Source organism: Notolepis coatsorum (assembly GCF_963971535.1).
Source record: "Notolepis coatsorum genome assembly, chromosome: 14".
Classification (NCBI taxonomy): domain Eukaryota; kingdom Metazoa; phylum Chordata; class Actinopteri; order Aulopiformes; family Paralepididae; genus Notolepis; species Notolepis coatsorum.
In genome coordinates, this window is record NC_140178.1 from 14,041,263 (window position 1) to 14,179,474 (window position 138,212).

Here is a 138,212-nt window from a genome sequence, read left to right on the forward strand (position 1 = left end):
AAAAGCCTTAACACTGCTATCAGTGACCCAATGCCTTTTAATAATAGAATGCTGATGCTTTGAAGTTCAATAGCTTACTCATGTTTAAATATGCCATCGACATCCTCTTACAACAGCTGTTAGTTTATCAAAGGCCCCTTACAAAATAAAACCGTATACAGCTTTCAGTGTATTGCTTCATTACTGGGATGTTTATGCATTAAAGTTCAATAGCTTTACATATACCGACATCAAACCATGTTCTTGGTTCATGCCACTGACCTCCTCTCCCAACATGTATGTATGTTTGTATTAACACGAATCTTTTAATGTATTCTGGTATTTTATAATATGCATATTTTTGTATTTTTGTATGTTTGATTTTATAAAACGGGAGACGTTCTTGGTAAGCCTCTAGGCTTCTAACTTCTCCTTCACAATCGTTATAACTTATTATGTATTGTTTTTACTTCTGTTTAACTGTGTTAATAAACAAACAAACAAACAAACAATTAGATTTTCATGATTTAAAAAATAGTTTGCATTTATATAGCACTTGTATCCAAAGCGCTAGAGTGGTCGACGTCGTCTGGTAATGGGAAGGTTCCCGGTTCGATTCCCGCTCAGGCTCCCGGGCAGCGTGTCGAAGTGTCCTTGAGCAAGACACTGACTTAACCCCTAAACTGCTCCCGATGAGCAGGTTGGCACCTTGCACGGTTGCCTCCGCCATCGGTGTGTGAAAGTGTGAAAGTGAGCAAAGCGCTTTGGATAAAAGGCGTTATATAAAATGCACCATTTGCCATTTACAATTTATGCCTCACATTCACCAATTCATCCCGGGAATTGAACCGGGAACCTTCTACCAGATGACCGCTCTACCTACTGAGCCACTGTCGCCCAGCAACAGCTTGCTCAACTTTAAAATTAAATATGATATATTTGACATCAAACCTCTTATCATAATGCAATTGACTTCCTCTTCCAGCTCCCTGTACAGAACAGTAGTGTTAAATCATGATTTTTTTTTTTTACAAAATACTTTATTCTTAGGTTTCAAGGCACAATGCATCGCTCGTTGACAAGACCATTTCTTTCCTTGCATAATTTGGCTCAACTGAAGACACCCACAGAGACGAGATCTCCCACCTTGTGATTGCACCGTAGCGTTACTAAAGTGAACTTCTCAGGAGGTCTACACTCAAAACTGTCATACAATAAATAACCTGGGATAAATTAAAGCACGTATTTGATCGTGATCCTTTTCTTTTTTTATCCAGTCATGCACACAACCCGAAAATCCTCCAAAATCAAAAGCCCCGCCCTCCAGAGGAGAATGCGAGGGAGAGGTGAGAGCTGTGTCGTCTGTGGCAGGGGAGGGATATTGTGTGGGAACCTAATTGCCGTTTATAATCGTATATGCCTCAGAAAACCACAATGTTTGAGGCGTTCACAGCGGGCGGTCGCGCCTAGCCTGGAAGTAACCAGAAGCAGTGGCAGCAGACACACACACAGTAGGGCCGTGAATTAAAGGTGCTGTAAGTTATATATTTTTGTATAAATAAGTGTTACATAGCTCGTTCTGACAGCCATCACTGTTATAGTGTGTCTGGTCAGTAACATGGGTCTCCCGGGTCCCTCCGCTCTGCAGTAAACACAAAATAAATGTTTCTGGTATCCCGTTCCCACTTTATCCAATCAGGAGAGAGAACCCTGGATATTTTTCCTTGTTTCAAGAAATCTTACCAAGCCTAATTTTCTTACTCCACTGGTAGATTATTTTCCTTGTTTCAAGCACATATTTGCTTAAAACTAGTTCTCATTTCTCATAGTTTTGTCAGAGCATTTTGGCAGTGTGGAGTTATCTGTCCTGATTGGGTAAAGTGGGGCCAAGATACCAGGAAATGTATGCCGTGTTTACTGCAGAGTGGAGGGACTGGGAGAGACCCACGTTACTGACCAGACACTCTATATCAGTGATGACCGTCGGAATGTAGAGCTATTGTTTTAACATGTTAGACCACTTATTCTAACAAAAAAATACCACTTACACAACAGCACCTTTAAGGCTCGACACTCCAACAACTGAAGCTGTAATTACTAGGTTTGGTTTTAAAATCTCGGCACAGGGTGTTCTCGCCGGCTGTGTTTGGTCACGGTGCACACGAGAACAATAACATTTTCAGGGCTAAAAAAAACTCAAAAATGGGAGTGTTAAAAAAGAGAAAGTAAAAACGCATGCAGGTCTCTCCTGTGTTTCCACAACACACATGGGTACACTCGGAATAATAAACACGTACTTTCATCAAGTCCTTTCAGACTTAAAAGGGGGGTGGCGGGTATGTTAGTTCGGTCTCGATTTCGCTCTGTGAAATAAGGATATAGGGGAGGTCAGAGTCTAGAGCAGGGGTCGGCAACCTTTTTGATAATCAAAATCGAAATCTCCAACAGATCTGTACTTCTATTCCATCCATATAGGCAACGTGCATAGCAATAGTTTTAATAACCATTTTCCTCTCATAATTATATAAGAGCGCTATACGAGAATGCCGCCGTCTTTATGAGATGCTTGATTGCCATACCTGGACACATTCAGCCTTGTCTGCATCGTCCTTTAAAAGGTCTTCTCATGTTTGGTCTCAATGTTCAGCAAACAATAACAGACTCACCCTTCCAATTGGCTCTGACCCTGAAATATCCGAGATATATCAGTCAACCTACCATGAATAACAGGCAGTGAAAGAGGTTAACTCTGCATGGGGATGAGAGGACACTTCAACATTTCCAAAAAGGTTCCTCTCTTACACACTTGCTAGCGTGCCATTGGTTAAGATACCGCGTGCCAATGGTGGCACTCGTGCCTAAAAAGGTTGCCGACCCCTGGTCTAGAGACTAATGAGGGAGAGAGAGAGAGGGGAGAGGAAAAAAAGATTGCACTTTGCAGAGTATCGGCTAAATCATGACAATAAAATACAATTCTCCAGAGGAGTAATTGAAGTGTAACAGTCCAATCGTGTAAATTTCAATTCCGTACGCGAGTTCAATTCTGTATGACAGACAGAGGCTGGGTACTGCAAATGCCATTCTGAATGGCAAGTCTAGTGCCGTTATGAAGAAGTGTAATTTGACAAAAGGGTAAAACGATGATAACACTTAAGATGCAGCTGATCCCTTTTTTTTTGTTTTTCGTTCTTTTTCCCCCCACTTGTCACACCTGAATGAATTCAATCTCCCTCTGACATCAATCTCACATCCCTGCGATGATGCAAGAGAAGGATCTGATCTGAAAGATGATGAATAAATGAAAAAAATGAAAAATGAAAAAAAAGGTGGTCTGCCCAGCGGAATCTTCTGATGGGAATCTTCTGATTGGAATCTTCTGATTGGAATCTTCTGATCAGAATCTTCCACGAGGCTCCCACCGCGTCCCGCTCATAGCTCGTCCCGCGCCGTGCTGTCCAGGGGGGACTGGAGCACGTCAGAGTTCTGGGCCTCGCTGCTGATCTCGGCCTGCTCGCCCGTCTTGCCCGAGCGGCCCCGGTCCCAGTCCGTGCGGACCTTCTCGTTGTCCCAGACGGTGGAGGTCTCCGTGTCGCTGATGTAGCCGCTGTCGCCGGTGTAGTGGGTGGGGTAGACGAGGAGGGGCTCGGCCGAGAAGGCCTTCAGGTCCCGCGTCTCGAACTGGTCCATGTAGTCGGAGCTGTGGGGGGAGAGGAGAGGACGTCAAGACAGGGTAGAGCGAGAGAGAGAGAGAGAGAGAGAGAGAGAGAGAGAGAGAGAGAGTCAGTGTGTGAGAGAAAGACAGACAGTGAGATAGAGACAGTGAGAGAGTGAGTGAGAGGGAGAGAGAGCGAGAGAGAGACAGTGAGAGAGTGAGAGACCGTGAGAGAGAGAGAGAGAGATAGGGGGAGAGTCAGTGTGTGAGAGAAAGACAGACAGTGAGATAGAGACAGTGAGAGAGTGAGTGAGAGGGAGAGAGAGCGAGAGAGAGACAGTGAGAGAGTGAGAGACCGTGAGAGAGAGAGAGAGAGATAGGGGGAGAGTCAGTGAGAGAGAGTATCTGCAAGCTTCAACAAGTTACATTTAAGACTCGTTTTTAATACCACTTCGAGCAAAACTTTATAGAAATGTCACGACCATACTAGCAAAAAACAACAACAACATAGAGACACTGACCTGGCGGATGCACTTGTGCACCTATTTAAATAAGCGCACGTTCCATACAAGCTCTCGTCAGACGCACCAAGCCCTCACCAGACACACCGAGCTCTCACCAGACACACCAAGCTCTCACCAGACACACCAAGCTCTCACCAGACACACCGAGCTCTCGTCAGACACACCAAGCTCTCACCAGACACACAGAGCTCTCACCAGACACACCAAGCTCTCACCAGACAAGCTCTCACCAGACACACCAAGCTCTCACCAGACACACCAAGCTCTCACCAGACACACCAAGCTCTCACCAGACACACCAAGCTCTCACCAGACACACCAAGCTCCCAGCAGACACACCAAGCTCTCACCAGACACACCAAGCTCTCACCAGACGCACCAAGCTCTCACCAGACACACCAAGCTCTCACCAGACACACCAAGCTCTCACCAGACACACCAAGCTCTCACCAGACACACCAAGCTCTCACCAGACACACAGAGCTCTCACCAGACACACAGAGCTCTCACCAGACACACCGAGCTCTCACCAGACACACCGAGCTCTCACCAGACACACCAAGCCCTCACCAGACACACCGAGCTCTCACCAGACACACCAAGCTCTCACCAGACACACCGAGCTCTCACCAGACACACCAAGCTCTCACCAGACACACCAAGCTCTCACCAGACACACCAAGCTCTCACCAGACGCACCAAGCTCTCACCAGACACACCAAGCTCTCACCAGACACACAGAGCTCTCACCAGACACACAGAGCTCTCACCAGACACACCGAGCTCTCACCAGACACACCAAGCTCTCACCAGACACAGAGCTCTCACCAGACACACCAAGCTCTCACCAGACGCACCAAGCTCTCACCAGACACAGAGCTCTCACCAGACACACCAAGCTCTCGTCAGACACACCAAGCTCTCACCAGACACACCAAGCTCTCACCAGACACACCAAGCCCTCACCAGACGCACCAAGCTCTCACCAGACGCACCAAGCTCTCACCAGACACACCAAGCCCTCACCAGACGCACCAAGCTCTCACCAGACACACCGAGCTCTCACCAGACGCACCGAGCTCTCACCAGACACACCAAGCTCTCACCAGACACACCAAGCTCTCACCAGACACACCAAGCTCTCACCAGACACACAGAGCTCTCACCAGACACACCGAGCTCTCACCAGACACACCAAGCTCTCACCAGACACACCGAGCTCTCACCAGACGCACCAAGCTCTCACCAGACGCACCAAGCTCTCACCAGACGCACCAAGCTCTCACCAGACGCACCAAGCTCTCACCAGACACACCAAGCTCTCACCAGACACACCAAGCTCTCACCAGACACACCAAGCTCTCACCAGACACACCAAGCTCTCACCAGACACACAGAGCTCTCACCAGACACACCGAGCTCTCACCAGACACACAGAGCTCTCACCAGACACACAGAGCTCTCACCAGACACACCAAGCTCTCACCAGACACACCAAGCTCTCACCAGACACACCGAGCTCTCACCAGACACACCGAGCTCTCACCAGACACACAGAGCTCTTACCAGACACACCAAGCTCTCACCAGACACACCGAGCTCTCACCAGACACACCGAGCTCTCACCAGACACACCAAGCTCTCACCAGACACACCAAGCTCTCACCAGACACACCAAGCTCTCACCAGACACACCAAGCCCTCACCAGACACACCAAGCTCTCACCAGACACACCAAGCCCTCACCAGACACACCAAGCTCTCACCAGACACACCGAGCTCTCACCAGACAGACCAAGCTCTCACCAGACACACCGAGCTCTCACCAGACAGACCAAGCTCTCACCAGACACACCAAGCTCTCGTCAGACACACCGAGCTCTCACCAGACACACCAAGCTCTCACCAGACACACCGAGCTCTCACCAGACAGACCAAGCTCTCACCAGACACACCAAGCTCTCGTCAGACACACCGAGCTCTCACCAGACACACCAAGCTCTCACCAGACACACCGAGCTCTCACCAGACAGACCAAGCTCTCACCAGACGCACCAAGCTCTCGTCAGACACACCAAGCTCTCACCAGACACACCGAGCTCTCACCAGACAGACCAAGCTCTCACCAGACACACCGAGCTCTCACCAGACACACCGAGCTCTCACCAGACAGACCAAGCTCTCACCAGACGCACCAAGCTCTCGTCAGACACACCAAGCTCTCACCAGACACACCAAGCTCTCACCAGACACACAGAGCTCCCGGTAACCTCGCAAAAAAAAAAAAGAAAGAAAACTCGAATACAAAAACATTTCATATATTTGATATAATTTCATCTCCCAGACTTTTTTAACACCCAGCAGATACACAGAATAAGCAGTGGAAATGTATCGATTAATTATTGTTGTCGTCTTACTTTTTTTAAATGCTACCATCTTGGCCAGGTCTCCCTTACAAAAAAACAGACCCTTGATCTCACAGGGACTAAGACGGGTTAAATGACAGGTTGAATGACTAACTCTTCTAAACTCTAGGGGGCACACAGGGCCACTTACACGGGGGGTTTGTTGAACATGACAGGGAGGAGGAACTCTAGGGGGCACACGCGGCCACTTACACGGGGTGCTTGTTGAACATGACTGGGAGGAGGAACTCTAGGGGGCACACAGGGCCACTTACACTGGGTGCTTGTTGAACATGACGGGGAGGAGGAACTCTAGGGGGCACACAGGGCCACTTACACGGGGTGCTTGTTGAACATGACTGGGAGGAGGAACTCTGGGGGGCACACGCGGCCACTTACACAGGGTGCTTGTTGAACATGACTGGGAGGAGGAACTCTGGGGGGCACACGCGGCCACTTACACAGGGTGCTTGTTGAACATGACGGGGAGGAGGAACTCTGGGGGGCACACGCGGCCACTTACACGGGGTGTTTGTTGAACATGACGGGGAGGAGGAACTCTAGGGGGCACACAGGGCCACTTACACGGGGTGCTTGTTGAACATGACGGGGAGGAGGAACTCTAGGGGGCACACGCGGCCACTTACACGGGGTGTTTGTTGAACATGATGGGCAGGAACTCTAGGGGGCACACGCGGCCACTTACACAGGGTGTTTGTTGAACTCTAGGGGGCACACGCGGCCACTTACACAGGGTGCTTGTTGAACATGATGGGCAGGAACTCGTCCACGGGCAGCACCCTCTTCAGCGGCTCCGCAGCCAGGAGCTTCATGGCCCCTTGTAATGACATCATGTACCCCAGCGTCCAATAGGAGTAGTCCGCCTCCACTATGTTGTGGATTTTAGGCACCGCCTTCTCCGGGTGATCCACCTGCATTCGCTTCCGTCCGATGTAACTGCGGGGGGGGGGAAGAGAGAACAGTGGTCAGCACCGCTGCCTCACAGCACAAGGGTCCTGGGTTCGAACCCCCGGCGGGAGGCCCGTCTGTGTAGAGTTCGCATGTTCTCTCCCCGTGTGTTTGCGTGGGTTTCCTCCGGGGACTAAGACATGCATGTTGCACCGGTTCCTGACAGGCAGCGAGCGAGCGAGCGAACTGGAGACGAAATCGCACGCGACACTGTCCTGATATGAGGCGGCGGCGCGTGTCCGAGTGTGTCTGTGTGTGTTAACGGGGGGCGGGGGCAAAGCAGACTGCAATTCTTGACCAATAAAAAGTGTTTAGGGGCGGGACTCTGCCAAGTAATCGCTCAACTAGAGACACAGCGAGCGAATATTTGAGGGGGGGAACGACATCGCCGCTCAGTTCGCCGTCGCTCGCGGTAGGTCAGGATAGTCTGATTGAAACGAATACATTTTAATCATTTTCGCAATCACGCTCGCTCGCGTCGCGTCAGGAAGGGGTGTTAGGCAGGGACTACGGAATGAAAGCTAGCTCCATTTACATTGATGTGGAAACTGAACATGTTGATTGATGTGCATTGTCCCTGGGTAATAAATAAATTAAATAAATAAATACAATACAAATACATAATAATAATTCAGATGCATGAATGGAGTTCCTATTTTTTCTCTCTTTTCTTTTTAAATTTAAACTCGAGGGACACGGAGGATTCCCTCGTTCACAGTGACGTCGCCGGGTAGACAACTAAAAGAGATAGAATAACACAACGATAAAACAAAGATAGAAACAAGTAATCAGCGGCGCCATAAAAATCACGTTAAAATAAGATAAAAACAGGAAACAAGATGATACAGGAAAAGCAGACTAAAAGCAATTACAAAATGACATGCAATGGTTATTATTAATCAAAGCAATAAATTGTCCAAAGGTTGGACGAGTATCAAACGTTAAAGTGCATTGAAGGGGCGTTCAAAGAGTATTGGAGCACTACAAGAGAAGCACGCTCTGGGAACCGTAATCATAAGCAGATGAATTGAGCGAGTCCGATAGAATCCAGTTACCAGTGTGTCTGGGCAACAAAAGATGCTCTAATAAGATAAAGACCAATGGGATCAAAATCTAACAGTCCCCGTCTCCAAAGTGGGCGGGGCTTTCACACAGGCGCCATCGCTAATCAGAATCACAATCAGAAAGGTCTTTATTGCCAAGTAAGATTGCACATACAAGGAACTTGACTGTTGGTGCATCAACATTAACGGTTAACATTTAACACTTTGACATAACTCATTGGGTTAGTCTCAAAACAAACTTGTTAAACTAAACTAGCTGGATCTTACAGGTCAATTTAGTTGTCAGAATGTTCAGAGCACCTTCGACGTTTCCACCGTCAACTAAAAACACACTTCAATCAATATCTGAAATGAAGAAGAAAAAACTACAAAGTAATCTACCATGCCTATATTACTACCTGTACCTACTATACTAATTATGTCTTTACTACTATGCACTCATAAGACTGTAGCACTAAAGTTCAACACTGTTTGATGAACAATCTTACTGACCCTTATGACTAAATGTAAATGTAAGATACGGTCCAATATTTCCCTCAATTCGGTCAAAACCTCTACATCTCTCATTGGGGTGAATGTAGGGTGAATGTAGCTCTATTGACCGTATATGTATGTACAAAGCTCTATAACGAACCACCTTGGATTCTGAGGGTTAAGTCAATAACTCATCCTAACTAATTATTGCAAGTTCACATTGTGTTTTCGAAGGGATCAACAGAAAGCTCAAAGAGCCTCAACAAAGGCTGGTGGGGTAAAAACACAAGCCACTGCTAAAATACAGTAGAAAAAGTCTCCTCTCAAATCCTCCAGTGAAGCTGTTCATTTCTGCTAACGGCACCTTCTTCTGTGGTTTACTGGGAAAGTCATTAAGGCGCCGTTACCGGAAATTAACAGCCTGTGCCCACTCTAGTCTCAGGGCAGTAAGGAGCGACTCGGTTAGTCTCTGGCTTTACTCTCCTTCACTCCGACTTCTCCAGCTCAACACCTTAACCTCCAACGTACCTAGAACCATGAATGTAACCTTGCTGCAATAAAAAAAGAAGATATTAGAGACACTCACATGAGGTCCCAGTCCAGCCCCTCCGCGTCCACCTCGCTCATCAGGTTCATCAGCCGACGCTTGAAGAAGACCTCGAAGCGCAGGTCGTCCTCGATCACCAGGGACGTCTGCAGACCTCGATCCGCGATCTGGAAAGACGACACACAGATTGGTCCCTCTCACCACCACCACCCACCGTATACACATTCATATACTGTATTTATATATCCATCGGTCTGAATATACCTGCATATAATCCTCCTATATACCTACTTATACACCTGCATATTACCCATATAACTCGGTATGATAGCATGTACAATAATGCTGTATATACCATATATATATCCATATCCGTTTGAATATACCTGCATATAATCCTTCTATATTCCTACTTTAAACACCTGCATATAACTCTATTTACTCATGTATGTACAATAATGTTGTATATACCATATATATTTATTCTTACCATATATATATATCCACATCCGTCTGTACATACCTGCATATAATGCTTTTTACATGTCTGTAGATACTATATCTATATCTGTACATGTCCACATCTGTCTGTACATGCCTACATATAATGCTTTTTACATGTCTGTAGATACTATATCTATATCTGACTCTGTACATGTCCACATCAGTCTGTACATACCTACATATAATCCTTGTTACATAGCTATACTACTATACTGTACTACTGATACTATATCTATACATATCCATTACCTACTGCCTACTCTTACTAGTTACGCTGCTGGCCAGTATGACTTACTACCATATACCATAGTGTCTTTATACCTGTATCATTGTACATATTAATATTACAACTCTGTACATACATCTGATTAGCACTATTACTCAGTAGTACCATCTTATATATTTTATACCCAGTTTAATCACCTGTACATTGTATATTACTATTACACTTTACTGTTACATTTGTACTCTGGTTGGATGCCAGACTTCTTTTCGTTGTACTGTACTTTTGCTGTATGATGACAACACATTTGAATGTAATCTAACGTGATGTTCTCACTGACCTCTTTCCAGATGTTATAGTGGGACAGGAAGCAGCCCAGCTCTCCCTTGGTCAGCGGGCGCCCGTGGTACGGGTCGCTGTAGCCCGGCAGCATGTGGATGCCCAGTTTCTCCACATCACTGGCGTTCATCGCTCTGGAACGACACAAGATAACTCAGTTTCTGCACATCACTAGCGCTCATCGCTCTGGAACGACACTAGAGAACTACATTTATGCACAACACTAGCGCTCATCGCTCTGGAACGACACTAGAGAACTACATTTATGCACAACACTAGCGCTCATCGCTCTGGAACGACACTAGAGAACTACATTTATGCACAACACTAGCGCTCATCACTCTGGAACGACACTAGAGAACTACATTTATGCACAACACTAGCGCTCATCGCTCTGGAACGACACTAGAGAACTACATTTATGCACAACACTAGCGCTCATCGCTCTGGAACGACACTAGAGAACTACATTTATGCACAACACTAGCGCTCATCGCTCTGGAACGACACTAGAGAACTACATTTATGCACATCACTAGCGATCATCGCTCTGGAACGACACTAGAGAACTACATTTATGCACATCACTAGCGCTCATCGCTCTGGAACCCATATAACCTCTGTATGATCGCATGTACAATAATGCTGTATAAATATATATTTATCTGTCTGTACATACCTGCATAACTCTTTTTATATATCTGTAGCTACTATATCTATATCCGTACATATCCTACGCTTACTAGTTACGCTGCTGGCCAGTATGACTTACTACCATAGTGTCTTTATACCTGTATCTCTGTACATATTAATACTACAACTCTGTACATAAAATATGATTAGCACCATTACTCAGTAGTACTAATTTATATATGTTATACCCAGTTGTATATTACTATCGCACTTTACCGTTACATTTGCACTCTGGTTGGATGCCAAACTTCCTTTCGTTGTACTGTACTTGTGCTGTATGATGACAATACATTCAAATCTAATCTAATCTAAGAGAGTGAGAGGAGGGATAATAATATGCCAATAGCAAGTAGGTGTAATAATGTGCAGTAACACCACGCGTGCATGTTTTATTCTGGCCTGGTCTGACGTACTTCCCGTCCACAGCCGCGGTGACCTTGCAGTCGATCTCCTGGTCGTACAGCGTCTTCAACATGCGCTCCCTGCGGTCGGTCCGCCTCGGCAAGTTTATCATGAACACCTGCAACAATGGAGGCAGTCATCAGCGCAGTGACACATTTACGACAGCAGGGGGCGGCATTTAGCACAGAAAGAAGTAAGACACAAAAAAAGAAGGGGGAAAAAAGAGCAATTTTTTGCAGTTAACCCATCTTCAAAGCAAACCTCCCGTTACTCACCTCGTCAAAGCCCAGTTTGTCTGGGTGTTTGCTAGGGGCGGGTATGTGTTCGGAGGGCATCACTGGGGGATTTCGCACTACATAGTGAGAGGGAAGATGGACGAGTAAATGGTAAGAATGGTGAAACAAGAGCCCCCATGCTGAAAGCTTTACATTCCATAAGAGCGGACAGGAAGTCCAGTAGGAGCTTGAAGCCGGTGGGGGAACAGGGAGTCGTACAGGGTGTCTGCAGGTTTCAACAAGTTAAGACTTTTTTTAAAGACCATTTTAACACCATTTAGAGCGAGATTTAATACCAATTTCACGACCATACTAGCAAAACCCCCAAAGAAAGGCGGCGGCACTTGCAGAAGTTCCAAACAAGCTCTTGCCAGACGCACCAAGCTCCCGGTAACCCCGCAAAAAACAACTTGAATACAAAAACCTTTCATATATTTTTACATTATGTCATCTCCCGACAGCCTGTGCAAATAAAATTTAAGACTTTTTAATACCTTAACTTTAATGGAACACGCCAACATTTTTGGGGAAATTAGCTTACAGTCTTCTCCAGAGAGAGACAAGAAGATAGATACCAGTTTCCTCTCTGTGCGTTCAGTAGAACGCTATCTGGCTGCACGTTAGCCTAGCTTAGCACAATGAATGGAAGCGGACAGTGCCGGTTAGCCTAGGCATTGTCCAACTAACACATCTCCTGAAGGCTAACCGTCACTGTCCGCTTCCATTCATTGTGCTAAGCTAGGCTAACATGCAGCCAGATAGCTTTCTACTGAACGCACAGAGGAAACTGGTGTCTATATCTTCTTGTCTCTCTCTGGAGAAGACGGTAAGCTAATTTCCCAAAATGTTTGGCGTGTTTCTTTAAAGGCCTTAAATTGAGAACTATGAATGTGATGCTTCAGTGGCCTGCAGATACCCGGGTGTAAGGCAGACGGTAAAGGCTCTTGAACCCGCGCCGCTCACCGTTCACCTCCAGCAGCGAGTGCAGGAAGTTGTCCTCCTCGTCCTTCAGGGTGTTGTGGGACCGCAGAGGCACCGGGAAGGAGCCGTACGTCTCCTTGTTACACACAAACATCTGCACGTCTGTGGAACAAGGAAAATACAGTTAACTAAAACTATTCTGAATATTCACACTCTGTTTGAAGGCTTGGTGCTGAAATGGCTGCCATCAATCAAAACATTGTACTGCATAATGTCAATACACACTATAAACGTGTAGTATAAATTGAAAAGGGACAACTAGTCTGCTAGTTGTATACCCAGTTTAATCACCTGGACATTGTATATTACATTTAGGCGTTTAGCTGACGCTTTTAGCCAGAGCAACTTACAGATTGTGAACAACAAGTCAGCAGGAAGGGTACATCTCTGGCAGCTAAGGGTCAGTGGCGTTGTTGGTCAAATAGTGTCGAACTATTTGAAGTATAGTAGCATAGTAGTAGACATACTAGCATGATAAGTAGTAGTATAAGTATAGTAGCATAGTGGTATAGACATACTAGCATAACGCTGCTGTCGGGACAAAACCTCATAACTCCAAAAACCCAACTTTTCAGCAGATGAAAAAAACAAACACAGATTTGAGGGTGAATAGAGTTAGGAGGTTTAGACAGATGATCGGTTTAATGCTTTTCCATTGTTTAAACTTTGTAAAACCCACACACACATATGGAGGATGATCTACGGAGTTGATTTATATAATAAAAAATAAATAAAAAAAGTGGAGTTATGAGGTTGTCCCGACAGCAGCGATAAGTAGTATTATAAGTATAGTACTTTTTTTTTTTACGAGTATAGTTTTCTTTTTATTTCAGATATTGCACTTTATATTATATTATAGTCTGCAATATTGCACTACTGTTGCACTTTACTGTTACATTTGCACTCTGGTTGGATGCCAAACTTATTTGCGTTGTACTGTACTTGTGCTTAACTGTAATAATTGTATCTAATCTAATCTCATATTGACAACAACACACACAGAATCCAGTGCCTCGTCCAAATACCTGCCATCCGGGCGGAGAAGGCGAACACGATGATGTCATCGAAGGCCCAGCTGTAGTCGGGGTGCGGCGGGTGGAAAGCCAGCTGCCTGGACGCCTCCTTCCGCAGGTCGATGAGGAAGGTGGAGTGGACCATGGGCACCGCGAAGCAGCCCTGCCGCTGCTGCTTCCTGACCGGGATGTAGGCCGGCGTGCGCTTGTAGTAGCCCTGGCAGAGACGGCACGGTGTGTTACGGTTCAGCAAGGGCTCTAAAGCGATCCAGTCCACCATTACCAAGCCAATCCACCATTACCAAGCCAATCCACCATCACCAAGCCAATCCACCATTACCAATCCAATATTACCAATCCAATCCACCATTACCAATCCAATCCACCATTACCAATCCAATCCACTATTACCAATCCAATCCACTATTACCAATCCAATATTACCAATCCAATCCACCATTACCAATCCAATATTACCAATGCAATCCAATATTACCAATCCAATCCACTATTACCAATCCAATCCACTATTACCAATCCAATATTACCAATCCAATCCACCATTACCAATCCAATATTACCAATCCAATCCACCATTACCAATCAACCATTACCAATTCAATCCACTATTAACAAACAAATCCACTACCAATCCAATTCACTATTAGCAATCCACCATTACCAATCCAATCCACTATTACCAATCCAATCCACTATTACCAAACCAATCCACCATTAGCCATCCAGTCCATCATTACCAATCCAATCCAATACTACATCATTATTGGAATGGGATTTTGGAACCTATGGAACCCGTTCTAGTGACTGGCTGGTCCTTAAGGTCCCCCCGAGTTAGCTGGGAACAGGGTCAATCTTAATGTCGCTACGATGCCCATCTTGCTCATGGAATGAACTCCAACAGTCCTTAAGGCTTGAGATTCTCTACTCTGTTGCAGAGTTTAAAACATTGATCTCCAACCTTTGTCAATCCAAGTTGTACGTGTTTTAGTTGATTTGTTATCCTTGCCTCATCTTGTCGTCTCTGTGTTATGATTTTATATGCTGTGTAATTCTATACGCTTTTCTTTTTGCTTATTTATGCATGTACACTCGACGTGACTGTAAACGAGGGAAACCTCAGTTGCCTTTCGAGTTTAATTAAAGGTTTGAAATGAAATGAAATGCAAAAAAAAAAAACAGCTTGTCAAGTTTCCTTTCCAACCCACTTCACATTACGCACACAACAAAACACAACAAACACAGATCAGTACCTGGGAAGTCATCCCACACCAGAAGTTGGAATAGGCGGCGCGAGAGTCCAGCATCGGCGCGACGATGGTCTTGTTCTCGGCGATGAGCCTCCACAGCACGTCGGGGTTGGTGAGGAGGTTGTCACAGTCCACCACCTATAGGAGGGCAGGGCACACGAGAGGCGCGTCACGTGACGAGAGGAATCGTTACAGACGTTATGAATCCACTTAGCCCGTGTTGTATATACACTCAAAACTCTTCATACTTGTTCATCCTTCACCGTTCATCCTTTTTGCACATTACTGCGCACAGCCCTGTTAAATATTCCATCCCACTGTATTGTTGTTCTAGTTAGTGTATATAGTCGACTCAGCCTATTTTATAATTATATTGTACTTCTATTTTCGTTTATATTCCATTTTATTCTACCTTTTATTTTATTCTATCGTAATAGTCGGTCTGTTAATGTCACACCAAAAACAACCAAATCTAAATCCTTGTATGTGTAAACTACTTGGCAATAAAGACCTTTCTGATTCTGATTTGGCTGTGTGGATATGAGATAAAACATACAGTAATAGATAGAATGTAATCTTTCTGATTCTGATTCAGAACATGGAAGAGAAGTCACGCAGGTTCCCAACGGGACAAGAAGTGTGAACTTGAGTGGATTTCATGGTGTTTTTCCATCTTGATCTGTAATCGCCCATGGGGGCAATTATTTGTTGTGATTTCGGGCTATACAAATACATTTGATTTGATTTGATTTGAGACTAAAGTGTTGTCTCTTCACACGCGAGGAGGCTGCCAGCGCTGCAGAGGACAGTAGACTATAGAGAACCATCTCAGCCCTGAACGCACTTCACCCCAAAATTACAGCCTATCGAGCCGAGACACTGTGGGTTCGCACTGCGGGGCGACAGACAAACCTCTGCGCTTTATACCAAGATTTATGACGCAGGCTTTTTCAGCAGCACGGGGGGGGGAACAGAGCCAAACAAACTGGATTAATCCGGCCTTGACCAGACTGGGGGGGGGGGGGGGGGACGGTGAAACATAATTGGGTCAGTTTGTTTCTCACACCCTCCTGCTGCTTGTTTCATTTTGTTTTGTTTTGTTTTGTTTCCCCTTTCTTAGTCTCTTGTAGGGCGGAGATCACGGACAGGACACGCACCATGAAGTAGTCGGCCCACATCTCGCGGGCGGAGTCGAGCGCCGCCTGCCGCAGCTTCATCACGTGGGCGTAGCGCAGGTTGGACCACTGCTTGGGGCCCTCCTCGTCCGGGTACTGTCTGCGAGAGGTTATAGAGTACAGTCACATGTGCTGTCATCATCATACAGCACCAAGTACAGTACAACGAAAAGAGGTTTGGCATCCAACCAGAGTGCAAATGTAGCAGGAAAGTGCAACAGTGAGGTGATTAAACTGGGTATAACATAAATGAGTACTACTGAGTAATAGTAGTGCTAATCAGATGTATGTACATGGTTCAGTTTCAAAATGTTCAGTTTCAGTTCAATTCAGTTATTCTTTTTAATAGAATGGATCATTAAAATCCAAGGGTATTGCACATAAATAGGCACTTCAGTTCAAGTTCAGATATTCCTTCAGAACGTTGATCGGCTCGGCCGACCGACAATAAAGCAAAATGACACCATTCACCACCATTGGCCTATCAATTGGTTTTAATAAACAAACAGAAACAGTAGCATGTGCATCTTTTAAATCAATTAGGCTGCCTCTAAATATAAAAAGGAATTAAATAAGAATAGTTTGCTTCAATTAAAAAAAAAAAAAAAAAAAAAAAAATCATATAAAAAGAAATTGGAAATCGAATGTGGAGACTGTTATTCGACTATTCGAAAATTCGAATATTCTAACTCATCCCTAATGTATATATATATTATATACACATGGTAAGAATAAATATATATATACGGTATATACAGAATTATTGTACATGCTATCATACAGAGTTATAATGCAGGTGTATAAGTAGGTATATAGGAGGATTATATGCAGGTATATTGAGACAGATATGGATATATATATGCGTAAAAATTTATATATAAATGTATATATGGTATATATATACAGCATTATTGTACATGCTATCATACAGAGTTATATGCAGGTGTATAAGTAGGTATATAGGAGGATTATATGCAGGTATATTCACAGATATATATATATATATACATGTACAAATAAATATATAAATGTATATATATAAATAAAAACAAAACGTTAGGAACTTGTTACATTCACCCACACAAGGGCTGAGGACCCACACCCCCGCCCCCCCCCCTCTCTCACACACACACCCCCAGCTCTCTCTCTCTTGCCCCTTCCTCATCTCTCACCCCCCCTCTCCCTCTCCCTCTCACACACACACACTTTGAGTCAGAAACAAACATAGTATCAATGAGAGTATCAATAATACACCTGAGTGAAGTCTAGTAAAAACAAAAATATTCTGTTAAAAAAAAGTGTGGCGTTAACGCGTTAACACTTTCAGTGCCGTTCGCGTAGATTTACGGTTCTGTCATCCGATCGTTGAGTGCCGGAAACGTAGATCTACGTTTCTGTCACGGAATTTCTTTTATTATCTATATCCATTCATAATTCAGCGGGGCACCTTGTGCATACTGTTCCGAGTGTGTCTGAGCTGGCAGACGGTATTATACCGCCCTCTAACGCCTTCGGCCAGTAATGCAACCGGTTAGAAATGGGTTCGTTTATTTTCTATACCGAGCTGCGGCGTGGGGGCGGGTCCTAAACACTCCGGCAAAATACACGCTTGTAGGGATGGCTTGGACAACTGACCCCGCCTGCCCGTTGAAGAGCAATGCCCAATAACGTCGGAGGGACGATCGCTGTGGATAACTGGAATGGCGATGACATTATTGGATTATTTTTTTTCATTACTTCAGAGACCAGGTAAGGACACTATATATGAAGGCTTGCGTTGATCTGATATTTATTTCTACTGCGATTGAAGCTATATGTGTTTATGTGTCTGGCTGTCCTGACGTTGGGATGCAGGAGGGGGGGGGGGGGGGGGGGCGCGCCGGTCTAAACCACATTGCATGCGTGCACCACAAAGGATAATAGTGATGATCTAGCGTTGATTTCAGGAAGATCCGATAATCAGGCGAAAAATGACAACGTGTTTATTGAATTACACAAAAACGCTGTTTTCGTGTCTTTTCCCTGGAATTGCTCAGAAGCGGCCGGACTACTATGTTCATATTCAAAACGGAAATGTACGGATGAAAAAAGAATCCGTTTTTTTGCACGTTGACCAGAAGTAGCTCAATGAGACTCGAGGGTGTTATTAGACCCATAGCGATACTATAAAATATAGGTTTTACTTCTAGAAACTACAACTACGTTTACATGGGTTTAATGGGCGGCACGGAAGTGGTCACTTCCCGGGAAGGGGCGTGGCACTCAATGTGTTAATAACACAGCCTTAAAAGAAATATATATATATATATATATATATGTAATGTATAATACTAATGTATACAGAGAACATCCACTTGATGAACACCAGAGACACTGGAAGGTTACGGACCTGGGTTCCTCCTGCGGCCTCCACTCCACGTAGTGGTAGAGCGTCTGCACCTTCACCAGCCAGTCGCGCAGCATGACCGTGGTGTTGTCCTCGTTGTGGTCCGTCGCTACCCTGTCGGGAAACAGACCACTTCAGTGACCCCCACATTCTGTACCGCGCATCCAGATATTCACCACACAAACACCTATTATAATGGATGACATGAATACCACACTTGATCATGATACAATAATGCTGTATATATATCCACATCCGTCTGTACATACCTAGCACTATTACTCCGTAGTACAAATTTATATATTTTATAGCCAGTTTAATCACCTGCACCTGTTGTACTTTACTGTTACATTTGCACTCTGGTTGGATGCCAAACTTCTTTGTTGTACTGTACTTGTGCTGTATGATGATGACAATACATTTTAATCAAATCGAATGGGGAGTCGCCACGCCACTGGGAAATCGTATGCATAATTTGCTTACTGTATAAGGACAATACATTTGAATCGAATCTAATAATTTTATTTTTTTTATTAACATCAAATTTGGTGTCAGTACAACTTATTGGTAAAATAGAAGTATTACTAACACAGTATGGTCTAGTTTAATGTCTTCATATTTTAGAACATTTACTATCAAGTTACATTTGCACTCTGGTTGGACGCCAAACATCTTTTCGTGGTACTGTACTCAATTTTTTATTTTTTTATCTACTTTTTCTCCCATTTAAATTTTTTTTCTCCCATCCCAATTTCGTATTGTTTAATTCTACCCTCCCCTGTCTCGAACGTTGTTTGGCCATGCCTCCTACAAGCCAGCTGCAATGTGGACTAAGCCTTACATCACGTGTCCCCTCCGGTACTCAAGGAAGCAGCAGTCGGATCTTTTCACCTGCACAGCGCGATCTCTCAGCGTCGGGGGTCTGCGTTTGGAGGGCACGCCGCCCCCGTCGCTTCCTGATTCTGCTGCGCAGGCGCACCAACCGACCTGTAGGAGTCGCTGTCCACAACGTCCGATCCCCACCCATCAGCTTCCCACCCCCTAACACTGCCAATTGTATTAGTATGAACGACCAGCCAAGATGATAGCAATGCGGAGAGCTGGGCTCGAACCCTAGCGTCTGCCGCATTGGTGGTGAGCGCCTTGCCCACTGCACCACCTAGCCGCCACTTGTGCTAAATTCTAATATCTAATATAACACACTAGCCTGGTTCGAGGACGGGACAGTGGTGAAAGATTACACCGTGACTCGGATAACAATAGCCCAGCGCTCCCGTTCTGTACACTCATTGTCTCCAGGTGTGGGAAGTGGGAACCGACAGAGGTCTTGAACACCAACAACACAATACCAACATACTGGATATCCAGGTTACAAAATGTCAAGTTCAAGTTTCAAGTTTCAAGTTTGTTTATTAGTTGTCACAATAAATGTACACAATGTACTTTTTACAACGGTGAAATGCTTGGTTCTGTAAGCTTTCTAAAAGCTATACCGAGTATTAAAATGCAAACAAGAACATCAGAGAACAGAGACAGACAGACGACAACAAAGCAGGCTAGCCAACGCCGCCAGACCATGTGTGTGTGTGTGTGATATACGTCGTGCATGCGAACGTGACAGCTCTCACATTAGATTTTTTATTGCAGAGGTTTCTAAGTGGAGCCACATGTTAGGCCCTGTGTCATTCCATCGACCCATCTGTCAGCGAGGGGAAGAGGGGGATCCTGTTACAACATGACAGGCCCTCGAGCCGTCCTCCCCTCAGCCGCTCAGAGTCGGATTACTGGTTACCCCCTTTAACTCATTCTGCGCCAATGACGAAGAAAGTCGGGTTAACTCGCCATGCGATGAGCGTCAATCACGAGAAATCTCTGGTTTTAATCGTTAATTCTTTTATTAGCTATATCCATTAATTTGTCATCCGTCCAGCCTGATGTTATCATTGGGAATGGGTCTGAGCTCGCAAAGGGCAAATACCGCCGCCTACTCCTTCCAGCCGGTATTGCACTCCATTTGAAACGATGTAGTTTGTTTTCTGGGCCGAGCTGAGCCGTGCGGGCGGGGGTTTAAATACTCCGGCAGGACGAGCGTTTACAACGATACATCTACGAGGCTGCCCCCCCCCCCCCCCCCGCCCTCCTTCATATGCAATGCCGGACAACGTGGGACGGACCTCCGCGACCAGTATTTGGAATGGCGATCAGATAATTGGATAATTTCTTTTGCATTACATCAGAGACAAGGTAAGGACACTATATATCCAATCTTGCCTTGATCTGATATTTTTTTTCTTCCGCGATCGAAGCCGTCTGTGTGGACTGTGTTGTGCCGTTTACCGTTGGTGGCAGGGGGGGGGTGGGGGGGGGGGAGCGCCGCGCTCCAGGGCCAATTTCATTCTTGCATGAGGAAGGATAATAACGATAATCCAGCGTTGATTTCAGGAAGATTCGATAACCAGGCGAAAAATGACAACGTGATAACTGGATTTCACTAAAGGGCTATTATCGCGTCTTTTCCTGGGATTACCAAGAATCACCCAAACTATACTCATATTCAAAACGGTATAAAACGGAAATGTACGGATGAAAAAACAATCTGTTTTTTGCATGTTGACCAGAAGCAACTCACTGACAATCGACGGTGTTATTAGATCCATAGCTATAATATAAAATATATTTTAAGCACTCGCAAGTTTCGCAGTCTCCCCATTGACTTACAGCGATGGCTTTCTACCCAGAAGGTAGACAGCGACCCCTGGCGCTGAACGAGTTAAGGGTACCAACTAGGGTTGGGTACTGTTCACATTTGAACCAGTACCGGTACCTGGGAATCTATACCGGTACCTTTTTCGGTACTTTACTCTTTCTGTAATAACATTTTTATTTCAGTTGTAAAACTAAACTAAAGTCTAAACTTCTCAATTTCAACATTGTTATCACTCCACACAAACTAAAACCCCTCCCTCCCGAGGTCTGCGGTGGTCTGTGTCCATTATGAAATGGCAATTGCACGTCATTGGAATTCTGATTATTTTCTAACTGGGCGGGTCTTAGGTACAGGACCAAATTACATCGGTACTGCTGGGTACCTATTTGCGCTTGATCGATCTGTGCCGAATTTTGGTACCTCTATATGTTTAGTATAAGAGTGGAATGGACTAGACAAGAGAGAGCCTTTTCCACAAACGTTGGTTTAACGTTTGGGTGCAAAACCCTTGTTGTCGGCTCCTATTTAACACATTCAGCGCCAATCATGAGTATACTCGTTATTGGCCGACAAGCGTTGAGCACCAATAACGAGTAAACTTACGAGTTTTTAGATCCTTTGATATTTTTCCTCTGATCCCCGTTCTAAATCATCATCCGGATTATTCTAGCCATCCCTGGCTCATTTGTATAGATTGGAATTGCAATGCCGATCGAATATCACCAGGTGGCAGTATCGTCTGTGTCTGAACTGGAATTGCATTGGCGTGGATATACGTTTAACTTTTTTTTTTTTTGGTAAGGGCTCCTCCTCCTGCTTAAACAGAGATTCACATTGATCGCCTCGAAATTTCGTTGCCTAAGCGTATTTACCATTGAAACGTGTATAGACATATACACTGGTAATCGCGATGGTGATGCGATCACTTGGAATTATTCCTTTTGGAATACCTTCTGGCTAAGGTAAGGTATATTCTATGTCTATTTTACCGAACCTGAAATGTGTTTTTCTAACGATCACAGTTTTGTGTTTTACCGGATGTAAAAACATGCTCAGCAAACACGATCAGTTTTGAGTTAAAACGACCCCCGCCCCCCCCCAATGATGATTTTGTGGTAGTATTTGGGGTTTCGGGGATCAACCAGAACAATTCGGGCTTATTGCACATAACACGTCGGTTATGGAAAAAAACTGTATTATCTTGGAAATGTGCGATGTTTAGCGTGTAATGAACTACAAACTACAGTGTGTAGAAACAAACTATTTTTTCCATGTTGGACTACAAGTACTGTCTGTCAAATGAGCCACACCATTGTCTCCACAGCTATAAGCTATAATACAGAACACACACACAGCTCTGCAAACATTGCGAAACACCGCGGAAATTACCATTTTAAGCTGGCCTTCTAGCGGCAGAGATGGGGATTAAGCGTGGTGCTGAAAGTGTTCCGAGTAGCCATTCAGATGCCATTTTGACAGACATTTCTCCAACAGATCATCAACCGACAAACGGCATCGTGTGCGCACAGGGGTCGGCTACAATTTGAGTGGTTGTTTGTTCTACCAGTTGAAAGTATCGTCCGGGACTTCGGCTTCATGTGAAAGCGGGAAGTGGGGAGCCAAAACGGTGTTCTGAACAGCATTGTGGGCGGAGCTCCCGCTTTGCTTACATTACGGCAGAAGGTTTGACCTTCCGAACAGTAGCTGGCTCTCAGACGGTGGCATGCAGCCAGGCCAGGTTCTCTCCCTGCTGATGTCACACCCGTCTGTGAGAACACCGCAGTTTCCCGCTAAGCAATGTCTTCCCTCACTCCTGCCGTCCAGCCGTGCTGATCAAACGCTGGATTACACCCAGCTTCACTGCCTCTGGGTTTAGTTTTTCATCTGTGTTATCGTATTGTGTGCCCCCCCCCCCCCCCCTAAAATTATGCATGACTACATTTTGTCGTCCAATTTTATGATCAAAATGTGGGTCCATTAAATCGATTAATTGGTTGGTTTGGTCTTTTTGACCAAGACTTTGTTAGTTTTTTTTTAAGCTTTTTAAATGGTGCATTTATATAGCAGTGTTTATCCAAAGTGCTTTACAATTTGTTCCTCACATTCCGATGGCAGAGGCGAAAGTTGCCAACCTGCTCATCGGGAGCAATTAGGGGTTAAGTGTCTTGCTCAAGGACACTTCGACACACTGCCCGGGAGGAGTGGGAATCGAACCGGGAACCTGCGGATTACCAGACGACTGGTCTACCTCCTGAGCCACTGTCACTGTTTCCTAAAGAATGATAAGCACATATCTGGTAAGCACTACATTTACAAATCACATGACTAATAATTAGTCTGCTAAGATCGTCTTTTCTCAAGGACAGCCCTAATAAAAACCAAGCACTAAGTCAGATTTCCCAAATTTTGTTATAAAAATAATTTGAGGGGACGCCCCAGTTATTTGCCGAATGTCTTCCCCCCCACTCTGTCTCCCATTCCTCCTCTGTCTCTCTCTACTGGACTGCCCAGTAGCAATAAAGTGATAAAACGCCAAAAAAAAAATCTTTAAAAAAAAATTATAATAATTTGAGAATGTCAATTGAAGTTACATTTCCAGTCTGGTACTGTATCCAGTGATGCGTTGCTCATGGGACGGGGTTGCACAACGCTTTGCACTCCGTGCAACCAAAGTTTTGTGAGCAGAAGCGCGTGCATGCACACGCACGGATGTGCACGCGCGTGCACACAGGAATGCGCTGCACTCGACTGATGCGCCAACTCGCAGTACCCACCTGGCTACTTTGCATATCAATAGCGCCGGTCGTCAGGTGTTACATTCCATTCGTAGAGACAATTAGGCACTGTCTTTAGTCTGTCCTAATGCGAGGGAACATTTATGCACATGCGCGGGAGCGCGCGCATACACGTGGCGTCATTAGCGTGGGTGCAACCAGTGTTGATATGAGCAACGCAACACTGACTGTATCGCACTTTCAATTTACTGTCCATCTAAAATGATGAACATAAATGTGATTCTCCACATCTACGCATTACATCACAATATAAATATTGGGAAAAAAGTCCTTCCGAGTAAACCATCTGGTCCAGATATAGTTCAAACACCATCAGTTTTCAGGCCACACGAGAAAGCAGTTTTACGAGCAACACTAACAACTGCAAATTTACATTTAGTCATTTAGCTGAAACGCTTTTATCCAAAGCGACCGACAGTCGACAAGTCTGCAGGAAGGGTACAACTCTTTCAACCGAGTAACAATGTTTATCAAACAGTGTTGAAACGTGGGTGCTGCCGTGTTGAGTGCATAGCAGTAGAGACATATTAGTATAGTAGGTAGTAATATAGACAAGGAAGATCATTTAGTGGAAGAGTGCATGATAGTGCAAATTTTCAAATATACAGATGAAGGCCAGGGGGAGGGGGTTGGATACAGTTTGAGTGATGGTTTGTTCTACCAATTGAAAGTATCGTCTGGGACTTTGGCTTCATGTGAGGGAAGTGGCGCGAAAATGTAAGGAGCCGAAACTGCGTTCTGAACAGCTTTGTGGGCGGAGCTCCCGTTTGATTACATTAAACTGCGTTCTGAACAGCATTGTGGGCGGAGCTCCCGTTTGATTACATTAAACTGTTCTGAACAGCATTGTGGGCGGAGCTCCCGTTTGATTACATTAAACTGCATTCTGAACAGCATTGTGGGCGGAGCTCCCGTTTGAATACATTAAACTGCGTTCTGAACAGCATTGTGGGCGGAGCTCCTGTTTGATTACATTAAACTGCGTTCTGAACAGCATTGTGGGCGGAGCTCCCATTTGATTACATTAAACTGCGTTCTGAACAGCATTGTGGGCGGAGCTCCCGTTTGATTACATTACGGCTGAAGGCTTGACCTCCCTAACCAGAGACTTAGCTAAACACTTGGGGCCTTCCTCCCCAGACCCTCCGACAGCTGTGGGGCCTTGAGGAGTCTTGAGACGTCTGATGTTATGGTCTGCTGACATACTCCTGAGGCTGAAAACAGGCTTTAATATATGGACACCGTTGAGAAGTGTTTGCATTTTTGCCAGATGCTACTTTCAGGCGTTTACAAAACTTGTCCAAACTAAAATGTCCTCACCTGATACAATGTTTATTATTAGTTATTTTTAACAAGAATATATTCTGCATTTGTTTGAAGTGGGAAAGGAGTCGTCTGATTTATGTGCATTTGAGCTACAAAGTCGGAACAATTTGGATGATCTTCATTCTTGCATGAACTACAACTCACAAAGACCGTTTACATTATAGCCAATATACTTACAAAAGTACAAAAACAGCTAATAACGACATTAACGTTCATACAATGTGGGTGACCATGTTGAAGTGATGACGCTCAGATGACGCTGAGGCTTGAACTGGGGGGCTGAGAGATTATACTCAGAGTTGACACACTGTTTTAGTTCAGAGTTACAATCGAATGCAGCAAAATTAACAAATGAGGCTGCTGTTCACCACTTTACACTTAGACTCTATAGAGCATGAAACTAAATCATACGACTACACTCAGTAGTACTCATTTATATATTTGATACCCAGTTTAATCACCTGTACATTGTATATTACTTACTATTGCACTTTACTGTTACATTTGCACTCTGGTTGGATGACAAACTTCTTTTTGTGGTACTGTATGATGACAATACATTTTTATCGAATGGAATCTAAACACTCGTCCTACAGTGACCTTCAACATGCCACAGCCTAGGACAGGACAATAATATCATTATTATGCATCATATATCTTCCATCTGTGTTCATTTTCCATTTTAATTGTTGTAATCTTGAATCTTACTATTGTGTTGCCTAAAATAATACTAAATAACAAACATCTGGTCAAGATTTCCCACAAAGCGATTCATGAAATATTTGAGGTTATTTAAAAATGCCAGTGCATTTTCACTTCCCTTTACAATGCAGTCCAATATATGATGAACATCGATTGAATTATATAATATGGTTAGCATTATGAATATGATTTTCCATACCCAAGCAGATTTGAAAAAGTAAGTCCTTCTGAAATGCAATACTGTGATACCCCCTCCCCAAGTCCTACTGCGGTGGCTTCAGTGAGCTGGTGAGTGAAGAGAACATCCCCCTTCCTGTCAGGCATTCAGGCTAATTGTCCTTCTCTGACAGAGAGACGCAACAAACACTGGTATTTGTTCATTTTTAAGGCCCTCACTGGTAAGCAACCTCCTTATACTACATCCTTATTGGAATGGAATTTTGGAACCTATGGAACCCGTTCTAGTGACTGGCTGGTCCTTAAGGTCCTTAAGGTCCCCCGACTTTGCTGGGAACAGGGTAAATCTGCATTTTGCTATGATGCCCCTCTAGCTCATGGAATGAACTCCAACCGTCCTTAATGCTTGAGATTATCTTCTCTGTCGCAGAGTTTATGACCTTGATCTCCAACCTTTGTCAATAAAGTTCTATGTGTTTTAATTGATTCGTTATCCTTGCCCTTTGCCTCGTCTTCTTGTATGTACACTCGGCATGAGGTAAATAAAGGTTTGAAGGATGTAGCATACAGGCTACAAGACAGAGCTGTTGTTTGGTTGTCAATCATAAACCCCTCCCCTCGGAGTCCCCCACTGGGAATAGACCTTTAGCCCACCATGGTAGACAAGTGTTTATGTAACCTGAAATATAGGCTACCTCCCACTGCTGTCCGTGACTGCCTTCATGAGATCATGGTAAAGAGGCTTTTGAGAATAAGGATGGGAGTGGACGCAGTCCTGTTTACCATGTCTGATTATAACTCACAATTACTAGGTTCCATACATTTAGCTGACGCTTTTATCCAAAGCGACTTACAAGTTCTGTACGACAAGTCATCAGGAAGGGTACAAATCTATCAGCTGAGTAACAATGATCATCAAAGTGTTGAGTGCTACAGTGTAGGTTAGTATATTAGGACATGTGCATGACAATAAGGTTAGTTAGTTGGTTTTTTTTTTTTTCTTTACATCCTATAGGTCAGAGTAAACTCAGGGAAGGAAGCTTTCATGCATCTGCCATACTAAAAACTAAAACCATACTAACCTTCTTTTACTAGTATGCTGCACTCCCGTCTCCGATACTTCAGAATCTACCTTGCCTATATTACTGCCTCACTGAGCACAGTAACAATATAAATCCCTGAACATTTCACTGTACATTTTTAACTGTATATTTTAGAATGTATATACATATTTTAGAATGTATATCTCTGACTGTACTCTTATCTGAATGTTCATTGTGAGCGATCTGTGGTGCCGAATTTCCCTCGGGATCAATAAAGTACTTCTATTCTATTCTATTCTACTAGCTAAAATGCTATTATGTCTATACGACTATGCACTCAAGACTAACACCCAAGTTCGACACTGTTCGACGAACAATCTTACTGACCCTTAGCTGCCAGAGTTGTATCCTTCCTGCTGACTTGTTGTACAGAACTAGTAAGTCGCTTTGGATAAATGTAAAATGTGTAGCTGGTGGATTTGTTCATAGAAAGAGTCTGGTTGTTAATTGTTTTATTGCAGCTTTGCTCCTCAGAAAATATCCCTTTCTTCTCAAACTTTAAACAAACATTTACAATATCTCATCTGACCCGGGTTGATATACTGTCAACTCCAGGTAACCCGTCATCCAATAGCCTGCTACCAGTTGAATCAATGGGATACTGCTTCTTAGTGCCAGAGGATGCTTTTGGGGAAAGTGGCCCGTGTCCTCCTGAGGGCCTGTGTGCCCTCTGTGCCCTCTGTGACCCGTGTGCCCTGCCCACCACTGTGCTGTGTAATAACTACCCCAACAGTATTTCAAATCATAATACAGTCCCCCTGACTTTTCAATTCACTGCTCTGGTAACACAAAGTGGCAGATAATCCAAACCAGTAATCTTGAGAGATGGGGTGAGAATTGGTGGATTAGATTAGATTAAAAATGTATTGTCATTTGTCTCCCGTTTCTTGTCTCTCTGTCCGTCTCTTATGTCTGCATGATGGTGCAGCATTGTAGGCCTATTGGATTGGGTTACTTACTAATACCTTTAGCAGACTGTCATAGCTGTAACTTCTCAAGTTAACACGTTTGTTTCAATGTTTTTTTCAGATTACAGTATTTGTGGAGGATTAGATTAGATTCTAATTTATTGTCATCATACAGCACAACCTAAATAAGTTTGGCATCCAACCACAGTGCAAATATAACAGAAAAGTGTAACAGTAATATATACATGTATAGGTGTACAGGTGATTAAACTGGGTATAACATATATAAATTAGTACTACCGAGTATGAGTAATAGTGCTAATCAGATGTACAGTATGTACAGAGTTGTAGTATTAATATGTACAGTGATACAGGTAGAAGACACTATGGTAGTAAGTCATACTGGCCAGAAGCGTAACTAGTAACCACTAGTAGGCTAACTAGTAACCAGCCTAACCACTGTTATTGATGGACGAGTGTCTTGATCATGTCTTAAGAGAACCAGATGGATAAGATACAGATAAGTTAGGATATTCCTTTACTGAAATAAAATTTGATCAGAAAATAAATAGAAAAAACAAACGGTGTAAAAAATATAATTAACCGATTATAAAAATATGAGGAGAATAAGCAGTGTAAACAATATAATCAACTCTGAATATAAAAATAAACAGTGTAAACAAAAGGTACACATGAGGGTCTACTCTGTATGCCCCATCAGTTATATTATATGTTATAATAAATATAGGCAATAAATCATTTGAATCTAAACATAATACTATGAGTAAGAGTAACAGTAAACAGTATACACACAAAGTGCTGTATACACAAGGTACCCCAACCGGCAGTGGTGGAAAATAACTAAATAGTTGTACTCAATTACTGTACTTGAGCTACTTGTACTTTACGTGAGTATTTTTTATTTTAGGGACCTTTATAGTTTTACTCTACTACATTTATCTGAACCCATTAGGTACTAGTTAGTTACTGTACTTTGGAAAGGGATTTTGCATAGAAAACATGGCAGAAATGTATGAAGATTATATACTTTCACATTTGAAGCCTGTCAACATCAAGAGGACGTTCCCCCTCAAATGTATATACTCTCTTTTTAGACTCCTTTTGTACACATAAACAGTACTGTATATTTGTAGATCTGGTATGTCATAAATGTCTAGATGGAACAGTACCGTCTATGATTGTCATATATGTTATGGTAAATTGAAAATGGGGGACCCTGATGTAAACAAGACGAAAGTCTTTCTCTGGTCTGCATTCCCTTAACAATTGCGTGTATTGAGCTGTACTGTATTGTACTCATTCTGCAATCTGTTAATAAAATGTTCAATCAATCAATAATGGATCAAGGTTTGAACGCTCCCAAGCACTGGAATACACAAACGTCATGTAGAATGTGTACTTTTACTTTAGATACTTAAAGTACATTCGATAGAAAATACTTCTCTACTTTAGAATTTCAATGGCGGACTTTTCCTTTTACCAGTGTACTCGTTTATCTGGGTATTTCTACTTTTACTTAAGTAAAAGGAACTGTACTTCTTCCACCGCTGCCAACCTGCCACTTAGATAAACTAAGTTGTGCGTTGTAGTAGTCGTGCAGGTTTTGGTGGATGAATGAATGAAAACTTTATTTAACAGATTGCAGAATGGGTACAATACAGTACGGCTCAATACACACAATTGTTAAGGGGATGCAGACCAGAGAAAGACGTTTGTCTTGTTTACATCAGGGTCCACCAGTTTCAATTCATAGTGACATTTATGACATACACTACATATATGACATCATGACATTTATGGCATAGGGACATACATGTATTTAGTACTGTTACATTTGTGACATATACGATATGCAAATATACAGTACTGTTGTTACCCATAGATCCTGACAGAGTATAATATACATATGATGTGGAGGGGACTGTACATTAGGAGGGGGTGGGTGGGAGAGAAGTATACATACGGTGGGGGGAGAATATACATGGTTTAAAAGTCGAGAGACATTCCGAATGTCCTACTAGTATAGCAGACTGCTAGGGAGTCCGGCAAGGAAATGTTATTAGTCATGGTTCCCTCTCCGGCATGCCTGCAGAGATCCCCCTCCCTCTCCTCCAACTCCAAGCCTGCAGAGATCCCCCTCCCTCTCCTCCAACTCCAAGCCTGCAGAGATCCCCCTCCCTCTCCTCCAAGCCTGCAGAGATCCCCCTCCCTCTCCTCCACGTAAGCAATAATAGATGATGATGGCAACCGTGGTCTCAGACCTGATGACCACAGCTGCTCACCACTGTCCATGATAAACCCATAAACCCTAAAATAGGTAAAACACCGATTTGCAATGCTACCCATCCCCAATGTTAATCGACGCTTTCTGCTCGACCAAATGTGACATGTCGGTATTTTAACGTAATCCCTCCTCATACAGTAATGTACACAGAGTTGAAATACTTGAGCTGCATACCATCATGTCTCTCACTCAAGAGAGTCCACCCCCAACACACAACATAATGCAATTACCAATCGTGGCTATTAAACGAAGAGCTAGTTCAGTATTCTCGAAACTATATTTAGCCATGTTATCACTTTTGGATATGGACTTAAAAAAAAAAAAAAAAAGGTAAAAGTTAGTCGGCTAACTTATTAACCGTTGGCGAAAGAAGGAAGTTGCAACAGCGATGCGGGTTCTTCATACACTCATAATCATAATATCATAATAACGTACCAGACCGCGATGCGGTCCTTGGGGTAGTCGAGCCTCTCGATGGCCCCCAGCACGTAGGGCAGGGAGTGCTCGGCGTTCCTGCAGACCAGCGCCATGAGGAGCCGCGGGGCGAGCAGCGGAGACTCCGGGCTCCAGCGCTCCTCCGGGAAATACCCGCAGACCTGCCCGGGCAGCAGGGCCACCAGGGCGGCGCAGCAGAGGGAGAGCAAGCGGTGCATCGCGGAGGAGTGTGGTGGTGGATTAGGTTTAGGGAAGTGCTGGGGTGGGTGTGGGGGGGGGGGTGAAATGTCAGAAAAGCTGAGCTGACACAGGAAGGTCTTGTTGGTGGAGGAGTACGTGGATCACCCGAGAGGGAGGAATGCTCCTCTGCTGCTCCCGTCGATGCTGCGACGCGGCCGAGCTGGGCTTTTAAAGGGGAGGGGATGTTCCACTCCAGACGTTAAAGGGGACGGACCCCATGCTGTACATGAACCCGACAGGAATCATGATAATTTATTATTTATTATATATATATTTCTTAGCTTGAACCCTTTCACTGCCACTACAGAAGGTTAACCCTTTACTATCACACTACACAGACGGTTAACCTTCTGTAGTGTGGTAGTGAAAGGTTAACCTTCTGTAGTGTGGTAGTGAAAGGGTTAACCTTCTGTGGTGTGCTAGTGAAAGGGTTAACCCTTTGTCGTGTGGCAGTGTAAGGGTTAATGCACTTACATTGGTGAGATTTATTTTATTTGCATATTTTCCTTGTTTATACAGACCACACAAGCAAGTGCGTTACATAAAATGTGCATGAGGAAACACTTGGACCTCTGACCTCTCACCACACATTTACATCCAAAGCGACTTACAAGTTCTGTACGACAAGTAAGCAGGAAGGGTACAACTCTGGCAGCTAAGGGTCAGTAAGATTGTTCACCAAACAGTGTTGAACTTGAGTGCTACAGTCTTGAGTGCATAGTAGTAGTATAGACATACTAGCATAGTAGGTAGTAATATAGGTATGGTAGATTCCTTAGCAGCTGCAAGCCATGCTGAAGAAGGTGTGTTCACACCGAAACGTCATGATTACAGGCTGCCAATAAATTTGGAAAAACCTGGAGTGCGTGCCTGGACATTGTTTCCCTATTTTTTATGTATGATATCAGAGGTTACAGCACCCAGTGTCAAGTCTAGTGAGGTGAGCGCGTTCTACTACTTTTTTCACAGATTCCTTAGCAGCAAAATAGTAAAAGACAAAAGGTTAGTTTTTATTTTATTTTTAATTTAGTTCAGATATTGTTTGAAAACACACACACACACACACACACACACACAATATTACTTTGTTAAATTCACAGCAGTGCTAGTAAGACATAAGTCGGCATTTTCTCCAATATGTCCCCCATTGTTGACCCTTCTGATATTTATACATCATCCATAAACCAAAAACACTTCAAGTTGTAAAAGGAATGTTCCGTCTCTCGTAACTTCGTTCCGACGTTGAAACCGGTTAGATGTCCCCGATGTCTTTTCTCCTCGGTCCATGCGAATGGAAAGAGCTCACAGCTTTGCCCCAGAGCCCGGCCTCTCTACCTGGACGCTCAGGGCAGCAGCAGCCGGGGCATCGATGAGCCAGAACAGCTCTCCGTCAGTGGGGACCACGCGCGCCGCGGGGAACGCTGGGCCTTCTCTACCTTCTAGCACTTCCTGTGAGAGATATCAGTCAGATTAGATTCAAATGTATCGTCATCAAGGGTGTAACGGTACACCGAAACCACGGTACGGTACGCACCTCGGTTTTGAAGTCGAGGTTCGGTACGGGTTTTCGGTACAGTGGGGGAAAGTTTGGCTTTCCATGTTCCACTCAGGGGTGTAGTAGTGTGCAGTAACTAATTGTACTTGTAGGGCTGTCAACGAATATTCTATATTGAAATGAATAATCGACTTGTAATTATTTTTTTAAATTATAATAATAATAATAATTCATTTATTTTGTATAGCGCTTTTCAAGGACCCAAAGTCGCTGACAATAGGCAAAAAAAAAGAAAACAAAGAAACAAAACCAGAGGGAAACGGAAAACAATAAGAATACACAGGAAACATAAAACCACAAGTAACGGATAACAAATGCGGGAGTGAGTAGGGGAGACAGTCGGGAGGAGAGTAAGGGAAAAACCAAGGGGGGTGGGGGGGGCAGGAGAGGAGAGAACATGGGGCAGGGGAAAATGGTGGCGAGTTGGAGGAGGGTGGTTATGGGTAAGGAAGGTTGAATGCTTGGGAGAACAGGTAGGTTTTGAGTCTGGATTTGAAGGTGGAGAGTGAGGGAGAGTCTCTGATGGTCTGAGGGAGGGAGTTCCAGAGTCGGGGTGCAGCTCGTGAGAATGCCCGGTCACAGAAACTTTTGAGTTTGGATGACGGGACAGTGAGGGAAAGAGTGGAAGAGGACCGGAGGGAACGGGTGGGGCGGTAGGGGAGAAGGAGGTCAGTCAGGTAGGGGGGGGGCCAGGCTATGGAGGGCTTATTATTAGATTAGATTGTGAGAAAAAAACAGCCCACGGTGGGCGGTCGTTAGTGGTTAACATACCATTGTATTCGTTCTGTACACTACACAGCCGTTCGGTACGGTACGGTACACACTGAAACGGTACGGTTCGGTTTGGTACGGATACGTGTACCTTTACTCCCCTAGTCATCATGCAGCACAAGTACAGTACAACGGAAATAAGTTTGGCATCCAACCAGAGTGCAAATGTAGCAGTAAAGTGCAATTATACAATGTACAGGTGATTGAACTGGGTATAAAATATATAAATTACTACTACTGAGTAATAGTGCTAATCAGATGTATGTACATTTACATTTAGTCATTTAGCTGACTACAACCACGACTTACACGTTATGTACGACAAGTCAGCAGGAAGGGTACAATTGTTTCAGCTGAGTAACAATGTTCTTCAAAGTGTTGAAACTTGAGTGCTGCAGTGTTGAGTGCATGATAGTAGTAGAGACATATTAGTATATGTATATGTACAGAGTTGTAGTATTAATATGTACAGTGATACAGGTATAAAGACACTATGGTAGTAAGTCATACTGGCCAGCAGTGTAACTAGTAAGAGTAGGTAAGGGATGTGTACAGAATATAGATATAGTATCTACAGATATGTAAAAAGGATTATATACAGGTATGTACAGACAGATGTGGATATATATATATATACGGTAAGAAAAAAACAATAATAATAATAATAATAATAATAATAATAATAATAATAATAATAATAATAATAATAATAATAATAATAATAATAATAGGTATATACAGCATTATTGTACATGCTTTCATACAGTTATATGGGTTATATCTATGCAGGTGTATAAGTAGGTATATTCAGTGTACATACTTACTGTACTGTATGTACAAACAGATGTGGATATATATTAATGTACACGGTAAGAATGTAGTTATTGATGTCATATACAGTATATTCACTATGACACAGACAATCAGAAATACCATTAAAATTCAAAGTGATATATTTGGGGGAAATAAATGTCAATATATGGGCTGATGACGACAGGTATATATTTAACATATTAAGGGTGGCGACCAAAGGGCTCTCAGGAGGAAGTGGATGAGTCAAGCGGTGATGACGGAGGGAGAATGGATGGATGTGATCTATGAGATTTATGTGATGGAAAGGCTGACGTACTGAGACTACAGAGGGAGAGGTTTGAGGAGACGTGATCTATGTGATGGAGAGGTTTACGTATGTATTGAGACAACAGAGGGAGAGGTTTGAGGAGAGGTGGGGTAGATGGTGGGAGTTGGTGAGGCCTACAAAGCCAGTCTTTGTGTGAAATACGGAGTGGAAAGAATGGTGAAATGCCCCCTTTGGTTTTGTGTTATTTTCATCTCTTATTATTTCTTATTATTCTTTTTTTATTTCTTGAGTGTTATTTCTGTTCGTCTGTTTTGTGTTGAAAATATAAAAAATAAAAATGTAATTACAAAAAAAAAGCTCATCATTACCTTCAACACAGGCGCTTTGCTGCCCCCTGTTGACACAAAGGCCACACAGCGTGCCGAGTTCACCACAGGAAGAGTCATGGTCACGCGCTGCGGGGGGGGCTTGGGAGAGTCGCTGATGGGGGCCACAATCTTCTCCGTCTCCTAAAGTAGGGGTACACCCAAACCCAAACCAGGAGCCATAAATGTAAACCACCACCCCCCAAAAAAGCACCAATATGACAACCACAAACCCCCAAATAACACCTTGAAAACATTATCCACCAAACTCCTATGTAACACGAAGCAAAGTGGCTCACAAACATATAATGTACATCTGCGGGCCATAAGGAAAATCCCCAAATATATGCCGGAACGTCAACATATATATACGGACGATCCATACATAGTCAAGGGAGTGTCTTTAACCCTTTCACAACCACACTGCAGAAGGTTAACCCTTTCACTGCCACACTACAGACAGTTAACCGTGTAGTAGTCTATAGTGTGGTTGTAAAAGGGTTAACCATTTGTCGTGTGGCAGTGAGAGGGTTAGCCTGTGATATGAACTGTGATATTGTGCTAAACTGTGATATTGTGGTCTTTGTAATTATGTATTTAACTGCATGTAGTATGTATGTATTGTAAGTGATGTTATATGTTCTATGTTGGAACAATGCTGTAACTGCACTGAAAACAAATTCCACCAGCCTGGCTGGGTGGTCATTAAAGAATCTAATCTAATCTAATCTGCTGCATTGTCGAAGTGAAAGGGTTAACCGTTTGGTAGTGTGGTAGTGAAAGGGTTAAAAGTATAGGCACGAGTGACATTGTTTGTCTGAACTAGCGGGGGGGGGGGGGGGACTAAGAAGAACCACAGTGAAAAAGGACAAGCCGGCACGTCTCTGGAGCTTAATTAGAAGGCCTTTACAAATCAAACAGTGTAATAATGGCTTTCACATGTACTCCAGCGTGTACGATAAGCTCCATTTCCAAATAACCTTAAAGATTATATTTATGGAAGTAATTACAGATAAGGCCCGACGGCGTCGCATAGCTAGATTTGGCAGCATGCAGTCACAGACGTCCCCCGATGCTATTCATCTACATCCTTGAACCCCTTTAGTTAACTCAACAAAAGGAGGAGTTGTGCTTCGGTTACACAGTGTTACGAGATGCTGCTTGGGGCTGTTATACTGAGGTTGTATCTCCTTTTCATGCAGCAGATGGACTGCATTTATATTCTTGTATTTTATTTTTTTATTCTTTTTTAAAACAAACATATAAACAAACATGACAACACACGATAAGATATACAAGCATTAATTGTCAGGGCACATCCAATGAGATCACATTTTGGTTAGTTGTTTTATATAAGATATACCCATAATACCTGTTATCTAAAAAAAACCCTACATACATATGCTCAGCTCGAAACCCCCCCTCCCGGACCCCACCTTGAGAAGTACCTCCACTATCCCTCGCACCTAACCAGACACTACCATTATAAGCTAGCTTTTATTCTCTCCACCACTTCTAACCACATTGACATTTTGGATTCATTGAGACCCAGAATTCTTGCTGTAGATATTTCATGGTAAATTACATCGAGATATGTAAGAAACCAAACTTTACGGCACATTTTTTCCGGTTGAAACCAGCGTGATGCGATCAGCTTTTTGGCTACTGTGATACCCGATAAAACCAATCTCTTTAGCTGTGGATTCACTGCAAACTCAAAAACATCATTCAACAGCAATACCGAGGGGTGTACAGGTATATTCCAAGATACGAGTTTTGATATTTGTTGGGTCACATCTTTCCAGAATGCCTTAACTGGTGAGCAGTCCCAATACATGTGCATAAATGTCCCTTCGTCCCCATTTGTACATTGGGTGCATTTGGAATCTTGTTTGAGCCCCATTCGGCACAGTCTTATAGGAGTCAAGTATGTCCTGTGAATATAGTTAAGATTGATTTGTTGATGATCCGGGTTCCTTGATGTAAGTCGGACATTTGCCCAGGCTCCTTGCCAATCAAAGTCATTTTCCAGGTCTGGTATATCCCTCCTCCAGACAGAGTCAAGTTGGAGGGTTTCATACGAGGACGTTAGTAATTGATGATAAAATTCTGAAACAAAACCTCTCGATGTCTCTCTTGAGTAGAAGAATTTGTGGTATCTGTGGTGTTCAATTGGTCTGTCTAATGGAACACCGTGAGACTTCAAACATAGCTCTAACTGTTTGTGAAAAAGCCATGTGGACTTGGTGAGATTAAATTTTTTGCGTATTTCTTTATCACTACAAAAACCCTGTTTGTTAAAAATATCCCCTAATGAGTGTATGCCTTGCTTTTCCCATATAGGGAATCTTATAGGTCGTTTTCCAATTAAGAGAGCATTGTTATTGAATAAGGGAGTATGGTTGTGCCATTCTTGTGGGTTAGGATTTTTTTTTTGTGATTCACGCCATATCCGGATCGCATGAGTAATTATGGGGCCAAATTTTCGTTCACAGTGCTTGATTGGTAGTTTAGTGTGTGCTATGTCCTTCAGTCTATGTGGGGCTACTATGTTTTCTTCTATTTTCCTCCAAGATGCTAATGCTTGGGAGTCAAACCATGTTGTCAATGGACTTAATGAGTACGCCTTAAAATATAGGAAAAAATCTGGAAATGCCATGCCACCATCTGCTTTATTTCTCTGTGCGGTAGATCTTTTTATACGTGGTGGTTTGTTATTCCAAATAAATTTGTATGTGGAGGAGTGTAATCTTTTCCAGTAACCCTCTGGAGGGGGTAACGGTAGCATTGAACAGAAGAAGTTGATTTTAGGTAGTACATCCATCTTAACTATTGATATCCGTGCTTGTACTGTGTTCTTAAGTTTTGCCCATCTATCAAGGTCGTCTTTGATTTTGTTTTGGATTTTTGTGTAGTTGTGCTTCACCGTTTGTCTTATGGTAGGGAATATTTCCACTCCCAAGCATCTGAAATGTTTTACCATCGGTATCTGTCCTGGGAGGGTTGTATCTTTTTTTGCAGGGGTGTTAAGTGGAAGGAAAGCCGACTTCGGCCAATTTATCTTAAATCCCGATAAATCACCAAAGTCCTCAATCAACTTGAGCAGATGAGGCAATGTGGTGTTGGGGTTTTTCATGAACAATATTACATCGTCCGCATATAAACAAATTTGTTGTTGTGTGCCCTTGATTACGATAGGTTCTATGGATTGGGATTGTCTTATATATTGTGCTAACGGCTCTAATGATAGATTGAACAGACCGGGACTAAGAGGGCAACCTTGTCTGGCTGAGCGCGATACCGGAAAGATATCGGAGATGATTGTGCCTGTTATAATCATGGCCGATGGGTCTTTGTATAATACTTTAATCATATCGATGAATCCTTTTCCTAACCCCATCCTTTCTAGCACTGCCCACAGATACGACCATTCCAGCCTGTCAAAGGCCTTCATAGCATCCAGGGACAGTATCGCCTTAGGTATGGTATCCTCTTTGTCGGCATCAAGTACGTGCAGTATACGTCTTATGTTCTCAGTGATCAGGCGGCCTCCTATGAAGCCAGTTTGGTCCGGGTGAACTAAAGACGTCATATGCTTTTGTAATCTGATGGCTAATACCTTAGAGTACAGTTTGATATCTGTTCCGAGGAGGCTTACAGGTCTATAACTACCGCACTCGTTGGGGTCTTTGTCTTTTTTAAGGAGGACTGTTATGAGTGCAATATTGTCGGTTTTATGGAAGTTCCCCTCTTTGACTGAGTATAAGATCATATTTAGTAATAAGGGGCCAATTATGTCCCAACAAGAAAGGTACATTTCTGATGGGAAACCGTCTCTTCCTGGAGCCTTACCACTTTTCATTGCGGTTATGGCCATCTTGAGTTCCTCTAGTGTGATCGGTATTTCTAACTGTTTAGCGTCATCCTCTGAAAGTTTAGGGAGAATAATTTGATTAAGAAATGTGTCCATTTTGTTTTGATCGAAGGTCATTTCTGATTTATATAAATCGGAGTAGAATACTTTGAATGTATCGTTTATTTTTACCGGATCTGTTACAAGTACTTGTTGTGCTCTAATGGTAGTTATATCTGCAAATGTTGCATTAATTCTTAATCGCATGGCTAATAGGTGGCTGGGTTTGGAACCATGAGAGTACTGCTGTTGTCTTGTGCTGCGTATTTGTATTTCCGATTGTTGTCTGTATATGTCATTGATCTCTATTTTTAGTACGTTAACTTGATTTTCTAGTCGAGTTGAGTTGTTGTATTTCAGAGAATTAAATAACGTTGAGTAAAGCGTTTCCAGCTCATCCAGTTTTGTGTTTTGATTCTTGCGCATTTTGGAGGAAAAGCTATCCGTGAAGTCTTTGATCATTCCCTTTACCGACATCCATATTATTCTGGGGTCTTGCACCGAGTTTGCATTCTCCCGTTGGAATACTATAAGAGCTTCTTTGAGTTGTGTAATGAATTCCTTGTTGTTAAGCAGCAACGAGTTAAATCGCCATCTTGGGGCTCGGGAGGATAGTATACCAAATGTACCTTTAAGGAGTAAATAACAGTGATCTGATAGTGCGTTGGGTATCATTTCCACTTCATAATTATCAAATAGTTTCTGTGATGCAAAGACATAATCTATTCTGGATAGTGTCTTATGTCTCGCAGATCGACAAGAGTACTTTCGTGGGGTTAAGTAACCGCCATAAGTCCTTTACACCTGTAATCTTTGACCAATCCTTTAATGCCTTCGATGAATTCTTTTGTTCGCTGGAAAAGGCGAGGTAAGATTTGTCTATCCTTGGGTTCCAGATGGCATTAAAATCCGCTCCTATTATAAATGAGTAATCGGGAATGTCTAACATTGCATTGGTTAGTGTAGTGAAGAAATCTGCATTTATATTCTATGTTTCTATCCAAAGCGGTTTTACAACTTATACCTCTCATTCACCCATTCACTCACACACTGATGGCGGAGGCGACCGTGTAAGGTGCCAACCTGCTCATCAGGAGCATTTAGGGGTTAAGTGTCTTGCTCAAGGACACTATTAGACATGGAGCCGGGATCTAACCGGGAATCTTTCAGATTAACAGATGACCGCTCTACCTCCTGAGCCAACCGCATGCTTGGCTAAATCTGCCCTGGATGAATAAAAGTAAAATAAAATTGAAAAAAACATTATATATTTAAATACAAAACAAATGATTTAGTAAGGATAAGAAGGCCTCTCACCTCCAGGAGAGGATGGTCTGGGAACAGGGAGCAGGTGTGACCGTCAGGCCCCATGCCCAGGAGCAACACGTCAAACACGGGAACGGCATCGCTCGGGAAGGCCTGCAATGCATGCGAGACAACAACAACAACAACAACAACAACTGTTTGTGAGCTACTGACGGATAGACTGATTTATCACACAAACAAAAGCACCTTAAGTGACTAGTTTCAAGTTTCAAGTTCAAGTTTCTTTAATAGTTGTCATACAGAAGTACAGAATACTTTCATACAAAATGCTTCTTACTGTTACGCTCCAGAGACTGTGCTAGACAAGATAGTATCAAATAACATAGTATAGCATGTAATTTAGAAGAAGAAAATGAGGTCACAGTGTTCGGTATAGACATATGTACAATGTTCTGAGTTACCATATAATATACAATACTATGCAGTGTACTAATGTACAGTACTATATAGTGCAAAGCAGAAATGGGATGAGGTACAATTTAGGTACAATTTACAGTACGGTGTACGAGTTGTAGTGCAATCCTTCATCAATAAATATAAAGTGTGGGGAGTGGGTGCTACAGTGTGTTTGTTTAAAGTGGGTGTGTGCTATAAAGTGTGTGGAGTGGGTGCTACAGTGTGTCTGTTTAAAGTGAGTGTGTGCGTGTGGATGTGTGTTGTTGTGTAGTGTTCATTGTTCGTTTAGCAGTCTGATGGCCTGGGGATAGAAGCTTCTTCTGAGTCTTTCTGTGCTCGCCTTGAGACTCCGGTATCGCTTGCCTGACCGCAGCAGTTCAAAGAGGCAGTTGTTCGGGTGACTGGAGTCTTTAATGATTCTCTTAGCCTTGCCCTTGCAACGCTTGTTGTAAATGTTCTGGAGGGTGGGGAGCCCACCTCCAATTGTGCGTTCGGCTGAACGTGTCACTCTTTGTAGTCTGCTTCGGTCTTGTGCAGTGCTATTCCCAAACCAGGAGGTGATGTTGCCAGTCAAGATGCTCTCTATTGTACATGAGTAGAAGTTCTTAAGGATCTTCTGACTGACTTGGAACTTCCTTAGGCGCCTGAGGAAGTAGAGGCGTTGTCGTGCCTTCTTCACAACACTGTCAATGTGTGTGGTCCATGTCAAGTCCTCGGATATGTAGGCTCCGAGGTACTTAAAGCTGTTGACTCTCTCAACCGGTGCCCCGTCGATGCTGAGGGGGCTGTAGTCCTTGACCCCCGACCTCCTGAAGTCCACAATCATCTCCTTTGTTTTGCTGACGTTCAGGGAGAGGCTGTTTTCCTGGCACCATCCCGCCAGGACCTTGACCTCTTCCAGGTAGGCCCTCTCGTCGTTGGCAGAGATCAGGCCCACCACCACTGTGTCGTCAGCAAATTTGATGATTGTATTGCTACTCCGCTGAGCCACACAGTCGTGTGTGTACAGGGAGTAGAGGAGGGGACTCAGAACACAGCCCTGGGGGGCCCCTATGTTGAGGGTGATGGATGAGGAGGTGCAGTTGCTTGCTCTCACCACCTGGGGTCTGCCAGTCAGGAAGTCCAAGACCCACTGGCAGAGGTCATAGTTCAAGCCCAGGTCCCTGAGCTTGGCTATGAGTATGGAGGGGACTATGGTATTGAATGCCGAGCTGTAGTCGATGAATAGCATTCTCACATAGTTCCCCTGCCTCTTGTCCAGGTGTGATGCTGCTGTGTGCAGCACATGGGCTATGGCAGGGCTATTCAACTGGCGGCCCGCGGGATGATTCTGACCGACCCGCCAAAGATTACATGATAAAAAAAATCAAATAAAAAAAAATATTTTTTTATTTTTATATTTATATTTTTTTACTGTTTTTTTCTTCATGTCAACGTTAACACGCACAATTGAGCCAAAAGTCACTAAATTAATGACAGATTTCATTGATAAATTGAGGGAAAACTTTGCAAGTCGATTTGAATTGATGCATTTTGTGAGCAACCCATTTGCCAATGTAGCTGCTATTTCCACAAAAGGACAAGAGTTCCTTGCATCACTTCACATTGATGAAGGTCTCCTGCAACTTGAAATAATTGACATGCAAGCATCATCTGCTCTGAAGCAGGCACTTGAGAATGAATCCACCACAACATTTTGGATAAAGTGTATTCATGTCAAGACATTCCCCAAAATAAAAACGCTGGCAATATCTGTGCTAACAATGTTTGGCTCAACATACACCTGTGAATCCAGTTTCTCTCACATGAATGCCATTAAAACAAGCAACGTTCCTCCTTGACAAATGAGCATTTGCATCACTGTTTGCGGGTAGCCCTCACTTCCTATGAACCCTCTTTCTCTGCCATTGCCCAGTCAAAGAAGTGCAATCGCTCTCATTAGATGTGTGTATGTAGGCTAGGCCTGTCTGCCCCCCACCCCCCTGATGTTTGAGAGTTAAGAGTGGACAATAAGTGCTAATAAGGTGCTGTGATTTGCTGTTGTTGCACAGACATGAAGCACTTTTTCATAAGCTCAGCTGCACTATAAATGTATTTTTTTGTTCAAGTGTTGATGTTAGAATGTTCAGATGCACATCATGCACTTGTTTGTTTTTTATTATATTTTTATATTGAAATGTTGAACATAAATGAAGCACGTTTTTTTTTTAAAGTATACTACTTTTGCAATGTAGTTAAATAAAAGTTGTGAAAATGTGGTTGCGTGTTGTGTTAAGTGTACATATATTCATAGCACGGGGAGGCGCCGTGGCAGTCCGGCCCCTGGCCCCTTGGGTTTCTGACAATGTGGCCCCCTGAACAATTTAGTTGAATAGCCCTGGGCTATGGCGTCCTCCGTGGACCTGTTGGGGCAGTATGCAAATTGCAGGGGGTCCATGTTGATGGGGAGGGAGGAGCAGATGTAGCCCTTTACTAGCTTCTCAAAGCACTTCATGGCTATGGAGGTGAGAGCTACAGGGCGGTAGTCGTTGAGGCAAGCAGGCTTGGATTTTTTGGGTACAGGGATAATAGTGGACTTCTTCAGGCAGGTGGGGATGACAGCCTGTTCTAAGGACAGGTTAAATATGTCAGTGAATACCGGGGATAGTTGGTCGGCACAGACTTTTAGGACGCGGCCGGGGATGCCGTCCGGACCTGCTGCCTTCCTGATATTCACTTTTTTAAAGGTCCGCCTCACCTCATGCTCTGTTACCCCGAACACTGAGTCTCCATCAGCAGCAGACCCCCCCCCCCCCCCCATTGCCGTGGCTTGTGGGCTGGTGTTGTTATTACCAGCATCAAACCTCGCATAGAAGGTATTGAGGTCATTTGCTAAGGAGATGTCACTGTTCAGTTTGAGGGAGGCGCCTTTGTAGTCTGTCATCGTTTTGAGCCCCTGCCACATAGCTCTAGAGTCAGCTTGTTCAAACTTGAGTTCAATTTTATCCCTGTAGCGCCGTTTGGCCTCTGTCACTGTCCTCCTTACGTTGTATCGCGCCACCTTGTGGTCATTCATGTTGCCTGCCACTAGGCCGTCGTTGTATGCTTTGGTGCGCTCTCTCAGAGCTTCACGGACGGATTTGTCTACCCAGGGTTTTTGATTTGGGTAAACTCTCATTTTGGTAGTGGGGATTGTTTCTTCCACCAAAGTACAAACATAGTCCAGCACTGTCTCCGTGTAGATATTAATGTTATCTGTGTCGCGGAACACGTTCCAGTCTGTGCAGTCAAACGCAGCCTGGAGCGTCTCCTCTGACGTCAAATCCCATTTCTGCACCTCTCGCGAGACTACAGGAGTGCTTTTGATTCTCTGTTTGTACTTTGGTGAAAGCACACACTGCCGCTAACATATACCTTGTATTGTAGTTTGTATAGATAGAATAGACATTGTGTATTATGTTTAGTCTATAGTTTTTGTTTATTTATACAGTTAGTATAGAGCAGTGGTGCCCAACCAGTCGATCGCGATCGACAGGTAGATCGCGGGCTGATTTCAAGTAGATCTCGATTAATAAAATTTGATTATAATTTTTTTTTTTTTTTTGCAAAATCAACTCTGCCTCTTCTTGTTAACTACAACAAGCAATGCTGTTTGTTATTTAAGGTGAGGTCGGACTCGGCACTGACAGATTTGTGTTCATTATGCTGCTTTTATAAAGCCTCAAATGACGGCTTACAATACAATTTTGGCTGGTAGCTCTCGGCTAGGTGGTAAATTAAAAAGTAGATCTTGGTTCAAAAAAGGTTGGGGACCCCTGGTATAGAGTATAGTTTGTATAGATAGAATATACGTTGTGTATTATGTTTAGTTTATAGTTATAGTTTATAATTGATTTATAGCTTATTTCATTTATAGTTATAGTTTACATTTATAGTTATAGCTTATAGTTAGTATAGACAGAATATACATTGTGTACTATGTTTACAAAACTACTACGGTTGAGGAGCCGGGAAAAACAAGCATCTCACGTTTTTCTGAATGTATGTACATTTAAAAAAGGCTGTGACAATAAAATAATCTGAATCTGAACAACAACACCAATAAATCCTAAATTCATATGCCGTGTCATAAACACATTATCTACGGTCAGGTCCATAAATATTTGAACAACACAATTTTCACAATTTTGCCTTTGTACACCACCACAATGGAAAATACCCCAAGAACAAGCAGGCGCTGAAGACAGCTGCAGGAGAGGCCTGGCAGAGCATCGTCAGGGACTAAACCCAGCATCTGGTGACGTCTATGGGTTCCAGACTACAGGCTGTCATTGACTGCAAAGGATTTGCAACCAAGAATTAAAAGTGACAATTTTATTTATGGATTGTTAGTCTAATTACTTTTGGTCCCTTAAAAGGGGGGTGCACAACATGTAGAAACGGTTGTAATTCCTACATTGTTCACCCGATTTGAATGTAAATACCCTCAAATTAAAGCTGAAAGGCTGCACTTGATCACATCTTGATCGTTTTCATTTCAAGTCCATTGTGGTGGTGTACATAGGCACAATTGTGAAAATTGTGTCAATGTCCAAATATGTATGGACCTGACTGTATACAAGTATATACGTATGCTATATACATTAGCTTGCATATCAGTAACGCATATTGTCATAGTACAATATAAAACTGTGAAACTATACGATTCACACCGCGTACACAAGTGTTAAAGGAACACGCCTACGTTGTGCTAAGCTAGGCTAGTTTGCAGCCAGATATCTTTTTACCGAATGCACAGAGAGGACCTTGGTATCCATCTTCTTGATGAGCACATGTTTGTGTGTGCATCTATTGACTCAGATACAGATATCCTGGTATGGTAAAGAAGGAATCCTAGCATGCGTTTCAATCTCTCCCACCTCTATATTCTATAATATCATGTTTATTATATCCATGTTGCCATTTTCTTCTCTTCCAACCATCCCCAGGGGTGATGAGGTTCTCTTGTAGCTTAACGTAAACGTGTAGTTTTGGTGTCTGTACCTCTTTGAGTTTGCGGGTATAGTCCTCGGCACACTCGCTCACGGATAAAGACGAGTCTATGGCTAAGATCCCATCGTCAGGAATGTTGGTCTTGGAAAAGAAGTGATTCTGGGAGAGAGATTACATTAGATTAAATTTGATTAAAATGTATAATGTCATTATACAGCACAAGTACAGTACAACGAAAATAAGTTTGGCATCCAACCAGAGTGCAAATGTAACAGTAAATTGCAATAGTAATATACACAATGTACAGGTGATTAAACTGGGTATAAAATATATAAATTATTACTACTGATTATTAAATGAGTACAACCTGTCACTCTTACTTGCAATCATTACTCCCGACATGAAAAGAAGACAAGCGATTGAAGCGATGTCATCTTTAGCAAAATAGCACATTAGTCCTGTAACGTAATAGGGCTGGGCGATAATTCAGTGTCATAATCTTACTGTACGGTGATGTGAATTATGATCTCTTGAAACACAATTGTCCAAATTAATGATAATAAGCGATTAATTAAATAATTGAGGGGATTTTATTTGAACATTCGTTTTTGAAGTTACAACAAGGCAGTTAAATGTGATGAACACCACTTGGATAATTTAACATGTGATCTTTCATACACAAGCTGACATACATTAGTGATATACATTAGATTCAATTCAAATGTATCGTCATCATGCAGCACAAGTACAGTACAACAAAAATAAGTTTGGCATCCAACCAGAGTGCAAATGTAACAATAAAGTGCAATAGTAATATACAATTAAACTGGGTATAAAATATATAAATTAGTACTACTGAGTGTAGTGCTAATCAGATGTATGTACAGAGTTGTAATATTAATATGTACAGTGATACAGGACAGGTATGAAGACACTATGGTAGTAAGTCATACTGGCCAGAAGCGTAACTAGTAACCACTATAGTAGGCTAACTAGTAACCAGCCTAACCACTGTTATTGATGGACGGGTGTCTTGATCATGTCTTAAGAGAACCAGATGGCTAATAAGATAAAGATAAGTTAAGATATTCCTCACATATTGGCCAGCAGCGGAACTAGCATAATGTTATGGAAATGTTATCTATGTCCATCTGTGTTTAAATCTCTGTACAGCTTGACTAGTTTAATATAGGTCAACTAGCAGAGCTCAAAGACACTAGGGAGACAGTCTGGCTGATGTTCTTAAAACAGTTTGTCTCAGGGACGAGAAACCCTCAGACCCATCTTCTGTTTTTTATCTTATCTTCTATGTTAAATCTATGTTTACCTGTTTGGTCATCTTAACACTTTGAGTGCCAGCGACAAGATTTCTCGTTAGTTCATGCCAACCGTTGAGTGCCAGCCGACGAGAATTTTTTTTTTTTTTTTTAACTTTTATTTTTTAGCGTTTATCGCTTTTCTGGTCAAGCATGACCGACAGATACAGGGTGAAACGGGATATAGAACAGGGGAAGACATTCTGGCAAATGACGGCGGGTCCGGGAATCGAACTCGGAGTCCACCAGATCCGTGACGCAGCACGGTTTTCCCCGACGCAGAAATAGCGCAGAGATATGCGGTGAGCTACTGGAGCTCCCCGAGAAATCTCGTTTTTAAATCGTTATTTTTTTTATTATCGATTTCCATTCATTTTTCATCAATCTAGCCTCCCGTTACCAGTGGGGATGTGTCTGAGCTCAAACAGGGAAAATACCGCCCCCTATCGTCTCTCCGGATGGTACTGCACCCCATTGGATTGCACTGAATGAAACGCATGGGGAAAAAGAGAGTCCGGAATCCACATTTTACTTGTCAGGCAAGTAACTGGAGACGATCCCAGTCATCGCCCACCATCAGAACAGCGTGGAATATGTCTTTCGACCACCCAGCGTTGGATCAATAAACGCGATCGATATTTGGAATGGCGATCAGGAATTGGAATAATCTTTTTGGAGAACATCTGATCTGAGGTAAGGAATCTATTTGACCAGTATTGGGATAATCAGAGCTGTTTTCACCTATATATCAACGTGTCCCATATGTGTGTGTGTGGCTGTGAGTGTGTGTAGTAGCTGATCAGGAAATAAGAGAATTGATTTTTCAGCCCGCTTCTATAGCGTGCATAAGTACACATGTACTATCGATAATCTAGCGTTTATTTGAAAACTATTAATAAATAGGCAGAAAAATTACAACGTGTTTTGTGTATTACAGTAAAGTGCGATTCCTGTAGAATCTTTTTTTTTTCTGAAAGTTTAAAAAAAAATAGCGTTTTTCAAAATGGTATAAAACGGAAATGAACCAATTAAAAAACAATCCGTTTCGACAATGTTGACTGCAAACAAGTCATTGATAAGCGACAGTCGTATTAGACACATAGCCATAATTTAAGATATAGTTTATGCGTTCACAAATGTGAGCGCTCCGTCATTGAATAGAGCGGTGGCACTCAACGGGGTATATAGGACTGGCACGGCCGGCACGGTCAGAATTACTCAGTGAGAATTACTCAGCTCATCGTAGAGTCATGTCCACGACAATAACTATCACCCAGCCCTATGCGGTCCTACATCCATAGTAGTCCGGGAGGTGAACAGATATATTCTGAAAAGCATACCTTGTACAGCCCGTAGGTGCTATCTGGGTCATCAGCGGGGACTAGCCGCTCGTCGCAGAACCCGACGACCCACTTGCTGCAGTCCAGCTGCGGCAGAGCGAGCAGCTCCTTGCTGAGCATGGCGACCAGGCTGCCTCCAGACAGGCCCAGGGTGAACCGGCCGCGGGAGGAGATGGCCTTCTCAGCTCGAGAGACCACCAGCTGGGCCAGCACGGGACCCAGCTCTGCCGAGGAGGGGAACACCACAATTCTTCTGGGAGCCATTATTATCACACTACAGTCAGGAGGGAGAGAGAGAGAGAGATTATGGCAAGAACATTGGAACAAGCTGCAGCACATGGCATCCCCCTACTAGCAAACACAGAAGTACAATGCCTGCTGTTTGCAGATGACCAACAAAAGAAGGGCTACAGCAGCACCTCGATCTTCTACACAAATTCTCCCAGACCTGGGCATTGACAGTAAATCTAACCAAAACAAAAGTCATGATATTCCAAAAAAGGCCCAGCCTACACAACACAAACACAAATTCCTCCTCCTAGACACAATTGCCCTAGAACACACAAAAAACTACACCTATCTCAGCCTAAACATCAGTGCCACAGGGAACTTCAACCAAGCTGTGAACGACCTGAGGGACAAAGCAAGAAGGGCTTTTTATGCTATCAAAAGGAAAATCAAGCTAGACATTCCAATTCAAACCTGGCTCGAAATATTAGACTCCGTCATAGAACCCATTTCCCTGTATGGTTGCGAGGTCTGCGGCCCATTTGCAAACCAAGACTTCACAAAATGGGACAAACACCAAGAGACTCTGCATGCAGAATTTTGCAAATCCATTCTCCGCACCCAACGGAAAACACCAAATAATGCATGCAGAGCAGAACTAGGAAGATACCCACTAATGATCAAAATCCAAAAAAGAGCATTTTAATTATATATTCACCTAAAATAAAGTGACCCAGACACATAACAAAGGCCTCGCCTACAGAGAGACCCTGCCTAGAGAGATGTCCGCTCAGCCAGTTGGTCCTGGGACTCTGCTCACAAACACAAACAGAGCCACCAGACAGAAACCACACTGGACTAAACCAAATTATAAGAAAACTAAAATAAAACCATCTGACACATTGGAAAGAATAAACCCAAAATCAGAGCAAATTGGAATGCTATTTGGCCCTAAACAGAGAGTACACACAGTGGCAGAATACCCGAGCACTGTGACTGACCCAAAACTAAGAAGATCCTTGACTAGGTACAGACTCAGCGAGCACAGCCTAGCCATCGAGAAAGGCAGACCTGGCTCCCAAGAGAAGACAGACTATGCACCCACTGCACAGAAGAGGTGGAAACTCTCATACCTACTGGGTGAAAGTGAAATACAACAATGTGGAAACACAGCAGCAAGATTTGTGAGCTGCTGTAAAAACAAAAGGACATCCAACAGAATACCACCACCATAAAGACTGTCAATCACACAAAAAATGCATTCTAATCTGTACTGATTTCTCTGTTTTGCTTTGTTTTGTTTGTTAACACTGGCTTTGGCAATGTAAATGTATGTTTCCCATGTCAATAAAGCCCCTTTGAATTGAATAAATTGAATTGAGAGAGAGAGAGAGAGAGAGAGAGAGAGAGAGAGAGAGAGAGAGAGAGAGAGAGAGAGAGAGAGAACAAGCTTTGGCAGCACTATACAAGGAAATCACTTGCCACATAGTTTTTGCAAGTCACCATGTGTGTCTCAATAGATTAGCACTCACAATATTGCAAATAATGAAACACTAGTAGCCTAGAAGTACCATAATGTTAGCTAAAATAAAATAAAGGTGTCCATTAATTGATCAATTAATTTTTTTATTTAATAATTAATGATATTTTAAATGTAAGAATTATCTGACGGAATAAATGAAGGGAGTATTGTGCACTGGGGTGACCTGAAATGAATGTAGCTAAATATTATGAAGCTGATTTCAAGAGGGTGCCAAGTGGTGATGAATTGAAAATAGGGGACCCTGATGTAAACAAGACGAAAGTATTTCTCTGGTCTGCATCTCCCTAACAATTGTGTGTATTGAGCCGTACTGTATTGTACCCATTCTCCAATCTGTTAATAAAGTTTTCAATCAATCAATCAAAACCTGCATGGGACACTCTACTCCACATGGACACGATTCAGAAACAGAGACGAACAATTTATCTATTAAAGTCACGTTAGCCCTACAGGCTATTTCCACGACAACGTAACGTAAACACCTTCAAAACTATGGACACTATGCTGCATCTGACATAATCGTATTATATTAGTATACTCGCGTTTTGTTTTAGTTAATATAATTTAGTTTACCTGCCAATTATTTCAAGATGATTTCATGAGGAGGATTTTCTGTCGGCAATTTTAATCAGATGTCTACTTCCTGAAACGAATTATGATCATCAGCCAATCGCAGTCTGTTTGTGAGCAGATGGCATTCTGGTTAATGGAGTTCTAAATACACGGAGAGCGGAAAAACGTTTCTTCGGACAATAAATAACACGCAGCTGACAAACATATTTCATAGATATTTGCGGGTTCTATCTGTTATATAAATAGATGGCCAAATAATAAATAATAAAGGAAAAATAATTAAATAACAACAACAAAAAATAATAGGCGTGCGATACATCCCCCGAGCCTGTAGATGGAAACAGCGTTCCCGTTGGACCACTCTAGACACCACAGACCCACGCCTTCTGGGCATGATTATTTTCTATATTTTTTTTAGGCTACTGTCTGTATGAATATTTGACGGGCAACATACTCTGCAACGTCGCATTCGTTGGGCTCGTCGTCGTGTCCTGCTGTCACCGCCGAGAAGTGAACCATGGCGACGACAGTCTTCTCCTTCCAGCCACAGCTCGTCTCCATCATGGATGCATTATCAAACGCAGCTGTGCTGGAGATCAGCAAACTGGTGGAGATCGAATCCAAGGTGTTGAGGATAGAGATCACCCAGGGGAGGAACGAGATCGCATCCCTCACAGAGAAACTGCTGCTGATGGAGAACCTGCTCTGGATCGCACAAGGACACAGCGGCGGACAGGACACAGCAGCAGCAGGACCCCCCAGGACACCTGAAGTGAGCAACAACACTTTTTATGCGAGATTGGAGGCTGAAAGAATACCTGCAATAAAAAGGTAGGTCTGTTGACACTTGTAAATAACGTGTTTAGAGAGTAAGTATAACGTGTTTAGAGTCGCCTTTGTCCACTTTGACAAGTGCACTAACTCCTGATGAATTAAAATGGGGGACCCTGATGTAAACAAGACGAAAGTCTTTCTCTGGTCTGCATCCCCGTAACAATTGTATGTATTGAGCCGTACTGTACTGTGCCCATTCTGCAATCTGTTAATAAAGTTTTCAACCAATCAAATCAAATGATTTATGATTAATTGAAAATGGGGGACCCTGATGGAAACAAGACGAAAGTCTTTCTCAGGTCTGCATCCTCTTAACAATTGTATGTATTGAGCTGTACTGTACTGTACCCATTCTGCAATCTGTTAATAAAGTTTTCATTCATTCATTCATTCATTCACACCTAATCTTGAATCCATTGCATTTTCTAGTGAGAGTTCGTGTGAAAGTGTGTGTTCTGCCAATCGGACGAGGAGTTTGGAACAAGGTGAAGACTATTCCCCAGGCGTCGAAGTAAGTTCAATGTAATCAAAAAAAGTCAACCAACGAACTAGATTCTTGTACCGGATCTCCTCTCTGGTAAACAAGAATACCCTGAAGACTCTGGCAGGAGCACTCATTCAAGAGTATACTACGACTATGCTTGCACCTCATGGTACCAAAGCACCTCAAAGGCGCTAAAAACAAGATTACAAACATCACAAAACAAATTGGTCAGACTACTGCTTGACCTTACTCCTAAAGCCCACCTCACCCCTGCCCACTTTGACTACCTACTAGGATGGCTTAGAGTAGACGACAGAGTACAGCAACTTGCAATGGGCCTGGTCTACAAGATACACCACACAGGTACCCATGTACATGTTGGAATACTTCCCAAAGGTCAGTGAATACCACGCCCACAACACCAGAGGGAGTTCCACAAATCATGTGCAACCCAGATTCGGCTCAAACAAGGGACTAAACACGTTTTGCAATTATGCCACATCAATGTGGAACGCCCTACCCACAGCCGTAAAAAGAAATGTGAATCCCTACCCACATTCAAAACCGCTCTCAAAGAGCACCTACGGGAGGCTGCAATTCGAAACTGGCCACCGTAAATGTCCAAACCCCCCCACCCCCTCCTAATAGACAGTCTCCTCCCCTCTGTATGTATATATTTTCTCCCACCCACCACCCCCTCCTAATGTACAGTCTCCTCCCCATCATATGTATATATTTTCTGTTAGGATATCTGGGTAACAGTACTGTATATTTGCATATCGTATATGTCACAAATGTAACAGTACTATATACCTGTATGTCATGTATGTTGTGTATGTCATAAATATCACTATGAATTGAGAATGGAGGACCCTGATGTAAACAAGACAAACGTCTTTCTCTGGTCTGCATCCCCTTAACAATTGTGTATTGAGCCGTACTGTATTGTTGTACCCATTCTGCAATCTGTTAAATAAAGTTTTCATTCATTCATTCATTCAAACTAATCACAATGTGCAAAAGGGGGAAAATAAATTCTACCATACTTGACTGTAACGGGTGTCAATCATATCCCTCTCTCTCGACAGCTCACAAATGCAGCGAGAGAACAGCCTGAACTGATACTCATAAAGGAGGAGCCGATAGAAGTGGACAGTGGGACGGAGAGAGAAAGGACTCGCAAGAAAAGTGACGGTCCTCACAAAAGTTGTGGAGTGCACCAAAACGGTAATTATGCAGAGGAAGTACATAACGAGCAAACCCCACAGTCTGTATATATATATTTTCTCCCACCCACCCACCCCCTCCTTATGTACAGTCTCCTCCCAATCATATGTATATATATTTTCTGTTAGGATCTCTGGGTAACAGTACTGTATATTTGCATATCGTATATGTCACAAATGTAACAGTACTATATACCTGTATGTCATGTATGTCATGTATGTCCCTATGTCATAAATGTCACTATGAATTGAAAATGGGGGACCCTGATGTAAACAAGACTAAAGTCTTTCTCTGGTCTGCATCCCCTTAACAATTGTGTGTATTGAGCCGTACTGTATTGTTGTTGTACCCATTCTGCAATCTGTTAAATAAAGTTTTCATTCATTCATTCACGGGCCCCTGATCCAAGGGTTTAGTTCTTAACATTGTGGAACCTTTGTTATCTCAATAAAGCTTAATCTAAATGTAACGTTATGTTCTCGAACAGGAGGCGACGCGCTCGCAGACACGCAGAAGAGGAAGAGCTCGGACGACGTGCACCGGCACCTCAAAGCCATCCTGGACAAACCGCACGCGTTCACCGCCGAGAGCTTCGCCGCGCCGAGCGCACGGCCGTCCGCGGCAGCAGAACCGGGGACGAGACGAGAGACTCAGTGGATCCACGGCGTGACGCAGCACTCGGGGAGCCACCACGGCACGCAGCTCCACCACCACCCTCCTCCTCCTCCTCCGCCGCCGCCCGCGCACGCCAACCCGGAGGCCGCCGGGAGGAGCTTCGCCCGGAGCGTCTCCTCCTCCTCTCAGGGGGGCTCGTTGGCGAAGGGCGTGAAGATCCACAGCCTGAGGAGCTCGGCGGTGAAGCGGTTCGGCTGCCTGCAGTGCGGCAAGACCTTCCGCTGCTTCAGCCAGCTGGAGATCCACCAGCGGAGTCACACGGGCGAGAAGCCGTTCCGGTGCACGCTGTGCGGCAAGCGGTACGCGCAGAAGGGCCACCTCTACACGCACCAGCGCACGCACACCGGCGAGAAGCCCTACCGCTGTCCCATCTGCGGCAAGGGCTTCATCCAGAAGTGCACCCTGGACATGCACCACCGCACGCACACCGGGGAGAAGCCGTTCGTCTGCGTGAAGTGCGGGAAGGGCTTCACGAAGAACTGTAATCTGAAGAAGCACCTGGCGGTGCACATAGACCCCAGCTCGCACTTGTATAGCGGCTCGTCCAGAGTTCCTATATACCTCGGGACGAACGGAGACGGGGCGTCTTCGGACTCCTCCGCCCGCCAGCTGTGATTTCCGCAGATAAATATTGTTTTCTCTTCTACTTCTTCTTTCGGCCACTCCTGTTGATCCGCCTATATTTGATTTGGCATCAGGTTTAAGCCAGGTTTAAGCCCTTCCCCCCCCCCGCCCCCCCCGGGCGGGGCCCGGTTCTTTTTTTGGGACGTGCATGTCTTTGGGGCGGTGAGGAATACCGGGAATATTTCGGGAGGAAACCCACACGGATATTCAAATATTGTTTCATGGATGACAAATAATAAAAGATATTTGAGTTCCGTGGTACTTTAGTGAATGTGTGTGTGTGTCTGGTTCTCTACGGTCAAAACGTGGTGCTTGTGGACCGCTTGCCGTGACACCTTCCCCTCTGCTGGTTCCCGAGAGTTCACTGATTCCCACCCACGCTGTGCAACACCGATATATCTCTCCTGGCTGTAACCACACAATACAGTAATGTGTGTATATTTAGCCCTAAACACAACTCTTCACTGATGGAAAGTTCAGTTGTTTTTTAGTGAGTCGACTCTTTCAAACATATTTCACTTTTGAGAGTGAATGTTTTTCGGTTGATCTCGTTCACTTTGTTCAGTTCCTAACGTGTGATATAACCTCATCTGCACCTTTCTTTACATTTTATATTTCTTGTATTTTTATATTCAGATCAAATTGTATTGCCTATATTTATGTCTTTCTTTCTACTATATTCTAGTTTTGCCAACAGGCCTGAACCAGAATTTAAACTCGACTAAAGTGATGTACTTCACCAAATCTAAGTCTACCACACACACATTGGCCCTTATAGGCAGTTACTTTTGATTGACAGCCATAAGTCCCTCCTTCATGTACCTTGGCTTCCTGCTAGAAGATAGCTTATCTTATCTCATATTTTATATTGGGAGTTAATATAGTATACACTGTTTATTTTTCCCCTCATATTTTTGTATTCAGATCTAATTATATTGCCTATATTTATGTCTTACTATTACCCTGCCCATACCTCCCTCCCCCATGCTGCTATGACGCCCAGATTTCCCCAAGGGGATCAATAAAGGAATATCTTATCTTAAAGGCGGGACAGAGCTGCCCGTCAGTGAGCGGTAATCAAGGAAGTCCATGTCAGTGATTTTGCTAAGCCGTGTGTAGATGGTGGTGGACAGTGTGACGGCCTGCGATAAAGAAACGGCTTACCATAGACTTTGATACTTACACTTTAGAAGAAGAATCGTACGATTGTATTTGTTAAATTCCATAAAAGACTATCAAGGGACCAAGTGGTAAAGAAACAGCAGTGTGGCCCGACATGGTTCTTATTGCCTTGAGGCTTCCTGGTTGAGCAGACGAGTCCAATCCCTAACTGACCTCACATCAGTACACTGTGGCCACTATGTGGGTCCTTTGCCACAGGTTGTCGCTTGGCAAGTCCCTCAAAATTCCATGAATACATGTTCAATTCTGTGGTGAACTTTTTAAAATTCAGCAATTGTAAAATAGCAATTCCTGTATATATGAAGAGATGAGATTATTTTATTGTCAAAGTACACAAGGCAATTGAAATGTGTCTTTTCGTATATACCTGCTAGCTACACATACACCCAGTCCTCATATCCCTCCTAGTTACACATACACACAGTCCTCATATCCCTCCTAGTTACACATACACACAGTCCTCGTATCCCTCCTAGTTACACATACACACAGTCCTCATATCCCTCCTAGTTACACATACACACAGTCCTCATATCCCTCCTAGTTACACATACACACAGTCCTCATATCCCTCCTAGTTACACATACACACAGTCCTCGTATCCCTCCTAGTTACACATACACACAGTCCTCATATCCCTCCTAGTTACACACACAGTCTTCATATCCCTCCTAGTTACACACACAGTCCTCATATCCCTCCTAGTTACACACACAGTCCTCATATCCCTCCTAGTTACACATACACACAGTCCTCATATCCCTCCTAGTTACACATACACACAGTCCTCATATCCCTCCTAGTTACACACACAGTCTTCATATCCCTCCTATAGTTACACACACAGTCCTCATATCCCTCCTAGTTACACACACAGTGCTCATATCCATCCTAGTTACACATACACACAAGTCTTCATATCCCTCCTAGTTACACATAGACACAGTCTTCATAACCCTCCTAGTTACACATACACACAGTCCTCGTATCCCTCCTAGTTACACATACACACAGTCCTCATATCCCTCCTAGTTACACACACAGTCCTCATATCCCTCCTAGTTACACATACACACAGTCCTCATATCCCTCCTAGTTACACATACACACAGTCCTCATATCCCTCCTAGTTACACACAGTCTTCATATCCCTCCTAGTTACACATACACAGTCCTCATATCCCTCCTAGTTACACATACACACAGTCCTCATATACCTCCTAGCTACACATACACACAGTCCTCATTTCCCTCCTAGTTACACATACACAGTCTTCATATCTCTCCTAATTACACATACACACAGTCCTCGTATCCCTCCTAGTTACACATACACACAGTCCTCATATCCCTCCTAGTTACACACACACAGTCCTCATATCCCTCCTAGTTACACATACACACAGTCCTCATATCCCTCCTAGTTACACACAGTCTTCATATCCCTCCTAGTTACACACAGTCTTCATATCCCTCCTACACACAGTCCTCATATCCCTCCTAGTTACACACAGTCTTCATATCCCTCCTAGTTACACACAGTCTTCATATCCCTCCTAGTTACACAGTCTTCATATCCCTCCTAGTTACACACAGTCCTCATATCCCTCCTAGTTACACACAGTCTTCATATCCCTCCTAGTTACACAGTCTTCATATCCCTCCTACACACAGTCCTCATATCCCTCCTAGTTACACACAGTCTTCATATCCCTCCTAGTTACACACAGTCCTCATATCCCTCCTAGTTACACACAGTCTTCATATCCCTCCTAGTTACACACAGTCCTCATATCCCTCCTAGTTACACACAGTCTTCATATCCCTCCTAGTTACACACAGTCCTCATTTCCCTACTAGTTACACATACACACAGTCTCCCACAGACATGCATTTAATCAGAGCACAGGGTCGCCCACAGTGCAGCACCCCTGGAGCAGTTTTTGGGGTTCCATGCCTTGCTCAAGGGCACTTAGGCAGGATGGCGGGCACCGTAGATGTAATACCAGCCACCGTTCAGTCGCCTCTTTTACCTTTAGGCCATCCTGCGTCAGGATTATAATATAACATTTAAGTATATTTAAGTTCCTAGTTAAATGATAACTATATTGCAAAAGAAAAAACAAAACTTTTTAGTCGTTTTACTATTATGTACCTTACTACTATGCTACTATACTAATATGTCTATATACTACCATGCACTCAGAATGTAACACTCAAGTTCAACACTATTTGACGAACAACGCCACTGACCCTTAGCTGCCAGAGTTGCACCCCTCCTGCTGACTTGTTGTTCACAATGTGTAAGTCGCTTTGGATAAAAGCATCAGACAAATGACTAAATATATAAATGGATGTGTAATTGCTTCTATGTAGCGGTTTGAGTTTTTCCAATTCAAGAACTTTATGTAAATCACGTTTTCAATACATTCCTGAAATTGCTAAATGGCTTTGAGGCAGACTGTGAGTGAGATGTTTACTGACAGCAAGTGATGGTGACGACACAGCCTTGCAAGGTAGAACAATTCTTTCCTCGGGGCTACAGATTCCTGGTCCACTGCCTGCAACGGAAACAGTCAGGATGAGGGATAACAGAAGACAGATGCGTGCGTTTGTTCTCTTGGAGAAGTAGCCTGTAGCTTTTTATTTTATTATATATCCAAGGACACGACTCAAACCCAAGATGTAACCATTCATTCACTTAAAGGTGCTGTAAGTGGCATTTTCTTTGTTCAAATAAGTGGTCTACATGTTAAAATATTAGTTCTACATTCCGACAGCCGTCACTGATGCAAACTGACGAGTGTTTGGTCAGTAACATGGTCTCCCAGTCTCTACGCTCTGCACTAAAACAGAAAATAAATGTTCTGGTATCCTATTCCCATGCTTATCCAACCAGGAGAGAGAACTCCTGCTTGAGACAAGTCAAATAATCTGGCAGAAAATTTGGCTTGGCAAGATTTGTTGAAATAGGGTTCTCTCTCCTGGTTGGATAATCATGGGGATAGGATACCAGAACATTTATTTTATGATTGGATAAAGTGGGAACGAGATACCAGCCCATTTATTTTGTGTTTACTGCACAGTCGAGGGACTGCAGACCCATGTTGAATGAATGAATGAAAACTTTATATAACAGATTGCAGAATGGGTACAATACAGTACGGCTCAATACACACAATTGTTAAGGGGATGCAGACCAGAGAAAGACGTTTGTCTTGTTTACATCAAGGGTCCCCCATTTTCAATTCATAGTGAAAATAGAGTGTCTGGTTACTGACCAGACACTCTACCAGTGATGGCTGTCAGAATGTAGAGCTATTTAACACTTATTTAAAACAAAAAAACAAATACCACTTATAGCGCTTTTAATCACCTGTAGGCTACATTGTAAATTACCGTTACACTTTATCATTACATTTGCACTAAAAAAAATAACCCACTTACAGCACCCCCAAAATCACCTTTTAGCTTTTTTTCGACGATATTGAGATTGTTATATTTTGCTTCCTAAACATGTCTACTATGAAACTGGTGACAATAGAACATCAATAACACAGATTTAGTTGTTTATTTGACTTCATTTTGCCTGATTGCATCAATAAATGTGCACATATTTAAGGGGGAAGTGCCTCATTTCATATATAAACATAAAATTCAGAAAACTTGCAATATATTTTTTCTTAGTTTATATGTACATAACAAACTGGGAAAGTTTCATATTGATATCTATTAAAGAAAATCCCTATTATTAGGGGGTACTGTCTCACCTTAAACACGAGTTCACATAGTAGTACTCGTCTGCGAACCGCACATCGAAATTTACCCACAAACCCTTGCGGCGGGGCGAGAGATTGATCTTTGATTAGAAACAACGTCGCTACGCAGAGAAACCAAACCAGTCATATTTTTTCAAAACAATTTTTCCCAGCAGCTCCTCTCTCTCTCTCTCCGCCAACAACAACACCACCATGTGTGACGCCGCCACGAACAGAAGGAGCTTCCGGGCGCAGCTGGCCGGCGTCCTGGAGAAACTCACCAAGGTATTCATGATGAATTGAAAATGGGGGACCCTGATGTAAACAAGACGAAAGTCTTTCTCTGGTCTCTGCATCCCCTTATTAACAATTGTGTGTATTGAGCTGTACTGTATTGTACCCATTCTGCAATCTGTTAATAACATAATCAATCATTCAATCCAAGGTGGCGGTGCTAGAGATCGGCGCCCTGGCGGAGGAGTGCTCCCTGGTCCTCCACACGGAGATCTCGCAGCGCAAGTCGGAGAACGAGGCGCTGAAGAAGAAGTGCTTCTACCTCGAGGTGCAGCTGAAGGCGGCGACGACGACCAGGGGCTCCTCTTCTGCCCAACACTACCCCCCCGTCAACACCGCCGCCGGCCGCCGGCAGCAGAGTCAGAGTCACGGTCACGGCGGTGCAATCCTCCACGTCCCCGAGAAATTAGTTTGTCGAGGTTTGTATGATGATGATGATGAATTGAAAATGGGGGACCCTGATGTAAACAAGACGAAAGTCTTTCTCTGGTCTGCATCCCCTTAACAATTGTGTGTATTGAGCCGTACTGTATTGTACCCATTCTGCAATCTGTTAAATAAAGTTTTCAATCAATCAATCAATCAATCAATCAGTGTGATAGTAAAAGGTTAACCGGCTGTCGTGTGTGGCAGTGAAAGGGTTAACTGTTTTGGTAGTGCGGCGGTGAAAGGGTTAACAATTGTGTGTATTGAGCGAGCCGTACTGTATATTGTCGTACCCATTCTGCAATCTGTTAATAACCATTTTCAATCAATCAATGATGATGGATGATGACTATAGGCTCGTTCACAACAACAACACCGTTGTTTGTCTGCCCCAGCCAGGCTCCCCCAAAGCGGAGGTTACACACACTCGTCGTTAAACTGCGACCTCTTCCCCCCCTCCTCTACAGAACCACAGCAGCCTGATCCTGCCATCGAGGGTGTTTTTGGGAAAGACTGGTGCATGGATTTATGGAGAGGAGAGAAGCCGGACCCCCCCCAGAGCAAAGAGCGGGTGGGATGTTCGAACATAGCAGACGTGGTGGTCCCGCAGGTCAGTGAGCCCAGGGGCCTGATGTTTACATTCATACATTCGGCAGTAGCCGCCACTCAGTCCTGGAGTCCCGCCCCCCTCTGCTACAAGAATATAGCAACTGAGCACCCATTTTGAGCATTTACATAAGTTATTCCTTTGCTCCAGGGCAGTTCAGTCAATATTTATGAGCATGCTAAAATCTGAGAGAGAGGGAGAGAGAGAGAGCGAACCCTTGCATTTGTGATTAGATTCGATTAGATTCAACTGTATTGTCATCATACAGCATTAGTACAGTACAAGGAAAATAAGTTTGGCATCCAACCAGAGTGCAAATGTTACAGTGATGTGCAATATACAATGTACAGGTGATTAAACTAGGTATAAAATATATAAATTAGTACTACTGAGTAATAGTGCTAATCAGATGTATGTACAGAGTTGTAGTATAATATGTACTGTGATACAGGTATAAAGACACTATGGTAGTAAGTCATACTGGCCAGTAGCTTAACTAGTAAGTGTAGGTAAGGGATATGTATAGATATAAATATATTATCTACAGATATGTAAAAAGGATTATACAGACGGATGTGGATGTATATATACGGTAAGAATAAAATGTAATATATATATATGGTATACAGCATTATTGTACATGCTATCATGCAGAGTTGTATGCAGGTATATTCAGACAGAATTTCTATTGGACACAAAAAAAAAAAAAAAAAAATTCTATTGGACAATTGAACACCCATTTTGAGGATTTACATAAATTATTCAGTCAATATTTATGAGCATGCTAAAAATCAGAGAGCGAGAGTAAGAACCCTTGAATTTGTGATGTCGTCTGGAAGATCTGGTGCTACTCCTGACTTTTAACATGTTTAATTGAATTTCTAACCTTTATTTCAACTAAGACACTGAGGTTAGGGGAGCTCCAGTAGCTCACCACGTACCGCGAGTGCTATTTCAGCGCCGTGGACAACCGCGCTCGCGCGGATCTGGGGCTGAGCGCGTTCGAATCCCGGACGGCAGCCGTGCCTTTCCCAGAGTGTCTTTCCCCCCCATCTGAACCCTTTCAGCCTGCTTCTGTCGGTCGAACTTGACCAAGTATGAATGCGAAGAAAAAGCGATAACCGCTAAAAGAACCAGGTGATGACTGGTCAAAGTTTAAAAAAAAAAAAGACACTGAGGTTACCCTCATTTACAGTGACGACGGGCTTACAAATCAAAGACACAGTTGATCAACAATTTCATACTTAACGGCACAATAAATAAGAATAAACGATATAAAATCAGCTAAGATTTAGTTTAGTTTACACAGAAATCATTCAAATCACAATTACTGACACTATACGTTAAAACCGTTGCATTTGCCCAGATCAATATTAAAAAATGTTGACATAATTATTATTTAAATTTTTTTTTTGGATCCACTTTTTATCCCATTTTTCTATATTTTCTCCCATCCCAATTTCGTATCATCCAATTCAACCCTCCCCTGTCACGGACGCTGTTTCTTGCCTCCCACAAGCCGGCTGCAATGTGGACTAAGTCATACATAGCACAAGTCCCCTCTGGTACTTGAGGTAACAGCAGTCGCATCTTTTCACCTGCGCGGCTCAATCTTTCAGTGGCGAGGAGTAACACGTGGGAGGCTCACGCTGCCCCCGACACTTCCTGATTCTACTGCGCAGGCGCACCAACCGACCTGTAGGAGTCGCTGTCCACAACGCCCGATCCCCACCCATCAGTTTCCCACCCCCTAATACGGCCAATGTGTATTAGTACGGACGACCAGCTAAACTGAAAGCAAATGTGGAGCGCTGGGCTCGAACAGGCGAGCCCAGCGTCTCCAGCATTTAGTGGCGAGCGCCTTGCCCACTACGCCACGTAGCCGCCTATTATTTAACATTTTTAAGTGTTTTTCTTCAATGTCCTTTTGACTTTTATATGGAAGGAAGCCACGTTTTGTTGTCCTGGAAAATGATGCTTCACAATGAAAACATTTGAGAGTGAGACATAGGCCATGTCCAGACAAAACCGATTTCGGTCGTATCAGTCAGAGTATTTGATCGTATGCACCTTTCATCCACACGGAGCTGCGTTCTGGGAGCATGAAGACGCTATTTTCTGAGACCGGGTCCCAGAGTGGGAAAATCTGAAGACGCCCCCCTTGCGTCGCCGTCTTTACAAGCCTATACGCGCATTTTCCTGAACCGATGACGCGATAGCCCACCTCTCCCTTAAAGGGGAACTATCTTATAAATGGCCTTTTTCAGTGTTTAGCATTGTTTCCTAGCTATGTGGACTTATATTAATATGATCTATGTCTCTAATTATCATATTGGCGCATTCTTCCAATTCTCCTCTCACAATATTCACCCTCACTGAACTGAGTCATCTGAAAATGTGCTGATTTGTGATGTCAGAGAGACACCGCTGCATGATAATGTTCAGGCGGCGCAGTAACTTACCATTGTGGTTGGAGCCCAGCCTCAAAACGGCTTAGGATCTTGAGGTAGAAAAATGCTGTTTTTGAGGACTTGATTAGAAATACAAAACAATGAATTAAAAAAAATTAAAAAAAATTACAGAGGTGTTCCATAAACTCACAGGAATTGTGTAAAAGTGCCCAAATAGTGAAAGAAATAGTAAAATAGTTCCCCTTTAACCCGCATGTGCAAACTCAGCCAACATCACAACAACAATGGCACGCACTTATTTCTTGAGACGATTTCGTTTTTACGGAAACCCTTTTTTTTTCTTTTTTTTTTAAATGAAAACGAAATGAAAACGAAAAAGATCAAAATCGTTTTCGTCTGGACATGGCCATAGACCACTGCACTTCTGCGTTACATGGAGCTCATTGGAGAGCGCGGGGGGGGGACAAATTAATGAATGTTGATTAGAGCCTTTGACGTAAGTGGTTGTGTAGTAACCGCTGTGGGGGTGCTGGAGACATGATCCAAATATACTTTTTATACGCCCGAGTCTCCTGAACGAGGAGAGACCAACCCCAAGTCGATCGGCACTTGCTCGGCCGAGCTCTAGTCGCTTTTCCACACCTTACTCCCCAACCGGCGCATGCACAGATTGTCCAGAGAGACTCCCCGGGCAATATGCGCTAAACTACGATGGAAGTCGTAAATGAAGAAGTAGCGATGAATTAGTCTGGATTGTTAACGACGGCCAGCAGCACGTTGTCTCACTCGGCGATGGGTGTAAGTATCTAGTACCTTAAGGCTCCACGATGAGCAGAATGCAACATACACAGTGAAGTGACAGCAGTATTTACAGCTACTATCATGTCTTTATACTACTATGATGAGATAAGATATTCCTTTATTGATCCCCTTGGGGAAATGTGGGCGTCATAGCAGCATGGGGGAGGGGGGGGGGTACAGGTATGGGCAGGGTAATAAATAGTAGAAAGACATAAATATAGACAATAGAATTAGATCTGAATATACAAATAAATATAATGAACTCGGAATATAAATAACTCACTGAATATAAAAATATGAGAAAAATAATTGGTGTAAACAAGGGTGTAGATGAGGGTCTGTGTGCCCCATCGTCTGTTATATCATACGTTACTCTCAATAAATATAGGCAATTCAATTATTTTAATCTGAATATATATATATATATATATACTATGAGTAAAAGTAAACAGTATACACAAGGTGCAGTATACATGCGGTACCCTAACTGGCATGATCTACATCATACATTGCACTACTATGTACTAGGCCTATATACTACTATGCACTCAAGTTCAACACTGCTAGAGGAACAAGACCACGTACCCTTTCTGCCCACTTGTTGTACAGAACTTAAGATAAGATAAGATATCCCTTTATTGATCCCCCTGGGGGAAATTCAGGGCATCATAGCAGCATGGGGGAGGGGAGGTACAGGTATGGGCAGGGTAATAAAAGAAGTAAACATAGGCAATCAAATTTGATTTGAATATAAAAATATGAGGGTAAAATAAACCGTGTAAACGATATAATAACTCCTAATATGAGAACCCCCCCCCCCTCCCCAGAAATAAACAGTACAAACCCAGCTTTAGTATATTTGATAGACATTTTTCACACAACCCTTGTAAGATAAGCTATCTTCTAGCAGGAAGCCACGGTGCCTGAAGGAGTGACTTATTTCAATATGCCTGTCAATCAAAAGTAACCACCTATATAAGGGCCCAGGTGTGTGTGTGTGTGTGTGTGTGGTAGACTTAGATTTGGTAAAGTACATCACTTTAGTTGAGTTTAAATTCTGGTTCAGTTCTGTTGAAAATACTGAATACTGAATTTCCCCAAGGGGATCAATAAAGGAATATCTTTATCTTATCTTAGAATATAAACCTTGTTTTGGTGTGAGTGTAACCGCTCTCGTATTGCTCTGCGTTGTGTTTCAAATTCCTATTCGACCCCTGTTAAGGGATCGCCCTGAGTGGGAGTTGAACCCCGGTCTCCCGCACCGGGGCCGACATCACAAACCGCTGCGCCAAGAAAGGATATCCCCCCTAAGCGCTCAGTTTGGATGCCTCTGGGGAGTGAGTTTACTTGCAGTACCGCTTACCATCCACAGCCACCGAACTACTTGTACCACGTGACTGTGGATATACTGCGGTACCTCCGTTACATGAGCACTCAACATTCTATGGCTTCTAACAAAGTCGGTACCCCATTCATTAGGCTTGTTTGAGATTGGCGAGGCCTGCACAGTTTTTACTACCACCTTGCCAAGCGCGTTGCATGGCGGTTAGAATGTGTAGAATGGGAGTCGAACCCGGGTCGGCCGTGTTGCACCGTAGTGCTGTATGCGGTGCGCCACTCGGGCGCGCCCCGTGTTATAGTATTTCTACCCGTTCTCATTATACCCCCCCACATAAAATCCAAAGGATAATTAGCTGGCCAAACATTATCAGTGTGCTCTCGTAATTATAATTAGCCGAAATTATAATATATAGGCTATAACGCATCTTGCATGATAAAGGGTCTGCTGAATAATTCAGTTTTGCCTCAATATATAACTGTATATATAATTCTGTTTTGCCTCAATATATATATATATATTGATGCAATGCAAAACGGAATTATTCATTCCATGCGAGACTAGGCGAGCAGGCTATAAGGCTTGTTGTCAACTCTGAAGTGTTCGACTTTCCTCCTCCCCCGGCTGCAATCGTCTACTCTCGCTTGTTTTCGAGACGAGCCGAAAGTAATCTCAAACAAGCCTATTGTCTATGGAGCAGCTGACCAGACGTCACACCAGGAGACAGAGGACATTGGAGAGAGTGGAGCATGTTCATGAATATATATATATGTTTTTATCAAGTTTTTATTTTATTTAAAATGTTAACAACAACAGCAAACAACACAATATAAACATCAACAGTAACAACAATAATAATGACAAAAACAATAAGAAATAATAAATACAGATCTAAACCTTTTTTTTTTTTATCCACTTTTTCTCCTTTTTCTATTTTTCTCTCATCCCAATTTAGCCGTGCCAATTCTCCCCTCCCCTGTCTTGAACGTTGCTTGCATATGCCCCCCACTGGCCGGTTGTAGGGAGGATAGAAGCCTTGCATCACATGTCCCCTCCGATACATGTGGAGGCAGCCTGTCACATCTTTTCACCTGCCAGCGCGGACTCTCATTGGCGAGGTGTAACGTGTGGGAGGCTCACACTACCCCCGCCATTTTCCTGTCTCTGCTGTGCAGGCGTCCCCCAACCGACCATACAGATCTAAACTTAACTAATAAATACAAAATACAAATATACCAAATAATTTTTTTAACAAAAAACACACCACAAAGGTCATTAGACATTAGACAGACATTCCTCCCCCTGTGTTCATGAATATTGACTGAACCGTCCTGGGGCACAGGAAGTAGAACACGTCGATTCTCAAAACGGGTGTCACTTTTAGCCTTTTTGCTCGCCCCAAAACAAACAGAAAACCTGATTACTGTACAACGAGGTAGGATAAATAATACTGTATCATGACTACTTCCTGTAAAGATGGGCGGGAACCTGCTAGAACTATCCCATCATGTCACTACATTCACTCAACCCGCTGAAGGCCAAAGTAAACACTATTATAAATTAGGAGATGGAAGAAATAATGATTGCATTGATGTGCACTTTTATTTAGGCTAATCCAGGATTTATAACCATAATGTTAGGAGCTGTAGTTTAAGCCTGTCACATTAGGGATGTGCCCAACGCAAAACAATACCTCAACACTACCTCAATAACAACACCTCACAACGCAACAATACCTCAACACTACCTCAATAACAACACCTCACAATGCAACAATACCTCAACACTACCTCAATAACAACACCTCACAATGCAACAATACCTCAACACTGCCTCAATAACAACACCTCACAATGCAACAATACCTCAACACTACCTCAATAACAATACCTCACAATGCAACAATACCTCAACACTACCTCAATAACAATACCTCACAACGCAGCAATACCTCAACACTACCTCAATAACAACACCTCACAATGCAACAATACCTCAACACTACCTCAATAACAATACCTCACAACGCAACAATACCTCAACACTACCTCAATAACAATACCTCACAATGCAACAATACCTCAACACTACCTCAATAACAATACCTCACAACGCAGCAATACCTCAACACTACCTCAATAACAATACCTCACAATGCAACAATACCTCAACACTACCTCAATAACAATACCTCACAACGCAGCAATACCTCAACACTACCTCAATAACAACACCTCACAATGCAACAATACCTCAACACTACCTCAATAACAATACCTCACAATGCAACAATACCTCAACACTACCTCAATAACAATACCTCACAATGCAACAATACCTCAATAACAATACCTCACAACGCAACAAATAATACCTCAATAACAATACCTCAATAACAATACCTCAGTCACAACGCAACAATAACTAATTCTTCTGGCACATTCATTTTCAGCGTGACGGGTATAGGGCGGTAGATAGGCTTTCTGAAAATACTCATGACTAAATGTTTTTCGAAGCATTCAAGATTTTGTTTAGCGTTCTTTTAGATTACCATGGTTTTAGATTAGATTAGATTAGATTAAAATGTATTGTCATTATACAGTACAACGAAAATAAGTTTGGCATCTAACCAGAGTGCAAATGTAACAGTAAAGCGCAATAGTAATATACAATGTACATGTGATTAAACTGGATATAAGATATATAAATACTGAGTAATAGTGCTAATCAGATGTAATACAGAGTGATGCAGGTATAAATACACTGGTAGAGTAAGTCGTACTGGCCAGCAGCGTAACTAATAAGAGTAGGTAAGGGATATACAGATATAGATATAGTGTCTACAGATAATGTAAAAAGGATTATATGCCTGTATGTAAGAATAAATATGTATGGTATATACTGGATATAATATCTATATATAATTTTTTTTTTACTAAATAGTACTAGCATTATTGTACATGCTATCATACAGAGTTAAATGGGTTATATGCATGTTTATAAGTAGGTAATGGTATATAGAAGGATTATATGCAGGTATATGGATATATATAATGTATATGCTGTAAATATACATAATATAAATGTATATATATACGGTATATACAGCACCATTGTAGATGCTATCATACAGAGTATATGGGTAGACTATTGAGGTAGGTAGTAGTATATAATTATTATGATTACTGTGATTACAGTGTAGGGCGGTTGTAGACTACTGATGTCAGCCCTGCGTATAGGGCTGGGCGATATGGCCTCTAAATGATATCTTTTTGCTCTATCACGATATACGATATATATTGCGATATTTTGACATTTCCTCTAAAGCACTTAAAAATGCTTGATTTAACCCTTTGATGGATACAGTCATGCCTATATGATGATTATATAAGCCTCTGTTGTCACGTCTCGTCAATATAACCCCCCCCCCCCCCCCCCGCACTAATGGAACTGGTGTCGTGGATCACTCCCCTGTGAGCGTTTCCAGGGTTAGCAGCTAATGTTAGTTAGCTTAGCTTAGTTAGCTAACTTAGTTACCGCCTCTCTGGGTGTGTGTATGTGACGTAAATTGGACGAGTGTGTCTGTGTGAGGGAGTGAGGAAAGTGCTGCGCTAAAGTAAGTCTCATCTCAGCCGCGGCGGCTTAGAAACTGACATGAGGTTTTGTGCAAAACATCACGAAGTCCACGATATGTTTAAAAAGTGTATCGTTAATGAACTGTACCCGATATTTATTTAATATCGTCATATTGCCCACCCCTACCTGCGTACGTTAAATCGTTGCCGTCAGTACTCATCATTACACATTTGAAAAGTGTTGAAATGGAATCGAGTGGAACCCACGCTACAATGGTAGGATTTTAAAATGCATGCATCACATTGTTGTCTAAAGAGAACAATCTCACTGAGTCTGTTGGATTGAATCGTTACGCCTCCAGGTCGTCTTCAGTCTATGAGGAGGTATTTCCTTCTTTTTTTGGATCCACTTTTTCTCCTATTTTTTATTTTTTTTCTCCCATCCCAATTTCGCCTCGCCAATTCTCCCTTCAATTCTCCCCTCCCGTCTCAAACGTTGCTAGACTATGCCTCCCACTGGTCGGCTGCAGTGAGGACCAAGCCTTGCATCATGTGTCCCCTCCGGTACACAAGGAGGCAACCTGTCGCATCTTTTCACCTGAACAGCGCAATCTCTCAGTGGCGAGGAGTAACGCGTGGGAGGCTCACGCTGCCCCCGTTGCTTCCTGATTCTGCTGTACAGGCGCACCAACCGACCTGTAGGAGTCGCTGTCCACAACGTCTAACACTGCCAATTGTGTTAGTATGAACGACCAGCCAAGCCGGTAGCAACGCCGAGAGCTGGGTTCGAACCCAGCATCTCCTGCGTTAGTGGCGAGTGCCTTGCCCACTGCGCCACTTAGCCGCCCGAGGTATTTCCTTCTTGATGGGAGAATGAAATCACTGTACATATTGATACTACAACTCTGTACCCAGTAGTACTAATTTAGATATCTTATATACCCAGTTCAATCACCTGTACATTGTATATTGCTGTTGCACTTTACTGTTACATTTGCTCTCTGGTTGGATGCCAAACCTCTTTTTGTTGTACTGTACTTGTGTTGTATGATGATGATGACAATACATTTGGAATCTAATCTAAAATATCCCACCGTCCTCCAGTGGTCCTTGCCACCCTGTTGCCACCTCAATGTGTGTGAAAATGGTGCAAACTAATCTTAGTCCATTTTGACATAAGTCACGTCTGTCGAGAGCTTGTGTGGAACGAGTGAGAATTTAAATTGGTGTGCAAGTTCAGCCTGCTAGTATGATGATGATGATGATGATGATGATGATGATGATGATGATGATGAAGAAGACTTTATTCCAGACTCAAGGTCCATATTACACATATACAAAACAATACAAAAAAATAAACAAGGACAACAACATAGATTCAAATAAAGGCATCGATTCCAAGCATCTTAGTTCCTGGTCTGGCGCTGATTTGAGTTAATAGTCGACACATCAATTTAAACATCAAGTTCCTCAGCAGAGCATGGAACGTGGGGACATTTTTAGTCACAAACATATAGCTTGCACTAGTCCATCTTGGGAGCTTAAGGAGGATCCTAAATTATGCATCATTATATGCTACCTGCAGTTTTTTCATTTGTGCTGTGCTATAATTACACCAGAGGTGGGCAGTATAAAGCAGAGTACAACAGGCTTATTTTCACATTGTCTGTACACGTATAACATTTTCGTGCCAGCAGATTGGCCTGTGGCACTGTGCATACAGTTTGCAGCACTGGCGCTGCACATCAACATCATCACACATCAGTGATATTGTGACCCAAATATCGCACACTCTTCACCACATCTAGGGCGCAGTCAGACAAGAAGGAGGCGGGAAACTTTTGCTTCTGGTCTGGTCCTCCTTTGTTTTCACTATCATAACAACACTCTTGTTAGGGTTGAATTTGATATCATGTTGTATACCATACACAGAGCAGACTTTAAGCAATTGCTGTAAACCAGCACTATGGTTGTGAAACTGTTCAAATAAAATGTAGCTCTTAAGTGGTATTAAAAGTAAAAAGGTCTTGAAACCTGTGTTTTATAGATTCCTTTAGCAACGTTAAGCTCGGGATATATGGTCGTCCCTCCCGTGCACTATACATTTTTCAAATCCTCATGCCTGCCTGTACCAGAGACTTCAGAATATAAATCTACATAGTTAGACCCCATCGCCCCCAAACCAAGATCGGAAGCGAGCATCGTGTTAAAACAATATAATATTAGCTTAAACCCCCGCCGTGTGCAGGAGAACCGGACAAACGCAGGCAGGGTGAGAAGACCAGACACTTGACACACTGCTGCCCGGGTCGTTCATGGTGGCATGAAAAAAGAAAATACTAACACACTATGTTGTCGGGTTTGTGTTGTGATTAATCAAATGAATATGGAACTGGGGTGAACTGTTTTCAGAACTCTGTACATGACTTTTTGTTCGGTAGGCAATAGACTTGATGGACGGTGAGCCTGACCTAATCTTTGTCAAAGAGGAGAGCTACGAAGATCAGCCCATCGCTCAAGAGACGGCGAGGCACACGGATAACCGGAAGAGTGAGTTGGGCTCGGTTTTATACCTTGAAAAACAAACAAACACAACTATTATGATTACAACTGTCAGTGATGGAGGTTCTGTTCATTTGACAGGTGGTGGAGGAGGAGGAGGTGGTGGATTTGAGGGTAGCTCATCTCAGAGAGGAGTCAATGAGCTTCAACTTTACCCGGGGGAGTTGAACAACTTCCCCATCATGACCACCGCCGGTCAGTCCCAGCAGGGGGGTGTGCAGCCCACCCTTATGGACAAATTAATAGAAGACTCGACACTGGGCACTCTCGTTGACGACGCAAACCCCCCGTCGTCGGCCACGGGGGAATACTCCGAATACGCCAACGATATCCACGGGAACCCCGCAAAAGACCTGGCGAGCCAGAGAGCCGGGAAGGCGGCGCCCAAGCAGTTCGAGTGCCTGTTCTGCGGGAAGGTGTTCAACTACCTGAGCAGTTTAAAGGTGCACATTAGACGCCACTCTGGAGAGAAACCGTTTAGCTGTACGGTGTGCGGGAAGCGTTTCGCCCAGAAGACGTATCTGAAGCTGCACCAGCGGGTGCACTCTGGAGAAAAGCCGTACACTTGTCAACAGTGCGGGAAGCGTTTCTCTCAGAAAAGCTCTCTGAATATTCATCTACGGACTCACACGGGGGAGAAGCCTTACAGCTGTGTGGATTGTGGGAAGAGTTATGCGTACAAGTATGGGTTTAATCAACACCAGTGTTTCAATTGAGGGTTTTCCACCTGATTTTAAGAGAAGGATTTTTTTTTCGTTTATTTAAGCCCGTCCCCATTTCTCACAAACTGGGTGTCCTTTCTGCCCGATCCCCAAAAGCACTTGGACTAGTATTCTGGTTTTTGAGATATTGGGAGTAGACATCGTTTAGCATTACCTGCTGCGACTTCCACTAGCATTGCTAACGAACGCCTACATTCTCCCCTCCTCGAAAACCTAAAAACATCGGTGCAAGCGCTTTTTTGGACGGACCGAACGGACTCTCTGGTCACGACGAACCGGACGGCCTTCTCAGAAATGTGGCCTGTCCCTTTTTAAGTTGGGCTGTTTGTTGATGGTTGATCCACGTGACTCCGATAAGGGAACAGTCGCTTTTCCACTCTTAAGTGCTTTCACTGCTCACTCACATTGTTATTACATCATTCTACCCAAAGAATACTTTTAATATCTTTGACTTTTAATATCCTAAAGTGAACCATGGTTTCTATATTATCACCTTGGAAGTGAACATAGGAGGCAGCTGTTTTTATAGAAGAGCACACATTTTATTGCCAAATATCCTTTTTCTTCTTTCAAAGATACGTAAAGGTATCCAACGGAGTTTTCCTGTAAACTGTTCGCTTTTGTTTATATTCATATTTCCAACCAAATAAGACAGGGTTTTCTGTTGTCGTCCTATAGTCTACAAACTGAATTCTATTTCCTACCTCAATTTTCGACGTTTTCTTTGGCATTGTGATGTTTATATTCTGTCACGTTTTAGTTTCACTTTCGGTTTTCGACAGGCGAGTGGCTCATTAGATTTTGAGGAAGGTCCCGTTGGCCAATCAAATCGAGGCACAGGGGCGGGCGCATTTCCCACGCCTCCAGTGCACTCTTTGTTCACAATTGTCCGGGGACGCCTTTCCTCCTACTGTGCGCTAATTGAGCCAATCTCGGCAACTAGTGGACAGGAACTCCATTGGATACCTTTTTAAATGTAGAAAAGTAGGCCAATAGGAAAATGACATCACAAAAGGGTTCAATTCACCCCCTACTGTGTGAAAGGCCTTGAACACTTTGGAAAAAGTGAAACATAATCTTCAAACACACTGGCTGTTCAGAATCGGAAAACATTTATTCACCAAATACCTTGAATATACAGGATGTGGTCCTGGTGACGAGGGTGCAGAGACTTCTACTTAAAGATCCCCTCCAGATGTATTCAAAACCCTTAAAAATCTTCTATATTGAATAACGATTTGTATAATACGTTTTTTTTTTACACCAAATTGTTCAATAAACAAGTGAAAATGGCTTAGCAGCAGCATCTCGACACCTTTATGGAAATGGCCAGCAAACTTGATAATTACCAGGAATTCCAAGTCGTCAGCTTGGAACATACTGGACTGCGATAGGTTCAACCCATTAGTGACATCACACATGCAACTCAGATTTCGGGGAAGTACAGAGAGGCTCTCCCTGTGAAAAAGGCACAAGTTCTGCACAAATTCCTGTATATAAATCTGGATAGGATTTGATCATCTGAGTGGAGGGGATCTTTTAAGAGTTCCGCAGCACAATAGAGACACGCGGTACAACGACGACCGGACCTAACCTAGTGCACACAGGGACTATAGCCTCTGTATACATATATTTGTACCATGTACATCAGTTTTAAACGGTAAGCGTACTGTATGGTTGCAGCGACGCGAGTGAGTGTAGCGAGTGTCCAAGGTAGTGTATTAGTCAAGTGTACCATGTGGTAGTTATACTATTATAGGAAGAGTAGCATGACGTAGGTTGTGAACATTAGTAGAGAACACTGACGTGGTTCCTGAGTTTTCAGCGGCAGAGGCTGTAGTGACGACGTCAAGTAGCGGCAGCGCGAACACTGCCAAGGTAACGGGAAGTAGTCACGGACTAGCAGAGTCGGAGCGCAGGGAGTTATGTAATGTAGTAATGAAAGGCAAGTCGAATGGATAATTTTGGTCATTTTCAACCTTCCATCATCGTGGACATCAAGTCCGGAGTTGAGCGAGTTGTTTTTTTTCTTTTCTGGGCGCACAAGTTGGTCGCTTCTCTCTCCTGGCTGCCTGCGAGCGACCACTAGGGGGCAGAGTGGCTAATTGTGAGCGAATTGACCGTAATGAATGAAAGAGGGAACGAGTTAAGTCGTGACATTGCGCCGGTCGTAGAGATGCTTTGCACAATATATTTATGGAGGTTTTCTTTAAATATTGTGCGGTTGCCCAGCACTTGTAAAAACAACTTGCTCCCTCACGGTCCAGTTGACCAGATTTAGGTAAAAATCAATCCAGATAATGGAAAAATAGGATTTAGGTTTGAAAATAACTAGGGATGTCCGATATTGCCATTAAAATGTAATATCGGAAATTATCTGCATTTTTTCAAAAAGAAAGAAACTTTTTTTCTTTTTACATTTATTTAACCTTTATTTACCCAGGCAAGCAAGTAAGAACAAATTCTTATTTTATTTATTGTCAAAAGTATGCATACTGTTGTGTTAATTCCACGACAAGAGATATGTAATGGTAATTACCTGAAATTATTCCATTTTTTGGGGGGGGAAACCCTGCATATATCGGTATCGGAAATTAAGAGTTGGACAATATCGATAAAAAAAAAGCCAATATCGAACATCCCTAAGAATAACCATAATTATCATTTTTATGTGGGGAAATAAGAAAGGGAATCGGGCAGTAATCATGTTTATTTCTGTTGGAGGAAGGAGGATGATCTGTATAGGAGGGTCAGTGAAGAGGGGTGAGGGCTTTAGTCTTCCAAGGACCAGTACCTATGTTGAAGCCAGCGGTCGCCTGGTTGGGTTGTTGCTGTTTGCCCTGCAGTTCCTTGAGCAGCTGGCAGCCAGTAGCCTGATGGGCAGTAATGCATAACGTGTTACTTTCTTTACGAATTAATAGTGTAACTAATTACTATACTAATTTGAATAATAATCGTACAGTTTCCAATCAAAAGTAGAATTTCTTTGTAGTCCTGTGATTCCTAGAATTTGATCCAAAGCTGTTATAAGGTTTTATTTAAAGGCGCCGTAAGTGGTATTTTATTAAGATCATTTTGTTAAAATAATAGCTCTACATTCTGTAGTCAGTGGGTCTCCCAGTCCCTCCGCTCTGTCTGCAGTAAACACAAAATACACATTCTGGTATCCTGAAGAGAGAACTCCACACTGCAAAAATAAGAAATATAAACTAGAAACAAATAATATGCTTGAAACAAGTAAAATAATCTACCAGTGCAGTAAGCAAATGTGGCTTGGCAAGATGTCTTTAAATAAGTAAAATGATCTGTTACTGACCAAACACTCTATATTAGTGATGGCTGTTGGTATGTAGAGCTATTTAACACTTATTTTGACAAAATAAAAACCGCTTACAGCTCCTTTAAAGCGCATCTGTTCTTGCATGTCGTTTTGCAGTCGTCGTCGTCACTTTGTTTGGTCCACTTTCGACCGATGCACACTTGAGCTAGAACATAATCTAGAGTTTCAAGCTTCTACGGTCGCATATAAAAGAGAAGCTTAGTTTAGATTAAAAATACTGGTTTATTTATTCATAAAATATGTATTAAAGGGATGATGAAATCCAGCATTGTTCTCCTCTCATTCTTGAAGGTGATTTCCCACGTGAGAATGTGGAAGGAGAGTAACGTGTGGAGGGTGTGTAGTTGTGCCTGAACGTTGACCATCTCACTGCTTCAAACTAACTTATAAACATAGAACATAGTTGGTCATGGTTGATGGCGGGCCTGTGAATGTCTGCTGTGTCAATACCGACATGCTCAGTAGTGTGTCATTACCGACATGTCCAGTAGTGTGTCATTACCGACATGTTAAGTAGTGTGTCATTACCGACATGTCCAGTAGTGTGTCATTACTGACATGTTAAGTAGTGTGTCATTACTGACATGCTCAGTAGTGTGTCATTACCGACATGTTCAGTAGTGTGTCATTACCGACATGTTCAGTAGTGTGTCATTACCGACATGTTTAGTGTGTCATTACAGACATGTTAAGTAGTGTGTCATTACAGACATGTTAAGTAGTGTGTCATTACCGACATGCTCAGTAGTGTGTCATTACCGACATGTTCAGTAGTGTGTCATTACAGACATGTTAAGTAGTGTGTCGTTACCGACATGTCCAGTAGTGCGTCATTACCGACATGTTCAGTAGTGTGTCATTACCGACATGTTCAGTAGTGTGTCATTACCGACATGTTAAGTAGTGTGTCGTTACCGACATGTCCAGTAGTGCGTCATTACCGACATGTTCAGTAGTGTGTCATTACCGACATGTTCAGTAGTGTGTCATTACCGACATGTTAAGTAGTGTGTCATTACAGACATGTTAAGTAGTGTGTCATTACAGATATGTTAAGTAGTGTGTCATTACCGACATGTTAAGTAGTGTGTCATTACTGACATGTTAAGTAGTGTGTCATTACAGACATGTTAAGTAGTGTGTCATTACCGACATGTTAAGTAGTGTGTCATTACCGACATGTTCAGTAGTGTGTCATTACTGACATGTTCAGTAGTGTGTCATTACAGACATGTCCAGTAGTGTGTCATTACCGACATGTTGAGTAGTGTGTCATTACCGACATGTTCAGTAGTGTGTCATTACCGACATGTCCAGTAGTGTGTCATTACCGACATGTTAAGTAGTGTGTCATTACAGACATGTTCAGTAGTGTGTCATTACCGACATGTTCAGTAGTGTGTCATTACAGACATGTCCAGTAGTGTCATTACCGACATGTTAAGTAGTGTGTCATTACCGACATGTTAAGTAGTGTGTCATTACCAACATGCTCAGTAGTGTGTCATTACCGACATGCTCAGTAGTGTGTCATTACCAACATGTTACGTAGTGTGTCATTACCGACATGTTCAGTAGTGTCACATTACGGCTGTAAGACTCCTGTGACCACAGCATTAAAACATGTGGAAATGTTGCCTTTCATGTTTATAGGCAGTTTTTATTTATTTTTTTATAAGAGGGGAAATGTGTTTATAGCCAAACTGCTTCGCTTTTACAGTTCTACGCAGGCAAAAAGCTGTTGGCAGTGGTTCTTCAATGTCAAAAACAATCACGTTTATTGTTAAGGGTGCCGTTCACCCCCGCCCCCTACCTGGAGTGCGATCTATCATCCAGATCATTTTGGAGATATCTGCTGTCACTCCCAATACAATGGCGCTGAATGCACTCCGTTTGTGGCGCTCAAAACGCATAACATTTTAAGACTCAAAAAGCAATGTCTTTTCAGAAATCATGACTGTTACTCAGGATAATCCACTGGCCTTGTTGTGAGCAGGTTCATGTAGGAACTATTTTCTACCGAACTACCCCCCCCCCCCCATTCATTATGGGGCTGTAGTCTCTAAAACGAAGTGAATCACACCAACGATCTGGATGGATAGAAATATTTTATTTTTTATTTTGTGTGAACTGCCCCATTTAAAGTCATTTCATTTTGGATTTTCCCATATCATGGCATGACCTCTGACCCAAAGGTTGGGAAAGTGTGCTTTAAGGAAAGGTCATGTGATGCGTGTGCGTGTGACCCGCCATAAAGCTGTAAGCGCCTTGAGAATAAAGTGTCCACTTCATTCACAAAACAATACCTTTACTTCACGCTTCGACTCGAATGCTACCTTTTGAGGAACCTACAAAAAAACAGCTATTTTCCTGCGAAGATTGGACACTGTTAAACACTAACGTCAGTGGGATATTTAATGGGAATTAAAATCAAATAAAAATGGGGATCTCATGAACAGTATTGCACATCTAATGAGGAATCATATTCCCTGAACTGTTACATATGGGTGAGAGAATACCAATTTATGAAAAGTTAATGTTTAAATTACTCAAATGGGGGGGGGGGGGGTGTGTTCCTTATTACTCTAGCCAGCCCACCTTAAAGCCATGCAATATATTGCGTTATTGTATATCATATATTGTATTATAATTCAATGGCTTTGGATGAACGTGTCCACCAGGTGGAAACGGCTCATTTGCATGAGGGTTTCTGTCAATTAGCCAAATCGTTCCCACTGATTGTAGTCTGCAGCGCTCCACTCCTGCACAAAGCTCACCATTAAAAAAAAAACTTGGCTAACCCTCTCCAAGAAAAACTGAAATGTGCTTTAGTTCATTATGCATCAAAACAAAATTATTACCAAACATCAGCCTAGAATGTCCGCAGCACAACTGACCTTTCTAGCTCCCGACGGCGTTCCAGGCACCGCTCATTAATTCAGACAAATAATACCATTTTCACTTTTCTCCCAAAGCTGCATAGCGTGCCTTTTTAAGATCTTATGTAGGAAAAGACTACATTGTCCGTCCAAGAACACAGAAACAAAGCCTTTTTTTAGTTTTTACACCGTTATTCTCACCCTGCCTGGACGGAGGAGTAAACTCATCGTACGGGTGTATAACGTACTCTTTAACGATCTACATAGACCCTACAAAGTAAACTATCCCTGCCTGGTTAGTGGCCACCACAAACGACTCTTTATGCTTTTCACACGACCGTTTTCCTTCACATACCTGTAACGGACCAGACTGGAGCCGTGTCTTGTTAAAAGTGATGGTTCCATTGTTAAAGGTAGAATCTGTAACGCCGTCAAACGGTGACCTACTGTATACTAGACGCCCCACTTAGTGTTGCACTTTACTTTTTTTTTCTTTTGGTGGGGATGAGTGGAGGGGTTGCTACTGTACTGCTGACCACACCTCGGGCTCGGCCAAGAGGAATTCACAGTATAAGAAGTGACTATATATATATATATATGACTACATAGTAACTTACACTGAATTTCTTCACACCCCTCTTGGCAGAACCAGCAACAGCAGCCCCTCCACTAAAGACCAAGAGGCGCACTTTAGTCTGCATTACAGCTTCTAGCTTTCAACGGACCCGGTAAAAGCCACAGGTTTTAATGGTGACAATTCCAAAGAATGATGTGAAATGTGACCTTGCAACTCGGGGTTTGCTGCAATTTAATTTACACGACGACAAAAAAACAACTACTTTATTTCATAGGGGGAAAAAAATAATGATGTATTAAGTGTAAAAGTATTAACGGTGAAGACGGTAAAGACTGCTTCCTCGTGAACAGAGGAGTCCTTCCTGGCATTCAGAATATCAATATATAGGTTGAAACACTTCCCAGGTGTGCCTTCCTGGGAAAATACCAATAAATAAGATTAAAAAAAAAAAAGAGACATTTCACACCAAATAACGTCAGAACTTCTGAGACAGAAAACGTGTCTGGAAAGCACTGAACCAAGGACCTTTTTTAAAATCGGGAGACTTAAATACGTCATTGTAAATACGCCGACATGTTTCTAGATGCATTTTTTTTTTTAAATACACATGCACTTTTCTTTTTGGGCACAGCTACTCATCCGTCTGTAACTAAACTATCAAAAAAATCTACCGCAGACCAGTGGGGGGGGGGGGGGGGGGGGGGGTGCGGCATCAACTCTTAGGGGGTTGTTTCCTAGTCCTGCGGCGGGGCGGCTCCGCCTTCCTCGCCCTGCTCGCCTGGCTGTTCCTGTGCGCCATCAGGTGGTGGTCGAGGTTCACCTTCTGCGTGAAGGTCTTGCCGCAGGCGGCGCAGCGGAAGGGCCTCTCCCCGGTGTGTATGCGGACGTGGCATTTCAGATTCCCTTTCTGCGTGAACCTTTTCCCGCACAGGTGACACACGTGCGGTTTCTCTCCAGTGTGCACCACGTAGTGGACCCTCACCGCCGACGGGTTGGCGAACACCTTGCCGCACAGGTCACACGAGTGGTGCGGCGGCGCCGCGCCCCCCTGCTGCGAGCGCACGACGGGGGGCACCGGGGGCACGCACGCGTGCGTCCGGGGCACGCCGCCCCGCGCCGGGAAGTGCTGCTTGCAGATCTGGCAGAAGTGGGCGGCGTGGCTCTTCATGTGGCGCGTGAGGCTGCCCTTGTGGAAGAACGCTCTGGCGCACACCGGACACGTGAACTGCTCCCGGCCGCCGGCGTCGCTGGTGGTCGGCGGCGGGTCGAACGCCTCGCCACCACCCGGCTCTTCGATGAACTGTACGTCGCCCTCCTCCTCCTCCTCCTCGTCCTCGCCGAGCGGAACGAGGTGCGCGTCGTACTCCTCCTCCATCCCGTCGAGGGATATGATCCGCAGGGGATGTTCCTCGAGACCTGCAGGCACGGACTCCTCCACCTCCTCCTCCTCTTCCGGGCGAAGCGACGGACCGCCAGCGTCCTCCTCCTCCTCCTCCTCGGCGTCGAGGGAGTACTCTATGGACGGCCCCCCGGCTTCCTCCTCTGACGCACAAAACATACAGACATACAAAGTAATAAACATGAGATCTGAACCCGTGACGAGTCTCTACTCGGCCTCTATCGGCCGTATGGTCTCTCTCTTGTCCCTGTTCTTCTCTAACCTCCTGTGTCCAGGTGGAGTGTTTCACGTTGGCAGCTGACGTCCTCCTCGTAAGCCTCCACCTTGATTTCAGTTACGTCCACCGGACCCGAAAACGGCGCCGTCGCCGCCTGCGATGGGAGAAAAACGAGAGTTAAATCACAGCCACGCGGATTAACTCACAGTCACAATGAACTCACACTGCCACACGGATTGCACTGTATATATTACACTGTATTATCACTGACGAATAAGGGGGCGGGGATGATGGGTTTACTCTACTGTAACCTTGCTAATCATAAATGCCTTTTTTTAAAACACGCATCAATATCCTGTTTTGAGTTAGGTATTTTAGGATGCCCGGGTATTGTGTTTGTGTAAATCATGTCTTCCCGACTGAACCAATATTGGGCGATAGGTTTGATGAAAGAAAACACTTTGCTTAATAACTCAAATGGGCGCACACACGAGCTATAACGTTGCCTGTATTTATACATTTTAGCGTCTAGGGATAAAAGATATCACATTGATTCATTTTTTTTTACCAGCTTTAAATAAAATGGCTTTTTGTCGACCCATCACGATGCAAAGTACAGGTGTGTTTCAATTCAATGTTGCAAACATTTCACAACGACCCCTTTTAAAGGCGACAGGCAGTACATTAGAGGTTAAGCTATCATACTGTACCCCATCTGTCCTTGTAGCAAGAACCTGGCAATTTGAATTTGGCATCGAAGAATTCCGACAATGCCACGTTTTGGTTTTCAGTGGTGGCGCTACAATTCTGTTTACACCTTTTATTGAGGATTGGGCCTTTAAGTCTATATGGACTTTTAAAGACCTTTGAAACACTTGAAGTAGCTGTACACTGGTAAGAGTGTGAGTGTCTCCCACTGGACAGTGCAACATGTATGCAACATATTCTCTTTTGTGATCTATAAGATATAAGATTGATCTTTATTGATCCCCTTGGTGAAATTCGGGCATCATAGCAGTATGGGGGAGGGGAGGTACAGGTATGGGCAGGGTAATAGTAGTAAAAAGACATAAATATAGGCAAGAAAATGAAACCTGAATATAAAAAATATGAGAAAAGTAAACAATAGAATTAACTCTGAATATAGAGGCGCCCAAGTGGCGAACCATGTAACGCGCTGCGTCGCGGCACGGCCGACTCGGGTTCGATTCCCGGACCCGGCGTCATTTGCCGAATGTCTTCCCCCCCCCACTCTGTCTCCCGCTCTTCCTCTCTACCTCTACTGGACTGCCCAGTAGAAAAAAGCGATAAACGCTAAAAAATAAATCTTTAACTCTGAATATAGAAATATGAGAAAAATGAACCGTATGCACAAGATGCAGGTGAGGGTTTGTGCCCTAACTGGCATGATATACGTCATCCATTATAGTCGGGAGCAGATTTTGGTGGTTAAAGAGTCAGACACACTTAGTGGTAAATAGTAAATGGCTGCATTTATATAGCAGCTTTTATCCAAAGCACTTTACAATTTGTTCCTCACATTCACTCACATATTATGCACCGACGGTGGAGGCAACCACGCAAGGTGCCAACCTGCTCATCAGGAGCAGTTAGGGGTTAAGTGTCTTGCTCAAGGACACTTTGACACGTTTCCCGGGAGGAACGCGGGAATCGAACCGGGAACCTCCAGATTACCAGACGACTGCTCCTACCTCCCGAGTCACAGTCGCCCCCCGTGGTCAGACATTCCTAATAGTTCTCGAGTTCTGCAGCCGTTAGTTCTGCTTGACAGCAGTCCATGCCCACCGTGGTGGAGCTGTGTAGTATATACACGAGTTTCAAGGTGATATTGCTGTTTTTGCCATCTGGCAACAACACTGCTTAAAACAGGGGTCGGGAACCTATGGCTCGCGAGCCATATATGGCTCTTCTGGTGACAGCATATGGCTCCCAGAATTTTTTTAGTAAAAAAAAATATATATATATATTTTTTTTTTTAATGTGATATTTCTTAATAATACTGTGTCATTTTAAAGTAAACAGAAATTAGTTTTGAAGATACAGCTAATAGTATCTGTAGCTGAAGATATAGCGAGCAGAGCTGGCGAGGGAACACAAGTGGACAGAAATTAAAAATCTTCAACCTGAAGACCAGCTGATTCTTAAAACTTGGAACGAGCTTCCTGTGACATACCACACAATGCAGCGTGAGTATTGCCGTATTGACCATGTTTGGCTCTACATATGCATGTGGGCAGTCATTCTCGCATATGAGGAACATTAAGACCAACCTACGCTCACGTTTAACTGATGGAAGCCTCAACGCCTGCATGAAGCTCAATCTCACCACGTATGAACCAGATTACAAGGCCATCAGCAAAACCATGCAGCACCAGAAGTCGCATTAAAAGTAAGACATATTTAATTTATTATATGTTAAAAATACTATATGGCTCTCAATTAAATATATTTAGAAATATTTGGCTTTTATGGCTCTCCCAGTCAAAAAGGTTCCTGACCCCTGGCTTAAAAGAACACGCCAATTTTGGGAAATTAACTTATCGTCTTCTTCAGAGAGAGACAAGAAGATAGATACCTAGGGCCTAGGCATTGTCCAGCTAACACCTCTACCGAAGGCTAACCGGCCAGTCGGCACGGTGGCGTAGTGGTAACACTGTCGCCTCACAGCAAGAAGGTCCAGGGCTCGATTCCCGCTTGGGGACAAGGTTTCCGCGATGCCAGGTACCCAGGTGGGTGATCTCCCAGGCCTTTCTGTGTGGAGTTTGCATGTTCTCCCCGTGCTCCCCCCCCCCCGATAAGAGAAACCCAATGGAAAAACATGCACAACAACAGAACGCTGACGCTGTCGCGTCCGTGACTGAACGCACAGAGAGGAAACTGGTATCTATCTTCTTGTCTCTCTCTGGAAAAGACTATGTTAATTTCCCCAAATGTTGGCGTGTTCCTTTAAGACTTCAGAGGGTGAGACGGAGACGGATACCAGCAATGATCTGCAGTGTAAATATTAATGTCAGCCCCATGAGTTATGGATACAAAACCACACGTTCTCACCTTATCGAAGCACTGTGTTGAATGTATGACTCTTTCCAGGCTATACGGGTCTCTGTCCTTCCACAGATTCATACACCACTCCTTACCGAAGATGCCGTCGATGGTGGGGTCCTCGATTACTGTGCAAGTAAGAAATACAGCATTCAACCATTAATGATAATAATAATACATTTCATTTGTATAGCACTTTTCATCCAAGAATTGCAGCCCAAAGTGCTTCACGGCAGTAAAAATGGACATAAAATGCACAGCAGTAAAATGGACATAAAAATAGACATAAAATGCACAGCAGTAAAAAATAGACATAAAATGACAGAATAAAAGCAGTGCAATAAAATAGCTCTCATTTACAATATAATAATTCATTACAGTGTGGATGTAATGAGTAAGTGGCAGAATGTATTAAAAGGCTACGGTGAAGAGGTACTTTTATTTTTGTTGCTTACTTTTGAAAATATTTAGTGATCTAGCCTCCCTAATGTCCATAGGCAGGGTGTTCCATAGCTTTATCTAGCCTCCCTAATGTCCATAGGCAGGGTGTTCCATAGCTTTATCTAGCCTCCCTAATGTCCATAGGCAGGGTGTTCCATAGCTTTATCTAGCCTCCCTATTCCCTAATGTCCATAGGCAGGGTGTTCCATAGCTTTATCTAGCCTCCCTGATGTCCACAGGCAGGGTGTTCCATAGCTTTATCTAGCCTCCATAATGTCCACAGGCAGGGTGTTCCATAGCTTTATCTAGCCTCCCTAATGTCCACAGGCAGGGTGTTCCATAGCTTTATCTAGCCTCCCTAATGTCCACAGGCAGGGTGTTCCATAGCTTTATCTAGCCTCCCTAATGTCCACAGCCAGGGTGTTCCATAGCGTTGGTACTTAATTGGCAACGGCTGCATCCCTGATGTTCTTCTGGCTGTTGCTGGGGAACCTTCAATAGACCAGTAGTAGATGCTCGTAATGTTCTTGAAGGCACATAGTTGGCAAATAGTTGACGAGAGAATTGGAAATGTAGCTTGGTCCTGTTCCCTTTAATGCTTTGTATATAAGGAGGACCTTGAAATAAATTCTAAATGTTACCGGAAGCCAACGCAGAGTAATGACCTAGCTAATAGCTATAGAGTTTTGAATGAGTCGTTCTGTGTTTTTATCCCCCTGGGAGGCCGGTAAGGAGTTCGTTACAGTAGTCAAGTCGGCTTGAGATAAAGGCATGGATCCGTTTTTCAACGTCCTTTTGATTTATAAATGGTCGTACTTTAGCTAGGAGGAAGAATGATGTTTTTGTCACCTTGTTGATGTGTGATTTGATTTAAAGCTTAGGTCTGAGAGTCTATGATATCACCAAGACTTAACTTCAGGTTTAATCCAAGGAGTAAGTTGCCCCATATTTCTCTAACATTTCTCTTTTTTGTTATAGGACCAACTAGTAGGATGAGGATCTAAGTTTTGTTCTCATTCAATGTATTGTCATTATACAGCACAAGTATACCGTGCTGTATACCGTAGACTAAAAACACACTTCTTCAATCAATATCTGAAATCGTTTTTTTTTTATAATAGCATTCTTACTGTCTTATACTAGCATGCACTCTTCCTACTATACTAATATGTCTTTACTACTATGCACTCATAACTGCAGAACCCAAGTTTCAGCACTGTTTGATGAACATTGTTACTCAGTTGTAAGAGTCGTACCCATCCTGGTGACTTATCGTACAGAACTTGTAAGTCGCTTTGGATAAAAGCATCAGCTAAATGACACACTGTAAAATGTAAACTACAGTACAAGAAAAATAGGATTGGCATCAAACCAGAGTGCAAATGTAACAACAGTAAAGTGCAATAGTAATAAACAATGTACAGGTGATTAAACTGGGTATGAGTACTACTACTGAGTAATAGTGCTAATCAGATGTACATAGTTGTAGTATTACCATTATGAATTGAAAATGGGGGACCCTGATGTAAACGAGACGAAAGTCTTTCTCTGGTCTGCATCCCATTAACAATTGTGTGTATTGAGCCGTACTGTATTGTACCCATTCTGCAATCTGTTAATAAAGTTTTCAATCAATTCAATCAATCAAAGCAGGCATAAAGACACTATGGTAGTAAATCATACTGGCCAGCAGCGTAACTAGTACGAGTAGGTAAGGGATATGTACACAGTACATATATATATAAGAAGTTGTTGCTCATCCATTTGTTTATTGCTAAGAGACAGGCAGACATATAGCTGCAGCATCATTTGGGTCAGCAGAATGAATGAAAACTTTATTTAACAGATTGCAGAATGGGTACAATACAGTACGGCTCAATACACACAATTGTTAAGGGGATGCAGACCAGAGAAAGACTTTCGTCTTGTTTACATCAGGGTCCCCCCCATTTTCAATTCATCATAATGAATGTCTGCATCAGCAGCAGAGATGTCCACGCAGCTATGGAAACATACATCATTATGATGAAACAATAACATACATTAGACAATAAAGTGCATTATTGCTGAACAAGGGCAACAAACACGTACCACAACACTCCCCCCTGTCTCCTCTGACGGGGGGGTCCCCGGCTTGGACCCCTATGGTGCGCCGGTGTGTGGAGGACAGCAGCTCTGGTGGGACTTCACTCCTGATCCCCGTCAGCTCGCACTCTAGACCCCGGAGCCGCTCCGCCAGCGCCGCGTTGTCCCCCAGCGCCCGGGACAACTCCGAGCGCAGCCCCGCGGAGTCCTCCTCCACCAGCTTACACACCTGGGTCAACGCGGTCCTCGCCATCATCTCCATGATCGAGGAGAGATGCGTGTAAATAGACAGACGGGGGGTCGACATGTTGGTTGGTTGCAAGAGAATAGAATAGCCGATCGGAGCTAAAGTTTATTATTATAAAACATAAATGATCCCGTTTTCTCAATGTTGAGTAAAACGGGTATGGCACGGGCACGGAAAACACTATAAGGTAAATAAACAACGCGGTTGTAGTTGAGCTAACAGTGAGCTAGTAGTAGCTAATACTAGCTATCATCAGGCTGGAGTTGTGTTTCTGATGATCGCGTGATTTTTTTCCCCGTAGCCTATGTTTGGGAAGACGCTCTCTGATTGGCTAGCCGCGTACAGCGAAGACCCTCTCTGATTGGTTTAGCGCCGAAGGGTCTCTTCCGCCTTGTACATAATAATAGAGAGCGTCTTCGCAAACATAGGCTACGGAAAAATATCACGCTTTCTGATCCCGTGTGATAGCGTGTGGGGGATACAGATTCTCTCGAAGACACTCTGACGTCACGAGGACGCCGCCATCTTGGTATTGGGGAAACAAACGGATTTCTACCATCAAATGTGTGCGTTGAGCTCAAGTTCAAGTTCTTTAATAGTTGTCATACAGAAGTACAGAATACTTTCATACAAAATGCTTCTTACTGTTACGCTCCAGAGACTGTGCTAGACAAGATAGTATCAAATAACATAATAACATAATATAGCATGAATTTAGAAGAAGAAAAATGAGGTCACAGTGTTCGGTATAGACATATGTACAATGTTCTGAGTTACCATATAATATACAATACACAATACTATGCAGTGTACTAATGTACAGTACTATCTAGTGCAAAGCAGAAATGGGATGAGGTACAATTTTAGGTACAATTTACAGTAAGGTGTACGAGTTGTAGTGCAATCCTTCATCCATAAATATAAAGTGTGGGGAGTGGGTGCTACAGTGTGTTTGTTTAAAGTGGGTGTGTGCTATAAAGTGTGTGGAGTGGGTGCTACAGTGTGTTTGTTTAAAGTGAGTGTGTGCGTGTGGATGTGTGTGCTATGTGCGTTTGGTGGTTGTTGTTGTGTAGTGTTCATTCATTGTTCGTTTAGCAGCCTGATGGCCTGGGGATAGAAGCTTCTTCTGAGTCTTTCTGTGCTCGCCTTGAGACTCCGGTATCGCTTGCCTGACCGCAGCAGTTCAAAGAGGCAGTTGTTCGGGTGACTGGAGTCTTTAATGATTCTCTTAGCCTTGCCCTTGCAACGCTTGTAGTAAATGTTCTGGAGGGTGGGGAGCCCCCCTCCAATTGTGCGTTCGGCTGAACGTGTCACTCTTTGTAGTCTGCTTCGGTCTTGTGCAGTGCTATTCCCAAACCAGGAGGTGATGTTGCCGGTCAAGATGCTCTCTATTGTACATGAGTAGAAGTTCTTAAGGATCTTCTGGCTGACTTGGAACTTCCTTAGGCGCCTGAGGAAGTAGAGGCGTTGTCGTGCCTTCTTCACAACACTGTCAATGTGTGTGGTCCATGTCAAGTCCTCGGATATGTAGGCTCCGAGGTACTTAAAGCTGTTGACTCTCTCAACCGGTGCCCCGTCGATGCTGAGGGGGCTGTAGTCCTTGACCCCCGACCTCCTGAAGTCCACAATCATCTCCTTTGTTTTGCTGACGTTCAGGGAGAGGCTGTTTTCCTGGCACCATCCCGCCAGGACCTTGACCTCTTCCAGGTAGGCCCTCTCGTCGTTGGCAGAGATCAGGCCCACCACCACTGTGTCGTCAGCAAATTTGATGATTGTATTGCTACTCCGCTGAGCCACACAGTCGTGTGTGTACAGGGAGTAGAGGAGGGGACTCAGAACACAGCCCTGGGGGGCCCCTATGTTGAGGGTGATGGATGAGGAGGTGCAGTTGCCTGCTCTCACCACCTGGGGTCTGCCAGTCAGGAAGTCCAAGACCCACTGGCAGAGGTCATAGCCCAAGCCCAGGTCCCTGAGCTTGGCTATGAGTATGGAGGGGACTATGGTATTGAATGCCGAGCTGTAGTCGATGAATAGCATTCTCACATAGTTCCCCTGCCTCTTGTCCAGGTGTGATGCTGCTGTGTGCAGCACATGGGATATGGCGTCCTCCGTGGACCTGTTGGGGCGGTATGCAAATTGCAGGGGGTCCATGTTGATGGGGAGGGAGGAGCAGATGTAGCCCTTTACTAGCTTCTCAAAGCACTTCATGGCTATGGAGGTGAGAGCTACAGGGCGGTAGTCGTTGAGGCAAGCAGGCTTGGATTTTTTGGGTACAGGGATAATAGTGGACTTCTTCAGGCAGGTGGGGATGACAGCCTGTTCTAAGGACAGGTTAAATATGTCAGTGAATACTGGGGCCAGTTGGTCGGCACAGACTTTTAGGACGCGGCCGGGGATGCCGTCCGGGCCTGCTGCCTTCCTGATATTCACTTTTTTAAAGGTCCGCCTCACCTCATGCTCTGTTACCCTGAACACTGCGCCTCCATCAGCAGCCGACCCCCCCCCCCCCCCATTGCCGAGGCTTGTGAGCTGGTGTTGTTATTACCAGCATCAAACCTCCGTTTTGATTACATATTTGATCACATTCTTGTTCATTCAAATAGAGGCCAACGTGGCATTTCACTATTTCGAAAGCCTTTCTGGTGATTCTAAAGGTGCATGTTTCCCCCCCAAGCCATAGACATGCACTTATAGACAGAAAGTTAAAAAGACAGGAAGTTGACTTCGAGAATGCCCATATAAGGAGTATCACGTGTCACGCCTCCGAACGAAGCTGTAATCATTAGTATAAAACATGTGTTATGATCTGTTTGATTAAACGTGTTTTATACCCATGGCTGTAATCACCTCTCCTCTAGCTATGCATAGGTACTGTCCATATATGTTGTTCTCGCCTTCTTTGAGAAACGAACGCGCGCGTTTTTTCAGCTGAATCCCCGAGAGATGCTGAATACTCCATGGTCCAGCTGCAGCTCCGGAGAATCCTCTCACGGGGCGCTGTGGCGAATAGACGCGTTATTATTTTACGTAGCCGCATTTTGCGGAGACGCTCTCTGATTGGCCACTTCATGTGACATATGTGCGCCCAATCGTGTGACGCCTGTTTCTACACCGGTTAAGCTTAGGCGCTTTTTCGAAGTTGGTTAAGGTTAGAGTTTGTCTTAGAGCATGGCGATAGAACACCAGCCCTGATTCCAAACTCTAACCATAACCAACTTCGAAAGAGTCGCCTAAGCTTAACCAGTGATAAACTAGGCGTTAGGTAGTTTGCTGCTGTTCGAGGCGGAAATGGGCAAAGACACAGCTCGTCACGCGATTGGGCGCACATGTCAGTGGCCAATCAGAGAGCGTCACCACAAAATGCGGCTACGAAAAAAAATAACGCCGAATAGACAGCAGCGAAGGACGAGCTGTGTCTTTGCCCATTTCCGCCTCGAACAGCAGCAAACTACCTAACGCCTAGTTTATCACTGGTCTCCTAGAATGACGTCACGTATCTTTATTTCTTCTTCTTATTATTATTATTATTATTATTATTATTATTATTATTATTATTATTATTATTATTATTATTATTATTATTATTATTATTATTTTGATTTAATTGAATTCAATTCGACACATTCTTATTTACAACGACGGCCTGGCGAGAGGACAAAAAAATTAAAACAGGCAAAGGGGACAGAAATGAAATAAAATAGAAAAGAGACAGACGATACATACACCGCATGTCATGATTATAATCTAATTTATTTCATTTAATTTATTTCATTTCTGTCCCCTTTGCCTGTTTTTATGATGATTTTCAATTCATCATAACATATGACATACAGATAGACAGTACTACATCTATACATTTATGACATACCAGATTTACAAATACAGTACTGTTTGTGATACAAAAAGAGTCTAAAAAAGATACAGTTCATCAGTTCATCTTTGCACAATATCACCAACATATTTTTTATTTCTTTTTTTGTACATGATACACCCATGGCCGAAAAGGAGCAGGATGAAGAAAACGTATGCTTCCTGCCCCCTTCCAAACTTTATTTTAACATAATGGTCAGCTCAAGTGCACCTTACAGCTTCATACCATATAATAATATGAATGAATGACTGGTAGGAACGAAGGGAAGTCGCTGGACAAGAGCAGAAATTCTGAAATTATAATTACGGAAGAGCAATTACATATGAATGGGATTTAAATTCTTTTTATGCATTGTGATTCATGCTATCAATTAATTAAACACCACAAATCTTGCTATTACAAAAATGTAAGCAAAGCATGACGAGTCGTTTAAATGAACAGCTCTTTGAAATCAACAGAGCCATATGATTCGGCTCCTTTAGGAGAGCCTTAATTCCCATTACTAATCTGTGGCCGGAAAATATATTTTGAGGCTCAAAAAGGATTTCTTTATGGTCATGCAGGTATTTGCCAACGGTGACAGAAAAAAATATATAAATACAATGTTATACGATTTATATATATAATATATATAAAATAAAAAAGTAAGTGGAATCAAAGGTGAGTTTCTTCACATCACCCTCCCCTCCGTCCAAATCCTAATCTAGAGTTCATTCCTTCCTCCTTTGTGGTGTGTCGTGGGGGGATGATGAGTCTATGGCTGAACTTAATGTTCATTTAAATCAAATGTTACAAAAGACCACAAAACAACAACTGAAATCTACTCCAGTCAGAAAGCCAGACTAGTAAAACGATTGGACTTAGAAAAAAGAAAGAAAAGAGACTAAACACAACGCTAACAGATACACTGCCTCTGACAGGGAGCTAGCGTTACCAATCCCAGTACAGTAGTACACCAACAACTTGGACAGGCTCTACAACCAGGCTGAGAGCTGTCTGCACATTTCAACACGTTCTTAACCACCAGGGCCTGATGAGTAATGAGACACCAGTGAGCCTAATTACTTAAGCACACTTAGACAGTAAGGGGGGGGGGGGGGTCATTTGGTCGTCCTCAGACGAGCGGCCGTCCATACATGCAGCAAGCTCCACAGAATTCTCCACTCCTGCATCTCTCCTAAGCATGTATGTCGGCATGGGACGTCCTCGTGATCGACGACCATGTGATGGATCCCACAGCACCATCCTGCTAGCTGGAAGCTCTCTATGCCTATATGCCTATGGCAATGGCTGGCCAGTTTCATCCTCCAGGCTCCTGGCCAGCATTCTGGTGTAGCACCTATCCAGAGACTTCTGCAGGGTGGGCTTCAGGGTCCAGCTTTCACAGCCATATATAGGAGGACTGACTCCACTGTCGCATGGAAAAGGTTCAACTTGATGTGTCGGGGGAGATTGGAGTTCCACACACTAGTCATGCCATTCAGGGCCCTCCATGCCAGCGCTTTCCTCACCTTGAGGCCCTGTTCCGATGTATTTACCCATGGTATTTAAATATGGGTTTTCTTACATTGAGGACAAAAGAGAGGGACTAAAACCTCAGTGTGTTGTGTGACGTGACGTGCTAGCACATGAAAGCATGAAGCCATCAAAAATGTATATTCTTCATAATACAATGCTGTTCAGTATCCCCTGATAGGGTAATCTTTGCTACAGTTCAATTTAGATTATTGAAACTTGATGAGCATCACCAGTTTAAACTTGTTTAAAAGGCATATATGCCTGTAATTCAAGATAAGTCTGCCTTTTTATTTAATACAATAAAAGTCTGCCTTTATTTAATATTTCATACAGTTCAATTTAGATTATTGAATCATGATGAGCATCACCAGTTTAAACTTGTTTAAAAAGCTATATGCCTGTAATTCAAGATAAATCTGCCTATAGTTCTCTGTAGCTCACTTGGCAAAGCATGGCACTAACAATGCTGATGTTGTGGGTTCGAGCCCATGGGGCTACATATACTGAAAATCTATGCACTCATGTACTGTACATGAATTTTATGGATAAAAGTGTCTGCTAAGAAGCATACGGTATATATATATTTTTTTCATTGGGTTTTTAGCCCTAGTTGCACTTTTGTTGCACTTTTAAAAAAAATTTATTTCATGTTTTTAACAATGCATGCAGGATTGTGTATTACTGCACAATTCTTTTGTGAATTAAATCAAAGTGGTTAAAAAATGTGGGTCGCGACTTTACTTTGACTCCCTCGACCTCTTGCGCCCACTCATCTCGTTTATGACCTTCCATGACTCCTTGTATTGCCGTTCGCCATGCACTGCCTCCACCTTTCTCTCTTCTCAAGAGGAAGAGAACAAGAGGAAACAGAGAAAAGGACACTACGTCCATATCATGATGAACACCTTGTTTCATTTATATTTGTTCAAGTCGAACAGGATTTATTCAAGCCTTGTCTTGATTATAATGGATTTCTATTTTATTATTATTATCATTATTTTATGTAATCTTTCACAAAAATCACATTTATCACAAAAAAGTGTATGAAGTCATAAATAAAATAAATATATGTAAAAATATGGCAGGAGAAATGCAGGTCAGTCTGTGTTCAAATATCATGGTACTTTATTATTCAGTCCAAAAATAAGAACTGTGGTTCCATATGGCCATGTTGGTGAATAAACTGTAGTTCCATATAGACATGTTATATTATTATTATTTTCTTTCTTTTACACAAATCACATTTGATCACAAAAAATTATCTACATAGAGATGTAACCCTTATCTCAATTACAAGAAATATAGACAGCATATATGGTTAATATGGCCATTTACCTCTGTTAGATCACATTTATCAATAAAAGTGGTATTTGTTTTTTGGTGATAAAATGTGATTTTTGTAAAGGGGTCTTCATCAGTCCTCCCTCTCTGGGAACATCACCAGGCTCCTGCTGCAGACATCACAGGTAGTAATGTGTAATCATCAATAACTTAATTTTTTTCTTGTAACATGGATGTTTCTCCCGATAAATGTCCTATTGAATTCTGTCCTGAACCAAGCATGGTCACAGCTGTCACCTCATGGAGATACAATATAATAATAACTAGACAATTCCGCGCGGGGGAAATTGTGAAAGTGTGGGTGACGCCTGTGCACCGCCGGCCAACTGGAGAGGGTCTCTCGCGAGTCTCTATGACAAACAAAAAAAACCTATTAAAAAACGTTTCAGAGTTTTTAAAAAATGTCTGACTTTTCCAAGTTTTGTAAATTTTTCGGACTTTTCCGAGTTTAAATAATTTTTTCTGACTTTTCCGAGTTTTGTAAATTTTTCTGACTTTTCAGAGTTTTTTTAAAAAATGTCTGACTTTTCTGAGTTTTTAGAATTTTTCTGACTTTTCCGACTTTTAAAAATGTTTCTGACTTTTCTGACTTTTTTGAAATTTTCTGACTTTTCTGACTTTTTGATTTTTTTTTGACTTTTCGGAGTTTAAAAAAAATCGGACTTTTCCGAGTTTAAAAAAATTCCTGACTTTTCCGACTTTTAGTTTTTTTTTACTTTTCAGACTTTTTGAATTTTTTCTGACTTTTCCGAGTTAAATTTTTTTTCCGACTTTTCAGAGTTTTTGATTTTTTTTTGACTTTTCATAGTTTTAAAAAAAATTCTGGACTAAGGGGGTGTGGCCTAAGGGGGCATGGTCTAAGGATCGGGGGAGTGGTCAACATCGACCAATGAAAGAGGATATCCCTAAAGAGTACAATGGGTCAACATAGACCAATGAAAGAGCACATCCCTACTGAGTACAAGACAGAGGGCGCTGTCAAGCAATTCAGTACTGCTACACAGAGGGCCGATTAAGGGTTAACTCCATGAGAGGTCAGCTGTACCCTTGAGCCATGAGCCACACACCTGTTAGGCTGATGCAATCATGCATCAGCTGATGCAATCACGAATGACTATGCACTTTCACTTTGAATGTATTTCAATGAGGGCAGACGCATGCCTGCATTGTCACGACGATTAAAAGCAAACGATAAGAGATGAAGCGTTGTGAAGCGCAGATGAGCACTTCAAGGAGTAGGTGAAGGGTTGTGTGCGATATTGTGGCATTCCGTCTACAATTGTGGCCACGGTGACGATCGGAACACAAGGGGGGAAAAGCGATAAAACCAGCCATTCCTAGATTGCGAACACATTGGTGTCTATGGGGAGGAGAACCTTCAAAGAAATGGTCATCAGTTGAGATAGAAATGTCCAATTCCTTTTGTGAGCGAGCCGACAGCCGTGTCATCGTTTTGATGTGTTTTCTTTTTTTCTATGTCCAAAATTGAGATCACTGTCGCAATTTACCCAAGGTGGTGGAAAAAAATTATTTCAACTCCTGCACTCTAACTTGCAATGCATTTCCAATGGGACAGACATTTTCCTGTTTAAAGTCGATTTGTAGCCAAACGGTGCGGTGAAACTTTCCGAAAAGCAATAGCGCTGTGACCTGGAGCAAGCCGGTCGTTTTGATACCTTTCACGTGTATGGGGCGCAAACGCTCTGGCAGGAGTTGTGTTTGCAAAATCGGTAGAATAAAGAAATAAAGAATAAAGAATAGTATAGATTACTATTAGTGTGGGTGGCAACCTGGCTTTGCCAGGTCAGCCACACTAATAATAAAAAAGTCAGAAAAGGGGCGGTCAGGTGGCGTAACGGAGATTGCGTTCGTCACCAAACCCCGGAGCGGCTAGATTCGCCTGTTCGAATCCAGCTCACAGCTCCGGGGTTGTCACCAGCTTGTATTCACACTAATACAATTGGCAGTATTAGAGGGTGGGAGAAGCTGGCGGGGTGGGTCCGGGTCGTTGTAAACAGCGACTCCTACAGTTCGGTCGGGGCGCCTGCTAAGCGCGGATAGGACTTGAGTGGGATAGTGTGATCCTTCCACACGCTACGCCCTCTCAATGAGAATCCGCGCTGCCAGGTGAAAAGAAGCGGTTGATTGGCTGGACGTGTGTCGGAGGAAGCACGTGATAGCCTCCACTCTCCCAGACCTACTGTGCAGGGTAAGTGCGCAGCGACCAGGAAGGGGATTGGGAATTGGCATAACGACTAACATTGGGATGGGAGAAAATCGGAGGAAAATGGAGGGGGGAAAAGATATAATAAAAAAATTAAAAAAAAATCAGAAAAGAAAACCTGACAAAATGATAGTCTGTTGATGTTTTCAAATTTGAACCAGAGACTATAACTTTTTCCCTAGAAAGGTTTTTCAGTTTAATGATATTCACCTTCAACCACACAGTGACTTTATTGAGTGTATTCCAAAGAGATAGGACAGGGGTGTCAAACTCATTTTCACAGAGGGCCACATCAGCATTATGGTTGCCCTCAAAGGGCCAAAGACCGTATAAATGTTAATGTAATGTAAAATAAATGTAGCTACTCATTTACATATTGTTAAACATGTTGTTTCTGTATTTATTACTTATTCAAGTTATACATATTGCATATGCATTTGCATAGATGTAAAAATATATGTTAGCTTATGTTATTTTAACAAATAATTTTAGTTTATCAGAACCCCATATTACTCCATTAATCAATGATCAAACCATTCAAGTAAATAACAAAGAAGAAGATCATCAAATACAAGCTATGACATTAAGTTTGTTCAAAACCTTTTTGTCACAGTCAAGAGGGGCAGAACTAACAACTGAGCTGCAAAGAACACGTGGGACAGATGTAGCAGATGTTACAAAAACAAATGGCTGCACACAACCTTGCAGAGGCCATACATCCAACTAATGGAAGATAGTTTAATTAACTTTAATTAACAGATTGCAGAATGGGTACAGTACAGTACAGCTCAATACACACAATTGTTAAGGGGATGCAGACCAGAGAAAGACTTTCGACTTGTTTACATCAGGGTCCACCATTTTCAATTCGTAATGAAATTGCTATTATGTGTCTGCATGAACACACAACTGTAACTGTACTCAAAAATAACAAAATAAGGGTTGTCTCAGTTCACAACTATATTGGTTAAGTTTTGGGTAGGACTTGTTTGCGTCCCTAAAGCTTCTTATTCAATTGAGCGAGATGCTCGGTTATGTCACACAGCCAGTTTGCATCTGACAGTTCAGACAATATTTCTTCAACCCTTTGTTACCTATTCCGCCTGGATCTTTTTTGTATTTTAGGCTCTAAAATTGTCAAAGAATGCCTGAGGAGTAAGTGCTTTTGGCTTTTTTCCTTTGTTACTTCATCAATACCTCAGATGTTCAACATACATGTATGTGTAAGAATGTGTAATAACTAAGGCTGTCAAAGTTAAAGCTTTATTAACGCATTAACCCACAATTATTTTAACGCCGCTATTTTTTAACCCAAGATTAATGTTTAAAAAAAAAGATTTTTTTTTCTTTTTTTTGAGCTCTTGGGGGGCCACATCAAATGACGTGGCGGGCCACATTTGGCCCGCGGGCCATGAGTTTGACACCTATGAGATAGGAGTAGCAATACAAGTTGTACACATAGCCAAAATGCCACCAAAATGTTTAGCTGAAAAAAACACATTTTGAAGCTCAATGTATAGTCAGAGTTAATTATATTGTTTTCACTGTTTACCTTTCTCATATTTGTATATTCAGATCAGATTATATTGTCTATATTTATGTCTTTCTACTATTACCCTGCCCATACCTGTACCTCTCCTCCCCTGCTATGACGCCCACATTTCCCCATGGGGATCAATAAAGGAATATCTTATCTTATAGGCTGTGAAATCAGGGCATCCTTTTAGCAAAGCACAATAATATACATTTTAATAGTAAAAACATTGAAAATGCCACACTTTTAATTATCATTATCAATCTTTTATGTGAAATATCAGCCTCGATATCGTGAGGCATTGCCAACTGGAACACAGCTAATAATAATAACAATAATAATAATCATTTTTATTTATATTGCATTTTACATTTGACAATCTCAAAGTGCTACAGGTTTAAAACATTTAATGCCACACATAAAAAAAAAAAAAAAAAATCATATCAGGATCTACAGAAAAGCTCCACTAGAATGGTGTTTTTTTAAGCCTCCATGGTCTGTCCACAGCCCATCCATCACCACTGTAATAAAATGATAACTCAGCATTTTTCTACGCGCCTCCCCCAGCTCTCCCATTGGCTAATTTGTGAGGTTGTGGGGGAAAATGTGTTTATAGTCCATGTCAGTACTATACATCTCAAGTGTTGTACTGTATACCTAGATAGATGACTGCAGGAACCAAAGGAGCTGGCTCTGAGCCAGTCCTTAGAGATGCACCCCCCCCTCCCTCCTCCTCGTCCTCCTCCTCCTCCTCCTCCTCCTCCTCCTCCTGGGACTATAACTGTCTGAAAGCACATGCTACATACATGCACATGAGAACCTATATATCCCACTGCCCCCGGGTCGAGACACCTCAGTCTTGCTGCCGGCTCTCTCTCCCGCAGGACAGAAACCATGGACAACATCATGTCTCTGGCGGCGGACGACTGCTCCTGCGCCGTGTGCGGGGAGATCTTCCTGGCGCCGGTGGTCCTCAGCTGTGTGGCCTGCAACTACAGCTTCTGCGGCGCCTGCCTGGAGCACTTCTGGGAGCAACACGGCACCAAGGAGTGTCCCCTGTGCTACGAGGAGAACCCGGGACCTCCGCTGAGGACGTGCGAGGAGCACGGGGAGAAGCTGTCCCTGTTCTGCGTCGGGGACCTGGTGCCCGTGTGCTCCGTGTGCTACAAGTCGGGCCTGCACGTGAACCACAGGGTGTATCCGATAAAGGAGGCTCTGGAGGATTGTAAGGTAAGCTAATGGAGCTAATCCTCGCACCATGCTCCAGGATTTACGTGACACTTGTGTGTTGATTGATTATCAGACAATGTTATTTTTGTCTTTCACGTGGATCCCCTTGCCCTCAGAGATATGACCCACCAGGCCATCAGGCTGCTCAACGAACAATAAACACTCACTTTAAACAAACAACACACTGCAGCACCCACTCTCCACACTTTAGATCACCTACTGTAAACACACTTTATATTTATTGGTAAAGGATTTGCACTACAACTCGTACACCTTACTGTAAATTGTACCTCATCCCATTTCTGCTTTGCACTATATAGTATTGTATATTAGTACATTGCATAGTATATTGTATATTGTACGGTAACTCAGTTACTTCTATTCTGCATCGAACATTGTACATATGTCTATACTGAACACTGTGACTTCTATTTTTACTTCTATTTTACATGCTATACTATTTTATTTCATACTTATCTTGTCTAGCACAGTCTCTGGAGCGTAACAGTAAGAAGAATTTTGTATAAAAGTATTCTGTACTTCTGTATGACAACTATTAAAGAAACCTGAAACTTGAAACACCCCCTGCCCTCAGAGATATGACCCTCCCACGCTCGTGTTTCATATGTTGGTGGCATCTCATGATCATCTGTCATCTCTCTGCGTGTGTGTGTGTGCACGCGCGCTTGCAATATAACCCATCTCACAGCAATATAACCCATCTCTCTTACCATACTTTGAAAGGGGTTCAACACAATTCACAATTAAAGAATTTCAAAATACTCTTGAGAAATGTATGTTCCATACATGCTGGTTCCATACGGACAGGTTTGTGAATAAACAGCGGTTTCATACGGTCAGGTTTGTGAATAAACAGTGGTTTCATACGGTCAGGTTTGTGAATAAACAGTGGTTCCATACGGTCAGGCTTGTGAATGAACAGTAGTTTCATACGGTCAGGTTTGTGAATAAACAGTGGTTCCATACGGTCAGGCTTGTGAATAAACAGTGGTTCCATACGGTCAGGCTTGTGAATGAACAGTGGTTTCATACGGTCAGGCTTGTGAATGAGTGAGGGTAGCAGCTGACATGGCCTGCTGCGTGCAGCTCTTGATTTACAGTAGTGGCCAGTTGAGACTTTTTGACCCTTTCTCTTTTTTAGGACTGCCGATACTATTAGTAGCTTTGTATTCCCCCCTGGGAGTGACACACATGGACACAAATCAAACCCTCCCCTGAGGTCATGTGCTCGAGGGCATCGGAGGGAACAGTAGCTATGGGGAGGTGCTGCCATTGAACAGGAGAGAACAGTCGTTATGGGGAGGTGCTGCCATTGAACAGGAGAGAACAGTCGTTATGGGGAGGTGCTACCATTGAACAGGAGGGAACAGTAGTTATGGGGAGGTGCTGCCATTGAACAGGAGAGAACAGTAGTTATGGGGAGGTGCTGCCATTGAACAGGAGAGAACAGTAGCTATGGGGAGGTGCTGCCATTGAACAGGAGAGAACAGTAGCTATGGGGAGGTGCTGCCATTGAACAGGAGAGAACAGTCGTTATGGGGAGGTGCTGCCATTGAACAGGAGAGAACAGTCGTTATGGGGAGGTGCTGCCATTGAACAGGAGAGAACAGTCGTTATGGGGAGGTGCTGCCATTGAACAGGAGAGAACAGTAGTTATGGGGAGGTGCTGCCATTGAACAGGAGAGAACAGTAGTTATGGGGAGGTGCTGCCATTGAACAGGAGAGAACAGTCGCTATGGGGAGGTGCTGCCATTGAACAGGAGAGAACAGTAGCTATGGGGAGGTGCTGCCATTGAACAGGAGAGAACAGTAGCTATGGGGAGGTGCTGCCATTGAACAGGAGAGAACAGTAGCTATGGGGAGGTGCTGCCATTGAACAGGAGAGAACAGTAGCTATGGGGAGGTGCTACCATTGAACAGGAGAGAACAGTAGCTATGGGGAGGTGCTACCATTGAACAAGAGAGAACAGTCATTATGGGGAGGTGCTGCCATTGAACAGGAGAGAACAGTAGTTATGGGGAGGTGCTGCCATTGAACAGGGGCTAATTGCTTTCTGGAAGGCATCTTAAACAATGAATATAGTATGTGGTCTTAGCATGAGAATTGGGCTACCAATGGTTTCTGAAATGGTCTCATTCGTTTACTGTAATCATGCCAAGTTATACAACAGGTAGGTCCGACCACACATTGTGATTCTGGCAGGGGGACTGCCAATGGAAATTTGCCTTTTGGCAAAAATTGGGTGCATTTACATTTGTAAAATGTTTTATTAATGTACGCTGTCCCCCTTGAACAAATAAAGTAAACCTAAACCTAATTGGTCGAGAGCGTTCTAAACGGTGAGTATATTCATGATACACATGGTTAAATCACCATGAATATACCACTGTGCTGGCTTTAGAATGTTGTAGAAAGTTTCAACTGCCATTCATCAAACGAGAAACTGTCAACATGACCTACTCCGCGGACAACATTACGTTTGATTTATGTACCCGTTAACTATAAACGAGTGGATAGATATAAAGGACGGGCCTATGTACATCTAATGGTATTCATAAAAACAGCATTATTAGACATGCCAATCCAACGAAAGATGAGCTGGGCATCGAACTGGCCCAACTCCTGGCACTGTCCAAGGTGCTGATGACTTTTTCTGACTTTTGCTTGCATTAGACTAATACTACGTTGCCAAGCTTGTTGATAGCCTACTCCATTTGAAGTTCCATAGCAACGAGACATCTTTAGGGAAAAAAAATCTACGCCAAGTTCACTGAAATCGACATAAAAGACCCTAGAATTGTCTGTATTCATCCTATATATTTTCCCGACGCAACCTGTTTTATAAAAGCAATAATACACGATGAGCTGTGGGATGTCATGAATATTGCCACGGCTGTGATACGCCCGCAGCCACGAGAGTGAAGCTTGATGCCTACGTCACTCGCGCTTCGCTCTTGTGGGTGCGGGCGCATCACAGCCGTGGCAATATTCATGACATCCCACGGCTCCTTGTGTATTATTGCTTAATTATCACAACTAATCTGACTGATATATGCCTATGATGCGATATATTCATGTTGAAAATTCTACACATATGGGCTATCTTTACTGCGAACAATGGATTACATTTTTCTTTTAACATTTTGTCACATAAAATACCCCATAATATGGAAATGATCATATCTATATTTCTTTTTTTTTATCTACTTTTTTCTCCCATTTTCTATTTTTCTCCCATCCCAATCTTGTATCGTCCAATTCTACCCTCCCCTGTCTCGAACGCTGTTAGGCCATGCCTCCCACAAGCCGGCTGCAATGTGGACGAAGCCTTACATCACGTGTCCCCTCCGGTACTCGAGGAAGCAGCCGTCGCATCTTTTCACCTGCACAGCGCGATCTCTCAGCGGCGTGGGTCTGCGTGGGAGGGACACGCCGCCCCCGTCGCTTCCTGATTCTGCTGCGCAGGCGCACCAACCGACCTGTAGGAGTCGCTGTCCACAACGTCCGATCCCCACCCATCAGCTTTCCCACCCCTAACACTGCCAATTGTGTTAGTATGAACGACCAGCCAAGCTGATAGCAATGCGGAGAGCTGGGCTCGAACCCAGCGTCTCCTGCATTGGTGGCGAGCGCCTTGCCCACTACACCACCTAGCCGCCCCCATCATATCTATATTTCTGTTAAGAAACACCACATGTCAGATTTGGTGGCAATATCTACAAAGTAGGGTGGGAAAAAACTGTTTAGCAAAAATGTAATTAGTAAATGTCCATTACCAGTGATGCCAGTAACTAGTTACTAAGTAACTAGTTACTATATCTGATAACTTTTTTCAGTAGTAATCTAACTTGTTACTTTTTACAAGCCAGTAATCTGATTACAGTTACTTTTCCAAGTGGCTGTGCGTTACTATTTAGTTACTACTATCTCATAATGCTGATGATAAGAGAGCCAGGGGTACAGTCAGCTAGACCGCAGATGTGACGTACGCTCGCGCACGCACACACACAGCCACACACACATGAGAATAACAAACTATAATACCATGTTTTATATTACACAACGGTTTTACAATTTTATTTTTAATTAAAATTATATTATATACATTTTCAATTTTATTTCGTTTGGGAACCACTGTCCTAGAGTGCCTGAGCAGTGGACAGCTGTGACCTTATATGGCCTGATGGCTGATGACGTCTCATGATGACCTGTCTGAGCAGCCAATCATGATTTATGACATTATGCACTTTTCAATAAAGCATTATTTAAAACTGTTGTCATTCTTATGTTGTGGCAGCAGCAGGGGGGACGACGACGACTTCGTAACCTAGTTACTTTCAAAGTAACTAAGTTACTTTGATAATCAAGTAATCAGTAAAGTAACTAGATTGCTTTTTAAAGGAGTAATCAGTAATCAGATAGTTTTTACAAGTAATCTGTGGCATCACTGTCCATTACATTATTTTCAGTCGCTTGGTGTACATGATGCAGCTCATACAAAAAAATAAGTAAAAATGTAGTATTTGTAGTTGCTTTTGATGATTGCTTTTTTCTTCTTCTTTTACCCTTTCTCCCATCCCCCAATTTAGTCATTATGCCAATTCCCTTCCTGGTAATTTTCCTGCCCTACAATCTGGGGAGGGTGTAGACCACCACATGCCTCCTCTGTCCTTCTGGGGAGGGTGTAGACTATCACATGCCTCCTCTGTCCTTCTGGGGAGGGTGTAGACTACCACATGCCTCCTCTGTCCTTCTGGGGATGGTGTAGACTACCACATGCCTCCGCTGTCCTTCTGGGGAGGGTGTAGACTATCACATGCCTCCTCTGTCCTTCTGGGGAGGGTGTAGACTATCACATGCCTCCTCTGTCCTTCTGTGGAGGGTATAGACCACCACATGCCTCCTCCGTCTGTCTGGGGAGGGTATAGACTACCACATGCCTCCTCCGTCTGTCTGGGGAGGGTATAGACTACCACATGCCTCCTCCGTCTGTCTGGGGAGGGTATAGACTACCACATGCCTCCTCTGTCCTTCTGGGGAGGGTGTAGACTATCACATGCCTCCTCTGTCCTTCTGGGGAGGGTGTAGACTATCACATGCCTCCTCTGTTGGTCTGTGGAGGGTATAGACCACCACATGCCTCCTCCGTCTGTCTGGGGAGGGTATAGACTACCACATGCCTCCTCCGTTTGTCTGGGGAGGGTATAGACTACCACATACCTCATATGTTGGTCTGGGGAGGGTGTAGACTACCACATACCTCCTCTGTTGGTCTGGGGAGGGTGTAGACTACCACATGCCTCCTCTGTAGGTCTGGGGAGGGTCTGCAGGCAATGGGTTACCAATTTCCAAAACGAAACAGCTAATAGGCCACGTCCAGCACATAGTAATACTCTGGCTTTTTTCTCGAATCAAAATAGTGCCAAGTGATAGCAGAATCTGAAATGCTGGAGGACCGTGGTTCTGTGTTGGAAATGGAAGCCCTTTTGCCTGCATGTTGTGGTGTGGATTAAAACCTCTTGGTTTCGAGAGCCCACTTGCTCTCTGGTTCACTCGGAACCCGGCCAGAACTCTGACCACCGGTAAGTAAGCAAATAGCTTATAAGTATTTCATAAAACTTTATGTCCAAAAATCTGAACAATGCCTTTAAGGTAGAGGAGAGGACGGGCAGCTGTTCCATGATTACTTGGGGGGATGGTGGTAAAATATATAATCTTTTTTTTGGCCCTGTAAAAAGTCGATATGCCCCCGCTACCCCCAGCCCAGAGTCGGCATCAGGAGAAATCTAATTGGGGCCATTGGAGAATTCCTTCTATGTAAACACTTGATAATGAGTTTGCCGTTAACAACCGACACACCAACCCAGCTCCAGTTTCAAAACATGCAGCACACCCACTACATAAAATACAGCCTAGCCCTAGCTCTCTCTCTCTCTCTCTCTCTCTCTCTCTCTCTCTCTCTCTCTCTCTCTCTCTCTCTCTCTCTCTCTCTCTCTCTCTCTCTCTCTCTCTCTCTCTCTCTCTCTCTCTCTCTCTCTCTCTCTCTCTCTCTCTCTCTCTCTCTCTCTCTGGCATCATTTGAAATAGACTATGTATGTACTCCCCTCGGATAAATTCAGACAGACCCAAAAATCAATTCAACATTTTGTGTAATAATCATGAAACCCAAGGCTGGCCAATGGCATCAATAAGTGAATTAAACATGGCTTACCTTTTAGAAGAGGTGAATATTGGCGCTGAACCTTCGCTCAAATGTTAACCCAGTGATTCCCGTCAGGCGGACCAACATGTTTTGCGCCCCCCCCCCCCCCCCCCCTTCAACAAAATAGTCATGAAATGGGCCAAGATTAAATAAATGTAAATAACATCAATATCACAAGATTTGAAATTGTGCGACCACTTAAAATAACATTCTACATTAGTAACAACTGACTAGAGAGAAATCTCTCCAAGAGCGAGATAAGCTTTGCCGTATTTTCTTGACTTGATTTTTGGTTTATTGTTACAGTCACACTTGTTTGTTTCCGAAGCATCACGATTAACCTTTTATCTATTGACTCATTATACTGTAGCCACTAGCCAGCTGGTGTAGGACTCGAGTCCTGGACTGATTTTCAGGACTTGTGACTCAACTTAGACTTGAGCACTGATGACTCAGACTTGTTGATTGATAAATATGGGCCGTCAGTTTATCGCGTTAATTAGATTAATTAATTACACAGCAAATTATCGCGTTATGAAAATTAACTCAAAATTAATTACAATATATATATATAATTTTTTAAATAACATTTCTTTTTCTCATTCATTCCATAAGAATGTAGAATACACATTTACAGACTTTTTATATGGTCCATTTGCATGTTCTTGGTATCTGATTCTAGGGACATCTATGGATCTCAGGGAATGTATTGCCAGTGTCAGAAATACTGTGTCTGTTACTAGGCTTGAGTAAATTGTAATGAACCAAATGAGAATATCAATACATTTTTTTTTATCTTTGACTGTGAATAACAATATGCTCAAATTGACCAGACCTGAAAAATCTAAGCAAATTAATAGATGGAAGATGATTAACACTTTAATCGCCGGAAACGCCGTAACTCGTCATTCCCCGCCATGCTCATTCTGCCGAAGACGCCGTAACACGTCTTTGATATCAATATTTCAAAAATCTGTGATCGAAATCATATTTCTCCCCCGGGGACCTGAGATATACTGCTGAGCTCCACTCAACTCTCTAACGGTTCAAGAGCGCCATCTGGTGGCCGATCGGCAGATCGCCCAACAGGAAGTCATGTGGATGAAGTGGTGCTCACCCATATTTCGTCGTCCGGGCACTCGCTATCATTAGCAGGACTCCATCTTGACACAATGGATGTCGATCGGTTGCAAATAACTCGACAAACAACATGATTTGGACGTATATACTATTATACAACCTGGAAATGGATCGGGTATTTAATATATAATATGAATATCTCTGCTCCACGCTCATCGCCCAACGGCGCGAGGAAGATACGGTAAGATCCAGCGTTATTTTCCAACGTGTTCTTTACTAACTGCTCTGATGATCATATCACCCACACTAGATGAATGATATAACGTTGCCCACGGAATTATAAACGACCCCCCGCCCATCCGGTCAACATCAGATCATACGTAGTAACTCCTAGAAGCACATCCAGTTGAAATTTTTTATCTCGCACAGATTCCTACCAAACTGTATTTGATAATCAATATAATGCATTTAGGGCTATAAATCAAGTTCTGGAGAAAGCTGCAGAAAACGATAAAAACATACTTATACTTTAGACCGTATTTTAGTATGAATATGTGAATGAAAAAGTATAACGTTACTACACCCTGAACAATAGATATAGGACATTGAATGGGCCATAATAATGTCAATTTAGCAATACAATTTAAAAAGTTATAGCCCTGCAAAGAAGGGGAACTTCTCCATAGACAAATAGAGATGGCGAGGGATGGTAAATTATGAATTTAACCATGGCGATCAAAGTGTTAAACAGATGGTTTTGTAGATACAGTACTGAATTCTGCCATCCGGACACATGCAATTTGATATATATATGATGAAATATGATTATAGAATATAGAATATCAGGCATAAAATGGTTATGCGATTAATTAGATTAATTAATTACAAATCCTGTAATTAATTAGATTAATTGTTTTAATCGCCTGACAGCACTTGTTATATATTATTTTTGTAATAGGCCCTAATCATTTGGCTATTGTGTCACAAAGTAAATAAACTCCCTTTGAAATGGTGACCGCTGTCATTTATGTTTAATGTAGACCTTTTTTTTTAAATTTGTATATCAGCTCTGACTCAACCTTGATGACTCGGACTAGGGTCATGGGGACTCGACTCTGGCTCTTCTTTGGTGACTCGGACTTGGACTCGGACTCGGACACTGGGGACTCGAGACTTAGTGACTCGACTACAACACTGACTGTATAGCTACTTTATTATCTTGAAATAATAAAACACCCACCAGTTAGTATGACATTATTTATCATTACATACAATGTACTAATCCATGTAAAAAAGAATAGAGAGGTGAGGGTAGGGATCAGTAGTTAAGGTAGAGGTGAGGGTAGGGGTCAGTAGTTAAGGTAGATTAGATTTGATTCTAATGACCACCCAGCCAGGCTGGTGGAATTTGTTTTCAGTGCAGTTACAGCATTGTTCCAACATAGAACATATAACATCACTTACCATACATACATACTACATGCAGTTAAATACATAGACACATAATTACAAAGACCACAATATCACAGGTTATCTCCATGTCCATAGCAACAACAGAGGTAGGGGGGTTGCTACAGGGAGTTCAGTGTCCTGGTATGGCAGTGGGGAAGAAGCTGTTTTTAAAGCGGGATGTTTTGGTGGTCAGGGATCTGACTGTAGCGCCTCCCGGAGGGCAGCAGCTGGAAGACGTGGTGTGCTGGGTGAGTGGGGTCAGACGTAAGCAGCTCCAGTCATCTATACCCTGCTACGCCTCGGCCTCACCCTGCTGGTATCACATTCACTGAGAGAGACACGTCGGTGGCAGCTGCATTTCTTTCAACCACCCTGCAATGTATCAAAATGAAGCTGAGCTAGTTTTTAACTGGATGTGTTCCTCCACTTAAGAAAACAAGTCGAAAGTTTAATTTAAGTACACATTATTGAAAAGTGATTCACTATATTTTGTGGTCAGTGCGCAGCAAGCTGTCACTCAGGGAAATTCACAGTCGCATCGAGGAGGAGAGAGGCAGTAGGAGGAGCCTGGCAGTAGGAGGAGCTAGACAGTAGGAGGAGCTAGGCAGTAGGAGGAGCTAGGCAGTAGGAGGACCTATGCAGTAAGAGGAGCCTGGCAGTAGGAGGAGTTAGTCAGTAAGAGGAGACTGGCAGTAGGAGGAGCTAGGCAGTAGGAGGAGCTAGGCAGTAGGAGGACCTATGCAGTAGGAGGAGCCTGGCAGTAGGAGGAGTTAGTCAGTAGGAGGAGCCTGGCAGTAGGAGGAGCTATTCAGTAGGCAGACAAAAGCCTTGTGTGGAAGCGGCTTATACCTTGTATCTCAGTCAATATTAATTTATTTAAGATGTAAAGCAAGTAGGGTGTCCCGATAAAAAATGTTTGCTCCCGATCCGGATCATGTGATTTTGAGTATCTACCGATACCGATCTTTCCCGATCCGATCAAAAAATAATAATAATAATAATACAAAAAATAATAAAATTCTCCCATCCCAATTTCTCACATTACATTCACCCTGAATGTTGACGTTATCCAGGTGAAAAGTTAACTTCATTCAAGCGAGGCATTGCAACCGGAGTAATCTAAAAACTCAGCCTCCAACCTGCTGCTTCATGAGAGCAATGGCGCCATCGTCTGTAAAAATCAGGTGACTGCAAGTTCTGCAACTAGTGGATGTCCCTCATCCTTGACATAAATCATTTGATGTATAATTAAATCAAAGGAAATGCGTTTGTTTTGGCAAAATTCTTCTGCTCTATGTGACAATAAATAAATTAATGATGATATGCAATTTAAAACCAAAACTAAGGCCTCAGTATGTTTGTTGAATTTTTGTATCCCGGTCCTGATCCAGCTCTTGGTAGCCCCACCGTGGCCTGTTCCTTGGTTGCCGCGGGCCCTCTCTCAGGCACACGGATCTCTGTGGCTGTTCCCTGTTCTGGGACAGCCACTGATGGTTTGGCTGTTGAGAGGGTGAGTCTGGAGGGGATGGGTCTTGACCCTTCTGTGGTCGACACCATCCGAAACGCGCGGGGTCCCTCCACTATCGCGTCTGCTCTGCCCCATATCTCATTATGGCGAAGAGCGAGACACGATTGGCCAGTATGAGATATAACGAAAGGTTATCCTATAACCTAGTTATATGAATACTGGCTGAGCTTCTCACTCTTAGCGCCCTGAGGTCCCTTGGTTGGGTTTTCAGTGTTGGAAACTTTTCTGAGGAAGGGGGAGTGTGACCAGGTCCGGCGTCATATAGTAGGATGCGGGGGCGTGGCCTGGTCACGTGCATGAGAGTGCAATTGTTTTGTTCATGAGTACAGTAGGTACTGGAGATGAGAGATATCTCATTATGGCGAAGAGCGAGACGCTCAGCCAGTATTCATATAACTAGGTTATAGGATAACCTTTCGTTAAAGTGGTATGTGGTCCAATTATGCTGCTCTGATTAAAGGTTATGTTAAAGTGGTATGTGGTCCAGTTATGCTGCTCTAATTAAAGGTTATGTTAAAGTGGTATATGGTCCAGTTATGCTACTCTGATTATGTCCTCTTGAAGTTGACAGGCTTCAAATGTGAAAGCACATAATCTTCCTACCTTTTTGCCATGTTTTCTATGCTAAATCTTTCTTCAAAATAACCAGTAATAACATGGGTTCAGATACATGTAGTGGAGTAAAAAGTAATATATTTTCTTTGAAATGTAGTGGAGTAAAAGTATAAAGTTCCCTAAAAATGAAAATACTCACGTAAAGTACAAGTAGCTTGAAATTGTACTTAAGTACAATACTTGAGTACTAAAAATACTTAGTTACTTTCCACCACTGGTGACTGATGTGAAGGAAGGTACACTGTGCTGCTGCGGACTCTGCTAGTCACACGGGCAGAAAGCCAAACGACACAGGTCCGCCCATGAAAACTCCCTGTGTGCCTAATTGGATGAATCCTCCGTTGGCTCTGGCCCCGTCCTGGCAGACCCACAGAGACAATACAGCTGTTGGGCCGTGTTGTTCACAGTTCATCATAATAATCATAACCACCTACCTCCTCCTCATACTATAGTCTACCCATATAACTCTGCATGATAGCATGTACAATAGTGTTGTATACCATATATACATTTATATATATATTTAAATGTATTTATATATACTGTATATTTACAGCATATATCCATATCTAAATATGTCTGAATATACCTGTATATAATCCTTCTATATACCAACTTACCAGTATACACTTACATATGACCCATATAACTCTGTATGATAGCATGTACAATAATGCTGTATATACCGTATACAGTACATATTTATTCTTACCATATATATATATCTATCCACAAAAAACTCCCTGTGTGCCTAATTGGATGAATCCTCCGTTGGCTCCGGCCACGTCCTGGCAGGCCCACAGAGACAATACTGCTGTTGTTCACAGTTCATCATAATAATCATAACCACCTAACTTACCTCACACTGTAGTCTACCCATATATATATATATCTACATCTGTACATAATAGGGATGTCCGATATTATCGGCCGATATTGGCATTAAAATGTAATATCGGAAAATATCGGTATCGGTTTTCAAATGTTTTATTTAATTTCTTTACATTTCTATAACCTTTATTTACCCAGGCAAGCAAGTAAGAACAAATTCTGATTTTATTTATTGTCAAAAGTATGCATAATGTTGTGTTAATTCCACAACAAGAGATATGTAATGTTAATGACCTGAAATTATTCCGTTTTTGGGGGGGGGGGGGGGGGGGGGGGGACCCTGCATATATCGGTATCGGTTGATATCGGTATCGGAAATTAAGAGTTGGACAATATCGGTATATCGGTAAAAAAGCCAATATCGAGCATCCCTAGTACATATCCCTTTACCTACTCTTACTAGTTACGCTGCTGGCCAGTATGACTTACTACCATAGTGTCTTTATACCTGTATCACTGTACATATTAATACTACAACTCTATACATACATCTGATCAGCACTATACTCCGTAGTAGATCTGAGGTTTTAGATGAAGAAAGGGCTATTCGCCATCATGAGACCTCCGCCCAGGTAATCAACCGACAGCTATGGCCATTCACTCACTAATCAGTTCGTTACAAGAAGTCTTTAGAAGTCTTTACAAGTCTTTATTTGTAGCACACATTGCCACATTGTCATGCAGCGAACACACACATGCATTATTTATTTTTGGGTCGCCGATAAAGTTTTCCTCTCTGCGCTTGACCCATCCCGTCGTCCTTCCCCCCCAAGGGCAGCCGGGGACCAATCCAAGTGCTCCTGTCCGTCTTCGTCAGGGACACGACAGCGTTAGCGATCTGTTCTGCATGTTTTTACATTGGGTTTATCTCTTTTTCTGGAGGGGAAACCCCTTGCGAGCACGGGGGGGGGGGGGAGAACATGCAAACTCCATACAGAAAGGCCCAGGAGATACCCCACCTGGGTACCTGGCGACCTGGCAACTTGGTCCCCAAGCGGGAATCAAACCCAGGACCTTCTTGCTGTGAGAGGCAGAGTATTCCAACAACATAGTTGTTACGTACCCCAGTAAGGGGACGCAACACAAGGCCACCAACAAGGCAGGGCATGTCAAAAGATTATAAAAACACACTCAAACAAAGGCCATGTATTCCTGTCAACCTGTGACACATAGCTGTTATCTTTTATATATATATAAAATATTTTATATATATATATAAATGTTAATTTACATAATTGTATTAAATTAAATATTTTGCTGTGGGGGCCCCACTAAATCTCAACAAATGCAAGGGGAACTGTTGTGCTGTGTAAACTACACCCTAACACTAGGGGGCACCATCCCAGAAGTGGCGCCCTGTATATCAAACCTGCAGGCTGCATCAACAGCCAAGAAAAAGCTGGACCAGACTGCAGTAACAGCGTTGACAGGCTATTAATACTGCTTTTATAGTGTGATTCAGGGACGTAGCTTGGGCGGGTGGGGGGCATAGCTTTGGGGGCGGGGGGCATTGCATGGAGGTCAGCAATACAATTATGTTTGATTTATGATATACTGCTGGCCAGTTTGACACATAGTGTCTTGATACCTGTATCACTGTACATATTAATTCATTCAAACCTTTATTTATTCTCGAAAAGGACAATTGAGGTCACCCTCATTTTCAATGTCGTCGAGATTTACAGACATTTCAATGCATACATTCTTTACAATATGTACATAGTGATACAATAAAGTATATAGATTTTTTTTAACATAGTAAACATATGTAACAGATGGTATTGTGAAGCGCAGTCAAGAAGGGCTGGGGTGAGTAGCAGTGATATGGGTTAAACTCACTCTCACATCCTCAAAAGACGCATAGACACGTTACAAAGAAGTGAAGTCACCTCTTGGTATAGCGGTCTGTGTTGTTGCACGCGGCGTGGGAGACCCGTGTTCGAATCTCCCTCAGGGCATCGAAGTTTAAGGTGACGTTGTCACAACCGTTACATATATACATAGATGAAGTTTTGCTTGCATTTAGTACAAGCCTAAAGCCTATAAACTTACTAGTACTAATACTACAACCCTGAACATACATCTGATTAGCACTATTACTCAGTAGTACTATATATTTTATACCCAGTTTAATCTCCTGTACATTGTATATTACTATTGCACTTTACTGTTACATTTGCACTATGTTTGGATGCCCAACACAATACATGTATGATGACAATACATTTGAATCTAATCTAATCTAATCTTCCACAAATACTGTAGTCTGAAAAGACATTGAAACAAACGCGTTAACTTGAAAAGCAGTTAACAGCTATGAGTATGACCGTCTGCTAAAGGCATTTGTATAGTAACCCAATAGGCCTATACTGTAAGGTGAGAAAGTCTTAAAGGATCAATGCTGCACCATGCAGAAATAGAGACAGACAGAGAGACAGAAACAAGAGACAGACAGAGGGGGAAAAAACTAAAGAAATGAGAAAAAAAACAAAGCTATTACATTTCTAAATACAGTCAGCCAGAAATTACTGTCTTGGCCTCTCTAGTGTTAAGTATATAGTCCATGTATATTATAATATAGTATAGTATACATATAGTCCATGTATACTATAATATAGTATACATATAGTCCATGTATATTATGATATAGTATACATATAGTCCATGTATACTATAATATAGTATACATATAGTCCATGTATATTATGATATAGTATAGTATACATATAGTCCATGTATACTATGATATAGTATTGTGACGTAGGTGGGTTGGTCATTATCATTATTATCGGATTTGTAACACCATGTAAACATCAGGTTCAATAATATTCTGTTATTTGTATATGGTGTGTGTCACCTTTATATTTATCCCCTTTTGTTTATCCTTTTCCCAGGTGACGCCCGTCCCTCTCTCTAGAGAGTGCTGGTTGCCTGACGAGTGGCAGCTGAGGGCAATTAGCCTCAAGGGACGGGTGGTTAAAACCTGGCATGCGACACACATTCCAGGTGCCTCATTCTGTCATTTCCACTGACCTGAGTGGAGTGTGGGTTGCCTCTTTTTGCCACTTTGTGTGGATTGACCATTGTGTGGTAATACATATATTGTTGCCCTCTATTGAGTGAGTATATTGTTAGCTTCTGTGCTTATTGCCACTGTGTGTGGATTGATACTCTGTGCTTATTGCCACTGTGTGTGGATTGATACTTCTGTGCCATTTGCCACTACTTGAGTGGAACTATATATATTGTATCGTCTTGTTGCTGGGTGGTTCCCAGTGCCAACCTCTGGCTGGTTGGCTGGTGTCCTGTGACACTGCTAATACTTGTGTTTACCTTATTGTATTTACCCTGTTTGTTCTCCCCTACCTTTCCCCTGATTGCCTATTGTTGTGGGTTTCATTCCCCTCCTCATTTAATAAATATAATTTACCTTTGGACAAACGTATTCTTTATTACCTGCTGGGACCTGTGCTTAAAGCACGCACTGGCTTCACAACAGGTATTTTGTTTGGTCATCAGACCTTTGTTTGTGAGAGTATAGTCCATGTATACCATAATATAGTATACATATAGTCCATGTATACCATAATATAGTATACATATAGTCCCATCACTCCCATGTATACAAATATAGGTGGGTTTTGTGTGACTTTGGTCATTGGTCAAAATTAGATTGTGGCCAAAACCAAACTGGCCTGAGAGGCTTCTGTATAGTCTCCCAACCCCAATCCACAAAAGCTATCTGTGGGAGCCATTCATTATGTCTGTGTATAATTCATAGCCTATATCTTCACCACTGGGTGGCAGTGTAGATTAATCTGGTAGGTGAAAACCTATATGGGCACAGGTGCAACAGAGGAACGGCAGTGGTGGAAAGTATTTTTACTCAAGTACTGTACTTAAGTACAACTTCAAGCTACTTGTACTTTTCATTTTAGGGAACTTTATACTTTTACTCCACTACATTTATCTGAACCCATTAGTTACTAGTTACTTTGAAGAGATATATACTTTGATTGATTGAACATTGTACCCAGATTGCAGAATGGGTACAATACAGTACCGCTCAATACACACAATTGTTAAGGGGATGCAGACCAGAGAAAGACTTTCGTCTTGTTTACATCAGGGTGCCCCATTTTCAATTCATCATGACATTTATGACATACACAACATACAGATATACAGATAAATATCATGACATTTATGACATACAAATATACAGTACTGTTTAACAGAGATCCTAAAAGAAAATATATACATTCGAGGGGGAAGAAACTGTACATTAGGAGGGGGTTGGTTGGTTCGGGGGGGGGGGGGGGGGGGGTTGGACATTTATGGGGGCCACGGGCCAGTTTCGAATTGCAGCCTCCCTTTCACATTTGAAGCCTGTCAACTTCAAGAGGATGTAATCAGAGCAGCATAACTGGACCACATATAATTTTAACTTAACTTTTAATCAGAGCAGCATAACTGGACCACATATCACTTTAACCGCTTGCACACGAGGAAGCCAGGCCGGCTGTCATATCACCACAGGTTCCGCTTGCAATAGGAGTATAATATCAGTATTATTCCACTAAGTAACTTTGCTGTAAGCTGTTTATCTTCATTAAATGGGAACCTCGCCCAACAGTGAATACCGCCTGGACACCTACTCACTGAAGCGCGTCACGAGCAAGGTCTTCTCCCACATCCAGCCGAGGGGCTAGTTGCTGGTTAGGATATTCCTGAAGAGAGACAAGTAGCTAATTGCTGGTTAGGAGAGTCACTACACAAGTAAAACCACAATCCTGAAGAGAGACAAGTTAGGAGAGTCACTACACACAATCTATTCATAGTTGTTATTCTTCTTAAAAATCTTGGATGGATCATTGCTTTCTACCGGGACCCACTAGTCGAAACACTGTTATGGCGCTGTGGTCATCGTCACACCACTGCTATCAATAGGTCATCTGTAACGGCCTATCTCAAGCCTCGCCCTCTTTTCCCCGGTACTCCAATCACAAGCGTCGCTACCCGTCCGAGGTAGGTCTATCTTGAGGTAGGTCCACTCCCTCTCACTTCATTCCTTGAGGTGAAAGTATTTAGAACCTCAGCAACATCCTCCGATTTCAAATTGGGTCCGTCACTGGCTCTGGTCCACGTGAGGTCACGTCACCACCAGAGGTCCTTTAGGGACAAAGTAAACGGTGCATTTAGATAGCGCCTTTATCCAAAGGACTTTACAATATTTTGTTCCTCACATTCACCCATTCACTTCATTTATGATGAATTGAAAATTCATCTTTCTCTGGTCTGCATCCCCTTAACAATTGTGTGTATTGAGCCGTACTGTATTGTACCCATTCTGCAATCTGTTGAGTTTCAATCAAACTCACACATTCACACACCGATGGCGGAGGCAACCATTCAAGGTGCCAACCTGCTCATCGGGAGCAGTTGGGGGTTAAGTGTCTTGCTCAAGGACACGTCGACATGCTGCCCGGGTGGAGCGGGAATCGAACCGGGAACCTTCCGATTGCCAGACGACTGCTCTACCTCCACTGCCATCGTATAATTTCATTCATCAGAAGTTGGAACGCTGATCCTGATCTGACCCCCCCCCCCCCCCCCCCTACAGTACGGATGGCTGTGTAATTCGATCTTATTATGTAATTCGCCTTTCGATCTTAGATCGGGCCCTTGGTCTATTTCGGGGTCCCTGCTGTGAAAAGGTTCAGGAACCCCCTGCTGTACTATACAACACACTAACTTGCATGTGAGCCTATTGTAAATTCTATTCTCAGCCAGGTATTTATTGGGAGTAGCTTCAGTGTGCCTTGCTCAACAGAACACAGCAGGGTATTCCTGGGCAGTGCGTAGATATTGACATCCTTCTATCCCAGGGCCGGCTTTAATGAGGAGAGCCTGGAGAGGCAGGGGAGGGGTGCCATCACCTCCGAGCCCCCCCCCCGTGTGTCATTGAAGCCCCTCGAGAGCGCGAGCATGGCCACCACCAGATTCACCCTCCGCGAAGATCACCTTTCTTGTCCGATCTGCGGGAATATCCTCAGTCAGCCGGTGGTTTTGACATGTAATCATCGTTTCTGCAAAGCCTGTCTTAAGGACAGCTGGGACGCGGAGGGCGGCGGCGGCGGCGGGGATTCGAACAGCTGTCCCCTGTGCGGCCGGTGTTCGAACGCGGAGCAACTGGTGGTGAGCGGCGTGCTGGAGAAGGCCTGCGAATCCTTCAGGACGGACAGGATCGGGAACGACCCGCTTTGCTGTCAGGAGCACGGGCAAACGCTGGCGCTGTTCTGTCTGGAAGATCTGGAGCCGGTCTGTGGCGTGTGCCAGACATCTGATGCCCACAGGGGCCACAGGATCTACCCCATTGGGGAAGGTGTGCATGACTGCAAGGTAGGCGAGTATAGGAGAGAGGCTGTTGAAGTCGCTTCGAATGGAGAATTCAAGTTCAAGTTTTGTTTTTGTTTGTCACGTTTAAAGTACATGACAGTGAAATGCGTGGTTCGGTATGGGCCCCCTGAGAATGTGCTTCATACAGTCAAATAAAAAGAATAAAGTCCAAACACTATATAAAACACTATACAAAATATACAATATACAAACTAAAGTACAAAATTTAAGTACAATTTGACCTTGTATGTCAGTTCCGCCAGCAGAAAATACTTTGTTAGCTTTTAGTGATAACTGCAAGCATGAAGAATTACATCTTATTACTAAGGCTGTCAAAGTGAACGCAATATTAACGCGTTAACGCACAATTCGTTTAACGCCACTATACTAATTGTATTAGTGTGAACGGCCAGCCAAGCTGGTGACAACCCCGGAGCTGTGAGCTGGATTCGAACAAGCGAATCCTAGCGTCTCCGGGGTTGGTGACGAACGCAATCTCCGCTACGCCACCTGACCGCCCCACTTTATTGTTTTTAATTATTATTTTCTTTAAAGTTATTTTGTGCATCACTCCGTTTTGAATTTGATGCAAATTTGCAATGCATGAGGGTCATCCTTTTGTGTTAAATGGCTGCATAAAGCAAGCATTTGTTGACTCTCATGTTGATAAGAGTATTAAAACTTGAAAAAGATCCGTTTAAGGTAGATTTAGAACAGATACAAAATATGCGATTAATTTGCGATTAATCACGAGTTAACTATGGAAAATCATGCGATTAATCAGATTAAATATTTTAATCGATTGACAGCCTTACTTATTACATCTTATTATCTGGGGTCACGCTGCTGTACTTTGTGTCAAGAGGAACTTCTGTGCAAGAGGTTTTAAAAATGTAAGCAAGTGGGTGACATTAATATGAACACCAATACATGACATATCATTACATATTTGTAATACATTTGTATGTATTACAAATGTTTTTTTTAAGCCACAGTATAACTTGTGAACAGTCAAGCTCCAACGTCAGCTGCCTCCAGAGTCTCGCCAGCAGATAATACTTTAAGCTTTTAGTGATAACTGCAAACATGAAGAATTACATATCTTGTTATCTGGGGTCACGCTGTCGAGAGGACTCTTTGTGGTAGGTTTTCAAAATGTAAGAAAAGTGGGTGACATTAATATGAACACCAATGGCAGTAGCTAATAACTGTGATCAGCTGTTTATAACCTCAATGCAATACTTGTACTAGTATTCATACTATGAAGAAAATGCTATGTCCTTGCTGTTCAGAATTAGTGATAAACCTAAAAGAAAATACACTGTGTGCATTGTTTTCATGATTGCCTTGCGCCTCTCCGAGCCGGATACGGTATATACCCTGAAATTGTAATTATATTTCTAATAATAGACTTAGTATTTTTAGTGGGTGGTTGCTTGGGCCCCTCGGGGCAGCATGAAACCAGACCCCGAAGGTTTCCCAGGAACTTGGCCCCCTGAGTACTCTGCTCCCCGGACCTCCTCGACCTCAGGCGACAGGAAAACACAGAGTTAATAATCAAGATTAATGTGACATGAGTCCACGACTGACGTCGTTTCCCCCGACTGACGTCGTTTCCCCCGACTGACCTAATTGCCCACGACTGACTTCGTTCAACGTTGTTGTTTCCCGCGACTGACCTCGTGGAAACTATGGACGCCTCCGATCCGGTCGTCTACAGAAGATGCATCTCTCCCCATCAGTGGCGTGCACAGATAGGGCCCGAAGTGGGGCTTGAGCCCCTGCCCATTTGCCCCATGTGCCCATCCCCCAAAAAAAGGGGTTATGGGCCCTCTTTGTAGCTTGAGCCCCTGCCCCCCAAATGGTCTGTGCAGAGGACTGCTGCAGTGGAGCAGTGCATGGCAACTGAAAGGCCCATATTGAGCGTTGTCCGATTTGACCCTATGTCTTAAAGGAACACGGCAACATTTTGGCAAATTAGCGTATCGTCTTCTCCAGAGAGAGACAAGACGATAGATACCAGTCTCCTCTCTGTGTGCGTTCAGTAGAAAGCTACCTGGCTGCACGTTAGCCTATAGCTTAGCACAATGAATGGAAGCAGACACGGCCGGTTCTCGTCTCTCTCTCTGGAGAAGACGATAAGCTAATTTCCCGAAATGTTGGCGTGTTCCTTTAAAGTGCTGTCTCGCCGTTGTCCTTGCAGGCGGAGCTGAAGACGGCGTTGCTGCCTTTGAAGGACAAGCTGCAGGGGTACAGGAAGGCTATGAAGATCTGCGACAACACGTCAGAGCACATTAAGGTACAGTAGCGTGTTTCCATCGTAAAACCAAATATCACCACGTCGAGCAAATAAGAGGATAGATCTCTAAACGCGTCTATTTACAGAACCAGGTTGAGCACACGGAGAGGCAGATCAAGGATGAATTCGAAGCCCTTCGCCAGTTCCTGAGAGAAGAGGAGGCAGCCAGACTCACCGATTTAAAGGCCGAGGAGGAGCAGAAGGCTAAGAAGATGAACCAGACGATGGAGGGGATGAACAACGAACTGGCGTACCTCAGCAACACAATAAGACAAGTGGAGCAGGAGATGAGAGCAGAGGACATCCCCTTCCTGCAGGTCAGTTGATAAGAGGTGCTTCAAGTAATTGTACAAAGAAAGTTCAAATTGAAATACTTGAATATAATGTTTTATAAATTGAAGTTATATTACTTGAATATATAATACATGGTGAACATGTTTTTCTTCAATTTGCTTTTCAGAATTACAAGGAAACAATCAAGAGGTACAGTATGTTGATTCTGGTCAAATTTAAGGTCAAAGCCCATTTTAGTCATAACTCTTTGCTTCAATGAGATTTCCCAAACTGGGTGTGTTCAGCTCAGCAAATCCCGGCTAACAGACTTTATATAATCAAATCAAATCAAATGTATTTGTATAGCCCAAAATCACATGGAATTGCCCCCATGGGCTGTACAAGTCAAGAAGAAACATCACAATAGATCCAGAACAAAAAACACCATAAAATCCACATGCAACACTCCAGACTTTCCCTGAAAGTAACTCACTAAAACCTAGCAATAGGAAAAGAAAAAGCACCACAGTGGGGGAGAGAAACCTCAGATGGGCTGTTCAAAGAGGATCCCCCCAACAGGACGTCGGTGATAATATAGTGTTGCTATGGATGATCGATGGGTGGAGAATAGAAGAGGCAAATAATTAATCCCCAAATTCAGGCTAGACGACTAAATACTAGATCTCGTTACAGAACCTGGCGAGGCGCCTCAGACCCTGCGATGATTCGCGGAGCCCTGATTGACGTGGCGAAGCACGTGGGCTCTCTGAGATACAACGTGTGGGAGAAGATGAAGGAGATCATCAAATACAGTGAGTTCCTGTTTCTAACAATACTGTTAATGTCATGGAGGACCTCCACACACAGAGGTGCAGAAGGAAAACCCGGAACATTCTCAGAGACCACAGTCACAAACTCACTCTGCTGCTACCGTCTGGCAAACGGTTCAGGGACAGCTTTCTCCCACAAGCCAAGGACAGGAAATAGCCCTATTAAAAAACTCTTGAACACACACACACCTCTTAAAAACTCTTGAACACACACACCCTGCACTGCACTTTAAGATGCACATACTTATACGCAAGACACTTTCTGTAAATAGACTTATTTTATCTTACCTCATTTTATTTTCTTGTATCTTAATACTACTACTACTTATTGTTACCATTCTTGTATTCATTGTCGTTTCTTAATTGTGCACTGTTGAGTGTGAGCTCCAAACACAAACATGTCATTACCTGTAATGCCCCTGTATAGGGAGGTCACGGTGTAGTGGTTACGTCATTGCCGTTTTTCGTGGTCCACCCAGCGCAATGCATTTCCCCATTGCCCATTTCTAAATCGTCTCGTTTAAAACAAATAAAGCATTCACATTTGCATGGTGTACCTTTCTGTGCTTATTCATCCACAATCTATAGCTCAACATGAAAATATTCGCAATTAATCAAAAAAAAAATCACCAAATTTGATTTCAACCAAAAATGGTTAAACAATAACGTTAGTGATAGAAGGGAACTCATTTTGTGCAAAGAATTGAAAGCTTTTCAATTTCCAATGCGGCAGAATTGTTACAATAGCCGATAATCCATTTCCCCAATGATGAATCCCTATACGGGTGGAACAACCAGTGACGTCAGACTACACCTCTGTCGCGTATTTGACACAAAGAACTTGAACTCTTTCCCCCTCCACGTCCTTAACTGATTTCCTCGTTTCCCCCCCCAAGCCCCCGTGGTTCTGGACCCCAACACGGCAGCCAGCTGCTTCATCATCTCCGAGGACCTGACGACCGTGCTGTCCTGCAGCCAGAGCTTCAAGCTGCCGGACAACGTGGAGCGCTTCGACATCAGCGCCGAGATGCTGGGTCAGGAGGCCTTCCACTCCGGGCGCCACAGCTGGGACGTGGAGGTCAAGGCCAACACCTACTGGGTGCTGGGCATAGCCAGCGGCGGCATCAACAGGAAGGGCAAGCACGTCCTGACGCCCGCGGAGGGGTTCTGGACCATACGGTTTCGCAACGGGGAACACAAGGCCTGCACGGCGCCGCTGGTGCCCCTGACCATGACGAAGGCGCCGCAGGTGGTCAGGGTGGTGTTGGACATGGACAGAGGGAAGGTGGCGTTCTTTGACCCCGGAGAGAGGACGCCTCTCTTTACCTTCTCGGATATCACCGTGCCCAACGTCTTCCCGTACTTCTGCACCGCATGCAAGGAATATCCTCTGAAGATGCTGCCTTTGAGAATATCCGTGTCGGTGTAGGGATCAGGTTCTTCTTCGCGGAGGCCTTCTGACGAGTGGTGTCATCAGAACCGCCGTACAGTGTTATCAGAACCGCCGTACCGGAGGAAGCCTGGGGTCTAGACGAGAAAGCGCAGAGTTGCTTTTCAACATTGCGTGTGAAGAATAAGACATTTTAAAGGAACACGCCAACATTTGGGGAAATTAGCTTATACCGTCTTCTCCAGAGAGAGACAAGGAGATAGATACCAGTTTCCTCTCTGTGCCTTCAGTAGAAAGCTATCTGGCTGCACGTTAGCCTAGCTTAGCACAATGAATGGAAGCGGACATGGCCGGTTAGCCTTCGGGAGAGGTGTTAGTTGGACAATGCCTAGGCTAATCAGCCATGTCCGCTTCCATTCATTGTGCTAAGCTAGGCTAACGTGCAGCCAGATAGCTTTCTACTGAACGCACAGAGAGGAAACTGGTATCCATCTTCTTGTCTCTCTCTGGAGAAGACGGTAAGCTGATTTCCCCAAATGTTGGCGTGTTCCTTTAAGTTGGTCTTTAGTTTGTCTTTAGTGAAAGCAGTGCGCATTAGTACATGAGTCACTGTAGTGTTGTTATGACGTTCATCTCATGGTATAATCTCACACTCATGTCCCCCGAGGCTCTAAACCATTTCGCACACATTCATTTAGTTTGACAGTTATTGAGAGTTGGAATGATGTAGATGAAAACATAAGATATAAGATAAGGATTGCAAAGAGGGGTTGCTATTTTGTCATCTACATCATTTCATTGAGCTGTAATTAGCTGTCAAACTAAATTAATGTATGCAAAACGGTTTAGAGCCTTGGGGTATGTGTGAGATTATCTGCAAAATAAATCAGCTAAATGTCTATTTTGCCACGCTCTATCGTCAACTGATATAACACAATAGTGATTCTACCTATAATCAGTTCAACTGATATAACACACAATAGTGATTCTACCTATAATCAGTGCAACTGATATAACACACAAGTGATTCTACCTATAAGCAGTACAACTGATATAACACACAAGTGATTCTACCTATAATCAGTACAACTGATATAACACAATATAGTGATTCTACCTATAATCAGTTCAACTGATATAACACAATAGTGATTCTACCTATAATCAGTTCAACTGATATAACACAATAGTGATTCTACCTATAATCAGTGCAACTGATATAACACAATAGTGATTCTACCTATAATCAGTTCAACTGATATAACACAATAGTGATTCTACCTATAATCAGTTAATGTTTTTACATTTGCTGTTCTTGGCTGTTCTAAACAGCGCTGTCTGGTAGGACATTCCCGGGAAAATCATCCAGCACGCAGGAAGTGATGTGTTTTGCGTCACCAGCAGCAACAGCTGTTTGTTTGGAATGAATATAAGACTGACTCAGTAGTTAACATGACTTCAAGATGGAGAGCAAGTCAATACATTGCAATGACCACCTCTCACCAGTAGATGTCGCCAGAATAAACAGAAACGAAGATCAGATTGCCACTTTAAGATTCACCATCATTTTTACCTACATTATTACTCTACCATTGAAACACTTTTTATACAATGGGGTAAAACCAATAATGTCACTGAGTTTATCAAGACACTAAATCAAAAGAAAACTGTTAAAATAATTTCTGCATTCTCTGTGAACTCTTTTTTCCCAAATTTCCCCAAGGGGATCAATAAAGGAATATCTTATCTTATCCCATCTTATCTTAAATCATTAAACACAAATGTAAATGGGGCACAGGATGATGTGAGGGTTCATATAAGGCACATTCAGTCTTCATTTTGAGAGTGTGTGTGTGTGTGTGCGTGTGTATGTAAACCTGTTTATACAACGGCATGCAAATTTCTCGATTCCGATTGGCCATTCACACGTCTTTATTGGTAACAATCCACGGTCCTGGGCTCAGGACCCGCCCACAACCAAATCACATAACCCTCCCCGGCTCACTCCGGGAGAAAACAGGATCGCGGAGATCAAATGGTTATGTTGAAAGCACCATAACGACTAAATATGAAGCGATTCTGTCAAGGGGAATGTGTTAGTATTTTAAACAATGTTGGATGATGTAATTGATGGGTCTTGACTCAATCTAGAACAAAAGAAAAATCGCGGATTGATTGATAGATTAATTGATTGATTTAAATTTCTTCCTTCCTACTTTCTTGCAGCGTTCTCTCTCACACTGTCCGACGCTGGCGTACCCACAAACACACACACACACACACACACACACACACACACACACTCCTGTCTGCAACAGCGGGGGAGTCAGACTGAGAGAGAAGCAGCGCTGTTTTAAGTGAGCATGGTCTATTGAATTGATTGATTGGTTGATTGCTAATTTTATTACTGTACCCCTGGTTTCCAACTGGTTAAGTTTAGGCTAAAAGAAATAAATAAAAAAATAGGGCGAAGAAAACGTTTTTTTCCTATAGGGCAAAGAAAACGTTTTAATAAATTTTCAATCAATCATTCCAATAATACACAGTTGGATGTGTTAGTTGGTTGGATGCACTTCAAGCTGCTTCCACATGAGGCAACTTCTCTCAATCATTCCAATAATACACAGTTGGATGTGTTAGTTTGGTTGGATGCACTTCAAGCTGCTTCCACATGGAGTTGTGGGAACTACTTTTTCTGGCGGATGGTTTTTTCAATAAATCTTCGATTAATGTGTGTTTATTGTATAGAAATAAGGTTGGATGAATCTGGCAGTTGTATAAAAGCTTTACACCACGTGCAGTCGTGATTTGTGACCAATAAACCATGCCTAGGGGGGTCTAACGACCCTCGGCTGCGCCTCGGGCCTAACAACCACCCCTAGGCATGGTTTATTGGTCACAAACCACTCCTGCGTGTGATGTAATGCTTAAATATAAACCTGTGCCCGTGCATTACTTCAAAACATGATCCGTGCACAACTTCCAGCTAAAGTATGTAGGTTTAGTTTTGCAACAAAATATAACATTGCGTTAGAAGGCAGACCTCCTTAGAGTTAGTGTTCTGGCCCAGCGCATGTACTCTGCATGTTGCATATCGTTCATCACAGCCTCACAGTCATCCTTAACACGCAGCAGTAACTCAGGTATTGCTTGATCCTACACACAGACATACCTGTTCTGTGGCGCTCACAGCAGTAGTCCCTGTCTGAAGCTCTGAGGTGTTCTCCTGGCTAAACGGAAAATTATGAAATAAAAAGCAAATAATTGTCCTCGCACTACGTCCTGGGGTGTTATTCATACAGTGTTAGAACATGATCTGGAGCAACGGCCGCCTACTGACGGAGCCCTTTCCTCTACAGTCATCTGAATAGTTCAGAGTCAGGGAGGTGTTGTAGAGAGGAGACACAGATCCATACTGCCATCAGTACACAGATCCATACTGCCATCAGTACACAGATCCATACTGCCATCAGTACACAGATCCATACTGCCATCAGTACACAGATCCATACTGTCACCAATACACAGATCCATACTGTCACCAATACACAGATCCATACTGTCACCAGTACACAGATCCATACTGCCATCAGTACACTGATCCATACTGCCATACTGCTACCAGTACACAGATCCATACTGCCATCAGTACACAGATCCATACTGCCATCAGTACACAGATCCATACTGCCATCAGTACACAGATCCATACTATCATCAGTACACAGATCCATACTGCTATACCAGTACACAGATCCATACTGCCATCAGTACACAGATCCATACTGCATACCAGTACACAGATCCATACTGCTATACCAGTACACAGATCCATACTGCCACCAGTACACAGATCCATACTGCCATCAGTATACAGTCTCCTTGTGTTATGGTGATGAGCAGTCTCCTTGTGTTATGGTAGTGATGACCAGTCTCCTTGTGTTATGGTAGTGATGACCAGTCTCCTTGTGTTATGGTAGTGATGACCAGTCTCTTTGTGTTATGGTAGTGATGACCAGTCTCTTTGTGTTATGGTAGTGATGACCAGTCTCTTTGTGTTATGGTAGTGATGACCAGTCTCCTTGTGTTATGGTAGTGATGACCAGTCTCCTTGTGTTATGGTAGTGATGACCAGTCTCCTTGTGTTAGTGATGACCAGTCTCCTTGTGTTATGGTAGTGATGACCAGTCTCCTTGTGTTAGTGATGACCAGTCTCCTTGTGTTATGGTAGTGATGACCAGTCTCCTTGTGTTAGTGATGACCAGTCTCCTTGTGTTATGGTAGTGATGACCAGTCTCCTTGTGTTATGGTAGTGATGAACAGTATCCTTGTGTTATGGTAGTGATGACCAGTCTCCTTGTGTTATGGTAGTGATGACCAGTCTCCTTGTGTTATGGTAGTGATGACCCGTCTCCTTGTGTTATGGTAGTGATGACCAGTCTCCTTGTGTTATGGTAGTGATGACCAGTCTCCTTGTGTTATGGTAGTGATGACCAGTCTCCTTGTGTTATGGTAGTGATGACCCGTCTCCTTGTGTTATGGTAGTGATGACCAGTCTCCTTGTGTTATGGTAGTGATGACCAGTCTCCTTGTGTTAGTGATGACCAGTCTCCTTGTGTTATGGTACAGTATAGGCCTAATATTTCAGGATGTGAGCAAGTTACCTTGGAATCTGTATGTTCCATAAACTATTTAGACAAAAGATTATTGCTAACCTGAATTTTTTTGGCTATAGAAAGTGCAGACTTTCAGCTTTAATCTGAGGGTATTTGCATCCAAACCAGGTAAACGGTGTAGAAATGACCAAAAGTAATTGGCTGCTCAGCTGTTCCATGGTCAGGTGTGTGTTATTCCCTCATTATTTCGTTTACAGTGGGTTTAGAAAGTTCCAAGTAGCCTATTTTCCATCTACAGATTGGACCGTATGAATGTATGGGAACATACCCTGCATTAATATGGTAAAAACAAAAGAAAATTGGGGCTTTCATGATTTGAGACGACAGCAAGCGTGGCTGATGTCTGGGTGCTTTGGGTGTAAAGTGCCGGTGTTCACGGTGCTCCTCACCAGGCTGACACGGCACACAAAGCCCCCGGCTGTCTCGCACCAGCTCCATGGTCTCCTCGTCCACCTTCACCAGACGGATGGGGTAGATGTTGGGGAGGATTCGGCTGTTGAACCCGCAGGCTCCCACCTGGAGACGAGAGGGTTAACTGCACCGTGTTCCGAGTCCGACTCACTTCATGTCACCCGGGAGACACAAGATCTAGAGCTCTCAGACCAGGCTCACCCTGAAGCGATGGGTGAAGGCCTCCCAGACGCTGGAACTCAAGCCCTATCGCCGGGCGAACCCGGTGACCCCACTCCGCTGACAGATTTCCCCCGATGTACTGCGCCACCTATAGAGACGTAAGTATATTACACTCATGCTTCTGTTGCTACAAACAGTCACTTTTCAACATTGACGTACAATTTGGAAGATGTTTAACCCCTTACAGTGCAGTCGTGCTTCTAAAACTAGGAACAGGACCATTGTCATATTATTCCACAACCTTTTGTTCGTTTTATCTTCCACCATGTGCTTTCAAACGTTTAAGAGTTTAAATGCATTTTCAGAAAGGAGATGGGGTGGAACCATGATTTATCTAGATATCTAGAGTTGAAGGCTGGGAAACAGAATAATAAAATCAGCAATAACACCTGCAGAGTGTTGTGTATTTGTCAATTTGTACAAACAAAGCTATTATCAGTTATGAGAATGACAAATTTATTTGGCATACAACCAGAGTGCAAATATAACAGTAATGTGCAATAGTAATTAAACTGGGTATAGAATATATAAATTAGTATGAACAGAGTTGTAATGTTAATATGTACAGTGATACAGGTATAAAGACACTATGGTATTAAGTCATACTGGCCAGCAGCGTAACTAGTAAGAGTAGGTAAGAGATATGTACAGATATAAATATAGTATCTACAGTAATGTAAAAAGGATTATATGTACTGTAGGTATGTACAGAGTTGCAGTATTAATATGTACAGTGATACAGGTATAAAGACACTATGGTAGTGAGTCGTATAATGCCTACACCTTTTCAAATTTGACAACGTAAACATTCTAAATGGACCAGCGTTTATTTCCTGTTGCCAGTGTGTCAACAGCTGATACCAGTTGCAGTGATTAGCGACTCTGCACCACGATGGCAGCCTTGGGCAGACCTGTAGTGGCAGAAGTGTAAATATAGAACGATCTGTAGGAGAAACAAAACATTAACCACGTTGACAAGCACCGACGAGAAAGCAGCAAAGTATTTTTACTCAAATACTGTACTTAAGTACAAAATTCGAGCTACTTTTCGATTTTCGAACTTTTTACTCCACTACATTTATCTGAACCCATCAGTTACTAGTTACTTTGAAGAAAAGAAAAATAGCATAGAAAACATGGCAGATAATGTTTCTTCATAAGCCTGTCAATTTCAAGGGGATGTGATCAGAGCAGCATAACTGGACCACATACCACTTTAACATAACCTTTAATCAGAGCAGCATAACTGGACCACATACCACTTTAACATGACCTTTAGAGGTCAATGGATCGAGGAATCAATGCTCCCAAGCACTGGAATACACGTCATGTATAATATGTACTTTAGATACTTAAGTACATTCAATAGCAAATAGGTCTCTACTTTTACTCAAGTATCATTTGAATGGAGGACTTTTACTTTGACCAGAATACTAATTTATCTGGGTATTTCGACTTTTACTAGTAAGGGAACTGTGTACTTCTTCCACCACTGCAAGAACGGATATTTTAAGCTGCATATTCTGTACATATATTAAAAAAGCATATCAAATCACACAGCATATCAAATCATAACAATCAACAATAACAAACGATTAAAACATGTACAACTTGATTGACAAAGGTTGGAGATCAAGGTTTTCAACTCTGCAACAGAGCGGAGAATCTCCAGCTTTAAGGACTGTTTGAGTTCATTCCACGAGCTAGAGGGGCGTCATAACTAAATGCAGATTCACCCTATGCAGAGCAAACTTGCGGGACCAGCCGGTCATTAGAACGGGTTCCATACGTTCCAAAGTTCCATTCCAGTAATGATGATGTAGTAGGCTATAAGGAGGTAGCTTACCAATAAGGGCCGTGAAAATTAACACCAGTGTTTATTGCGCCTCTCCGTCAAAGAGGGTCAACAAACCTTCTCATAAAGGACACAGTGATGAGTGTCGTATCTATCATTAGTGATGAATCTGAGGGCAGAGTGATATACAGGGATTTAAGGTCGAGGCCGCAGCAGGCCTATAAATCACCATAGTCCAGGACGCGTGAATACTTTCGACAACAAATGTTTGTTTCCGCGTGCGAGTTTTGCGCTCCGATTGGCCAGGTCATGTGATATGTGAGCCAATCGTGGGACAGCAAGTTCTGCGCCTATTTCCGGGTCTAAGAGCCTGCAAACAACCCTGCTCTAAGACAAACTCTAACCTTAACCAACTTCGAAAGAGTGCCTAAGCTTAACCGTCGAAAGAAGGGCAGGCGTTCTATCGCCATGCTCTAAGACAAACTCTAACCTTAACCAACTTCGAACGAGCGCCTAAGCTTAACCAGTGTAGACACTTGCGGTTCCACGATTGGGGCGGCGTACATGTCACATGACCAGAAATGACCTGGCCAATCAGAGACGCGGAAACAAACATTTGTTGTCTAAAGTATTCAGGTGTCCAGGACTGATAAGAAAACTGCTTTGACAATACTCTTCCTACTAATCAAAGGAAAGCTGGTTCTGTTTCTCTGTAGGAAGCCAATTTTCTGTCGCAACTTACATTATTATAAATGTTTACATTTAATCTTAAAAGTGGTGTTCTCCCTTTGATTTAAAAAAAATCTTTATGTAGGCGGCTGGGTGGCGCAGTGGTCTAAGCGCTCGTCACCAACGCGTGAGACACCGGTATCGAATCCGGCTGTCAGCGTCGCCTCTGGCTTGGGCCGGCCGTCATACTGACTCAATTGGCAGAGTCAGCGGGAGGGGAGTCGATGGGTGGTAGTCTGGTCGTTGTGAACAGCGACTCCTACAGGTCGGTCAGGGCGCCTGCACAGCAAGGACAGGAGGTGTCGAGGGCAGTGTGAGCCTCCCACACGTTACACCTCGCCAACGAGAGTCCGCACTGGCAGGTGAAAAGAAGTGGCTGGCTGACTCCGCATGTATCGGAGGGGACATGCGATAGATTAATCAACCCTCCCTACGACCGACCAGTGGGGGGCACATGCGAGCAACGATCAAGACAGGGGAGGGGGGAATTGGCACGGATAAATTAGGATGGGAGAAAAACAGAAAAAGTGGATAAAAAAATAAAATAATAATCTTTATTTGAAATCTTTATCTCGAACAAAAACCAATCATTAATCTCTAGCAATAAAAATGAAAAAAAAGAACTTACCTCAACCTAATTTAGTTAGAAAGGAGTAGGAAGAAGTATACACTTATTTAATCCTACCCCTTTTCCACTATTCAAAATTAATGTAATTCCTTACTGATTTAAATCCTTACAAAACAAATATATATATACAAATATATGTAAAATATATACAGTATATCAGTTTTGTTGTGTATTGAGCTAAGACAGACTCCAGGTGAACTAAATGGTAACTACTGCACATTATCATTCAGGAAGCACACACCTCAACCAGTCAGACAAACTCAAATCTACCCTTTATGGCTTTTGCTATGCAGAGGAAAATGCCAAGGACTGTTCCGAGTACGTAATGAATGCTTAATCTAATTAGGTTCACAAATGAGCACCTTCAATTTGCCGTAGAAATGTAACAAGTGAATGAGACAGATGAATGCAACAATGTAGCATACAGATGAACTTAAAAAAATTTTTTTTACTAAGGAACACTCTAAAATGCCTAACGTTTATTTTATTCTATTTAACCAGACAGGTCGATTAAGAACAAATTCGTATTACAATGACGGCCTGGCGAGGACCTCTCAAAGGGACAAAAGGACCTCTCAAAGGGTAACAGGGAAAGGGGATAAAAGAAACAGATGATACATACATCACAGAGGTAAGGTAAATAATGAAAACACACATCAAACATATGTACGTAATACATGAAGCAGAACAGACAAATTACAAATAGCTGTGACCTGAAGTAGGTCAAAGTTCAAACAGTGTGAGAACTCACCATTGGAGGGAAGGCAGGGAGGAGGAGGCGGGGGGGGGAGTCTAGAGTAAGAGGCCAGAATGGGGTCCAAGGGTTTGGCAACGAGCCAGGCCAGATTGTCTGCACTGAGCTCCCCGGTACAGGACCGTACCAGGAACTGGGTCAGGGAGATTACTGTATACTGAAGCTAAAGGTGTCGTTACTGTATACTGAAGCTAAAGGTGTTACTGTACACTGAAGCTAAAGGTGTTACTGTACACTGAAGCTAAAGGTGTCATTACTGTACACTGAAGCTAAAGGTGTCATTACTGTACACTGAAGCTAAAGGTGTCATTACTGTACACTGAAGCTAAAGGTGTCATTACTGTACACTGAAGCTAAAGGTGTCATTACTGTATACTGAAGCTAAAGGTGTCATTACTGTACACTGAAGCTAAAGGTGTCATTACTGTACACTGAAGCTAAAGGTGTCATTACTGTACACTGAAGCTAAAGGTGTCATTACTGTACACTGAAGCTAAAGGTGTCATTACTGTATACTGAAGCTAAAGGTGTCATTACTGTACACTGAAGCTAAAGGTGTCATTACTGTACACTGAAGCTAAAGGTGTCATTACTGTATACTGAAGCTAAAGGTGTCATTACTGTACACTGAAGCTAAAGGCGTCATTACTGTACACTGAAGCTAAAGGTGTCATTACTGTACACTGAAGCTAAAGGTGTCATTACTGTACACTGAAGCTAAATGTGTTACTGTACACTGAAGCTAAAGGTGTCATTACTGTACACCGAAGCTAAATGTGTTACTGTACACCGAAGCAAAAGGTGTCATTACTGTACACTGAAGCTAAATGTGTTACTGTACACTGAAGCTAAAGGTGTTACTGTATACTGAAGCTAAAGGTGTTACTGTATACTGAAGCTAAAGGTGTCATTACTGTACACTGAAGCTAAAGGTGTCACTGTATACTGAAGCTAAATGTGTCATTACTGTACACTGAAGCTAAAGGTGTCATTACTGTATACTGAAGCTAAAGGTGTTACTGTACACTGAAGCTAAAGGTGTCATTACTGTATACTGAAGCTAAAGGTGTCATTACTGTACACTGAAGCTAAAGGTGTCATTACTGTATACTGAAGCTAAAGGTGTCATTACTGTATACTGAAGCTAAAGGCGTCATTACTGTACACTGAAGCTAAAGGCGTCATTACTGTACACTGAAGCTAAAGGTGTCATTACTGTACACTGAAGCTAAAGGTGTTACTGTACACCGAAGCTAAAGGTGTTACTGTACACCGAAGCTAAAGGTGTCATTACTGTACACTGAAGCTAAAGGTGTTACTGTATACTGAAGCTAAAGGTGTTACTGTATACTGAAGCTAAAGGCGTCATTACTGTACACTGAAGCTAAAGGCGTCATTACTGTACACTGAAGCTAAAGGTGTCACTGTATACTGAAGCTAAATGTGTCATTACTGTACACTGAAGCTAAAGGTGTCATTACTGTATACTGAAGCTAAAGGTGTTACTGTACACTGAAGCTAAAGGTGTCATTACTGTATACTGAAGCTAAAGGTGTCATTACTGTATACTGAAGCTAAAGGTGTCATTACTGTACACTGAAGCTAAAGGTGTCATTACTGTACACTGAAGCTAAAGGTGTCATTACTGTATACTGAAGCTAAAGGTGTCATTACTGTATACTGAAGCTAAAGGTGTCATTACTGTATACTGAAGCTAAAGGTGTCATTACTGTATACTGAAGCTAAAGGTGTCATTACTGTACACTGAAGCTAAAGGTGTCATTACTGTATACTGAAGCTAAAGGTGTCATTACTGTATACTGAAGCTAAAGGTGTCATTATTGTACACTGAAGCTAAATGTGTCATTACTGTATACTGAAGCTAACGGTGTTACTGTACACTGAAGCTAAATGTGTCATTACTGTATACTGAAGCTAAAGGTGTCATTACTGTATACTGAAGCTAACGGTGTTACTGTATACTGAAGCTAAAGGTGTCATTACTGTATACTGAAGCTAAAGGTGTCATTACTGTATACTGAAGCTAAAGGTGTCATTACTGTACACTGAAGCTAAATGTGTCATTACTGTACACTGAAGCTAAAGGTGTCATTACTGTACACTGAAGCTAAAGGTGTCATTACTGTACACTGAAGCTAAAGGTGTCATTACTGTACACTGAAGCTAAAGGTGTCATTACTGTACACTGAAGCTAAAGGTGTCATTACTGTACACTGAAGCTAAAGGTGTCATTACTGTACACTGAAGCTAAAGGTGTCATTACTGTACACTGAAGCTAAAGGTGTCATTACTGTATATTGAAGCTAAAGGTGTCATTACTGTACACTGAAGCTAAAGGTGTCATTACTGTATACTGAAGCTAAAGGTGTCATTACTGTACACTGAAGCTAAAGGTGTCATTACTGTATATTGAAGCTAAAGGTGTCATTACTGTACACTGAAGCTAAAGGTGTCATTACTGTACACTGAAGCTAAAGGTGTCATTACTGTACACTGAAGCTAAAGGTGTCACTGTATACTGAAGCTAAAGGTGTTACTGTACACTGAAGCTAAAGGTGTCATTACTGTATACTGAAGCTAAAGGTGTCATTACTGTACACTGAAGCTAAAGGTGTCATTACTGTACACTGAAGCTAAAGGTGTCATTACTGTATACTGAAGCTAAAGGTGTCATTACTGTACACTGAAGCTAAATGTGTCATTACTGTATATTGAAGCTAAAGGTGTCATTACTGTATACTGAAGCTAAAGGTGTCATTACTGTACACTGAAGCTAAAGGTGTCATTACTGTACACTGAAGCTAAAGGTGTCACTGTACACTGAAGCTAAAGGTGTCACTGTATACTGAAGCTAAAGGTGTTACGTTACTGTACACTGAAGCTAAAGGTGTCACTGTATACTGAAGCTAAAGGTGTCATTACTGTATACTGAAGCTAAAGGTGTCATTACTGTATACTGAAGCTAAATGTGTCATTACTGTATACTGAAGCTAAAGGTGTTACTGTACACTGAAGCTAAAGGTGTCATTACTGTACACTGAAGCTAAAGGTGTTACTGAAGCTAAAGGTGTCATTACTGTACACTGAAGCTAAAGGTGTTACTGTTACTGAAGCTAAAGGTGTCATTACTGTATACTGAAGCTAAAGGTGTCATTACTGTACACTGAAGCTAAAGGTGTCACTGTATACTGAAGCTAAAGGTGTCATTACTGTACACTGAAGCTAAAGGTGTCACTGTATACTGAAGCTAAAGGTGTCACTGTATACTGAAGCTAAAGGTGTCACTGTATACTGAAGCTAAAGGTGTCATTACTGTACACTGAAGCTAAAGGTGTTACTGTATACTGAAGCTAAAGGTGTCATTACTGTATACTGAAGCTAAAGGTGTCATTACTGTATACTGAAGCTAAATGTGTCATTACTGTACACTGAAGCTAAATGTGTCATTACTGTACACTGAAGCTAAAGGTGTCATTACTGTACACTGAAGCTAAAGGTGTTACTGTATACTGAAGCTAAAGGTGTCATTACTGTATACTGAAGCTAAACGTGTCATTACTGTATACTGAAGCTAAACGTGTCATTACTGTACACTGAAGCTAAAGGTGTCATTACTGTACACTGAAGCTAAAGGTGTCATTACTGTATACTGAAGCTAAAGGTGTCATTACTGTACACTGAAGCTAAATGTGTCATTACTGTATATTGAAGCTAAAGGTGTCATTACTGTACACTGAAGCTAAAGGTGTCATTACTGTACACTGAAGCTAAAGGTGTCATTACTGTACACTGAAGCTAAAGGTGTCACTGTACACTGAAGCTAAAGGTGTCACTGTATACTGAAGCTAAAGGTGTTACGTTACTGTACACTGAAGCTAAAGGTGTCACTGTATACTGAAGCTAAAGGTGTCATTACTGTATACTGAAGCTAAAGGTGTCATTACTGTATACTGAAGCTAAATGTGTCATTACTGTATACTGAAGCTAACGGTGTTACTGTATACTGAAGCTAAAGGTGTTACTGTACACTGAAGCTAAAGGTGTCATTACTGTACACTGAAGCTAAAGGTGTTACTGTTACTGAAGCTAAAGGTGTCATTACTGTACACTGAAGCTAAAGGTGTTACTGTTACTGAAGCTAAAGGTGTCATTACTGTATACTGAAGCTAAAGGTGTCATTACTGTACACTGAAGCTAAAGGTGTCACTGTATACTGAAGCTAAAGGTGTCATTACTGTACACTGAAGCTAAAGGTGTCACTGTATACTGAAGCTAAAGGTGTCACTGTATACTGAAGCTAAAGGTGTCATTACTGTACACTGAAGCTAAAGGTGTTACTGTATACTGAAGCTAAAGGTGTCATTACTGTATACTGAAGCTAAAGGTGTCATTACTGTATACTGAAGCTAAATGTGTCATTACTGTACACTGAAGCTAAATGTGTCATTACTGTACACTGAAGCTAAAGGTGTCATTACTGTACACTGAAGCTAAAGGTGTTACTGTATACTGAAGCTAAAGGTGTCATTACTGTATACTGAAGCTAAACGTGTCATTACTGTATACTGAAGCTAAACGTGTCATTACTGTATATGAATGCAAAAAAACACGTTATCAGTGTCGTTTTAAGTTGAAGTTTGCTTTTATTTGTTGTGGTGTAACAGTATTGTGTGACTGATGTCAGCTTCTGGTGTAACAGTATTATGTGACTGATACACTGTTTCTATTTATTTTCTTATTATATTTGTCATATTTGTATTGCTTTCAACAGTGTTTTATTATAGTGCCGTTTATATGTACAGCACTTTGGTGCAACGACGGATGTTTAAAAATGTGCTTTAGATATAAAACGTACCCTAACTAACCTTAGTGTCATGCACTTGTCCTAATAAACTAGCCTACACTGTAACACGCAACACTTTGATGAACATTGTTACTCAGCTGATAGAGTTGTACCCTTCCTGATGACTTGTCGTACAGAACTTGTAAAAGCGTCAGCTAAATGACTAAATGTAAATGTACTTACTTAAAGGGGCACATCGCAGATTTTCAACCTTAATTCTATCGCTCTGTTGTTTGGTCTGTAATTTCCTCTGGATATTATAAGCATATTTATGACCTAAAATGAAGCTACTACTCATCACCTGTTACATTTTCATTGTGAACTAGTGAATATGTTTATGGTAAATCAATGATAATGTACTGTATAGTGAAAGGTACATAGGCTATAAGGTTAAAAGTAAGTGGTTGGATGCCAAACTTTTCGTTGTACTGAATCTAATCTAATCTAATTTAATCTAATATATTCTATTCTGGATCTAACCTAACCTAATCTAATTTAATCTAATCTATTCTGATCTAACCTAACCTAATCTAATCAAATCTATTCTAATCTACTTGCCAGATACAGAACTCTGATATTAAAATGTAACTATATAGAATGCTTTGTTTGAATACAATTAAAAAGGATTTATATTCCATCTATTCTAATAGCAACATGTGTATGTGTGTGTGCGTGCATGTGCGTGCTCATGCGTGTGTCTGTCTGTTCACTGCTTGGTGTGGACTACCTGCCGAGTCAGACTGGACAGCTCCTGACCCCTGACCCCCGAGGAGACAGAGGACATGCTGGAGGACGTGGACGAGGGCGAGGAAGAAGACGAGGGCTTTGAGGAAGACCACCTCATCTTGCTGTGTCACGTTGAGACGTTAAATCCTTGCAAGGTTCGACCTTTCATACTTTCACTTATCTGCCAGGTATGACTGCAAATATAGATACGCAAATACACTGCTGGTCAGGTGATATTGTAGTCTAGGTTCCATGTCCTGTTGTACCTTTAAAAAGAGGGAGATATGAAGAGAGGTTTGGGGTGTGTTAGAGGGGGTTAGATAGAGACACATATAACACTGCCTTACTACTTAAGAAAATAAGGGAATTATAAACCAAAAGGCTCTTTGTTGTGGACTGCATCAACATATTAGACCTTCAGGAGAATCTGGTTCTGAGTCAAATTAAGATTAAGGACCACAGATATGGAGATACTACTGTGAATCATCTGCACGATATATTGTTTCAGCGTCAATATCGCAATGTTACTGTACTATACTATACTGCAATTATACTGTAGTTAACACTAAAACTAGATTATTCTACTGTAGTTAACTAAAACAAGACTAAAACTAGATTACTATACTGTAGTTAACTAAAACTAGACTAAAACAAGATTATTATACTGTAGTTAACTAAAACTAAACAAACTACGTGTTTACTCAAATAAAAACTAGACTTTAGAAAAAAAACGAAAGCTAACTGAAACTATATTGTGTACTTTAACTAAAATAAAATTACCTTCACAAAGTGATATGTTTTTGTATTATAAAATACCTATTCTGAACTTATTCAATGTTGCCCCTGACAAATACCTACCATGTTCTAAAAAAACAACTAAAACTAATACTGACGCAATGAAGGATGCAATGTTTTGTGTGTGAAAAATGTTAATTCTATGTTTAAAAGTATGATCTCCGACCACTGCGTGTCGACTTTTTCTAGCTTGTTTATCGTTTATTGTGCCTATACGTATACAACTGCTGATAAACCGTGTCTAGTTTTACAAGCTCGTCATCGCTGTAAACACTGTAACATCAGTGGTTCGCGAGTTGAAACAAATGAAACCGGAGAACAGCGGTGAACAGCCTGTAATCCCCCGGACCCCTCCTAGACGCCACCCCTCACTTTAGGGTAAACAACATGCATTATTAATATCATGTTGGATTATGCCTGGATTACGCCTTTAGCCTGGATTGATGGATGAGTATTATCTGAAATACAATGGTGTCACGGTGAGTCAACTGTGGTATTAGGCGACCGCCTCGTTTGCCCCACAGAGTGCTCCGCTGGTCAGCCGAGGCATTCCGTGCGCTCAACACCCCGACCCAAAAAAGGTCCTCTCCATCTATTCATAGTCTCTCGCTCAGAGTCTCTTGTAGGTTATTATTATATAGGTTATATTTATGATAAACATATTTTGGGTTCAACTTTAGGTAGAGAGGCGCCATTTTGTACTAGCGCATTTGTCCGAGATCTCTTCACGTGCGGTTTACGGTAATGGCGCTTGAACGGCCCGTTTCAAGAAGGAGGGTTCTTGTCAGCTGAACTGCAGAAAAGGCACAATGCACATATTTAACATTGTTCTCAGTGTTGGGACAACCTCTCATTCTGTGAAAACAATGCAAAACACAGGAAAAAGCTATTCTTCTGGGACCCACTGGTCAAACACCAGGTGCTGAGGTCATCATACAGTAGCATCACTGCTGTCAAAAAGGCTCAAAATGACTCAATCAGCTCCACTCCCTCTCACACCACTTTATTTTTCTTTTTTTTCTGTGTTTTTCTCCCATCCCATTTTTTTTGTCGTTATGCCAATTCCCCCCTCCCCTTCCTGGTCGTTGCTCGCATGTGCCCCCCACTGGTCGGTCTAGGGAGCCCTGAAGTCTGCTTCCTCCGAGACATAGGAGACAGCCAGCAGCATCTTTTCACCTGCCAGCGCGGACTCTC

At 42.8% G+C, this 138,212-nt stretch overlaps 6 protein-coding genes across 6 annotated transcripts; 3 read left to right on the top strand and 3 right to left on the bottom strand.

The window, feature by feature from the left end:
- Positions 1 to 952: 952 nt before the first annotated feature.
- On the bottom strand, positions 953 to 31,646 carry colgalt1a (collagen beta(1-O)galactosyltransferase 1a). The gene is made up of 12 exons (XM_084329515.1): positions 31,332 to 31,646; positions 18,877 to 18,987; positions 16,470 to 16,587; positions 15,316 to 15,450; positions 14,057 to 14,261; positions 13,014 to 13,133; positions 12,051 to 12,127; positions 11,787 to 11,893; positions 10,682 to 10,814; positions 9,654 to 9,781; positions 7,311 to 7,517; positions 953 to 3,676 (listed from the first exon to the last, which is right to left on the bottom strand). The coding sequence occupies exons 1-12, from the start codon at positions 31,547 to 31,549 to the stop codon at positions 3,409 to 3,411; spliced, it is 1,827 nt and encodes a 608-aa protein (XP_084185641.1). The 5' UTR covers positions 31,550 to 31,646; the 3' UTR covers positions 953 to 3,408.
- Positions 31,647 to 32,602: 956 nt separating this feature from the next.
- pgls (6-phosphogluconolactonase) lies at positions 32,603 to 50,996 on the bottom strand. The gene is made up of 6 exons (XM_084328913.1): positions 50,950 to 50,996; positions 48,606 to 48,879; positions 46,001 to 46,108; positions 40,574 to 40,675; positions 35,347 to 35,487; positions 32,603 to 33,020 (listed from the first exon to the last, which is right to left on the bottom strand). The coding sequence occupies exons 2-6, from the start codon at positions 48,867 to 48,869 to the stop codon at positions 32,874 to 32,876; spliced, it is 762 nt and encodes a 253-aa protein (XP_084185039.1). The 5' UTR covers positions 48,870 to 48,879; positions 50,950 to 50,996; the 3' UTR covers positions 32,603 to 32,873.
- A 391-nt stretch (positions 50,997 to 51,387) lies between these two features.
- LOC311240346 (uncharacterized protein) lies at positions 51,388 to 55,257 on the top strand. Its single transcript, XM_084328923.1, has 4 exons — positions 51,388 to 51,780; positions 52,213 to 52,294; positions 53,356 to 53,494; positions 53,982 to 55,257. Exons 1-4 carry the CDS (start codon positions 51,467 to 51,469, stop codon positions 54,782 to 54,784), a joined length of 1,338 nt encoding a protein of 445 aa, XP_084185049.1. The 5' UTR covers positions 51,388 to 51,466; the 3' UTR covers positions 54,785 to 55,257.
- Positions 55,258 to 59,842: 4,585 nt separating this feature from the next.
- Positions 59,843 to 76,275, top strand: LOC311240427 (uncharacterized protein). Its single transcript, XM_084329011.1, has 5 exons — positions 59,843 to 60,019; positions 60,180 to 60,447; positions 60,922 to 61,064; positions 71,629 to 71,737; positions 71,831 to 76,275. The coding sequence occupies exons 1-5, from the start codon at positions 59,948 to 59,950 to the stop codon at positions 72,463 to 72,465; spliced, it is 1,227 nt and encodes a 408-aa protein (XP_084185137.1). The 5' UTR covers positions 59,843 to 59,947; the 3' UTR covers positions 72,466 to 76,275.
- A 3,704-nt stretch (positions 76,276 to 79,979) lies between these two features.
- LOC311240428 (uncharacterized protein) lies at positions 79,980 to 86,976 on the bottom strand (the record flags this gene model as incomplete). Its single annotated transcript, XM_084329012.1, has 4 exons — positions 86,479 to 86,976; positions 83,956 to 84,074; positions 80,929 to 81,037; positions 79,980 to 80,809 (listed from the first exon to the last, which is right to left on the bottom strand). Exons 1-4 carry the CDS (start codon positions 86,777 to 86,779, stop codon positions 79,980 to 79,982), a joined length of 1,359 nt encoding a protein of 452 aa, XP_084185138.1. The 5' UTR covers positions 86,780 to 86,976.
- Positions 86,977 to 98,101: 11,125 nt separating this feature from the next.
- On the top strand, positions 98,102 to 121,543 carry LOC311240429 (E3 ubiquitin-protein ligase TRIM35-like; the record flags this gene model as incomplete). The annotated part of the gene is made up of 7 exons (XM_084329013.1): positions 98,102 to 98,437; positions 116,198 to 116,629; positions 118,830 to 118,925; positions 119,012 to 119,242; positions 119,386 to 119,408; positions 119,892 to 120,010; positions 120,925 to 121,543. The coding sequence occupies 7 exons, from the start codon at positions 98,102 to 98,104 to the stop codon at positions 121,455 to 121,457; spliced, it is 1,770 nt and encodes a 589-aa protein (XP_084185139.1). The 3' UTR covers positions 121,458 to 121,543.
- Between the last annotated feature and the right edge of the window lie 16,669 nt (positions 121,544 to 138,212).

Bases quoted from the DNA above. Each gene is read 5' to 3' on its own strand.
- LOC311240346 (XM_084328923.1), top strand. From the start codon at position 51,467: ATGGCGACGACAGTCTTCTCCTTCCAGCCACAGCTCGTCTCCATCATG. The intron at 51,781-52,212 runs GTAGGTCTGTTG...TGCATTTTCTAG, and splicing joins AGAATACCTGCAATAAAAAG to TGAGAGTTCGTGTGAAAGTG. The intron at 52,295-53,355 runs GTAAGTTCAATG...CTCTCTCGACAG, and splicing joins ACTATTCCCCAGGCGTCGAA to CTCACAAATGCAGCGAGAGA.
- colgalt1a (XM_084329515.1), bottom strand. From the start codon at position 31,549: ATGCACCGCTTGCTCTCCCTCTGCTGCGCCGCCCTGGTGGCCCTGCTG. The intron at 14,262-15,315 runs GTACTGATCTGT...CGTCTCTGCCAG, and splicing joins GGTGTGGGATGACTTCCCAG to GGCTACTACAAGCGCACGCC. The intron at 12,128-13,013 runs GTGAGCGGCGCG...CTCACTATGTAG, and splicing joins CTCGCTGCTGGAGGTGAACG to TGCGAAATCCCCCAGTGATG.
- LOC311240427 (XM_084329011.1), top strand. From the start codon at position 59,948: ATGTGTGACGCCGCCACGAACAGAAGGAGCTTCCGGGCGCAGCTGGCC. The intron at 60,020-60,179 runs GTATTCATGATG...ATTCAATCCAAG, and splicing joins TCCTGGAGAAACTCACCAAG to GTGGCGGTGCTAGAGATCGG. The intron at 61,065-71,628 runs GTCAGTGAGCCC...TTTGTTCGGTAG, and splicing joins CAGACGTGGTGGTCCCGCAG to GCAATAGACTTGATGGACGG.
- pgls (XM_084328913.1), bottom strand. From the start codon at position 48,869: ATGGCTCCCAGAAGAATTGTGGTGTTCCCCTCCTCGGCAGAGCTGGGT. The intron at 40,676-46,000 runs GTACAGACACCA...CATGCATTGCAG, and splicing joins ATACCCGCAAACTCAAAGAG to GCCTTCCCGAGCGATGCCGT. The intron at 35,488-40,573 runs GTGAGAGGCCTT...CCCCTACTTTAG, and splicing joins CAGACCATCCTCTCCTGGAG to GAGACGGAGAAGATTGTGGC.